The 140,419-nt window shown below is 50.6% G+C and overlaps 6 protein-coding genes across 11 annotated transcripts in view; 2 read left to right on the top strand and 4 right to left on the bottom strand.

Annotated features, from left to right (window-relative positions):
* Map3k10 (mitogen-activated protein kinase kinase kinase 10) overlaps window positions 1–5,116 on the top strand; it is a 17,141-nt gene extending 12,025 nt beyond the window's left edge. The window contains exons 7-10 of the mRNA XM_052761740.1: window positions 2,363–2,516; window positions 2,596–2,708; window positions 2,981–3,661; window positions 4,512–5,116. Of these exons, the coding sequence (XP_052617700.1) occupies window positions 2,363–2,516; window positions 2,596–2,708; window positions 2,981–3,661; window positions 4,512–4,834 (1,271 nt within the window). The 3' untranslated portion in view covers window positions 4,835–5,116. The remainder of the gene's footprint in view (window positions 1–2,362; window positions 2,517–2,595; window positions 2,709–2,980; window positions 3,662–4,511) is intronic.
* Window positions 5,117–5,267: 151 nt separating this feature from the next.
* Window positions 5,268–7,624, bottom strand: Ttc9b (tetratricopeptide repeat domain 9B). The gene is made up of 3 exons (XM_052761741.1): window positions 7,035–7,624; window positions 6,295–6,477; window positions 5,268–5,477 (listed from the first exon to the last, which is right to left on the bottom strand). The coding sequence occupies exons 1-3, from the start codon at window positions 7,453–7,455 to the stop codon at window positions 5,362–5,364; spliced, it is 720 nt and encodes a 239-aa protein (XP_052617701.1). The 5' UTR covers window positions 7,456–7,624; the 3' UTR covers window positions 5,268–5,361.
* An 11,644-nt stretch (window positions 7,625–19,268) lies between these two features.
* Window positions 19,269–68,752, bottom strand: Akt2 (AKT serine/threonine kinase 2). 3 transcript variants are annotated; one of them, XM_052762086.1, is made up of 14 exons: window positions 68,585–68,752; window positions 50,546–50,676; window positions 41,114–41,242; window positions 39,124–39,235; window positions 30,045–30,198; window positions 29,522–29,653; window positions 26,119–26,184; window positions 25,325–25,393; window positions 24,044–24,166; window positions 22,511–22,639; window positions 22,194–22,408; window positions 21,642–21,729; window positions 21,460–21,562; window positions 19,269–20,654 (listed from the first exon to the last, which is right to left on the bottom strand). In XM_052762086.1, the coding sequence occupies exons 2-14, from the start codon at window positions 50,589–50,591 to the stop codon at window positions 20,575–20,577; spliced, it is 1,446 nt and encodes a 481-aa protein (XP_052618046.1). In that variant the 5' UTR covers window positions 50,592–50,676; window positions 68,585–68,752; the 3' UTR covers window positions 19,269–20,574. The 3 variants fall into 3 exon arrangements, with proteins under 3 accessions (XP_052618046.1, XP_052618047.1, XP_052618048.1); XM_052762087.1 differs by lacking the exon at window positions 68,585–68,752 and adding an exon at window positions 51,588–51,729; XM_052762088.1 differs by lacking the exon at window positions 41,114–41,242.
* A 13,738-nt stretch (window positions 68,753–82,490) lies between these two features.
* On the bottom strand, window positions 82,491–106,693 carry CUNH19orf47 (chromosome unknown C19orf47 homolog). 3 transcript variants are annotated; one of them, XM_052714418.1, is made up of 11 exons: window positions 106,571–106,693; window positions 102,708–102,829; window positions 100,396–100,447; window positions 97,393–97,480; window positions 97,193–97,307; window positions 95,594–95,675; window positions 91,887–92,024; window positions 89,852–90,004; window positions 86,376–86,446; window positions 84,046–84,391; window positions 82,491–83,438 (listed from the first exon to the last, which is right to left on the bottom strand). In XM_052714418.1, exons 2-11 carry the CDS (start codon window positions 102,750–102,752, stop codon window positions 83,341–83,343), a joined length of 1,188 nt encoding a protein of 395 aa, XP_052570378.1. In that variant the 5' UTR covers window positions 102,753–102,829; window positions 106,571–106,693; the 3' UTR covers window positions 82,491–83,340. The 3 variants fall into 3 exon arrangements, with proteins under 3 accessions (XP_052570378.1, XP_052570377.1, XP_052570379.1); XM_052714417.1 differs by having other exon boundaries at window positions 83,327–84,391; XM_052714419.1 differs by lacking the exon at window positions 106,571–106,693 and adding an exon at window positions 99,919–100,015 and having other exon boundaries at window positions 83,327–84,391; window positions 102,708–102,769.
* A 166-nt stretch (window positions 106,694–106,859) lies between these two features.
* On the top strand, window positions 106,860–129,078 carry Pld3 (phospholipase D family member 3). 2 transcript variants are annotated; one of them, XM_052714416.1, is made up of 13 exons: window positions 106,860–106,892; window positions 115,368–115,427; window positions 117,946–118,036; window positions 118,151–118,225; window positions 118,318–118,460; window positions 118,869–119,052; window positions 120,350–120,464; window positions 120,541–120,668; window positions 122,349–122,549; window positions 125,788–125,927; window positions 127,286–127,451; window positions 128,385–128,484; window positions 128,589–129,078. In XM_052714416.1, the coding sequence occupies exons 3-13, from the start codon at window positions 118,010–118,012 to the stop codon at window positions 128,774–128,776; spliced, it is 1,467 nt and encodes a 488-aa protein (XP_052570376.1). In that variant the 5' UTR covers window positions 106,860–106,892; window positions 115,368–115,427; window positions 117,946–118,009; the 3' UTR covers window positions 128,777–129,078. The 2 variants fall into 2 exon arrangements, with proteins under 2 accessions (XP_052570376.1, XP_052570375.1); XM_052714415.1 differs by lacking the exons at window positions 106,860–106,892; window positions 115,368–115,427 and adding an exon at window positions 117,254–117,380.
* Window positions 129,079–129,330: 252 nt separating this feature from the next.
* Window positions 129,331–139,370, bottom strand: Hipk4 (homeodomain interacting protein kinase 4). The gene is made up of 4 exons (XM_052714414.1): window positions 138,365–139,370; window positions 132,459–132,815; window positions 131,167–132,015; window positions 129,331–130,377 (listed from the first exon to the last, which is right to left on the bottom strand). Exons 1-4 carry the CDS (start codon window positions 138,827–138,829, stop codon window positions 130,198–130,200), a joined length of 1,851 nt encoding a protein of 616 aa, XP_052570374.1. The 5' UTR covers window positions 138,830–139,370; the 3' UTR covers window positions 129,331–130,197.
* Between the last annotated feature and the right edge of the window lie 1,049 nt (window positions 139,371–140,419).

The following is a 140,419-nucleotide window of genomic DNA, read 5'->3' as shown; positions in this document are numbered from 1 at the left end:
TGCTGCCATTCCTGGTTCTCATCGGGGCGACAGGTAACAAATATATCAATCACCAGTGTCATTTCTAGGAAGGGAGTGGAGGGTAAGACATTGGTGTTGGGGGTGTCCTGTACTTAGCACAGTACGAGGCCTTGTAGTCTGTCCTCAGCACCAAGAATAGAGAGGTGGGGAGTGTGTCAGGGCTCCCCATAGAGATTACATCAGTAGGGTTTAAGAGGGTTTGACCAGAGTTAGACCCTGGGTATATGACCATTCTGCAAGCTGAAGGCACAGGAAAGCTGCAGCTCTACATCACACCCGTGTCCAAAGTCAAGAGGACTCAAGTCCCAAAGCAGGAGCCCTCTGCCTCTTTGTTGTCTTTGGGCCTGGAGTAGTGCCCCCGTCCTGGAAGAAGGTAGATCCTTTACCCCGTCCTTTCAAATGCTCATCTCTCCCAGAACCACTCTTGTACACCTAGAAATAGAAGTTCAGCAGCATTCTGGGTATCCTCAGCCCAGGAAAGTGGATGTCACAGAAAGGCTGATGCCACACATCTGGAGGGCCGGAGGTGAGGTCTGACAGGGCCTGTAGTGGTAAAGAATGAGTATGCCCCCGGGAGGGAACAGTGCCCCTGGCAGGAGGGATAGCAAAGACAAGGCTAGGGACGAGAGTGGCATGGATCCAGTATAGAGGCCAGCTTGGTAGAGCGAGTAAGGGAAGAAATAGTCTATGGAAAGGGGGATTCAGGGCCAGAACACAGCCCTGGAGACACAAAGAATCCGATTTTTTACATTTTATTATTTTAAAAAAGATGTCATTATGCCGGGCGGTGGTGGCGCACGCCTTTAATTCCAGCACTCAGGAGGCAGAGGCAGGCGGATCTCTGTGAGTTCGAGGCCAGCCTGGTCTACAGAGTGAGTTCCAGGACAGGCTCCAAAGCTACACAGAGAAACCCTGTCTCGAAAAACCAAAAAAAAAAAAAAGTTATCTATTTTTTTCTTGTGAATGGGTGTTTTGCCACATGCATGCAGTTCCTGCAGAAGCCAGAAGAGGGAGTGAGATTTCCCCCGGAACTGGAGTTACAGATGGCCTTAAGCTGTCTTGTAGGTGCTGACACCCAAACCCGGGTCCTCTGAGAGGGCAGCAAGTGTTCTTAACCCCTGTCTGTTTCTCCAGCCCCTGATTTTTTTTTAATACTTGGCAGTGCCCAAGGCCTCGTGTATAAAGCATGTATTCCACAAATGAGCTTTGCCCTTGGTGCTGTGTGTGTATGAATTTGTGGGTGTATAGTTATGCCTGCGTCCAGTTATGCATAGGCATAAGATGGGAAATGGGGGACTTACCATAAAAGTTGACTTGAGGATAAATTTTATCTAAAGCCAATTCATGCTGGATCAGCCCTTCTGTTCTTCATGTACCCAGATACTTGGGGGCACACTTGAATGGGAACCATCCAGATTTGATTGTTGCCAGGGGTGGAGAAGTCTACGCCATTTAAAGATGGGAAGTACATGTAGCCTGGCATAGGTTGGGGGTCTGGGGGTCTGGGTTGCTAGGTGCATTGTTTGGAGGATATGTGCATAATACATGCAGGTGAAGGAGTGGGGCTGCCGGGGGCATCAGTACAAGGGGGTGTGCAGAACCCAATCAGATGTGACCCCAAACTGCTAAACTTGTCCCTTCAGTTGCCTACCTCAGGGTCTCATGTAGCCCAGGCTGGCCTGGAACTTACTGTATAGCTAAGGATGACCTTGAACTCTTGAACTCCTGGTCCTCCCTCCTTCTCCTCCCTGGTTCTGAATTATAGGCACGTGCCACCATGCCCAGTTTCTGTGGTGCTGGAGGGTAAACCCAGGGCTTCGTGTGTAAGAGGCCAACAGTCTACAAACTGCGCGTCAGCCTCAGCCTTTTGTTTTTGTTGTAAGACAGTCTCACCGTGCCTTCCAGGATAGTTTATACGTTCTTGTTTTCATTACAGTTGTTTCTTTATGTGTATGCAAGTGGGTGGGTGCACTTGTGCATGGCACGGATGTGAAGATCAGGGGACAACGTGGTGGGAATCAGGTCTCTCTCCACCAGAGAGCCACACAATAGGAGCTAGTAGAAGCAGGTGAATTCAGGAGCATGGAGGAAAGAGAACCACAGTCTTTAGAGCTCAGGGCCGTGCTAACCAGAATGAAGCTGAAGGCCTTGGTAGCGGAGTGAGGACGTGGGTTCAGGAGTGGGGGGAAGCACTGAGAGAGGATCCAGCTGCCTTGTTGGGTTGGGGCCCTGATAGCAGTGGAGCATTGGGGAAGGGTTCACAGCAGGGGGAGCTGTCAGGAAGGTTCCGTAGGCTGCCAGGGGCCTCTCTGGGCCTCATTTATCACTTGTCTCCACCCAGTGACCCCCATGGACTGTGGCGGCAGCAGTGGCAGTGGAACATGGAGCCGAAGTGGGCCACCAAAGAAAGAAGAACTGGTTGGGGGCAAGAAGAAGGGCAGGACATGGGGCCCCAGTTCCACTTTGCAGAAGGAGCGGGCTGGAGGAGAGGAGAGGTATGGGTGTACAGCTGCCCGCCTGCCCCTGTGGCTGCCTGACCTGTGCCCTGACCCCATCTCCCTGTGCCCTCTGCAGGCTCAAGGCCCTGGGGGAAGGAAGCAAGCAGTGGTCCTCAAGCGCCCCAAACCTGGGCAAATCCCCCAAGCACACCCCCATGGCCCCAGGCTTTGCGAGCCTCAATGAGATGGGTAAGAGAGTGTGGGTGCTCTGGGGAGTGGCGGGGACATCACCCAGGCCTAGGTAAGACATGCCCAGAAGAACAGCAGCAACTTCCCTGGGGGTTGGCGCTCATTTTCAGAAGCAAGGCTTTGGGGAGAGAGATTTGAGGATGCCACTTAGTGGCATCTGGGGGGGGGGGGGTCTTGTTTCCGGAGGTCATTGGGGGAAGTCCTTGCCACCAGTTCTGGGGGAAGGTGAGGAAAGGCGGGGTCAGCCGAGTGATGGACCTCTCCGGTTACAGAAGAGTTTGCGGAGGCCGATGAAGGCAACAGCGTACCCCCTTCCCCCTACTCCACCCCGTCCTACCTCAAGGTGCCTCTACCCGCCGAGCCCTCTCCTTGCGCGCAGGCGCCCTGGGAGCCGCCGGCTGCGACCCCCTCCCGGCCAGGACACGGAGCTCGTAGGCGCTGCGACCTGGCGCTGCTGGGCTGCGCCACGCTCCTGGGCGCGGTGGGCCTGGGCGCCAATGTGGCCGAGGCGCGTGCTGGGGACGGTGAGGAGCAGCGGCGCTGGCTGGACGGCCTCTTCTTCCCGCGTCCTGGCCGCTTCCCTCGGGGTCTAAGCCCGACCGGGCGCCCCGGGAGTCGCCACGAGGACACAGCCCCCGGCCTGGGCCTGGCGCCCTCGGCCACCCTGGTGTCACTGTCTTCTGTGTCAGATTGCAACTCTACGCGCTCCTTGTTGCGCTCCGACAGCGACGAGGCTGCGCCCGCCGTGCCCTCCCCGCCGCCCTCTCCCCCCGCGTCCTCACCCAGCACTAACCCCCTTGTGGACGTGGAGCTGGAGAGCTTCAAGAAGGACCCCCGCCAATCGCTCACGCCCACGCACGTCACCGCCGCGCACGCTGTGAGCCGGGGACACAGGCGGACCCCATCGGACGGGGCGCTGAGGCAGCGAGATCCTCTGGAGCCCACTAACCACGGTGAGTGAGGACTGGACAAGCCACCCTTCACAGGCCACTGCCCTGTGTCTCCTTGGGAGCATGGGGAAGAAGCGCCTGCGTCTTCTGCCCTCATTGCTGGGAGCGTTGTGGGCCTTGAGATGCCTGAGAAGGTAAATTGGAGGGGACAGTATAATGCCTACGAGGGCCGAGTAGGTGACTTGATGGCGACTGGAAGCATAGGTAGCTGTCAGCACTATCCTCTGTCCACTTGTTTCTACCAATATGACGACGGCAAGGTCAGGAATCACTGTGCCCTGCCAGTGCTGGGCTCTGTTGTACAGCTCCTGTGGTCAGATTTGAATCTCTCTGCCCCGGCAAGGTTTTGATCAGAGACGAAGGCACGAGCTGGTGGCACACACCTGTGAAGCCAGCACTCAGGTCATCCTGGTCCACATACTAAGTTTGAGACTAGCCTTGGCTACATGAGACCCTGTCCCAAAGCGGGGAAAACTGAGCTGGGGATGTAGCTCCTTTGGTAGAGTGATTGCCTAACATGCGGGGTTTGATTCCCAGCACCACAGAAAGCTGGGTGTTTGCACACACCTGAAAGCCCAGCACTGGGGGCGGAGGCAGACCGTTCAGGAGGAGTTTAAGGTCATTCTCTGCTACATAGAATTCCAAGCTAGCCTGTTGCAAAAACCCAAGAAGACCATCTTCCAGATGAATGAGCCGTTGGAAGCTATGAGGACCTATTCAAGGTCCAAGTGCAGGGCTCCTAATGGCTATGGTCTTACTAGGAAAGAGGCACGGCGAGATCTTCCGAGGACCGGTGTTGGCTTAGAAATGGCCTTTACCCCAGCCCCTCATCCATGTGACCCTCTTTCCGTAGGTCCTCGAGACCCCCTTGATTTCCCTCGACTGCCCGACCCTCAGGCCTTGTTCCCCACCCGTCGCAGGCCCCTGGAGTTCCCTGGCCGTCCCACCACCCTCACCTTTGCCCCAAGACCCCGGCCAGCTGCCAGCCGCCCCCGTCTGGACCCCTGGAAACTGGTCTCCTTTGGCCGGACACTCAGCATCTCGCCTCCCAGCAGGCCAGACACTCCAGAGAGCCCTGGCCCCCAGAGTGTGCAGCCCACACTGCTGGACATGGACATGGAGGGCCAGAGCCAGGACAACACAGTGCCCCTGTGTGGGGCCTATGGCTCTCACTGAGACCTGCCCACCACCACCCGCCTGGGCAGCCATGAATGTAGCGCCCCAGGCCCCGCCACAGCCCACCATGCCCCAAGGTGGGGGAGGCCCTGGGCAGGATACTCACTCTATTTATTGGGGAAGGGGGGAGGGGAGGACACTTAATTTATTCCTTGGTACCCCAGGGGGTGGAGCTCTGAGCCCAACCTGCTGTGGGGAGAGGGTGGGCAGGGATACTCAGGGACAGGACATTGTGGGGGATTTGGCACAAAACGCAACATTAAAGGTAACCCCTGCCCCCTACCAAGCCTGGCTGTGTATGCTTCCCCAGCCTGGGCCACAATGGGACACCCTTACACCCCACACTTCCTCCCCAGACCTCTGGATTTCTGAGGAAGTGAGACCCAGGTAGGGGCCCCTGCTTCGTTCCCACAATAACACCACACAAAGGAGGCACCAGTGACGGGCGCTTTACCAGTAAGTAAACACATGAGCGGGGGAGTCGCCTGCTGAGGTTGGAGAAACAAGTTAGAGGCTGCCCTTTGACCTCAGCCCAGGACATCGCGAGCTGGGCCTCCAGCCCCACTGACGCTGTCTTCCTGCTGGAGGCTGCACCGGTTCATCTTCAGCTGAGTCAGCTGGATGTAGCGGAGAACATTGGTGTCTGCAGGGGAGGGACGGAACGTGAACGTTATCTGGGTGTCCTGAGACAGAGCGTAATGACCTCAGCTCACAGTCAGTGGCTCCACCCTCAGCACCTCAGCTGTATCCAGCCACTCAGAGACGTTTCACACTTCCTGCCTCACACGTGCAGCACCCTACCAGGAGAGGCTCCTGTCACACCTCCACTCATCCCCCAGTGACAACTGTTCTCACCAAACCACTTCACAGGAAAGCTAATCTTGCCTCTTTGATCCCACAGCCCTGCATTCAGCACCTGCTGTGTTCCCTTTCCTCCTCCTCCTCCTCCTCGACGTGTGTCATGTCTACACATGGGTACCCTGAGTGATCCCCTCAAGGGCAGAGAACAAGAGGTCTGAGCAAGAGTGGAGGGCAGGAGGTGGCCGAGGAGCAGCTGACTGACGGGAGGGAGTGAGGGAAGATGAGCGTGGGGCGAGAAGTAGTCAAGGCAGTCATAGGTGAGCAGCCGGTGAGATGGGGGTGTAGCTAGTCGGTGGAGTGTTTGCCCGGCGTTCGGGAGGCCCTGGGCTCAATCCCCAGAACTGCAAAGATTAGAACTGGTTGGGTAAATGTCAGAGGAACAGCGTGAGGAGACCTTTGGTGAAGGTGGATGGATGATGGATGGGTGTGTGAAGAGTCTTGGGTGACTGGAGAGAGGTTGTCCAGAGCTGACCACAGCACTTCCCTGGGGTATTTCTGCCCTGCCCTGGTCCTCCTGCCTCGGTTTTCCTCTGCTCTAACCCCTTGCCCCGCCCCGCCCCGCCCCGCCCTGCCCAGCCCCGCCCAGCCCTGGCCCTCACCTGTGGGCTCCCGGCTTCGGGCCTCCTGCAGGTAGCGCAGCGCACGCGCGTAGTCACCCAGGTGGTAGAAGGCAATGCCGGCGCGGTAGGTGGCCTTGAAGTTGCCCTGCTGTTTCTCCAGCACCTTGAGACAGTACTCGCGCACACGCTCATAGTTCACCAGCTCCGACTGCAGGAGGCAAGCTGCGGGGGGTGCGGAGACCCTGTACTCTCAGACACTGCCTGAACCCCCTAGACTCACGTGACCTCAAGTAACCCGGCCTCTTCCCCTGGCCTTAAGGGATTGCTCTGGCCACCAGGGGACGCCAGTCTGAGAGCTCGTTAGTATAGACTCGATCTGCGCCGCCGCTAGAGGGCGCAGGGCAGACAAGTCCAAAGCAATTAGCTGGAGGTTTCCCAAACAATTGCAGAAATGAGGCACCAAGAACCAAATAGCCGTGCAGAGTAAGCCTTTCTAACTTAGGTCACGCGTGGCAGATAGGGGAGAATAAGTCGGGAGAGTGGGGCTCTGAAGACCAAGTCTAAAGCCCTTGCTTCCTCCATCCCAGAACCCCTGTTCATCTGCTCCCAACTCTTGTTCTCATTAAGTTCTGAAGTCTCCCCCCGTCAGACCACAGCCCTGATTCCTCCAGCCTCCAGCCACCACCCTCAGGCCCTAAGGCCTCCTGATTGCCCCTTACCACCCACCCGTCTCACCCATGTCCTCTGTGTCCCCCTTCTCTCCCCCGACGGCCCCGTACCGGTGAGGGAGTCGTAACATTCAACCTCTGTGTTCTCCACCAGGCGCCGCTGCTCCTCGCTGAGACGGGCTGGCCCCGGGCTGGCGGCGGGTCCGGGGGAGGGGGCGGGCAGGCCGCCAGGGCGGGCCCCCTGAGCTGCCTTCAGCTGCAGCAGTGCCCGGTGGTACTTGCCAATGGCTTCTCGGAACTTCTTCTCTCGGTAGCAACGCTGACCCTCCGCCTTGAACGCCACGGCGGCCCGCAGGCTGCTGTCGAGCGCCGCGGCCAGGCCCCCAGACGGCTCTGGGGCAGGACCCGGCCGAGCTGAGCCATGGCGAGGCGCTGAGCCCGGGCCCGGGGGAGAGAGGGCGGGAGGCGGGCGAGGTGGAGGCTCCGGGGCAGCGCTGAGCATCAGCACCGGGGACAGCGCGCCGCGCTGCATTGTGGGAAACTCCTTCGGCCGCCGCTGCAGCTACCGCATCGCCCCCCGCGGGGCCGGTCCCCACCCTTTCTCCGCCCCCGCATCTCTGGCTGCCATCTCCGGCTGCCCTCTATGGGTCTGGAGAAGCCCCTCCAGACTCCCGCTCTCTCACCCTCAAATCAGCCCAGGGTCTGGTTGTTCTGGCACCTCTCCCTTGTCCCCAAAGTCCTGACCCTCCCCACCCGACTGCATGCTCTCCCCGAGATTTCTAGAAGAAAAGGCTGAGCAGGCAGACATCGGTTTCGTGGAAAGCTGGTTTTCAGCCCACCAGTCATTTGGCATGTTGGATAAGAACACAGGATAGGGAGTCAAGCTGCCCAGATTCAAATCCCTATTGGTTTTTCACTACTGTACGATTTGGACAGTCCTCTCAAATTACCTGTGGTCCTGTAGTGCGGAATAATAGTGCACACCTTGGAATCGAATCTTTACTTATGTAACAAACAAACAGCCATTGCTCGGTTTCTGTTCTGGGGGCTGCTGGGCCATGATAAAACAGAAGCTGAGCGGGGTGGCACCTGCCTATAATCACGCTCGGACATCTGAAGCAGGAGGATGGAAAGTTTGAGGTTAACCTGACCTACAGAGAGCATTCCAGACCAGGCATGGGCTACAAAGAAAAGGGGGGAAGTGGTAAAGAGAAGGGAAGAGGAGGGAGGAGGAGGAAGAAGAATTATTTAGTTTCTGTCCCCATCTCCTAGGTCCGCAGTTTAGTGGAGAGACAGACCAGTGACAGCCCAGAGTGAGTGATCCTGGGAAGCTCAGGAAAAGGGTCATGGCTAAGATGGAGACGCCCAGAGGAGACTTCTGCCCTGGGGGGAAGTGGTACTGGGGACTTCCTGGAGGACGGGCAACTCTGCAATCAGAGCAATCTGCCCCTTGCCTTCATTCACGTCCAGAAAAGGCAGCGAGAAGGTGACAGGTCCCTGCTGACAGCCCAGAACCACCAGCATGATCAGGACAGCCAAGGGAACGCGGCTGGGTGGCAGTGGCAGAGCACACCTGTAACCCCAGCACTCTGGAGACAGAGGCAGGCAGAACTCAGTGATTTCTGGACCAGCCTGGTCTACAGAATGGGTTCCAGGCTAGCCAGAGCTCACAGTGAGGCCCTGACTAAAAAAAAAGAAGGAAGAAAGGAAAGCAATCCTTTAGTTAGAGGCCAGCAACAAAGCTCAGAGCATGAAAGCGCTAGCCACAAAACCTGAGACCACTTGAGTTCCATCCCTGGAACCAACTCCTGAAAGTGGTCACCTGACTTCTCCCTACACGCTGTAGTACATGTATGTGCACACACACATAAAAAATGCAAATTTAAAGTCCTTTCATTAGATTATTGTATGGATTTCTTCTCCAGGATACTCATATGCAGCCACCCCCCCCCCCGAATAAAACTAAAAACTAAAAAACAAGCCCACTATTTGCTGAGGGTGACCTTGTACTTCAGATCCTTCTGTCTCTACTTTTCCAGTGTTGGCATTACAGATCCATATGCCCATGTCTGGAGTTTGTGCAGTGTTGGAGACTGAATCCAAGGCTTTGCGTGTGGCAGACCAACACTCTCCCAACTAAGCCACATCCCAGCCCTCAAACAGGAAAGACTTTCACAAACTGATGGCCTGCATATGTGGGGTGTTGGGTTTCTACAATCAAAAATAGCAAACTGGGACCCTCAAGAGGCAGAGGCACGAGGATTTCTGAGTTCAAGGCCAGCCTGGTCTACAGAGCGAGTTCCAGGACAGCCAGAGCTACACAGAGAAACCCCATCTTGGGGGGAAAATTGAATTAGGGGCTCAAGAGAAGGCTCCAGGCTCTGAGTTTGCAGAGAGCTCAGGTTGTTCCTAGCCCCCACACAGTGGCTCACAACCACATGTAACTTCAGTTCCAGGGGATCCAATGCCCTCTTCTGGCCTCCAAGAGCACCTGTACTTACATGGTGCACACCAGCTCACTCAGACACACACAAATAAATCTTTTAAAACATACTGAATTAAGCCGGGCAGTGGTGGCACACGCCTTTAATCCCAGCACTTGGGAGGCAGAGGCAGGAGGATTTCTGAGTTCAAGGCCAGCCTGGGCTACAGAGTGAGTTCCAGGACAGCAAGGGCTACACAGAGAAACCCTGTCTCAAAACAAAAACAAAAACCCCACCATATTGAATGAGCCAAGATGATACATGCTTGTGATCCCAGTACCTGGGGGTCTAAGACAAAAGAACTGTGAATCTGTGGCCAGCCTGCGCTACTTAGCAAGACCCTACATCACATATAGAAGATGCATACATATATGGTATATGCATACATACATGTGTATTAGTTGACAGCATATCGAGGTGTTTCTGGAATCCTAGATTTTCAGTCAGTTGAACAAAGTCTGTAAAGTCAGCAACCAGCCCGAGACAGTGTTCTTAGAAATAGGGCAGGCCCAGTTTACCCACCTTTCCCAGCCTTGGCAGTGTCTTCCCACCTCTGAAAGGATACCAGTTTTTTTTTTTTTTCCTCAAGAGCAGCCTTGGGGAAGCCAGCCAGCGCCCCCTAGCGGAAGAGTTTAGAAGATTTGCAGAGATTATCCAATCAGAGGAAATAAGAGGGCCCAGGATACAACCAGTCAGAATCGAGTGCGGGGCTGAAATTCGACCAATGTAGATGGAGAGCTCTCTAAATAAACTCCTTTTATTGAATAAAAAAAAAAAACCGAACAAGGCACTTTGGGGTTTTTGTTTTTGTCGGGCTGGGCTCAGGAAAGTGCGGGCTGAGGGCTGCAGAGCAAGCGATTGGTGACCAGGCTAGTGCCTTGGCGCTGGGGTCGAAGGTACTTGAGAAAGACAGCCGCACTGTTGGGCGCCAGCCTTGGAGCTCAGCACGGATTATGCACGGTTCCAGGGGCTCCAGTTCCAGGGGGCTGCATGGAGAAAATCAAGAAAGTGAGGCATGGAAGGGAACTAGAAGTTTGAGCTAAGAAGACAGATTGACATAGGTTCCTGAAGCTGGGGGGTGGCTGGGGACAGACCTTACAAAACCGTGACACTTTATTCTTCTCTGATAAAGATGCGGCTAGAGGGGGGCAGAACCCAAGGGGAGGTAAAGTGGAACTGAGCATGGACACTTACTCTGTTCAGTACCTCCACCAGAGGGACACAGCTGGGAAAAAAGCGAGGGCTGCAGGGGGCTTCCAACTTGCGCCACTAAAGCCACACCCCCAGCCCCTCACTGGGGGATTCTAGGCAGGGGCTCTACCACTGAGCCACATCCTGAGTCCCTCACTAGGGGATTCTAGGCAGGGGCTCTACCACTGAGCCACACCCTAGCCCCTCACTGGGGAATTCTAGGCAGGGGCTCTACCACTGAGCCACATCCCAGTCCCTCACTGGGGGATTCTAGGCAGGTGCTCTACCACTGAGCCACACCCCAGCCCCTCACTGGGGGATTCTAGGCAGGGGCTCTATCACTGAGCCACACCCCAGCCCCTCACTGGGGGATTCTAGGCAGGGGCTCTACCACTAAGCCACATCCTGAGTCCCTCACTAGGGGATTCTAGGCAGGGGCTCTACCACTGAGCCACACCCTAGCCCCTCACTGGGGGATTCTAGGCAGGGGCTCTATCACTGAGCCACACCCCAGCCCCTCACTGGGGGATTCTAGGCAGGGGCTCTATCACTGAGCCACACCCCAGCCCCTCACTGGGGGATTCTAGGCAGGGGCTCTATCACTGAGCCACACCCCAGCCCCTCACTGGGGGATTCTAGGCAGGTGCTCTACCACTGAGTCACACTCTCAGTCCTCACTAGGGGATTCTAAGGAAGAGCACCATGAAGCTAGGTTGAGAATCGCCAAGAATGCACAAACACCCTCAGAGAAAGCCATATGGATCGCTAAAACTAAATAGACAAGACACCTCATTTTCACCCACTCAAAAAATAAACAAGTGTTGCCTCTATAATTTTCTCTTATTCTTATAGATGATAAGGACAGTAACTAGGGAGGTAGGATCTCCAAGGGCACAAGGTATCATCACCCTCTGCCAAGACATCACCTGTAAATCACTGGCCCAGGCCTGTAGCCCACCCCATGGAGCACGTGGTTAGCCAGGCTCAGAGCCACAGCTGCTGGATGACCTGGGTCCCCTCCTGCAGCCTCAGCCTCCAACAGGGTCAGCTCCAGGAAGTAAGTGGCAACGAGAATCACCTAAGGGGAGGTGTGGGAGACACTATACAAGCTGTCTACACGCCCGCCACGCCCACTGTGTGGGCCACGCCCCTACCCTTGAGCACCTGGGAGCAACCAGCAGCCTAAGGCAGAGCAGCGGGTCCACGTGGCACAAGCGGTACTCTGCACGCAGAAGCACCACCCGAGAGAAGGAGCCGACTCAGCAGACAGCGAGGTGGACTGTGGATTGAAGAGAAAGGGGTTGGGGAAGCCTTGGACACCCTGCTCTGAAGTGTTTGAGATGGATGAGTGTGGTCCAATTTCCAGACTTTAGTTTCCTGGTCTGTAAAATGGGACCCATTGACTTCAGTCGTGGGTAAACCCTGCTTCAGCGTTCAGATGACCTGGTTTAGCACGACTGATTACTGTGTGTCCGGCTGTTCATTTAAACGCTTTGCCTATATTTTTTAGCATTTATTTTGTGTATGGTTGTTTTGACTGAGTGTGTGTGTGTATACCGTGTGTGCCTGGTGACCGTGTGTGCCTGGTGACCGTGGGTGCCTGGTGACCGTGGGTGCCTGGTGACCGCGGGTGCCATAAAAGGGTTTTGGATCCTCTTAAAATGGAATTACAGACAGCTGTTACCACCTGTACTAGGCACAGAACTCAGGTCCTCAGGAAGAGCAGCTCTTAACCGAAGAGCCACCTCTCTCCAGCCAGCACACTTGCCTTTTAAAAAGCAGATGTCCGGGCTGGAGAGATGGCTCAGTGGTTAAGAGCACTGACTGTTCTTCCAGAGGTCCTGAGTTCAATTCCCAGCAACCACATGGTGGCTCCCAACCATCTGTAATGAGATCTGTCGCCCTCTCCTGGCATGCAGGCAGAACACTGTATACCTAATAAATAAATAAACAAACAAATAAATAAATCTTTACAAAATAAATAAATAAAAAATAAAAAACAGGTTTCCATGTAACCCAGCTTGGTTCTGGTCTCCTACCTCATCCCCTTCTCTCCCCGATACATACATGCACCTGGACATGTATGTATCGCTCACATCTCCAAAGTCACCTTGCAAGGCAGTGTGTGACACACCTAGAGAGGAGCAAGGAGAGCCTCAGTTGGCATACCCATGCTTCGGTTCCTCTTCTGAACTCCAGCCTCCTCCAGCAAGTTGGACATAGTGCAAGTGCCCAGCCAGCCCCCACCTGCAGTCTATTCTGGTCTCCATTTAGAACCCTGGACTTTTTCTACATAGTTTTCCTAATTCCCTTTCCCACGCAGAGACTTGACGGCCACCTGACCTCCTGGCATCTCCCCCTGGGTTTTCAGACTTTATCCTCAGCAACCATTCCTGGATTTGTCACCCTCAGAGCACTTCAAAGGGTCTACCAAAGGCAGATCCAACCAAGAAACTTCTTGCTTAAAAGTTAAAGATTACGCCGGGCGGCGGTGGCGCACGCCTTTAATCCCAGCACCCGGGAGGCAGAGCCAGGTGGATCTTTGTGCGAGTTCGAGGCCAGCCTGGTCTACAGAGCGAGATCCAGGACAGGCTCCTAACTACACAGAGAAACCCTGTCTCGAAAAACAAAACACCAAAACAAAACAAAACAAAAAAGTTAAAGATTACTCCCAAACCATGCTTCCCCGGTTCCTTGCCTTCTGTTTCATGCAGATCTGGGATCATTTTCCTGCCCCTATTCTTCCTCCACCTCTTCCATCATTTGTCTACTTTAAGTTCAGAGAACAACTCAGAGAATTCCCTCTTTTTTGTGTGACTCAGCCTTAGAGTGCTTGCCAAGCATGCATAATGCTTTGGGGTCCCATGCCTGCACCACATAATAACAGTAATAATAATAATAATCATCATCATCTGTCAAATGAGCAATTGTGAAGCACTAATACAAGGATCTATGAAATATTAAAGGGTTGCCAACAGGACAGGACAGTGAGAAATGGCATTCTGAGTCCTGATTACTGTACTGGTAAATGGATGAACCGCAAAGAGGAAAGGCATAGGCTGGTAATCCCAGCAATTACATAGTGAGTTTGAAACCAGCTTGAATTACTGATACCATGTCTTTTTTTTTTTTTAAATCAAAATAGGAATAGAGAGAGGGAGGGGGAGCTGGTTCTGGACTCATCTGATCTTTTGTTTGCTCACAATGATTTCAGAGAAGATGTCGCCAACATACTCGAGTTCTCCCTCCAGGCCCAAACTAATTAGAGCCTCTTCCAGCCCTGGTGGTGCACATAGGCCCAGGGAGCTTCTGCCAGTGTCCCCTGGGGAGAGATCAGTGCCTGTGGCCATGCCCTCAGGGCACAGGACACTTTGAGGCTGTAGGTCAAAGGAGACAGAAGAATCCTGAAAAGTAGAAGTTTGGGGGTTGGTGATTGGAGAGAGGTCCAGGCTGGGCCCTGGTGCCTGGCTCTCACTAGCATGCTGCAGATGAAGCCAGGAGCTAAGACTTTCAGTGGGAGCTGGGGCTTTAAATGCTCCAGAGCACATGCGCAAGGTGTTCCAGAACAGGTGCAAACGTTAAGGTGACTGCTAACAGGCAGACTTCGCCTCTTCCAAACCTGAGACCTCCCCTTCTTTCCTCTGTCCTAACACGGATTGTTTCTGGCTGCAGTGTGCAGGCTGTTCCTGAGGGGAAGATTATGTTTATTATTAGAGCTACGCAAGAGCTTGATTCGGCCAAAGTTCCAGAAGTGGGGGTTGAAATCACGAAATGTTTAAGGCAAGTTCCTGTGCACTACTGTGCACGTGATGGGGACAAGCTAGCAACCATCCTGCTGCAGCTGCTCCTCATCTTTCTTACCCTGAGTTTGTTCCCCACATCAGCCTGGGATTGGGGATGGGACACTGTGTACACGTAGGTCAGATCATACCCTGCTCGAGGATCTCAGGGCTTCCCCAAGGTGAAGGTCCAGGACACTGTTATCTGTTCCCTTACTACACACTCGGGGCTCATTCTCTCCAGCCCAACTGAGCCAACACTTTCCCCCAGACCCCCCCCTTCCCAACATGGGTTACACTTCTACCCGAGGGCCTCTACACCAGCTGCCTCCCCTTCCTTTGGAGATCACTCCCTCCAAAACAATTTGTTTGCTTGTTTTTGAGAAAAGGCCTGTGCAGCTCAGGCTGGCTTTGAACTCCATTATGTAGGCAAGGATGGCCTTGAACTCCCAATCTTCTTGCCTGAGATTACAGGCAAGGTATGTGCCCCCACCATACCAGGCTTCTAACTCCCCTAAGATATTGCCCCCAGGGGTATGGGCACTGGGTCAGCCATTAAGAGTGCTTTCTGCTCTTCCAGAAGACCTGAGCTAGCTTCCCAGCACCTGATACTCCAGGTCTAGGGGACCTGCCTCTCTCTTCAGGCTTCTGAAGACAGCCCTCACCTCATACACATAAATTTTTAAAAAAGAATCCTTTTTTTTAAAAAAAGACACGGGCTCCTTTATCTCCATGGAAACCACCATCCTACCCCAATTCTCTGCACTTATTCTCTCCTAAGGACTTTTTAAAAGGGCAGTGCCTCAGCAGGCATGGTGGGGCACACCTTTGATCCCAGCACCTGGGAGGCACAAGCTTGATCTACAAAGTGAGTTCCAGGACAGCCAGGACTGTGTAGGTAAGTCCTGTCTCCAATCAATCAATCAATAAATAATAATAAATAATAACAATCAATAAATAAAAGCTGGGTGGTAGGCACACCTTTAACCCAACACTCAGCAGGCAGAGACAAGGCATATCCCTATGAGTTCAAGGCCAACCTGGGCACAAAGTAAATTCCAAGCCAGGCAGAGCTATACAGTGAGATCTTGTCTCAAAATAAAACATAACAAAAACAAGAAAAAAAAAAGTGACGGTAATAAAGAACTCAATTTTTGTTGTTGTTGTTTTTCCAGGCAGAATTTTTCTGTGTTGCCCAAGGCTGTCCTGGAACTTGCTCTGTAGACCAGGCTGGCCTCGAACTCCCTCCTGAGTGCTGGGATTAAAGGTGTGCACCACCACTGCCTGGCTTTAAAAGGTTTTTTTTTTTTTTGGTTTTTCGAGACAGGGTTTGTCAGTGTAGCTTTGCGCCTTTCCTGGAACTCACTTGGTAGCCCAGGCTGGCCTCGAACTCACAGAGATCCGCCGGCCTCTGCCTCCCGAGTGCTGGGATTAAAGGCGTGCACCACCACCGCCCGGCTTTAAAAGGTTTTTATGAGCACCAATGAGTGCATGTATTTACTGTGCACCATGTGTGGACCTGGTGCCTGTGGAGGTCAGAAGGCAGCATCCAATCTCCTGGAACTGGAATATAGACAGTTGTAAGCTGCTGTGTGAGTGCTGAGAATAAAACCCAGGTACTCTGGAGGAGCAGGCATCTCAACTGCTGAGCTATCACTCCAGTCCCAGAATATTTTTTGAAAATCTGTATGTGTGCCTGCATGTGTATGTGTATACCAGTATGCATTTATGTGCCTATGTGTGTTAATGTGAATCTCACATGTGAAGGTACCAGCAAAGGGTAGATGCAGTAATTGGATCCCCTAGAACTATGACAGGCAGTTGTGAGCCGCCCAGTGTGGTTACAGGAAACCAACCCTGGGCCCTTTGTAAGAGTGGTAAATACTCAGCCAAGCCTTCTCCAGTCTTTTGTTTTGGAGACAGGGTTCCTCTGTGTAGCCCTGGCTGTCCTGGATCTCACTTGTAGACCGGGCTGGATTCGAATTCAGAGACCTGCCCGCCTCTGTCTCCTGAGTGCTGGGATTAAAGACGTGTGCCACCACTGCCCAGCTCCTAGAAGACTTTCTAAAAGCAAGAGCATTACATGATAAAGATTTGATAAATGTCTGTGGAAAAGAACAATGTGTCAACAGTAGCTTTCCTACCTTGGTGGTAGGACCTCAAGTAAGAGAATCTTCTCGTCTATGGACAAATGCTGAAACATGGAGAACTGAACTGGCCAAGCAAGCACTGAAGACCGTAGGACAGGGTGCAGTTTGTCTCGTTCTACAATGCTGGGAACTGAACCCAGAGCCTTGCCCATCCTGGACAAGTCCTCTACGCCAGAGCCACACCCCACCTACATGCAGTTTTTACTTCAGGATTTACGGAAAGCTGTGTGCCATCCAATCCCCATCTTCCCGTGATTAGCAGCTGGAGTGGCACACATATCACAAGCACAGGTCTGTTATGAGCTAAACTGGCTGACTACATCTGGAATGAACTAAAACTCAAGTGGCCAGAGACTCCCATAGGGATTTCTTTTCTTTGTGTGTGTGTGTGTTTTGTAAAACAGGATTTCTGTGTGTAGTCCTGGCCGTCCTGGACTCTCTCTGTAGACCAGGGTGGCCTGGAACTCAGAGATCCACCTGCCTCTGCCTCTCAAGTGCTGGGACTAATGGCATGTGCCCCCCCCCCCACTTTATTTTTGGACAGGAATCTCAATGAACCTGAACTTGCCAGTTTAGCTGGAATGTCTGGCCAGCAAGCCCCAAAGATCCAGTCTCCATCTCCCTGGCGCAGGAATTACATGCACAGACCACTACTGCACCTCCATTTTAAAATATTTTTATTTATGTGTGTGTCCCTGTATAGTGTCCATGAAGGCCAGTTGGGAGCTGCACAGCATTGTTCTGGAAACCCAATCCCTGTTTTCTGCAAGCGCTCTTAGGCACTGAGCCCCACTGGGGCTGACTTCACCTTCACGCTGGCATGGCAAGTGCCTTACTATCTGGGCCCCTGTGCTGTGGGTTATTTCAAGCAGGTCCAGGAGAGGCTCTCAGCTCATCTTATTTTTCCCACCCCTGTCCTGGAATCATGTTACCTTCACTCCAACCCCATTTCTGAGGTTTGAGAAGTTTCATTCCGTAGCCCAGGCTGGCCTTAACCCTGGCATCCCTCCTGCTTTAGCCCGCCCCGGCCCCGTGCCCCTGTACTGGGATTACTGGCATGACCCACCACTCCTGGCCAGTACCACTTCTGACAGTTTCCCTTCAGATCTGAAACCATTTAAACATTAACAATTTAAACAAATGGATCATCACTATACTTTCTGGAATGCTAACTAGCACATCCTAAAATCATAGGATGTAGACCATCAATACCAAAGTACACACACAGCAAGACAGATCCTTATTTTTATTTTTTATTATAGCACTGATGATAGCAGGAAGAAAAAAAAAAAAAAGGAACCAGAAACCCAAGTTCTTGGCAATGGAGGCACACACCCATGTACACCCATGCAGCCTTGGGAAGCAGCTAGAGTACAGGCTGTCGTGTCCCCAACCTCTGAGAATGCATCAGTTGGTTCCAAGTCTCGAGTCCCCGAGGACCCAGAGGCTGAGGACATCTGCACTATTCTGAAGGTATGGAGGTGAAGGGACATACCCCAGGCATGGCCTCAGCTGGAGGAATGGGAGATTCGAAAAAGGTAGGGCAAACATTCATGTCCTGGGGACCCTGGGCCTGTGGGGGCTCACTTCTTTCTGATGCTTTCATAAACACACAAATTGGGCAGAAAACAAAGCCTTGTGAAATGTTTAAAGTGGACACTGTAAAGGATGATTCAACCACTCCCAATGAAATGGGTAGTATTTATTAAGACCCTTTTCCTTCAAACTAAGCAGCACAGGCAGGCACATGTACGGATGTATGTTCACTACAGGGGACAGCTGCCTGTGGGTCCCTCACGTGGAGCTGCTGAAAGCCCGAGGTAGACAGGAATGTATCCCACTGGGAGATGAGTCACACAACGTGACAGAAAAAACTGTTCCATCTGTAACTGAGGATATGGGGCAGGGAATAAAAGAAATTTTTTTTTCCCCTGTGCTAGAGAGGGAACCTAGGGTCTTTCAAATGCCAGACTCACGGTCTACACTGAGCTGTAACACCCCAGCAAAGGCTTCACCTACCCAGACTTAAGATGGCCCCACAGCCACTGCATGTCTGCTCTGACGTTGGGACAGATGTGTGGACTGGCCTCGGCTTTCCCACAGCCCTTTCAAGGCCTCAGATTTCCATGCCTGCCACGCCCCTGCTTCTAGGAAAATCTGGGTCAATTCATCTACACCAGACCCTCTGTGCAGCCTGCTCCCTGCATATGGGAATGTGAGAAGCACCCCACTGAGCCCCAGATGCGGATCTTCATAAAAGGGTGCTCAGTGGAGGGAGCCCTAGACCTGTGCAGCTGCTATCAAATATTCAGGTGTCCCCGCTGGAGATGACCACAAGTGTTGTCAAGACATAGATTGTATGATGGCATTTGGGGATGCTAAGGCTTCCTGGTTTCACACAGAAAAGTGTTGTTCAAGCGCTCAGAGGCCCCTCCTACTGTCACACTACACACAGGCTTCCTGTTTGGAGCCACCTAGACACCAGCTGCCCCAAATCTGGCAGCTTCTAAGGGCAGGAACCCATCCCTTCCCCACCCAAACCACCCAGCCCCCTTCCCCCCTCAATAGTGCCTCTCCCCTGTAGCCTGGCCCACCCACCCACTTTCCTACCTCTATCTGTTCCATCTCCACAGTTCCATGGGCCTCAGAACTGGGCAGGGCAGATGACGGGCAGTACCAGGTACACTGGTACTCCAGTACTGGAGTAGGGGTGGCGGTTGGCTAAGGAACTGGGGACTGGGCCCTGGTTTGAAATGAGTGTCTTTATTGCTTGTACCGTACAAATACGAGGAGTAAGGAAAGGCCAGTAGGGATGGGAGAGAACTGTCAGATAAACACACACACATACAAAGGAAAAAACAGACGACCCCATCCATCCCTGCTACCCCCACCCTACTGCCTTTTTGTGATCTGTCTAGTCTGAGGGGTGGGGTGGGAGAGTAAAATCAGGAAAACTCAATTCCAGACACCCAGAGATACTGAGGATGGGGAAACATGGCCAGAGCAGCAGGTGGATCCTCTCCACCTGCTGCACCCCATGGGATCAAACGCTCAGGCTGGGGTTGAGGCCTGAGCACACTCACACATGTGCTGAGACACTCACTGCTAGAGCAGGGTGCACATTGGCACCCACGGCACCGACAGACTCACTCACACATTCACCTTAAGGCTCCACAACAGGGGCCCTGGAGATGAGGTGGCCCCCACCCCAATGTGTACCAGAGACACCTGTCCCCATCTCTGTCCCCTCCCAGGCCCCAGTCAAGTCCAAGGGGCCCAATACTGTCTCGGTGTGAGATGTGTAACCGCCAAGGTTGGCTTCCCTCTGTCCCAGGCAGAAAATGGAGCCACCCAAAGGGACTGGGGCCCAGCAGGAGGCTGGCTACAAGCAAACCCTGGTAAGGCACGGGGCTGTGGACAGGAGGGCTGGCCCCCAAATGTTCCTCCTGCTCTATCCAGAATCAAGAGAGCAGCCTGGGAGGAAGAGGCAGGTTCAGGAGGTAGCTCCTGGTCCTGGTTCCCCCACCAAGATCCAAGGACTTGGCTCCATTTTCTATGGAGCCAAACCCAGACGATCCCTCAGCTTCCAAAGGCCTCTGCCTGTCCCTGGACATTATTGCGTTCCTGCCCCAGGTGAGGTGGCAGCAGATAGACTGCCCAGATGATAGCATAGAAGGCATCTGGGGTGCTGGGGGAGGGGGTTCATCAAGATGTGGCCTCTGCTGGCTTGTCCCCAAGCCCAGGCGGCCCCACGGCTCCCCACTTCACCTTCCTGGAGGCCGGTGGTGATTTGTAACCTCTCTCCACCCTCCCAACCGCCCATCCTTGGGCAGGTTCCCAGCACTCATCTGGGAACAGAGGGAGGCCAGGAGAGGGCTGCAGGACCGCTACGTCTGGATGAGAACTGAAGAAGAAACTGGACATGGGGGGTGGGGGTGGGGGACAGGGAAGGGAACACAAACCAGAAGGCAAAATAAAATTTTCTTTAAAAAGCCACCCAGGCAGTGGATGGCGGCCATGCTTGTGTCCTGTGGTGGCAGAGGGCTGCTCACTCTCGGATGCTGGCCGAGTAGGAGAACTGGGGGAAGTGCGTCTGCTGGTCCAGTTCCAGCGAGCCCAGGCTGTCATCTGTAGGGTTGGGTGGAGATGAGGGAACAGCAGTCTTGCCCACCTCCACCCCACTGGGAAAGGGCCACAGACAGGAGTGCTCTTGGACTACAGAAAAGCCTGAACCAGCAGTGGTGGCCCACAGCGCTAGCATCGAAGGAAAGCAACTTGCTTTTGCAGAGAGGACTAGCCATGACCTCCTCCCCAGGCTGGGTCTTCTGGATATTTTTCTCCCTCCCCTGGGCTGTCCCCACCCATACTCACCTGTGGTCAAGGGACTGTCGGTAGCCCTGGCACAGTTCTGTCCCAGCACAGAACCCTTACACAGGTTCCTACGCCAAAGGTCTCCACTTTCCCAGGTGACCCCGTCCGCCCACAGCCTGTCCCTTCACTCCAAGGTTCTCCCATGGTTGGTACCCACAGGCCACTTCTGCTAGGGGTGCACCTTGGCCACCACACTGCCAGGCCAAGTATCTCCTCCGCCTTCTAGCCCCGGGACCCACGGAAAGCTCTGAGGGCTCTGGGCTGTCCCAGGACTAGGAGCTCCCTGAGTGCTCAGCCTTGGGGTGGCTTCAGATCAAGAACACAGTCAACAGAGTGCTCTAGCCCAAAGACTAGGGCAGTCCCTGAACCCTGGAACACACTACAGCCATAGTTCCTGATGACTCTTACAGCAACAGCAGGCCTTGTAAGCAGATCTTAGGGAAAGTGGCCAGACTCAATAATGGCAGCCAGCCAGGGTCCTCCTGGCAAGCAGGACCCAGGGCAGACCCCACCTCTCAGCCATCTAGCCAGGCCCAGGGGCAGTGGGGCCCCAGACACTCACAGCGGTCCGGGGGTGTGATTGTGATGGACTGGGCAGTGAACTCATCGTCGAAGTACCTTGTGTCCACTTCAGAAGTGACCTGAGGTTTGAAGGGTGGCAGGAGCTGTGGAGAGGAGGCTGGGGTCAGCACTACCAGGTCACCTGTGTGCAGGGAGGCCCCTGGGGCAGGCAAGAGTGCTCACCTTTCTCTGTACCACATCCTGCCAGTTGATGCTGAGGAAGAACCTGTGCTCCATGACCTCCTTCGCATCACTGGGACCCCCGCCGAGCCTGGGCAGAGACAAATATCACCTACCACCCAGCACCCAGACCCACAATGGCAGGTTCTGGGAGCCAGGCTCAAGGCACAGGCATACACGATCCAGGGTCCAGGGCCCCTGTGCAGCCTTTGACGATGCTGTCCTGCCACAAACTACTTTTCAGATGGGACCTAAGCCTGGAGAGCTCATAGCTTGGATCCAAGGTAGGGAGAAGGCAATCTGGGCCGAGGGAGCCACATACTGGCCTCGTCTCAACCCACAAAGAGGTGAAGGGTAACAGGGCAGGCTTAGAGGGCAGACGACACACACTGGCTCAACCACATACAGTCCTGTGATCTCAGGCTGGTCAAAGGAATGCTGTACTCATGTGTATCCACAAAAGAGGCAGGGAAGGGCAAGGCAGGCTGGTGTGTGGAAATGCCTATTGTGGGGCCACTGGGGTTGTTCAGGGGACCACACATTGCCAGGCCACACCTCTGCTTAGGGTCCTTCTTCAGCAGTCCAGCCAGCAGGGACTTGGCCTCTGGCCCAAGTGTTCGTGGGAAGCGGATCTCCTCCATGAGGATGAGCTCGAAGAGGCGCTCATGATCCTGGTTGTAGAAGGGCAGGCGGCCGCACATCATCTCGTACATGACCACACCCAGCCCCCACCAGTCCACTGCACGTCCGTAGTCATTGTCCTCCAGCACCTGGAGGACAGGAAGAGGCCAGGCAAGAGGAGCTAGAGTGGTTCCACCCTCAGGCTCCCTCTGCCCTTGGCCTGCATGCTCCCACGCCCCAGCCCCAGCCACCTCAGGTGCCAAGTACTCTGGGGTCCCACAGAAGGTCTTCATGGTGGCCCCATCACTGATGCCCTCTTTGCACAAGCCAAAGTCAGTGATCTTGATATGGCCATCTTTGTCCAGCATGAGGTTTTCCAGCTGTTTAAATAAAAAGCCAATATGTGAGAGTCAAAGCCTCCCAGGGTTTTCCTCTAGGTCAGCGGTTCTCGACCTGTGGGGGTCGAATGACCTTTGCACAAGGGTCACCTAAGACCATCAGAAAACACAGATAGTTACATTACAATTCATAACCATAGCAAAATGACAGTTATGAAGCAGCAACGAAAACAATTTTATGGTCGGGGGTCACCATAGCATGAGGAACTGTATTAAAGGGTCGCAGCATCAGGAAGGTTGAAACCATGGCTGTAGAAGCAGTGGTTTGGGGTGGCAAACGATCACACTAGGGATTCCTGGGGGACAAGACAGCCATAGAGCACATGCACTGTGGGTTTCAGTTTCTTTTCTTTTTGAAACATGGTCTCCTGTGTAGCCCTGGCTGGCCTGGAACCCAAGAGATCTAGCTGCCTCCGCTAGAATTAAAGGCATGTGCCACCATGCCCGGCCTGGACTTTAGTTTCTTTCTTTCTTTTTTCTTTTCTTTCTTTTTTTTGGAGCTGAGGATTGAACCCAGGGCCTTGTGCTTGCTAGGCAAGCGCTCTACCACTGAGCTAAATCCCCAGCACCATGGACTTTAGTTTCTTAAGGCTCAATGTGAAGGTTACTATGTTCTCAGAATTTGGTAAATTTTTGGAGACAGGATCACTCTGTAGCTCAAGTTAGCTTTAACACAAAGCAATCCTCCTGCCTCAGCCTGTATTAAAATTACAGGCATAAGCCCAGATTTTTTTTTTTTAAGTTATAAAACACATACCAGAAGAGAGCATACACAGCATACATGACACCTCAGTGAGGCCCTGCTGTCTACAGGTCCGGCTCCAGCAGAACCCCGGGAGCCCAGTAATGAACTACTCTTCTGTCACTTGGTCTTCTCAGGACTGCCTAGTGCACTGGTGTGCACTCCATACCCAGCAGACACTCTACCACCAAGCTTCACCCCAAGGCCACCTGCGAAAGGTTCGTCCCATCTGCTCCGGCCCCTTCCCTCAATGTTGGCCCATGGGATGCAGCCACAGCCATTGTGGAGCTTGCTCTGCTACCTCGTTTACCTGGAAAACGCCACAGCACATGGTGCCCATTTTCTGGCAGCAGGTGCTGTGGGCCACATGAACAGTGTGCTCTGAGTGTGTGCACACCTTCCCAGGTAAAGACATTCCCTGTTTCTGGTGTGCACAAGGCAAGGGCAGATGGTTGGCAAGTAGTTTTGGTGTCACTACCAAGTCATGCTCCGGATGCTGCCAACCCACAAACCCATCAGCAGCCTGGAGTCTCACAGGTCTTCACTGTGAAACTGTCTGGAGTGTGTGCCCTGGGCCAGCCTGGACCTTCTGTGCACTTCCACTCCCACCCCACCCGACACTTGTCCCTAGGCCATCTACTCACCTTGATGTCACGGTACACCACATCCCTTGAGTGCAAATACTCAAGAGCTGATACGATCTCTGCACCATAAAATCGGGCCCGATCCTCCGTGAAAACTCGCTCCCGAGAGAGGTGGAAGAACAGCTGTGGAAGGAGGCGAGCGAGGCCTTAGCCCTGCCCCCCAACCCCATGGCATGCCCCAGAGGCGAGGCCTTAGCCCTGGCCCCCCACCCCATGGCATGCCCCAGAGGCAAGGCCTTAGCCCTGGCCCCCCACCCCATGGCATGCCCCAGAACACATGGGCTCCAGCAAGAAGGACCAAGTAAGAAAAGAACAAGAAAGAAAAGGATGAAGGATGTAAACCAGCACGGTGGGGCTCACCCACAGCCTCAGCACTAGGAGGCTAAGCAGCAGAGTAGGAATTCAAGGCCATCCTTGGCCACAGGGTTTGTTTGAGACTAGCCTGGATTACACAAGACTCTAGATAGAATCATAGATGGATAGATGGATGGATGGAGAGATAGATTAGATAGATAGATAGATAGATAGATAGATAGATAGATAGATAGATAGATAGATAGAGGTAGATAAGACAGATAGATGATAGACAGACAGACAGTGGGAGGTAGAAAGAGAAGCATCAAGAATTCAACGTCAGGCTTAGCAACACAATGAGAATGAGTTTGAGACCAGCCTAGGCTATCTGAATGAGATTTTGCCAATAAATAAGCAAATAGATACATTAATTCATTAGTGATTACTAAGCAAGCGGGCAAGGGCTGAAGAGTGAGGAATGACCAGTGAGTGACGGCACAAGGGCAAGTGGGGACAGTAGGAGGGACAAGTGACGGAGGGTGTCAAAAGTGAGGCAAGAAGCAACAAGTCACCAGTGAGTGACCTGCTGAGCAAGACACCGGGGCAGTCGCAGTAAGTGCGCCACGGCTATCTACCGGCACTCAGTGAGCGTGCACGGGTGATGGAGCGGGCTGACTGACGCGCAGTCACATGACATGGCGCAGCCTCAGGTAGCTTTCCTGGCACTGGCAGTCTCCCACCCACAGCCCTGCACCTGGCTTTGAACACTGCCCAGCAACATAGCAGCAATGTCACCTGGGTGAGCCTCTCACTTCACCTCCCAGCCTGCCCCATCTTCAAAATGGATCTCCTACCTCCTGCTGCACAGGGAGCAGGGTAGAGCTTGCCTCTCTCCATGCACACACGCACGCACGCACGCCCCCATCTCACCAAGCCTTCCTCGCTTCCCTCACTACCATGGTAAAGTGGCCAGGTGGCACAGCTCACCTCGCCCCCGTTGGCATACTCCATCACAAAGCACAGGCGGTCATGGGTCTGGAAGGCATACTTCAGGGCCTGTGAAGGGAACCAGAACGTTGGACAGAAGGAACCTGAACTGGCACACTCTACCCTGCTTGGGTCATAGGAGTTCAAATCCCAGGCGTGTCCAGAGGAGATAAATACGTTCTGACCATGCAGAGCTGTCCTCAGCTCTCTCCTTGTGACACACGGAGCTGTGCTCTCTATCACAGGAACTCTTGTTCACTGTGGCTCAGAGTGACAATGGACTGGGTACCAACTCCAGACAAGACAGACAAGCTGTCAGTGCACAATGGTTCTCAGACTGTACTCTTAACGAGCCCTACCAAGGGTTCCTCACCAATCCCTGCCAGTCCCTCTGCTCACAGAAACCATAAACTCCAAGGTTCTGTCATCAAATCTCATGTGAACAAGTACCATCCTTCACAGGGCAGCATCCTCAACCCAGTCCACTAAACTGACAGGAACTTACTTCACAGGAACCACGGCCTCAAAGCTGCTTTCCACATCTACTCAGCCAGGGTCAACAGGCACACTATGATAGCACGTTTGTGTCTATGGTATCTTCCCACTTTAGCCAGCTGGGTTGGGCACCCCTCACTCCCAAACATGGCTGTCATGCAGCCACCACCCAGTGTCCTGATGCTCAAACAGTCTGGGAGCCAGTGACGCTTTGCCTGGCCTACCTGGCCTACACCTAAGCTGTGCTTATAGTAGCAAGGCTTTAGCTCTTTCCAAGGGTTGGCAGGGAGGGAACTCACGGTAAGGAAGGGATGCCTGGTGTTCTGCAGGACCCGGCTCTCAGTGACTGTGTGGGCGACTTCATCCTGCGGACAGACAGTGCAGATGAGTGGCAGGGGCAGAACAGGGCTCCTCAGGCCCTGACCAAACGGCAGCCTAGACAAGGGGGACCTCAAAGCAACAAGATGAACAGTTGAGAAACAGACTTCACCATGTAAAGACTGGGCTAGCAGCACCTGAACTCAGGCCAACCATTAATATCCACTGTAGCTTGAATCTTCAGTGACCCCAAAGGCCCATGCGTGCTGGAGGCTTGGTTCCCACCTACTGCACTCTTGGGAAGTGGAAGACTATGGGGACATAGAGCCTAATGGGAGGAAACTAGGTCTCTGTGGGCATGCCCTTGAAAGAGATATTAGGAACCTAGACCTCTTCCTCTCTTACTTCCCAGCCCCCTCTGCCATGTGCTCCTATAATGATGTACAATGTCTCCGCAGGCCTAAAGCTACAGAATACTGCAGCCATAAACTGAAAGGTGTAAACAGCCAGACTCTTCCCTCCTCACAAACTGTCTACCTCAGCCTGTCGCAGTGACGCAGCATTAACATGTAGCCCAAAAGGGAGATGAAGCACACAGTATGTGATCTTGCTCCCACCCCCCAGAATCCACACCAATGTGGGAAACCAGCTTTAGAGAAGGAACTGGTGAAGGCTCTAGATCTAAGAAGTACTTCTCAGGGTGAGGTCTGGCACCAGCAGCATCAACCTCCCAGGACACTGCATCACAAGCTTAAGTTTGGTGTGTGCCCAAGGGTAGGACCATAGGAAAGCTCCCAGATGCTGCCTTTTGCTACTTCAACACCCTGGGCAAGGGCATACACTCAGGAGATGCTGGAAATACCAGATCATTTCTGATTATCACAAATGGAGGTTGCTAGTAGCCTCTGCATGCACAGCTGGGATGCTGCTAAACCTCCTGTAATGCACAGTGCAGCCCCACTCTTCGGGACGACGTGGGCCACAACAGTGCTGAAGCTGACAAGCCTGCCCTGGGTCAACTTTACTGAGAATCTGTAAGGAGCTTTGTTTCTTCTTGCAGAGGACCCAAGTTCAATTCCCAGCACCCATGTTAATCCACTCATAATAGCCTGCAACTCCAACTCCAGGGGACCTGACACACTCTTCAGACCTCCACAGTCAACTGCGCTCATGTGCACACACTCTCCCCATGAACACATACAAGTAATCTTAAAAAAAATCTTAAAATATGCACAGGTGAAATGGTGTGGCTAGAATATATCTGAAAATACTCTAGACTCAAGAAAGAAAAGCAGATGATGATGATGATGATGGGCTGCAAAGATGGCTCAGTGGTTAAAAATGCTTGCCACTCTACCAGAGGACCCAAGTTCAATTCCCAGCACCCACATGGCTGCTCACAACTTAGCTCTAGTTCCAGGAGATCCAACGCCCCTTTTAGCCTCCTTGGGTACTGCATATATGGTGCACAAACATACATGCAGGCAAAAACACCAATACAAATTTAAAATAAAAAGGGGGGAAGGAAACAAAAAGAAGTCTGTGAGGCACAAGGTCCATGCTACATCTATCTTACAGATAGCAACAGAGAAACCAGAGCTGTTAAGCACACAGGCTTGTCTCAACGGGAGGGATGTGAACACTTGTTTTCCATCTAGAAGGCTAGGAATGGATGTGTTAATAACCTGGTGACCTTTGCTAATCTGTAAAGGCAGGCCTCCCCCAAATCCCCTTTATCCTGAGCATTGTTTCTCAGTCAATAGAACCAATCCATCCTTATGAAAGAGGTCCCATGTACTTTGCGAAAGTGTCTTGCTATTAAGCTTATCACGAAACCCTTTCTCCCACTGGACGTGGTGGCTCACTCAGGAGGCTGGGACAGACAGATCCCTAACTTCAAGGTCAGCCTGGTCTACAGAGTAAGTTCCAGGACAGCCAGGGCTACACAGAGATGCTATATGAAACAAAACAAAACAAAAAAATCTCTCCTCCCTTAGACCCTTATCCTGAGCATTGTTTCTCAGCCAACAGAACACATTCTTGTGGAAAAGGTCAAAGGTATTTTGCAAAAGACATGTACTTTGCAAAGGAGTTTTGATTAGTCAGGCCTTAAGCTTTGTTGTGTTAACTGTCATGAGGACACCTTTTCCAAAGGTGTACTGTGTTTAAGTATGTCAAAAACAAACCGCCCCAAGTCTGAGCCAGGCAGGCTAAGCTGTGCTGAATCAGGTCTCCTTCTTGCCTCTCGTGGTTCATTTCCCTGCTGGCTATACCATGTGCAGGGATCGCACATAAAATGAGGGCAGAGCCAATGAAACAAAGCTCAATATTGGTCACTGCTCAACAATTATAACCACAAAGATGCTCTATTTTTCTTCTTTAAAAGTTTCAGCCAAGCGTGGTGGCTCATGCCTTTAACTCCAGCACACGGAAGGCAAAGGCAGATCTCTGAGTTCAAGGCCAGCCTGGTCAACAGAGTGAGTTCCAGGACAGCCGGGGCTACACAGAGAAACCCTGTCTCAGAAGGAAAAAAAAAAAGATGTATGTCTGTGCATTTGGAATCTTCTATTATAAAAACGTTAAGTAGGGTTAAAAACAACATGAGAACTGCTTTGGCTGGGATCAAATCCAGGAACTCGCACTAGTCCAGCAAGCTCCCACCCACTGAGCTCCACCTCCCTATCACACTTCCTGACTCAGCTTCTAAACAGGACCTGCTGAGTGCGGGCCCAGGCCTCCTGGGGCTCAGGCTTTTCTCCTCAGCCAGCCAACCATCCTATGAGGTTGGGACAGGATGCAGGAGAAAAATAAGTACACAGCATCAGATGGCAGGGGCAAATGTCCCAACCCCAAAAGAGCTCCCAAGGGCACTGGGGTATGGTTCAGGGACACAGAGCTTACAGGGCTCCATCCTCAGCATTCCTCCTCACTCTTAAGGTGTAGACCCGGAATGAGGCCTTGCATATGTCCATCAAGAGCCCTACTACTGAGCCCTTCCCATCATTACAGGCCACTGTTATGACCTGAGCACTAAGCCCCAGCAGAAGCAGCTTGATGGGCCAAGAAATCGGTTTTCCTGAAAACAGGAGGCTGCATGATAATAAACCTAATGTCAACCAATTGGCTTTCCCTCTGTGTTCCGCTTCCTTGCTGCTGTTGCCTTCTGAACTCTACTGCTCTGTCCCGGCCTGGTGGGAGCACTCTGTTTAGAGCCTGGTGGGAGCACTCTGTCCTGGCCTGGTGGGAGCACTCTGTTTACATAACTAAGTCTGCCCCACTTCACAAACCACAACTAAAGTCAATCAGGTCTAACCTAAAGTTACTGCAATGTTATCTTTGGACACTTCCGATGAAGTCTCCCTGCCCCAGCCCTCAGTGGCCCACCTTGGCAATGATGACCTCCTTCCTCAGGATCTTCATGGCATAATAGCGGCCAGTGGCCTTCTCCCGCACTAAGATGACTTTGCCGAAGGTGCCCTTACCAAGGAGTTTGAGATAATCGAAGTCATTCATGGTCTGTGGGTAGAGAGAACACACAGCCTTTGGTGTTTGGCACTCAGCCCATGGGATGAAATTTTAATAAGGAAGAGGAAACCCAAAGGGCTTCATGCGGGGCTGGGGCATGAGGGGTAGATGGTAACTCTGCGTGCTGAAGCTGCAGGCAGGCAGGCCTATGCTTTCCCACATGAGCCTTCCAACTCCCCAATAGATTCAGAGCAGTTTGCCCTGGCACCGTCTCTCACCCCACGGGCACAGGGCAGCCCCAACAGCATCCATAAGCAGAAACCACCCTATACCGGGAAGCCCTGAAGCCCCTTACTGGAGGCCTGCATACTGTGTGTGTGGAAACCCAGGCAGGCAGGGCTGCTGCAGCCCCAGCCCCTGGCCACCTGCCACCAGCACTTACCACTTTGGCCCGGGCCTTGTTGACAGCCACCTCCATCATCTCAGGTGTGGAAGAGTCACTGGGGGAGCCACACTTGTAGTCCATGGCATCCTCTCCCGGGCCCCGCTGCTTCAGGCTGTTGGCCACCATCTGGATAGCCCGCATCCACTCTTCCCTGTAGGAAACACATACAAGTCCTGAGAACTCCTCCCTGCCCGGCCACAGCACACTGCCCACAAAGGGCAGGCAGATGACCACACCCCTTTCAGCACTTGGTGAGATCCAAGGCAGGCAGAACTGACGCGTCTTGACTAAAGCTGCACAGCTGTGCTCAGGCTGCAGAGAGGGCACCGGTGGCAGAAAGACAGATCTGCCACCTTCTGAGGTGTGCTGGCTGCAGGAACCTTGAAGTCAGGTAGCACTGAGATGATCAAAGGAGGGAGAACACTCTGTCTGAGGCCCGTGAGACTAACAAAGTCACCCTGAGCCTTGGGGAGGGACAACCAGCACTACCTTCAACTGCTTCAGAGCAAGTGAAAAGCTCAGGCTTACAGGCTGCTGATGTTCTGTGACGAGAAAGCAGAAGGAAAAGGAAGCCTCAGGAGCTAAAGGAGCCAAAGATCTTATGAGGCAAGAGCTGGCCAGTGGGACCCCCAGGTGCCCAGCCAGCCAGGCACGTGCAAGAGAAGCTGGTGGAAAAGAAGTCAGTCCCAGCCGACGGGGGCTGGCTAGAGGACAGTAAGCTGGTGCTGGAGCTCCTAGGTTAGGAGCTGCTGTCTTGATCTTTGCAAACCATTCTTTTTGTGAGGTAGTACAAATGACCAGAGATCACATGCAGACATAACACTGCCTAATACTCAGTTGTCCACATCCTTCATTTTTGACCTAGCAACACAGCAATTTTAGGTTGAACCTCTGCGTACTTTGCTCATGTCTAGAAAAGGCCTGTGAACAGTGGGATACAATGCTCACTAAAACAAGAGTGTTCACTGAGGGCAGGCAGCTCTTCCAGAGCTGAGAACCAAGAAGAGGCTGAGAGCGTCATGACATCCTCCACAACTATCCTGTAGAAGCCCTGCCACTCTGGTGGCATGGCGACTGCTAGCAAGGTCACACAAAGAGGGACAAATCCCAGCCCTGGCCCACCCTGCTGGGCTGCTCTGCTGTTCCATGGGTACCAGGGAGAGCCACAGCTGTTCCCATGAGTCCCAGAGTGCACACTGATCCATGCTTGGACACAGGTCTTACAGCAAGCAACCTGTCCTGATCCAACTGGGCACTGTCATTTCTTGGTGCTATCTCTAACAATAGCATATCTTCCAGAAGGTGGCATCTTAGCAACAAGAACAAGTCAGCAAGCAGTACTTAAATACAGGGCGTGAGTGTGAACAATGTGGTGAGACACTCTGCAGCTCAAAGACCGACACAGGTCTGCACAGACTTGGGATGACCTAAACACCCTACAAGAAGAAAAACAGTAGTACACAGAAGTGTGGAGTTCTGTGCTCAGGGTTAGATACTGCTCTCCTCACACGAGGCTCAGAAGGTACAAACATTCCTGCAACAGTTGCGCAGAGGGGCGCGCCTCTGGAGCCCTGGTTGTCCCCAGGAAGGGGAACTGGGAAGCAGGGGACCAGGAGACAGTCTCTAATAAATGTAGAATACCTACTTCCCTCCCCACATCACAAAAGAGAAAATTGAGACTCAGGGAATGTGGTTGAGTGGCAGAGCACTTGTCCAGCGTGTCCAAGGCATGGGCTCCTTCCCAGCACAAACAACAAGACCAGCACAAGAAAAACTCAGCAAGTCTGCTCTCAGCCTGGTCACTGGACTCGCAGAGGACCTGTGGCCTTCCCCAGGGCTGCTGGACAAGGAAGTTCTGCTCAGCTCCAGGTCTGCTGAAGCAAGCAGAGACAAAGATTAGAGGGATCTGCCTTCTCAACTGGCCTGTTACCTGTGGGAGATGTGTGGACCACACACCATGCTCTCTCTGTGAGACAGGTGCACGAACAAGTGTTGGCACATGGCTGCTCCCCACCCAAGAGACTGGAGGCCCCCAAACCCCACAAGGCAGAATTTGACACCTGCTCTTTTTTTTTGAGATGGACTCTTGCGATGGAGCCTAGAACTCTTGTTTGTTTGTTTTCTGTTTTTTCTTTTTTCGAGACAGGGTTTCTCTGTGTAACAGTCCAGGCTGTCCTGGAACTCACTCTGTAGACCAGGCTGGCCTTCAACTCAGAGATCCTCCTGCCTCTGCCTCTGGAGTGTTGGGATTAAAGATGTGTGCTACCAACTGGCTGAGCCTAGAACTTCTGATCATCTGGCCCAAGCCCTTCAATACTGAGATAGACATGGACCACCATACCCACCTTCTCCCACTTTCATGGGGCATGCTTCTAGCACCTTCTAGTTTGCTTGGTGGGTATAAACAGTCCAGGTGGCCACAAGTTCCATGGCCCCAGAGCCTCTACACAGTGAGGCTGGTGTACACCCAGGCAGGGCAGTACTAGCCTCTTCCCTCTGAGTGGATGCCTCCAGTCAGCATTTCTCAATTGGTTTTAACCTGTACCCGCCTTGGATAAGTCAGAGTCTAAAACCCAATGCCTATATTAATATTCTTGTTTTCCAAAACACAGAAGGCGGGGGGAGACACAGGACAATGACACATGCTGTGATCTGCTTTATATGACCATAGTTGTTTACTTATATGTTTTAAAATGCTGACTTTGAAACTAGCAAGATGGCTCAGTGGTAAAGGCTCCTGCTACCAGGCTGACTTCAAAGCAGGACTCACACAGTGGATGGAGAGAGCAGACTCCCATAAGCTGTCCTCTGATATCCACACATGTATTACGGTGTGTGCTTGTAAATGGAATTTCTAAGAAGTAGGTCTATGTCAGGCGGTGGTGGCCCATGCCTTTAATTCCAGCACTCAGGAGACAGAGGCAGTCAGCTCTCTGTGAGTTCAAGACCTGGTCTACAGAGTGAGTTCCAGGACAGCCTGGACTGTTACACAGAGAAACCCTGTCTCAAAAAAACAAAAAAATAAAAATTCGGGTTTATTTTGTTTTGTTTTTTGTTGTTTGTGTTTTTTGTTTTTTAGTTTTGGGGGTTTTTTTTTTGTTTGTTTTTTGAGACAGGGTTTCTTTGTGTAGCTTTGGAGCCTGTCCTGGAACTTACTCTGTAGACCAGGCTGGCCTCGAACTCACAGAGATCCACCTGCCTCTGCCTCCCGAGTGCTGGGATTAAAGGTGTGTGCCACCACTGCCCAGCCTTATTTTTTTATTTTTTTGAGACAGGGTTTCTCCGTGTAGTTTTGGTGTCTGTCCTGGATCTCGATCTGCAGACCAGGCTGGCCTTGAACTCACAGAGATCCACCTGCCTCTGCCTTCCGAGTGCTGGGATTAAAGGTGTGCGCCACCATGCCTGGCTAAAATGTTTTAAAACACTATTTAGTATTAAGATAGTGGACTGAAAATCACAGATCTAAGAGGTATGAATATAAAAATGTCTTTCATACACAGAGACCTGAGACTCACATGGCAAAAACAGGCTGCAGATTAGATACACAGTGAGATTCCTGCCTTCGCTGACAGGAAGAGAGTGCACCACTCACAGTCTGTCCCTTGTGAGACTGAGGACAGGGTGCAGAGCTACACCAGCAGGGACAGCAGCTCTACTGTCACGTCCACCCCATCCAGCTCACTATGGACAGAGCCACTGAGCTGCTGGCTCCAGCCCAGAAGGCACTAGCCTGCTTGAAGGTAATGAAGACATGGGGTGGGGCCTGAGCTAGACCATCCACCTGGCTAGAGCACCAGAGCATGTACCAGGAGGCAGCTGTGGTAACAGGCTCTCCCACCTCCTGACCAGCCACCAATTGGCTTCCAACTGGACCAAAGTTGCAAGGTTGCAGCACTCAGAATTCTAGAGAAAAAGTGAGGGCCTTGGTCCAGGACACTCCTCAAGGGTTTGCAACATGGTGTCTGGGGCAGAGGGAGCTTCCACCCAAAGCTGGCACTTTTCAGTGCCTTCCCTTTCCCCAAAGAAGCCCCAGGGAAACCAAGGCCTTCCAGTCAAAAAGACACTAGAAAAACAGCAGCCATCGATAGCTGTTCCACAGTCACAAGCCACACCTGGCTGGTGAGTGTCACATGGCCATTCCTCCCTGTGCCAGGGACCCGAGTGTCTACCCAGACAGAAGCTGATGACAGCCCAGGCCTCAATTTCGAGCTGAGGCCCAGGAGGATGAGAGAAGGATTATACTCCCTTAAGAATGTTCACAGACCAAGGGACATCGTTCTTGGAGTCCTGGAGTAAAGCAAAAGACACTTCCCCTGGGAAGCTGTGAATGAAGCAACTTTCCAGAAGACATGCCCACTAAATACCACTACTGCCACCTCCCATTGTGGAGACATACACGGTCACACTCCGTGTAAAGGAGCCCTTGGCTCCCATCAGCCTGGGTGTCTTATCTTATTCTACACATGAGGAGGCTGACATTTGCTCACTCACACAGCCAGCAAGCTGTGGGGACAACACAGAGACACAAACCAGACACTCCTGCCTTGCCCAGGAGCACATCTCCCATCTACAGAACTTTTCTGAATCTCTGCATCATTCACCTGGGTTCCAGAGCCAGGGAAGGAACATCTGAGAAGCTATGCTTACTCAAGCGACACTGGACAGAGCTCAGGCCAGCACACTGCACTGGCTGGTGAGTTGGGAGCCAGGCCTGGGCCTCCATTCGGCTGCTTCCTAGCCATGTGGCCCTCAATAGGCCACCTCCTCCAGACATCTGTCTCCTTCAGGTGCTGCAGGTCCCACCGTGATTGAGAACAGACTCAGGAATAAAGATCACACCAACCCAGTACACTGCTGAACATTTCCATCAAGACCAGGACCAAACTCTGTGAAGGGGTAGGGAGTTCATTTTCAGGTTTTTCTAGCCATGTGCTTAATCCACTCTGCTGTGCTGGAGCAAGAGTACCACCGACGATTCATACACAGGTGACTGGCCTCACTCCAATCTAACTTGATTTGGCATATCAGCAAGCAGGCTGTAGCTGTCAACCCTACTGAAGCCATGACTTCTGGCTTATAGGATAAACTGAGACACAGAACAAAGGAAGTAAGAAGAACACGAGGGGGTCAACAAAGCATCCAGCTTGTCTTGTCAAGAATATCAGAGTCTTGAGGGGAAAAAAAGAAAGACAAGAACTAGATTAGAGTAAGCCAGAGACACAGTACGTCCCTAGAGTGAGTCCAGCTTTAAAACCAGCATTGTCAGGGCTGAGCAGATGGCTTGGCGGGCGAAGCACTTGCTCTGTAAGCACAGGACCCTGAGTACAGATCCCCAGCACTGCCATAAAAAGCCAGGCATCTGTAACCCAGGCCATGGGACAGAAGCGGCGAGCCTGGGGCCTGCTGGCCAGCCAGTCCAGCAGAAACAGCAAGCTCCAGGTTCAGTGAGAGACCTTGTCTCAGAAAGTGGAGGACAACAGAAGTGGGCACTCTATACCGGAGTGTGTATCTGTGCGCATGCATGTACTGGAACACACACACACACACACACACACACACACACACACACACATGAATTAAAAAAAACTGAAAAAAAAAAAAAAAAAAACAGCCAGAAGTGTGTGGCAAGCAGGCAAAAGCTGAGCTGCAGAGTCTAGGTAAGGTCCCAGGTGTTCACTCTAAACTTCTCTGCATCAAAATAAGCCTGTGCTGGGCACGGTGGTGTCTGTCAGTCCAAAGGAAGCTCTGTTTCCTCAAATTACAGAAGGCAGAAGGGACAAACAGCTATTTGCAGTGTCTGTTAGCATACCCGAACATACTGACCTCCAGGCTCCCTCCGTATCCCAAGCACCTGTTACACATTCCAAAGCCCATGCTAGCAGCCTAGCCTTCTCAGCTCCTTCTGCTGGAAACTCCCTCCAGCTCAAGGGCTTCCCTCCCCCAGAACTACTCAGTCTCCTAAACCCTGCTGTTGCAGCTATGCGCGCTCTCTCTCACTCTCTCCCCCTCTCCACCTTGCTGTCCCTGTCTCTATGTGTGCCCCCTCTCATGTGCATCCGTCGTCACCCCCTCCCCTGTTCTAGACTCTTTCAGATACCTCTGGCTGTTCTCTCTCCTATCTACAATAAAAACCTTCCCTTCTTACAGGTGGTGCACTCCTTTAACGCCAGCACTCAGGAGGCAGAGGCAGGTGGATCTATAAGTTTAACTTGTTCTACATAGTGAGATCCTGTCTCCAAAGAGAGAGACAGAGACAGAGACAGAGGGAGGGAGGGAGGGAGGGAGGGAGGGAGGGAGGGAGAAGGAAAAAGAACAGGAAGGAAGGAAGAGAACAAAGGAAACTGGCAGAACTGGCAGAATGGCTGCTAGGTCCCAGCTGTCTAGGGCAGGCAGAGAAACACCCCGAAGCCCAGCAGTGGGACTCAGAACATCTAGGCAGCATCTACCCAGCAGTGCTTCCTGTCTTCCTACAGTCCCCACATGCACACTCAGGGCAGTCAGTAAGCTTGGGCCTATGTGAACCAGGCGGTGAGGACAGCATCAGCCCTCTCCAGAGTGGAGGAGCTGCCCTCTGGCTCTGTCTCTGTCTCTGCCTCCCTTTGGAATCTAGAACTTGGTCTCCAGGGCAGGGCCAACCCAGAAGCCTTCTCTCCATCAGCAGAGGGTTCTAAGGAAATAGAGAAGAAGAAGCCAACCTTCCTCCTGGCCTTAGCATGCCCTCATCTTAGCATAGGACTCTCGGCTACTGAGGACAAGCAGTCTTGTAAAAAGCAGAAAGAAGATCTCACTGGCCAGTGGCTAATGCCCTCTCCCAGGCCTAGCCGCTGGGTGCCAGGTACTGCTGCCCCAAGGCTTCCTGTTTATCATCCTCCGAATCTCTTAACAACCCTGTGACAAACCCCAGTTTATTAAGCGCCTGCCAAGCCCTGCAGGGATCTCCACTGAGGGCCAAAGCTCTGGCTGGGCTGCCAGCTTTGAGCGCCTCTACTTCCCCTCTTCCAAACAGGCAGGCAGTCCCTTGATTCTCTGGGGACACAGAACTCCTTGAGGTCCCTGGGACACATGAGCTGTTTAACCTCCAGGTCTCTGCATATTCTGGTCGGTCCATTTCCCTAGACTGTTCTCTTGCCTATCCCCAGAGCTACACTCGTAACCATCCTTCAAAACTCACCGAACACCCATGAACTAGCATCTGTTAGCCTAGGTCTGCTTTTGCTAGCTTCCCTATTTGGTCCCCAGTTTTCAACTGAGTAACACCTCAGCTGGTCTGAGTTGATAAATCTGCTCCCTGTGGTGAGTGAGGCAAGTATATTTTTAACTTGGGGAGATATGCAACAATAATTACAGTATAGACTGTGGTAGCATCTTGTGATATTGTTTTACGAAGGCTCTAGAACACCACTGTCCAAGAGGACAGCTATTAGCTATACCCACAGCTACTAAAATCAATTGAAAGTTATTGAAGTCACCAGTTTTGCTGGTACACACCTGTAATCTAAACACTTGGGAGGCAGAGGCAGAAGGATCCAAAGTTGATGACTAGCCTTGGTTACACATCAATTCAAGGCCAATCTGGGCTACACAAGTTCCCATTTTAAAAAGAAAAAGAAAAGGTAAAAAAAAAAGCCAACATTCCATTTCTCCACTACTACACCTGAAATGCTCAGTAGGCACCCACAGCTGGGCTCTCGCCCTGGGATGGACTTGAAGTGAGTGGTCCAGGACAGCCTGCTTCAGAGTTCCCACGGGTACAGCAGAAGCTCTGGCCCACGGAGCAGCAAGAGAAGTGCTCCTCAAAGCACAGCCCGGGAGGACCGAGTGGGAGGACCGAGTGGGAGGACGAAGACTGGCCACACTGGAGGGGCTGTCTACTGCAGACAGGATGAGAACAGAAGCCCGGCTCCACCACGGAGAGAGAGAGACCACTGAACACAGAGTTCAGAGACAGAAACTCCCCAAGGGCAAACTCACCCACAGACAAAGAAAACCTAATCCTGCTCAGACGGCTTGGAATCCAAGCGTTTGACAACACAAGGTTATGGGGACATTTTTAGACATCGCCTGACAGAAATGCGTACTCCTGTAAGCCTCAGTCTTACCCCTAAGAATGCATCCGATGGACTGGAATTGAATCCATTATGAACAAAGAGACACACGTGATGTTTCACAGCACCACGGCCTGTAATGAGCTAAAGGCTGGAAACACATCACCCTAGAACTTTCTAAATAAACTCGGGGACACCCGTGTGGGGCTGCCACAAAAGAAATGAAAGAACCCAGTGGGAGCCAGAGCCACCCCAGACAGAGAAAGGCTCCCAAGACACACAGTTCAGCACAGGGAGTAAGTTCACAGTGGTGCAATGCAGCCTCTGGGCCACAGGGCGCACCGTCTCTGAGTGCTCTTCAAGGCCACAAAGAAACTGCAAGTTGCAGGGGTTGGGAGTCACACAGATAAGGCAGCCACCATTATTCAGACTGGCCTTGATCTCATTCTCTAGCCTAGGGAGGCCTAGAACTGCATTTCTCCTGCCTCAGTCTGCCAAGTACTGAGATTATGAGCATACACCATTATACTTGGCTCAATTTTCTTTTTTTAAGACAAGATCTCATGTATGCCATGCTGACCTTGAACTTCCTATGTAGCTAACAGTGAACCTCTTGTCTCCATCTCCCCAGTAATGGGATTATAGGGATGGGCCACCATGCCAAGTTTATGCGGTACTGGAGACCTGAAACCAAAACCTCATGCTTTCTAGGCCATACTCTTAACAGAGCTACATCTCTAGCCCTACTCGGATTTTTGTAACTGACCTCTGCACCACTGCCTTAGGATCAATGAAAGCGCTTATGTAGAACGCAACTGGCAAATCTCCAGGTCAGTCTGAGGATGCAGAGTGGGGTCTTGAGAGCAAGTAACCCAGCTCTTTTCAGCTCCAGCTGGGAAGACCCCATGCCAGAAGGGCTCCAGGTAATGGATTCTTTCACAGCATCCCCAAGGATTCTGTCCATGTACACCTCTTGCCTTCATACCTACCCACTCTCAGAGGACAGCCACACAGAGTGCGTGCAAACTCACCTCTCATCTGGAGAGTCTACATGGAAGGTCCTCTCGATGACCGTGGTCCACTGCAGGCAGCGTATGACAAAGGTGTTGGGTCGTGGCCTCTCAGTCTTCATCAGCTGGCATTCTGTAGGTACAGGCAGGAAAGAGTGAGGGATGGTCCTGCTGCCTAAAGACCAAATTCCCCAAGCCATCTTTTGTGTGCCAACCCCCATACCAGATGATGCCAGGGACTGAGACAGTCCTGAGCATGTCCTCTAAGGCACAGGATGTCACAGTCTTCACTTGCTCTTCAAGGGCACAAAGAAACTTTGAGCTGCAGGAAGGACTGCATAGACGGGCATAAGTGGCAGTGAGGTTTTCACCAAGCACCCCCTCCACACAGTTTCTTTCTTTCTTGGTTTCACCACATTCCTATAGTTCCAAGGATGAAACTCAGGGCTTAATTACACCAGGCAAAGGCTCTGTCACTGAGCAAGGGCTCTAGTTTCCTTTTTTCTTGAGAAACAGGGTCTTACACTAAGTTATTCAGGCTGGCTTTGAACTCACTCTATAGTCCAGAAAGGCATTTTTCCTGCCGAACACTGAAGTCCACCATGTTTTGAAGGCCAAACCACCAGCAACAACTGAGAAGTCAAGGCCAGATAGGGAAAGACACAGAAGGTGTCCAACCCAGCCTGGGGCCTTGGGGAGGACTTTCCTGAGGGTGGAGCATCTCTGAGCTGAGACCAGAAGGCAGGGGAGCCAAGTAAGAAAGCCAGAGTGCAGTGCAAGGCAGGCCACAGGAGACAGAAGCCTCAGGTCTAGAGAGGTCGGTCAAGCTGATCAGGCAGAGCCTTGGAAATCGTAGTGAGGAATGCAGACTCTCTCTGGGGCCACAGGGAGCCATAAAAGGGATACTGACGAAGTGAGGCAGGTCCCTCTTGCTGAAGGCCAGCGCCAGCAGCAGAGAGTTAATGGGCAGAATGGGCTAGGGTGGAATAAAGCAGGGCTGGGGAAGGAAGGGCACTGGGCTACAGGGAAGAGAGAACCAGACCCAGGTCACAGCCTGAGATCTAGAGCAAACAGATGAGATGAAGATGCAGACAGGGAGAAAGAAGATTGTGGGTGGAGGGACAGGAAGGTCAGCCTGGGATATGGCAAGGATGGAGCTCTAGAGGCCACCCACGAAAAAATTTTCAAGAAGCTGCTGGAGATGGGCTGGCAGCTCAAGTGAGAAGCTGGAGCTGCTAACAGATGTGCCAGGGCCATGGGCACAGGAAGAGAGTGCCAGAAAAAGGCCTTCTGCAAAGGGGTGGGCACTAGGCTGGGTTCCAGAGTCTGCAGAAGGGAGAGCTGGAGGGACAAGCAGAGGCTGCAGCAAGGCCCTCAGAGAGGATGGGTTCTGGGGTGATGGAGACAGGGCAGTATACCAAAGACATAGTACTGGTCCACAGTGAAGGAAGCAGACAGGAGCACAGTGGGATTCTTGGACTTGTCAAGCTGGTCAAGCTTAGCTGGGCAACACATGCCTTTAATCCCAGCAGAGGCAGAGGCAGAGGCAGGCAGATCTCTAAATTTGAGGCCAGCCTGGTCTACAAAGTGAGTTCCACGATAGCCAGGGTTGCACAGAGAAAGCCTGTCTTGAAAAACCAGGTTAGGTAGCACAGAGGGAACTGGGGACATATGGTGAGCTCTGGAGCAGCTCGGTGGGATGCTAACACTTACTGCCTAGAGGGGCAGAGAGAGGAGGGACGACTCTGTTAACAGGACATACAGGACACCAGCTAGAACCACAGAGCCTGAGGAGGTGGGGTGTGCAGAAACATCATGACTTCTCACTGTCCCCAGAAAGGAAAAGGGCCACTGACAAGGAGCAACAGCAAGAGAGGGGAGAAGTAAGATCTGAGGATGAACAGGCCAAAGACAGGTTCTGGCTCGAGCAAAACTGTGTCCCATGTGTCCCAAACACCTGCCAGCAAAGCTGTGAACTGTGGAACTCCAGCCTCCTTGTGCTGAAACGCACCTGCTACAGAGAAATTGTTCAGAGGGGGTAAGGTCTGGTCAGGGGCCTCAGGCCTCTCCTTATACCCAATGAAAGAACCATCACTCTTCAGAAGGAAGTAACGGGGCCTCCAAGTCTTGATGTATTCACCTGAAACGAGGCAGAAGGGGAAAAGGTCAGGGCAAGGTTAAACAATGTCCCAGCAGGCAGGCAGTGCAGGATGACAGTGACTCACGGGGGCACCACATTGGGAGGAAGGTAGATGAGAGTCTCTCCCAAGGGAGCCTTGGAGGTGGCACCTGCTGACGCAGGCTGGGGCACTGGGCTGGGCCCAAGTGATCCACAGGTCATGCCTGGCAGGAAGGCACCTGCAACAGTGTCCCAGGGCACCACTGCCTTAGCATATATGGCAGTAGCAAGCTATCCTTGCCAGCAAAGACTGCCCTAAGGGATGCCTGGCCTCCAAACACTCATGTCCCCTAGGCTGATATTTATCATCATAGCCATGCAGGGGATCAGACGTCAAAACACTCTCCCACCCTCCAAGTACCCTTTGATCACTTCCATTTCTCCTGAGTAAATATTCAAGTCCCCTGCTTATAGGTACACACATATACACACCCAATACTCCCCAACGACCCACTCCTTAAAAGATTTCTGAGAGCTGGGCAGTGGTAGTGCACGCCTTTAATCCCAGCATCAGGAGGCAGAGGCAGGAAGACCTCTGAGTCCAAGGCCAGCCTGGTCTACAGAGCTAGTTCCAGGATAGCCAGGGCTACACAGAGAAACCCTGTCTTGAAAAACTAAAAAATAAAATAGAAAAAAATATATATATGTGTATACACACACACAAAATGACATGGAAAAGCACACACACACACACACGTCCACAGGAACACTACCCATACAGTCAAACAAGGGAAGTGGTCTGGGGAGATGCCTCAGGGATAAGAGGTCTTGCCACCACCGTCATGAGAACCAGAGTATAAATTCCCTGCACTTGAATAAAAGTCAGGTATGGCTTCATGTTCCCAATAACATGTAACCTAACACTGAGGAAGGATGGGAAGCAGAGGCAGGAGGATGGCTGGGGTATGTTGTTTGCTAGCTTCACCAAAACCTAGCAAGGTCCAGTTCAGTAAGAGACCCTGTCCCAAAGGAGTAAGACGGTGAGTGACAGAGCAGAGGACACCCGAGGATGTCTCTGTACACACACACACTACACACACAAAGCAGAAATAGGGCCAGCATGATGGCTCGGTGGATGCTGAGTACACAGTACAGAGAGCCAACTCCCACAGCTGTTTTCTCACCTACACCAGGGCACACATTTTGTGGGGTTTTTATTTTATGTTTTTAATTTTTTAAATATTTTTACTTTATGTGTGAATGTTTTGCCTGTAGGGATGTATCTGTACCATGTGTACGCCTGGTACCTGCAGAGGCCGAAAGGTGTTGGATCTTTTGGAACTGGAGTTGCTAATAGGTGTGGGCCTTCATGTGGGTGCTGGGGATCCAATCTGGTTCCTCTGCAAGAGCAGATGGTGCTCTCAACCACAGAGCCATCTCCCTAGACCAATGTGTGTTTTTAAAAGTGGAAACAATCCAAATGCCAATCGCAAACTTGCTGGACCCATATGCTGGGCTACTATTTGGTCAGAAAAAGAAACAACAGACTGCCGCTCCATTCTACAGAGAGGCTGAACCACCCCTTCTGTCTAAGGCAAAGAAGGCAATCAATCACAAAGCGCCACAACTGAGGACCGCTGCAACTACGTGACAGTGTGAAAAGGACAGGCGTTCTGGAGAAAGTGCATTTCACATTTTGGACATTGACCTTTTCCAGGCTGGCAGTATACAGCGGGATTCTCTCACGCGTGGGGCTCTCAGTCAGCCCTGCAACTTTAAGAGGACACAACCAAAACGATGCTATTCCGGTGTGGCTACGGTATGCTGCTCAGGGAAGCGATGAGCGTCTGGTGTGTTCACAGTGAGACGTTTCTAACTTACGACATGTTTTCCCAAGTTCAAGAGAATCTATAGATATATCTATAGATATATATATATGTCCGCTTATATAAAATGTCCAGAATAGCTAACTCGGTGAAGATGAAAGTGGATTAAAGGTTGCCTGGGACTGGGAAGACAAGGAGTCTGGAGATGGGAATGTGAGAACCAATGTGAGAAAGGTTCTTTTTAGGGCAGTAAAAACTGTCTAAAACTGGAAGCCAGGTGTGATAACTCACACTTGCAATCCTAGCAGTTGGAAGGCTAAGGCAGGAAGATTTTTGGAAAGTTCCAGGGCTATCCTGGGCTACACAGTGAACTCCAGGGCAGCCTGGTCTAGAGTGAGACAGCATCTTACACCAAAACAAACCAAATAGTCTAAAACTGACTGTAATAAGAGCTGTACTGAGAAGACAGAGGCAAGACAGACTTGGGGATCTGAAGCCAACCTGTACAACACAGGACAGCTTGCTTCAGAAGAAAGGGAAACTGTACACTATGACCAAGTAAATATAAAGACAGTTCAGCTATTAGCCAGAGTTTCAATCTTCTGGTCATTTGCTAACATGTCAAACAAAAGGAAAGAGAAAGACGACAGGCACTAGTGTTTGTTCTCCAGGACTTTCAGGAAATGCAGAGTTGCTCCCTTGGCCACATATATGGGAATATCCAAGAAGAGAGGCAGGGTAGACATCAAAGGGATGGAAGGATTCACAAAGGAACACCCCATAAAAGTTACCATGGCAAAACTGGAAGAGTCTACAATGTCATCCAGCATGCTGTTGGCACTGCTACAAACAAGCAAGCTCTGGGCAGGACTGTTGCCAGGAGAATTAATGCGTGTAGTGAGCATATGATGCTCTCTAAGAGCCGACAGCTTCCTGAACCGGGTGCGGGACAATGATCAGAGAAAGAGGGAAGCCAAAAGGAAAGGTTCCCAGGTTCAATGGACATGCCAGCCTACTTCCCCTAGAGATCTGCAAATGGAAAGGAGCCCAAGCTGATGAACTCCCTATGAATTCAGTTTATTAGGAATAAAAATAAAAGGAAAATAACTCCAGACTGGAAAAAAAGTGGTTCAGGATATGAAAATCAATCAATGTGGTAAACAGCTCAGTCACATTGATAGATACAGCACCAGGTATCAGAGCGTTCACCACGCAGGGGTACACACAAGGGAAGTCCCTCAGCACAACGCAGGGCACAGAAGAAAAGCCCATGCTGCTGTCACTGCCATACAACAGACCTCAAAGTTCCCCACAGTCAGGAAAATAACAAGATGCCTGTTTTCACCACTGCTAAGCAAACTTACTATTTGGTCATGATGAACTGCTGCTCCATTCTACAAAGCAGCTGAACCACCACTAGGTCGAAGGCAAAGAAGCCAACCACTTTTTTCTTTTTTCTGACCCAAAAAGTAAGAGGTGTCCACACTGCAAGGAAAGTAGTAAAACTATATTTATTTGCAGGAAACAAGATCCTACATAGTGAAAAGTCACAGAAGAATCCACAAAAGCTAGGCTGTAGCTCAGCTGGTGTGTGTGTATATATACAGATACACATATATATTTATTTATCTTACATACACTATATATATATATATATATATATATATATATATATATATATATATATATATTTTTTTTTTTTTGGTTTTTCGAGACAGGGTTTCTCTGTGTAGCTTTGCGCCTCCCTGGAACTCACTTGGTAGCCCAGGCTGGCCTCGAACTCACAGAGATCCACCTGGCTCTGCCTCCCAAGTGCTGGGATTAAAGGCGTGCGCCACCACCGCCCGGCGAGATATATATATTTTTAAGAGGGCTGGAGAGGTGACTCAGCAGTTAAGATTACTAATTGATCACTGAACAATTAAGATCGCCAGACGGTGGTGGCGCACGCCTTTAATCCCAGCACTCGGGAGGCAGAGGCAGGTGGATCTCTGTGAGTTCGAGGCCAGCCTGGGCTACCAAGTGAGTCCCAGGAAAGGCGCAAAGCTACACAGAGAAACCCTGTCTCGAAAAAACAAAAAACAAAAAACAAAAAAAAAACCAATTAAGATCAATACGTATTATATGTAAACATAGATTATGTATATATGTAATATAAATATATATATATATATATATATATATATATATTTTTTTTTTTAAAGGGGCTGGAGAACTGGCTCAGCAATTAAGATCACTGGCTGCTCTTCCAGAAAACCCAAGTTCAATTCCCAGTACCCACATGGCATCTTATAAATGTCTGAAATTCTAATTCCAGGGAATCTGTGGGCACTGCATGTACATGGTACACAGATATGCATGCAGCCAAAATACACATAAAATGTAAACTGAAAAAAAATTTTTTTTTTGGTTTTCTGAGATGGGGTTTCTCCGTGTAGCCCTGCCTGTCCTGAAACTCACTTTATAGACTGGGCTAACTGAGCTCAAACTCAGCAATGTGCCAGCCTCTGACTTCCAACTGTTGAGAGTAAAGGTATTTTTGGAAAAAATACTTTTTCCAAAAAGGAAAACTTTAAATTCTGTACTGGTTAGTTTTCTGCAAATGTGATACAAACTAGGGTCATCTGGGAAGATGGAATCTCAATTGAGAAAATGCTTCCATCAAGTCTATGGGTTATTTTCTTAACAACTGATGTGGGAGGGTCCATTCCACTGCAGACTGTGCTACCACTGGGCAGGTAGGTAGGCGAGCAAGCCATGGGAAGCAGGCTAGAAAGCAGCATTACTTCATGGCCTCACTTCAGTTCCTGCCCTGACCTCCTGTCATGATGGACTACAACTATAAGCTGAAATCAATCCTTTCCTTCCTAAATTGCTCATTTGTGGCCTTTATCACAGCAACAGAAAACAAACGAAGGGCTAGACACATGGCTCAGTAGTTAGGAGTACTTGCTGCTCTCCTGAAGGACCAGAATTCAGCTCCCAGCACCGATATCTGGGGGCTCACAACTGTCTGTAACTCCAGCTCCTGAGGAATGTGATGCTTCCAAGGGTAGCTATACTCATGTGAACACCACCCCGTATAACTAAAAATAATAAAAAGTACATCTTAAAAAAACAAGATTTAAAGAAAGGAAGGCAGGCAGGCAGGCAAGCAAACTAAGACAAATGCCATTAAATGGGGGCTGTGGAGCAGGCTCACCAGGGAAAGTGCTTGCCATACAACCATGGGGACCTGAGTGTGCAGCTCCAGCATGCACATAAAAGCCAGGCATGGCAGGGTATGCCTGGAATTCCTATAATCTGGGGGGCAGAGACAGAAGGGTCCGAGAGAGCTTGCTGGCTAGCCAACTGCCCGGCCTAATTTTTATTTATTTATATTTATTATTTCATGTATAAGCTTAGTATCCAAAATATATAAACAACTCTTATTAGTCAACAAGAGAGCAATGAGCCCATGTTTTAAAGAGGTCAAGGACCTGGGCAGTTATTGCACCAGAGATAGGTCAAGCATAGCCGGGCAGTGGTGGCACACGCCTTTAATCCCAGCACTCGGGAGGCAGAGGCAGGCAGATCTCTGTGAGTTCGAGGCCAGGCTGGTCTACAGAGGGAGTTCCAGGATAGCCAGAGCTACACAGAGAAACCCTGTCTTGAAAAAACAAAAAGACAGGCTAAGCACATCAAGACTCTCACATCTTGGGCACTGAGAGAATGCAAACTGAAACTATGATAAAACAAACAAGCAATGATTACGCCAATGATTACCACGTTTAAGTGAGTACAGGAGAATCAGGAGTTCCAGGTCATCCTAGCTAATGAGACTGTCTCCAAAAAAAAAAAAGGATTGGAAGGAAAACAGGTATCCAAATATTATACACTTTGTTCAGAGTAACACCAACTCACAACTGCCAAAAGAAAGAAGAAATGCCAATGTATATATATTCAAAGGATGGTTTTAAAAAATGTCCTAGACCCATATATTTATTTGGCTATAAAAAGGAGTTAGAGGTTGGAGAGATGGCATAGTTGTTAAAAAGTGTTTCCCACGCTTACAGAGGACCCAGGTAGGGTTCCTACCACGCACACTGGTCAGCTCCGTCTCCTGTAACTGCAGCTCTACAGGATCAGATATCCTCTTCTGGCCTCCATGGGTACCACATACACATGCGTGCATACAGACAGACAAACAGATACACATAAATAAAAAACAAAAAAGGAATGAAGCAGTGACACAAGGTATAACACAGATAAGCACTAAGTCAAGGAGAAGCCGCCGGTCACAAAGGCCATGGCATCTGATCCCAGCGCTGTGAAGTGGCTAGAGCAGATCAGTCCATAAAGACGGAAGCGCTGCTGCTGGCAGGTGCTAGGAAGAAGAGGGGGAGACCCACTGTTTAGTGGGTTCAAGGTCTTCCTGTGGCTGATGAAGCATTTGGGAACTTTAGAGAAGGACTGGTTACCTAACACCACGAATGGATAAAGGTCACTCAATTATACAAGTTAGAAAGGTTTACTTCATATTATGGAAATTTTGCCTCGATTGAAAAGGAAAAAGATTAGAAAAACTGAAGCTGGGGGTGTAGCTTAGAGCACTTGCATAGCACGAAAAGGCCCTGGGATCTGCAACACGCATTATTTAAAAAACAAGCAAAAACGAACAGCAACAACAAAATACCCGAAAGCAGCAGTTACTGCTCGGGTGGGACACGGGGTGCTGAAGACTGCCTGGCTCTTTCTTTATCTGGACACTGGCATAGGTGAGGCGATGACCCAGGGCACTTATCTGTGGTGTTCCATACTTTAGCAACAAGGAGTCTACAGGAAGAGGGAAGAAAAAAAAATCTCATAGTCTAATCCTCACAGTCAAATGAGGAAACTGAGTCAGAGAGGCTCACTTTCATGGACTTTCACAATCATAGGACTGGTTCTCTGGGACGGCCGGCGCTAGAATCCAGAACTCTCCCCTGACCACTATGCAGTCTGCCTCCACGCCAGCAGGGGAGACAGAGTGTTCCGCTAAGGTGGTGTGATGGTTACAGCCCAGTCACAAACAGGATCTGGTGGTGGTCGTACCATCCAGTCAGTCAAACCCTCAGACCCTGCTGAGTAAGTAAAAGGCAGCACACATGCAGGCCAGGCCTTGAGCCCAGTCAAGTTGAGCATCAGAGGGCCAGGGTCCCACTTAGCTCTCTGCCAAGGCCTGGGCAATCACTTTTGCTGCTAGTCTGCCCTGAGAGGGCATCCATGAAAACTCAACAACACAGGCTTGCCCGGGGCAGAGCCTGAGACCTGACAGACTGGGAGTAAACCAGTCCAATGATTATTTTAACCAGCAGGAGTGGGAATGGGCTAGCACAGATGCCCAGATATCAGGAGGCAGCAGAGCCCTCTTTCTGTCAGCCACTACTCGGATGACCAAGGGGTACACCTGTGTGCGTATGCATTGTGTATTCAGGGCAGGTGAGCCAGACAAAAGACAAGGACAGGCCAGCAGCCAATTCAACTCAGCCCGTACCACACAAACACAGACGTGGAGCTCTAAAAGGAGCCATTTTGTCAGCCAAGTCTGGGCTAGAAACAAACCCCCCCACCACTCAGGGTTCTCCAGCCACCTCTCTCTCCACTTCCTAACACCTTAATCCAGTGAGCCGAGGGAAACTGCAGCCACGGGACAGCCGAACACACCCTAGCACAGTCGCCACTACACACAATCCCAATCATTCATTCAGCAGTTGTTCGCTGAGCACCTACTGTATGTCAAACATTTCTTGAGGCAATCAAGACAGCATAGTAAATATACCACATGAAAATCTGGCCTAAAGGGGGTTGACGTCAGGTGCTTAGATTGTTAACTCATCTTACAGACTCAGAACCAAGCATAGTAGCTCACACCTGTAATCCCAGTTCTAGGGAGGCTGAGGCAGGATTACTGCAATGCTGACATCAGCCTGGAATACCAGAAAAACAAAAAGATCCAAGACAAGTGGCGCAGTTCACCCACTGTCACATCAAAGGGAAGTGACAGGGCCAATGTCAGAATCTGTCAGGTGTCAGTGTTTGGATGGCTGCACTTGACAGTCTCAAACTCACTCAGGGCTCAGTCTGAGGCACTGGAGTGCCCTGAATGCCACCTGCTGTGAGGGTGGCAGGAAATGGGTTTTCTTCTGCTGTTCTGCTGGCCCTAAGGAGTAGCCCATTCCATGTGACTGCTGGTATCTTTGGCCAGGGATGGCAGGACAGGTTCTCATCAGCCATCTGTTATTCAAATGTGCCCCTCTTGCTCCCCTCAGGATGCCCTGATTGTCCTGCTACCCACGTGCCACTGCCTGTGAACCATGGGACTCTCTTGCTCCTCCAGGAAGCCACCCCCACCACCAGATGCAGCATGGCTCTCCGATGTAAGCCTCATACCCACCTTCCTCTCATTGCTTGATTTTACTTCACAACATAGGCCATCACTGGATACCAAGGTCTGCCTGGACACCTAACCTCCCCCAGGATGTCACATGTTACCACGAAGATGGGATCCCTGACTGCGTCTCCGAGATCCAGAACAGCTCCCAGCACACAGGAGCCACTCCATGAGTTAAGCACTGAGTGAATGGAAGTGTCTGTGGACCAGCTTCTTCGGTCCTGCCACCTTTCCTACCCAGGAGAAGGTCCCTGAAGGCCAGCAGCAACAAAGCCAACTCTCAGCACATGCTGCTTCCTTATCTGCCTCCTAGTGTCACGCGGCATCTGGTACAGGCACAGGGGAGCCTGGCCTCTCAAGGTCTAGTCTCCTCTCTATCCATGACCTCACCAGGGCCTCAGCTTCCTGTCACACAACTAGGTCCCGCCTGGCTCCCAGTATCCCAGGCTTCCTGTCCCCAGCAGAGGACTGGAGCTGGTGGGGCTTGAGTCCGCTCTGTTCAGCTTCCATCTCACTCTGCTCCAGCTACAATATGCCTAGAAACACCAGGCACACGCAGGTCTCTGAGCCTTTGTCCTTTCTGCCCCTCCCACAGGACACCTTTTCCAGGCAATTTGGTGGCTCCGGTACTGGACACCTGTTTCTCCAGGCTCTGTTCATTGTCACCTCCTCAGAATGCCTCCCCACAAGCCTGTCTCTGCCCAGCCCCTTGACCCCTCATTCACATGGCACTTCTTACCACCTAACACTGTATCTATTTACTTACTGTCACCACTCCGGGTGGAACACGGCCTCCACAAGGTCCCAGAACCTTACAATCAATGACTATTTGATAAATAAGCACTGAGTATCGCTTGGCTGTGTTACTTGAGTTCCATGTGATTACCCCTCTCTAAGCCTCAGTTTCCTCACCTGTAAGATGGAGGTATGAATGAGATCACTGACAAAGATGCCAAGCCTGAAACCTTATCTGGGCTCCTTCAGGGGTGTCCAGCTAGGGCCACAGGGTAATGGTTCCTTGAGCTGGAGCAGCAGGTGCTAGAGGAGAACGGGAAGCAAGAGGAGACACACAACAGTGAGCCTTACCACGCTTGTGGAGCCAGCCTTCTTTGATGACAGAGACCTCGTTCATGGCGGCAGCATTAACACGCTGTCACCTAGCTTGGGATAGCTCAGGGCAGCAGGACATGCAGGAGGCGCCTCGGATACAGTTCGGTCTACAAGAGACAAGAGAGGAGCGGTGAGGGTGGGAGCCCCATCCTGGGCTCTGAGGCCCTTTGGCTCTGTAGCTGGCCAGGCATTTGGTATAGCCAGGGAGCCAGGGAGAGTTCTTCCCTTGGGGCCCAATCCTGAGGGAGAAACATGGGGTCCCAAAAGAGCTGAACGTGCACAGGCTCTGCACCAAAGCTCTTCCCTAAACCGGTGGTGGTGGCGCACGCCTTTAATCCCAGCACTCAGGAGGCAGAGGCAGGCAGATCTCTGAGTTCGAGGCCAGCCTGGGCTACAGAGTGAGATCCAGGACTACACAGAGAAACCCTGTCTGGAAAAAACAAATGAACAAACAAAAACAACAAAAAACAAAGCTCTTCCCTTCACACCTACGGCTGGACAGGAAGACAGCAAGGTAGTTGCAGCCCCACCCCCTGCCTCACCCCAACGCCCCAGCACTGAGGTAACCCAGGATGAATCAGACAGCCCTGGGCACCTAGGGTGTGCTCAAAGCCACCAGCATCTGCCTGCCCCCAAGACAGACAGACTCATACACGCACTCATTTCTTTCCAAATCAACCTGCCACCTTAAGCAAAATAAGTACTGCTTCTCCCAAGTACAGGGAGGTCCGTGTCATCCCAGCTTCCATTTCTTCCCTGTTCCCACCAAGAATGAGAAAAATGCAAGTCGCAGAAGCTCTGGCACCTGAGGGAACCTACTGCATACAAACTGGTCTGGAGCCTAGAGGCCAGTCCTGGGGTTTGACCAAGGTCCTGGTCCCTTCTCCAAGACCTCTGCATCTGTCCTCAGGGACTAACAGCCAACAGACTAACGGACGCCGAAGCTGCTGCTAAGTCTCAGGTTCCCTGAGCAGAAGGGGGGAGGACAAATGTGGGCAGCCACCAGCTGGGCCCTTACCTGGAAGCCTGGGCCTGGACTGGGGCCATGGAGCCCAAAGTGCCTTGTGCCTGCCTCTCCCAACCCAGGGTTATTTGCGGACAGCAGGTCAGGAGCTACAGAGGCCCCTAGAGAAGTGGCAGCTGGCCCTAGGGACACCATGGGCATCAGCTTTCTCTCGTGCCCCAGGGGAGCTGGTGGGCTGGACACAGTACTGCCTGGCATGTGACAGTGGCAGGCTGCCCAGGCCCTGGCAGAAGGAGGGAGCTAAGTGGGAGGGAGTGAAGGGAGGGCGAGGTGGCCAAACACAGGGAGGACAGGCAGTGGGAGAGAACAAGCTGGACTCCTAGCCACAAAGGCAACGAAGGAGGTGGGGCCGAAACAGCAGCAACAGCCATCCCCACATGTAGACCCCAAACACACAGGAGCGCAGAGGCTCTCGGCCCTAAACATCCCTCCAATGTCAACCTCCCCACTTCCTCTCTAACGCTGGCTGGCAGGATCCTATTCCACATCCTCCTGGAGTCTTACCTTCCTGCCCCAACTCAGTAGCCAAAGGACTCTCAAAAATGAGCCAGTCTTAAGCCAAGCATGGCGGGGCACACCTCTGATGCCAGCACTCGGGAGGCAGAGGCAGGTGGATCTCTGTGAGTTGGAGGCCAGCCTGGGCTACAGAGTAAGTTCCAGGACAGCCAGACAAAGAGTCTGTCTTTCTTAGCTCAAAATCCCCCAGGGTTCCCCGTGGCCTTGTCAAAAAGGCCCAAGTCCTCAGTTTGGCACTCGAGGCTGACCCGTCTCACTGTCTCATTCCAGCAGCTGTCTGCTCGCCCACCCTACACACTTGCCCTGCTCGGGCTGCGGTCTCACAGCCCTGGCCCCTCCCTGCTCAGTCCTCTCCCACTTTCCTCAGCCTTCCATCTACATCTGACTGGTCCTTCCACGTCCAAAGCCTTCACAGCTTCCCAGTGTGTTTTGAAAACAGAACAAAGTCCTCCCTACTCCAAAGTGGCCACCTGAGTGGGTCCTGAACCAAGAAAGCAAGGGTGCACTATCATGACAGGGACTGCTCAGGCCAGCCAGCCTCCCTGCTTACACCTTCTGGATACTCTCCCTCCGTGGGGTCAGTGAGACAGTGCACTCTCAGGTCCCAACACAAAGCTGCACTGGGTGCAGCTAGATACCCTTTGGGCAACTCCCCCCCACCCATTAATTCCACTAAAGTGGGCCAGCCCAGCACTGACATTGCCAAGCAATGAATGAGCTGATTCTCACCAACAGGCTGAGCTGCAGAAACCTAACTAGGCCCATTGCACCAATCTTCTGGAGTGTGTCCTAGGCTCCAGACACTGGAGCACACCACCACACAGACACAGTGGCAGGCCTCACAAAACTCACATTCTGAAGAGAGAAGACAGAACGACACACACATACTCGGCAGAACAATGCCGGGGTGGAGAGGTACTCAGAAGAACACTAACGAGGAAACAGCAGGGAATGGGGCTGGGTAGCTGCATTGTAGGGCGCATGTGAGCAAAGCCTCCAGGAACCAACGGAGGGAACAGAGCGGCACATGGCAAGAATTTCGGGCAGAATAACAAAGTAGAAAAGCTCTATGGCAGGAGCAGAGTGCAGGGGAAGCTAGAGACTGCTCAGAGCCTAGGGTCAAGGCCAAAAACAAAAACAAAACTGTCCCCAGCTATGGGTCAGTCGTGAATACTTCCTAGTGAGATGGGTAGAAAACTAAGAGCCCAAAGCAATGTGGCCTCTTGAAGTCTCTGCAACCCAGTAGCAACAGCACTAAAGCACCCAGTGTGAGCAGAGAGCCTGGCACCTAACGGACAGCCCTCCCCACAGCTGCTGCTGTTCAAAGCTACATAAAAGCAGCCAGGTGTGGCCAAGAATGGTCAAGGTTTCAGAGCCTGAGAGCCACTGCCAACCTGGTGGCCTTAGGTAGGGCACTGAGCTCTCAATACCCTACCAGAGGGGCTATAATATGCCCAAGTGAGGACAGAGGCTCAGCAAAGGCAAGCCGTTTACCTTGGGTCTCCCAGTTGAGTGGCAGGGGCCCTGGCCACAGCTCCACTCGCCAGAGCCACTTTTTACAGTTTCAACTAAGAAGTCAGCAGCAGCTCAGGCAGGCAAGAGCAGGGGGAGGAACTGGAAGATCCCCTGCGTCCTGCCTGGCTCCAGCCGTCCTCCCACTAAGGGTGGCGCCTCAGCCGAGGTGTCTGTGACGCAGTCCTGCGGTGATGAAATTCCAGGCAGCATAGCCAAGGGGATGGCCTGCTCACTGAGGAGCTGCAGGCTGAGGACACTCAGAAGGGGGCCAGAGACCTGCCTGGGGAACTCAAGAGCACATGGAGACCTGTCCTGACTACCCTTCTGCATCACACACCAGCAGGGAGTCCTTGTATGGCTCCATCACCCACTGGTTGCTGCTTCCCAGAATACCCACATTTGAGTGTGCTGAGGGCTAGGGCTGGGGCTGCAGCTGGTGACTAAACACGAGCCACCTGGGAGGCCAGATGAAAAGAACAAGGATCCCTCACAGGAAGGATGCCTAAACAAGAAACACACAAATCTCAATAGCTATGAAGAAACAGAGATGAATTAATACCATCTTAAAAACTCACAATGCCCAGTGTAGCCTACTGTAGCAGTACAAAATGGTGAGGCCATCATGAAAATTATCAGTAATAATCAAAACTCAGTGTGTGACTATCCGAAATTCCCAGGAGCTTCCCAGGAAGCAGCCCTTCCTGCAGTATCCTGCAGCAGATGTTCCTCTGAGCACACGGGCATTTTCTACATCATCGACTTTGATCAAAATGCTCTCGTAAGAGTGGACCAGCTGACAGCAGACAGCAGTTCCTGAGAAATAGGTCCCCCAGCCCTGGATTCTCACAAGCAGATGCTGCCCATCAACGACAGGTTACTGTCTGCCAGTTTTCTTTCTGAGCAGTTCCCCCTCTAAGAGGTAAGGCCTGGACCAGTGGTAGGTGACAGGCTTTGGGACAAAATGTGGTGGGGGCTTTCATTGCCACCGCCTCAGCAGGACTCTGAAGTGTCAGGAAGGGCTCCCGCTCCTGACTAATGGCATTGGTCAGTGCAGATCCCTGCTGCCCTCCTGCCTCTTTGAGCCCATTTGTGAGTCTGGCAGGGAAACCGGCCACTGAGGGGGTGAGAGGCCACCGCCAGCTGCAGAGGGAATCGAGCTTGTTTGAGTTGTTTCTAGGCTTTGCTCTATATACGTTCACTTCATGGATTTTTTTTTTTCTTTCCAGAAATGGGGATTCAACCTAGGGTCTTGTGCATTCTAGGCAAACTCTCTACCACTGAGCCATACCCTAAAACTCTCTTTTTGACTCTTAGAGGCATGGTCTCAAGTTGCCTATACTGGCCTACAACTTACTCTATAGTCCAAAAGGATTTGAATTTGCAATATGCTTGGCTCTGCCTCTTGAGCCCTGGGATTACAGGTCTGTGGGATCACAGCCATTCAGATTTTTATCAAGCACCCTCCGTTCGCCCAATACGGCAAGGCTGTGGGGATCCAGCGATAACTGGGACGCGCAAGGGTCGCTGCTTTGCCCATGCTGTGTGGTAAGGAATGTGGAAGGCTTCTCAAAGTGGTATGAGCAGAGCCTAGCCTATGCCCTGTGGCTTCCCTTCCCTTAAGGAGCAGGTGTTTGGGGCCACTGAGGTGTTCTGGTGTGTCTCAGAAGCCAAGTGCCACTGGACCAGAGGGCCTGAGGGGGACGGCGCAGGCCTCAGTGATCACGAACCTCACAGTGGAGAAGGAGAGTGGACAGTGCTGGGATCTATACAGGCCTCACACCCTGCCAAGCCTCAGGAACTCTGCTTGTTCTCTAGGCTACCCAGCTGGGACAAGGTGGACCCTTTCTGCTCCTCTGCCCATGAACTGCCAGCTCAGGTCCTTGGTATTATGTAGTAATTACCTCTCGTATCTAAACCCAGAGCTGTGATATTTGGCTTCTAAGGAAGGGGACCGCTGTTTGAATGCCATTGAGGATAGTACATAAGCTCGATAGATGGAAATACAGTGTCTTAAAGACAATTTTGTGTGTGTGCACACTCGTGTGTGTGGTTGTGTGCAGGCATACGTGCACAGTATATGTAGAGACCAGAAGACAACCCTGGGTACAGTCTTCGGGCACTGTCCATCTTTCTCTTCAGACAGTTTCTCCCCGGACTGGAGTTCACTGAGCACAGTAAGCCCCAAGGATCTGTCTGTCTCTAGCCCCCAAGCCAGGCTTTTTCACAGGTCTGGGGACTGACATCAGGTAGGTCCTTTTACCAACTGAAACATATGCCTAGCCCTCAAAGACAACTTAAAACAGTATTACTGAGTGTTTGATATGTACGGTTAATCTATGTTACCTATGCACTCAGCAGCATTTTGTTCTGTGTTTTTTGAAGCAGGGCTTTATACTGTAGCCCAGGCTGGGCTCCAATTCAATGTGTAGTCAGTCTGGTCCCAAACCTCGGGACAGTTCTCCTGCCTTAGCCTTCCAGATGTGGGATTACAGGTGTGTGTGACTGTGCTTGGCTTTTTTTTTTTTAATAATTATTTATTTAATGTATATGAGGGGCCTGTCTTCAGGGACACCAGAAGAGGGAATCAATCAGATCCCATTATAGATGGTTGTGAGCCTCCATGTGGTTCCTAGGAATTGAATTCAGGACCTCTGGAAGAGCAGCCAGTGCTCTTAACCACTGAGCCATCTCTCCAGCCCCTGTACTTGGCTCTTAAACAGAATAAATCTCACAGTTGTAGCCAGAGTCCCTTGGGGACCATCTCTAATCATCCCTCCCCCTGCCCAGAGCTGACCATACTTGTGACTTCACTGCTATGGCCAAGCCACAGCAGAGCTGGGATCGGAACCTAGGTCCCAGGTTTGGAGTCCTCCTTCCTAGAGAGGAGGCTGAAACAAGCACCTTTCTGAGGACTGCAAGACTCCTGCTTTGGCAGCTCAGAGACCCAAGTTGGGCTCTTCCACGCCATCTCAACTCCCAAACCAGAGATCTTCTGTACGGCAATTTTCTATGATAGAGTGTAGAGAAAAGCCACCTTCCCAAACGCAGTAAAACCACAAAGGTAAAGCAGGGCCGTGTGCTCACAAGGGAGCACTTTTGGTTCACATGCATCCTCCCACTCTGGTCCTCTCCAGTACGGCCACTCCCGCCTTCACAGTCCTTCCTGGATCTCACTGCAGTTGCACAGGAGAGAGAGGTCCCTATCCAGCAAGTGAAGTTGGCCTGCCTTGCCAGTTACCTCGGTTTGGTTTCTTTCTCTGGTTCTCCTGTCCTTTGTCTCCTGTGTTTTAGCACTGTGGCCCTTTGTATGTGAACATCTTCCCTAGTTTGTTTATCCACCCTCTTGTGGGTGGGCGCCACAAAGGTACTAATTTCTTGGTTAAGATGGCTTAGTACGTGAAGGCACTTACACCAAGCTAGACAACCTGAGTTCTATTTCCAGGACCATACGGTGGAGAAACCCAACTCCCACAAAGTGTCTTCTGAATTCCACGTGCAGAGCATGGCACATGTATGCATGCAAGCGCACATACACACACACACACACACACACACACACACACACACACACACACCACAACAATAACAAAAACAAAACAAACAAACAAAAAAACAGAAATACTGTGGCAAAGCCAAGCCTGGTGGCACAGGCTTATAATCCCAGATACTCATGAGGCTGAGGCCAGAAGATCACAAGTGCAGGACCTCCTGTGCTAGAGGGAGTTCAAGGCCTGCCCTGAACTTAGTGAGACTCGGTCTCAAAATAAAAACTACCAAGAGGGTTAAGGGGAACGGCTCAGTGGTAGCATGCTTGCCTCGAATATGGGGGTGCTGGATTTCATCCCAGCACAAGTAAGAAAGGAGGAGGGAGAGAGACTGTTACACCGTGTTTTCGCGTTTTTTAAGACAAGGTCTCGCAATGTTAGACAGTCCAAACTGTCCTCAACACCTTAATTTAATGAAGGCTTTTTAGGAAAGTGGATGGAGGGTCAGTATGGCTCTCCTGTCCTGAGCGTCAGAGCCTGAGGAGGCAGGTGCTTACGTGTCACATGCACAGAAAGAGGAATCAGAAGAACTGTGCCCACAGTTCCAGGTGCAGGACCTAGGCAGCCTCAGGATGCAAACTCAACACTTCCCAAAGCAGCAGCTGCAGGGGTCAGCTGTTACTATAATTCCCTCTGGTGGGCGGAGACACCGGGTATTTCTGAACGTGTCAATTTTTACCTACTCCACCTCCTTGGTGAGATGGTGGCATTTAAAAGACTTAACTTTCTTCTTCACCACACACCCCCCCCACCCACCCCATCTGTCTCCTGAAGCAGGTAGGATTGAAGTCAGGATGAAGATGTGGGCAGCTGCCAGAGACTGGGACAAGAATAAGCCCAGAACAGATTTTCTTGTCTTCTCCACCACCTCCCCCACCACACACACCTTCCCCTCACTGCACCCCCAGAAATCATGTCAAGTATTCTGGTCTGCCTCGACATGCTCTCCAAACAAACCAAGAACACCACTGTACTCAGTGAGCTTCTCCAAGCACAGCTAACAGTATATGGGCCTTTTCCCAGGGGCACATATGGGACACACCCTAGGCCCTTACAGAGGCTGTCAAAGGCCAACTGCCTCAGCCCTTCCTCCGAACTGCAGCCTCGCAGACCAACACACATGATCCTCCCTTCCCTGGGTCTCCCCCAGGGCCTTTGGGCATGCTGTTTTCCCAGGCCAGGATGCTGGTCACTGTGCTTTCTCAGCCCAATCTTCCATTCTTCATGGAAATGTTCCCTGAATGCCTCCTCCCAGGACAAGGGCACTTGATACTCATGGCTCAGCCTGCTTCTCCCCTCACAAAATGGACCTCTACTAGCCTCTGGCAATGTGGCCTCCTCTGTTGGCCCAGGAGCTACACAAGGCAGGGACAGAGCCTGCCCTGGTCCCCATCACAGGGCCAGCCCTAGAACTTAATTCCAGGAAGGCCAACAACTGGAACCACAGATTTTGTGCTCTAGACCCCCAAGTAAAGGTAAAACTAAATACTCCACGTTCACTGGATCCCTAAATATGGTGTCCACTGTGTCAGCACTGGCACCAAGGGTGCATCTGTGACCAAAACCCCTGCTATGGGAGGAGAGGGCAAAGTAAGTAAGAAAAATTATACAGCATATTCCAAGTGTTCAGTATCAAGGAGAAAGGCAGTATACAGAAGACCAAGGAGAGGTCACAGGAAGGCTCGTGGAGATGGTAACATCTGAGCAAAAATGTGAACCAGGCAAGCCCCATGGAAAGGTGGGAGAAGAGCATTCCTGGCAGGACTGAGGTTCTGCAGTGAGAAAAGAGCCATTGAGCCAGGCCTGGCATTTCTGAAGGCTTTGGTTCTCCCTGGGAAAGAGATGGAGACCCGTGGGCCTGAAACAGGCAGGGTGAGGGGCTTCACATGGACCCTTCGGCCTCTAGCGTAGCAGCCCAGGTCCTCAGTGAGACAGGATGTATCACAGCCTTCCTTTCCACTGGTCCCAACACTTACACCATGTGCCTCACTTGGGGACCATAGGAACCATACCTGATAGAAAAGAAGGAGAGATGGGAAGTATTTAGAGTACCCAACAGCCAAATAGCTAAGATACATACAGTCAAAGAGACTAGACTGCTGCCATCAGACCCCTAAGCCTGCAACTCTGTCTGCCTTTGCTCCCAGAGACAGAGCTGCCATCACCCTTCCCACATCGCTCTCTCCCATGCCCAGGCCAGCCCTCATCATGTCTGACACCCTGCAGACCTCAGCTGTCTCAAACACACATATGCATGCTGTGCACACACACACTCACTCCCGCACGCACAGCAGGCCTCGACCTGGTGACAGCTTCATCGTCATCACTCTCTGTACTCTGAAGCGGGGCCTGTGCTCGGAGGGTACCCAGGAGCAAACAGCCAGGCGCTCTCCCAAAGTGCTGGCACAAGCTAAGGTGAGTCCTGATGGATAACTGCTACCACCTTCCCCCTTCTGCAGATAAGCAGCTTGAGGCCAGAGCCTAACCTGGGAACACAAACCACACCGGACAATGCACTAAACCAGTGCAGGAAACTTTCATCTGTCCCTAAAGTTGAGCAAACCAATCCAACTTCTGTATTGGCAGAACAGTGGACTCTGAGCACCTACCTATGGCTAGCGTACTGAAGAACCACATCCCCTCTGTTTTACTGTGATCACTTAAGAGTACAAACAGCGCATGACAAGCAGCTGTCAGGCTGCAGGCAGCTCCCTAGATCCTGGGCTTGTAACACCTGGAGCCTGATGAAGGAGGAGAGTGGGCAGGGTTCTCTGGCTGAGAGGGCATCACGGCACCCAGCTAGAGGTCCCATCCATGTCCATCCTACCCAGGAGATAGGCATGCTAGGTGGCAGGCCTCAGTGACCACCAGAATCCTGCTGCACCCCTTCCAGGGGGCTGCACATCTGGACATCTGCTCCCTGGTCTGGAAAATAGGATTAAGCACCAACAGGACTTATGTTATGTGCTTATGTTAACTCAAAAGACAATTTTTTTAGGCAGGGTATGGCAGCAGTCAGGAGATCAAAGCAGGTGCATCTCTGTGGGTTCAAGGCCAGCCTGGTCTATTCAAGGAGATTCAGGCTAGCTAGCACAGTGAGCCCCTGTCTTGAGAGAGACAGAGACAAAGACACACAAAGACAAACAGAAGGTAATTTTTTTTACACCCCTGCATTGCACGGCAATCCACTGAGGCATGCTCAGGGTACAGCCAAGGATATGACAAGCCTGGGGAAATGGCAGCCTTCATACAACGGCAAACTCTGAGATCCAAGACCATCCAGAACCCTAGCTAATAAAGGCCAGGGAAGTAGCTTATTAACATAGTGACTAGGGTTGGAATGGAATCATAAAGATGATCCACAGCATGCCTATATTAGGGTTTTGTTTTGTTTTGTTTTTGTTGTTTTGTTTTTCGAGACAGGATTTCTCTGTGTAGCCTTGACTGTTCAGGAACTCGCCTATAGATCAGTCTAACCTCAAACTCACAGAGATCCACCTATCTCTGACTCCTCAGTGCTGGGATTAAAAGGTGTGTGTCACTACCACCTGGCTAAGTTTCTGAAAATAAAATATAATCTAAATGAAAATGCACAGGTGAAGAACAGAGACTACCCCAGGCCCCACTCCAAGGCCTCTGGCTATCAGCTCGAAAAGCCAGGCCCTCAGAGAGCCCATCTATAAAGCAGACCACAGTTGGCTTTGTGCCCTTGTCTGCCCATCTCCCAAGCCACCACCCTGACCCAGCCTCTCCTCACACAGACACCCTACCTGCTTCCTGGCTTCCTCTGAGGGGATGAAACCTTAACTCCTCACTCCCAAGTTCCTGCCATCTGTCCTTGGGTACTCCCTCAGCTCCAGGCACTCTAGCCAACTCTGTCGGGCTTACCCTCCCAACCTTGCCCAGCCCACCCTCCCAGCTTCCATTACAGCCTGCCTGCTCTCTGCTCAGGAGCTGCCCAGGCCCAAGCACACCTGTTTCCTTCCTTGGCCACTCACATGGGCAAACAGGCTTTCCTTGCCCCTATGCTTAGACTGGGTGCTATCCCGGGCAACCAGAACCATACAAGGCATAGAAAGGACTCAATAAAAATTTACTGACAGAGTGGAATATAAAAATGACCCAACCAGGCATCATGGTGCACATCTTTTATCCCAGTACTCATAAGGCAAAAGCAGGTGTACCTCTGTGAGTAAGAGCCTGGTCTGCATAGTTCCAGGCTTTCCAGGGCTACATAACGAGACCCTGTCTCAAATAAATAAATAAAGGAAAAGACAAACAAACAAACTGGCCTTTTTTATTGTTTCTGCCAGGTACGATGGTACACACTTGTAACAACAAAACTCCGAAGGCGCAAAGGGACAAGCCCACCAACAATAGCACAAGACCAGCCAGGGTTATACAGAGAACTCTTGCCTCAGGACAGAACAAAAACTCAGAGCCAAGCATGATGGTGTATGCCTGTCATCTCAGCATTGGAGAGACTGAGGCGAGAGAGAGGATGATGACGATTTTCAGGCCAGCCTGAGCTACACAGCAAGATCCTGTCTCCAAAGAGGGCCGAGAAGCTGGTCAGAGTGTGAAGGCACTGTCTCTGTAAGCACAGGGGCCAGAGTCTGAATCCCCAGCCACTACAGAAAAGCCAGGCAGAGGGGCTGGAGAGATGGCTCAGCAGTTAAGAGCATTAGCTGCTCTTGCAAAGGACCCAGGTTTGGTTCCCAGCAGCCACACAGCAGCTCACAACCATCTGTGACTCTAGTTCCAAGGCATCTGACCCTTTCTCTGGACTCCAAGGCACACATATGGTACAGAGACATACATGTAGGCAAAACACTCATATACATAAAACTCTAAGCTCACAACATCAGCACTGGGGGGTAGAGACAAGAGGACCCCCAGAGCTCACTGACCAGCCAGCCTAGATGAAACAGCAAGCTCGGGTTCAGTGAGAGATCTTGTCTGAGGCAGAAAAGCAGCAAATTATAGAAGACCTGACATGGGCATGCTCACCCATAAACTCAAGTGAATGCACCACATACAACCAAAATAAGCAAAAGATGTTAGGTATCACTGTGTGCCTCAGGGTCTCATCTACTAACTGGAGGCTAGAGCCCTTCCCATGCCCCAGGATGCCATGCCTGGGTACAGTGCTAATGCACAGGGCACACACAGGAAACTCAGTGTGAGTCGGCATCATAGCTCATCAGGCCCTATGCTCCCAAAACTCCCAATACTCTGAACCCACTCTTCCAGTCCACAAGCACAGGCTGCCCACCCCAGATCTTCTCTCAGGTGCCATGAACCATGGCAGCAACAGCTCAATCAATCAAGCACCTTCTCAACAGGCGGGTGCTCTCTTACACATTAGCTTCCTGAAGCCTCCTATAACCCTGCGGGAACATTTCCACATCTAACTGAGCAAACTGCACCTCAGAGAATGAACCCAGGTGCAACCTCACAATACTAAAAGCAGAGCTCTCCATCAGCCATCCAAGGTCCAATCAGCAGCAGAGAATGAGGAGTCCACGGGCGGCAGCCCCACACATTCAGGAAGGCCACAGAGGTGGCAAACGGAGAAAAGCTTGGATTTCTGACCTCACCCTCAGAAAAACATCTGTAGATGAACTTGCCGAAGGGACCTCTGACATGGAGTCTCTCCTGGCACAGCCCACCCAGAGCACAGGCCCTGCTGTGGGTGCTGAGCTGGCAGTGGGTCCTGCCCCAAAGGACCAGGCTGAGATCTCACCCTGCAGTCCTCCCTCCCTCTTGGTCCTGTTCCTAGACTGTCTCCCCCAGCTGGGCCTCTCGCTGCTTGGCTGGCTGTCCACAGAGTCTGCCACGGAACCACCCGTCCATGCAGCCTGGAGGCCTGGTGGCGGAGGAGGGCCTTCTGCAGAGCTCCAGGAAGCTAGTGAGGCCCACAGAAGGGTGCTTGAGGGTTCTCCAAAGGCCTGACTGAGATCCACCACAGACGATGCCTCTTCCCATCCCTAATCCCTGGGGTCTGTGTAGACCCCCAAGAGGTTCACTCTGCTCTTTCCAGATCAAACCTTGGAAAACACACACCAGGGCTCCTGCCTACAGCATCAAGACTTAGGAATGAGGCTCATGGGCCGGACTAGAAGACATCCTCACAGCCCACTAAGCACCTTTGTGCTGAGGGGACCCTGAAGCCAAACCATACAAACACAGCATCTGATCCACTTCCACTTGAGGGCCTAATAGAGGCACAGGGGCTTTCAGGGCCATTAAGGAACAGCCAGAGCCAATCCCTTCCATCTTTTCACTCAGAGCCTGTCACAACTCCATTGTGATACTGTAGGCTAAAGCCACATGTCAATCTTATTAAGGAAGGCCCCCCTCGACCTCTTAATTAAACCAAGTAGAATCATCACTCTCCTTCCCAGACCTCCATTTATCTTGCACTCCTAACACCAACCTTAACCTGCTGTGCGGCCACACTATCAGCCGGTCCCCAATCTCACTAGAAGGGAAGGCCCAAGACCTGCTCCTTCCAGCTTTGGAGGCCAGCAGGAAGCAGTGGGCAGACTACGGCAAGGACCCTTCCTGTCAGTGTGACAACCACTCACACTGTTACTTCGCAACAGCAGCTGGCTAGACCAGCTGGGGATGCGTAGACAAGTCAGCCCATTGAGTCCCCACCTCAGTCCCTAAAAGTAACAGCCATGACCCCGGGGAACACAGTGTGAAACCACAGAAAAGGGAGGCAACCAGTGGGTCTCCACCAAAGCAGTTGTGAGGCAGTTATTCTCTCAAGGGGGAAGTGGGAGGCATGTGAAACAGTGCCCAGCCCCAGGCAGAAGCTTGAAAACCTCCAAGGCCAAAGTCACCACCCAACTGAGTAAATCCTCGGACTCCAAATTCCTTCCCAGGCTGAGGAAGCAGCACACACCCCATCCCCTAGCCACCCGAGCTCACCGACCATGCAGGCCTCTCTGCCTGTGGTGCATTCCTACCCCTCACCAAGCTCGGCCTCCCACCACACCTCCGCACTGGTCCAGGCTGCCCCGGTCTCCCTGCTGCTCCCAGGCTGCCCTCCTCTCACCCACGTGCCTGTCCTGCCTGACCTAGCCTAGAGCCCTTCCCTGCCGCTACATCTAAAGAAGCTGCCAAAGAAGCCCATCGTCTCCTCCAAACCCACCACCCAGCAGCTATCCCACTCCTTGCTTACCCCCTTATTGGTCTCCTTCAGCTCCACAAAGGACTGGCACACACTCTGTAGATCAGGCTGTCCTGGAACCCACAGAGATCCACCAGCATCTATCTGCCTCCTGTGCGGCCCCACACCCGACAGGATAGGGACTTTGTCAGTACCCCAGTGTCTCCATCTATGAAACACCCTGCCTACTCCCGCCCTTCCCACCACGCCATGGCTGTGGTAGACGTTCAATAAAAGCACACCAAGGTAAGCACCCAACTTGGAACTCTGGGAAGGATCCAGAATCTGTGCCACAGAAGGCAGTAACTACATGAGCAGAGGCAGGGGGCTGCACTTCTTAGCATACTTGACTCTGCCACCGTGTACCTGAATCTGGGAGAGAGGCTAATGCCAGCCTTGCCTTTCTGATGCCCTCTGACAAGCTTCTTCAGACTGGCTAGGGCCCTCAGGGTTCTAGCAGCAGTAATATGAATACAGTTTGCTAGACCACACATATGACCACACATGCCTGTCTATCACTTGTGACTACACAGAGGAGGCAGCAGGATCTAGGCTTCCCTGCTGCCATCTGAGGAGGGCACTATCCTCCCTGGATCACATGAAGAAGGGCATCGAGAAGGCTGAAGCATCTGCTCAAAGCCACACAACAACCAGCACCTGTGGTTAAAAGACGTCTAACTCAGCTCTGTCTCCAGGTTTCTCTAGCAGGACCAGAAATGCTGAAACTGCCGAGGGCAAGAACACTCAAAGTACCCCCGCGTGGGGAGAAAGCAGGTTCCCAGGAAGAGTCAAGAGTCCGGGACCTCTTGAGCAAATACAATATGGTCCCAGAGCCCAAGTACTCTGTGTCTAAATCCCAGCCTGGCCTTCAAGGGGTCTGATAAGACCTGGAAGCAGGCACAACAGCCGTTTTGAAAACTGGATTTATTGTTGTGTGTACATGTGCATAATTGGGGGGTGCATGCTGTGACACGCGTGTCTGTGGAGTTGGTTCTCCCCTTCCACCTTTATTCGGGTTCTGAGGATTGAACTCAGGTTGCAAGGCCTGCGCAGCAAGTGCCTTTACTCACTGAGCCATCTTGCCAGCCCAACACAATTCTTTACAGAAGCTGGGAACCAGGACACTGAATGTCTGGGTGAAGACTGGACAGAGCTGGGTCCCTAGACACCTGACGGAATCAAAAGTAAGGGATGAACAGGGCAGGTGCCTCAGTCCCATGACAGGTTCTGAATGTCCACACAGACTACCATGGTTGGCACCATGGTAGCAGTTTCTATCAATTAACTCATTGACTCCTCACAGCAGCTGGAGGTGGGTGGTTTTTGCAGTCCACTGCATGAAGGTGAACACTGTGGCCCCAATCACACCGCCAGAAGAGATCACCCTCCTCCTGCCTCTAACATGGGTGCACAGCAGCTGCCACCATGTCCCCACACAGCTCGCCTGCTAGCTCCTACTGTCCCCAGCACACATGTGCCCAGGGTTAAAAGACGTCTAACTCAGCTCTATCTCCAGGTTTCTATAGCAGGACCAGAAATGCTGAAACTGCCGAGGGCAAGAACACTCAAAGTACCCCCGCGAGGGGAGAAAGCAGGTTCCCAGGAAGAGTCAAGAGGGTGGAGACCCGCTACAGTCTGGGACCTCTTGAGCAAATACAATATGGTCCCAGGGCCCAAGTACTCTGTGTCTAAATCCCAGCCTGGCCTTCAAGGGGACTGATAAGACCTGGAAGCAGGCACCTCCTCCTTCAGGCTTCAATTTCTGACTTAGGAAAGAAAGAAAAAAAAAAAAAAAAAAGAAAGAAAGAAAAGAAAAGAAACAAACACCAAATAAAGCCACAGGTCCAAGGCTGGACACAGAGTATGTAGTCACAAGCAAAAGCCATCATGGCTCAGTGCCTCAGTTGCCTTCCCTATGACCTAGGCGTAACATTCCTACCTCACTCTTAGGTCTTATAAAGTAGACACAACTGTCAGTATGTTTTGAGACTTAAATGAAGCCATGTACAAAAGGCCTATCACATATCTAGCATGATGGGAATGCTCAATCACACATGCTATTATTCACTATCACTATAAATGGTGGGTCCCTGTGATTTGGTTTCCTCAATTAAAAAGGAGAGCATGGGGGCTGGAGAGATGGCTCAGAGGTTAAGAGCACCAACTGCTCTTCCAGAGGTCCTGAGTTCAATTCTCAGCACCCACATGGTGGCTCACAACCATCTGTAATGAGATCTGGCACCCTCTTTCATATACATAATAAATAAATAAATCTTTAAAAAAAAAAAAAGGAGAGCATGACAACAGGGATCCTATACAGCATCCTATACAGTGTGTGGCACACTGACTGCACTGAGTGACGGTCAGCCACCAATTTCACAGTCATTACCTTTATTGCTCCTGTTAACTCTGCCAGGCAAAGCTTCGAAAGCTACCAGGAGAGGACCGGATAAGCACATCCCTAGTGGAGAAAAACCCTAGAGAGTACCCACTGCCTCAGCCACACCTAGACTTTCTCTCTGGGAACCATGGCACATGAAAGCCAGTTAGCATAGACACCAATGCTATAGAGCAATGGCTACGGTCTGTTCCCTTGATCATATCACCAGCCTGGTCAGCTAGGTCAATCAGGGACTGCAGCCAATCCTCCAGGAAATCTAGACCTGGGGCAAAGGTCATGGGGCAAGCCAAGGTCACAGGCTAGCCTAAGGAGCAGGGACACTGACCACACACTTCTGGGGTTCCCTGCTTAGGAACCACAATGAGAAAGTAGATCTGTGGGGAACATAACAATCCCAAGCAACATAAAGTGGCCTTCCTCCCTAGGCAAGACTGAGCTGGGTGAAGTGTGCCCCCTCCAAGTCCCCTTGGCCTCTGCAGAGAGGAACAGCTGGGAAAACAGCACTCAACCTCGCCACGACCAACTGTTATCACTCAGCTAGTAGGAGCGTAAACAGGACCTGAGGTTGAGCTGGTAATAAGGAGGCATGAGCAGCCACGTGGCCAGGGACGGAGAAACTTTGTGGACTGGACTGGTATAGGCCCCTTCACATCCCTGCCTACAACAGCAGGCAGTACCTGAACTCTGAACGGCTTCTCTGGGAAACGGAAGAGTAGACAAGCTGGAAATCAACCTAATCGGAACCCTATATTCTTCCAGCAGAGGCTGGTCACCAGGCCCCAAAAGGTCCCCAAATGAGAGAAATAGGGTCCCCAAATTCTGAGAATCAAGCCATCCCAGTCGCCTTGCTCTGGAGAAGAGCTGTCCCTCAAAACACACCTTCCTCTCAAAAGGTGACAAGCAGGTCCAGAGGCACAGCTCCTTAAATCCAAGCCCAACAACCCCTCCCTTTCCTAATAGGGAGCCAGACTAGAGATCAGAAAACTTCAGTGACTTCTAAGACAGATCTCCACCCACGGAAGGAAAGAACTTGCCAAAGGATGTCCCACACACCTTAAAGAGAAATAACCTGGGAGGGGTTCTGGCGTGGAGAGGGGACAACCCGTGATAAAGAGCACCCCAGTAACGATCCCGTTCTCCCCAAAGTCATTAAGAAGTTCAATAAAGGGTGAGCTGAGTGTAAACGCCTACCCCCTGCACATTACAGGAAGCAGAAAGCACTCCTCGCCCACTCGGCATCACACCCCCAAAAGTACTCTCCTTAACACTCATCCAGGCCTCCCGGCACCCTGTGCCTCAAATACGATAAACATCGCAGCCCTCCTCCCAACCCTGCTCTCCTCCTGATACTAAGGACGGCTCTCTCGTGCCTACGTGGTACTACTCTGACGGCCCCATTGCGGCCACCCCTGGTTCAGACTCCTCTCCAGAAGCTCCCATCCCTCTAAGTGCACTATAGGAACGGTTCCCAAAGCACCCAAGCGGCACAGCCCTCTACACTTGACACGGTGCGCTGCCTCAAAGCTGGACGGCTAGCACAGCACAGCAGGAGCTGTCTCCCCCAGGGCAGCCCCCAGCCCGTGCAAACTGAGCGAGCTCCCCCGCGGCACCGCAGTGGTATGGACCGCCGCCCTCACCCCCCGTCCCTCTGGGCTGATCCCCGAGCCCCGGAGCAGCCGCCCCCACTCAGTTCCGGAAGGGGGGGGGAAGCCTCCAGGTCCGTGGTCCCCGCCCGGCGGGCACCGGTGGTACAGCCCAGCGCGGCCCCGCGGGGGGCCAGGACGCGACCATCGCGGAGGGGAGGGCACTTGGGGACACGCGCTGGCGCACTCACCTGTCACCGGCGGCCGCCCAGCCTCTCCGGCGGGGCTCTACCCCCGCCCATCGCCACGCTGCGCTCGCTCGCACTCCTAATATTAGCTGGCGGCAGCAACGGCGGCAGTGGCGGCGGCGGCGACGCCTTCTCCGAGTCAGGCCCAACGGCTCGCGCGGCACGGCCCCCCCGCCCCCTCCCCCCAGCCCCTGCTCACCGCCCCCTCCCACTCGCTGGCCGGAAATACCGCCTTTTCCAGCCACAAACAGGAACTGACGTACGAAGACCATGGGAATGGCCTCAGAAAACATCAGATCGCAAGCGCAGAGACAAGAAGGAGGCGGGCCCACAGCAGCGCGCCTGCGTACATCTTAAGTAACGCCCGTCGTGGGCTTTTTTTGAGCTTCGTTCTGGCGGTGGAGGGAGAGTGTTACGCACGCGCAGTAGTATGCCAACGTTGGCTTTCCCCGAAGGCCCAAAGTGATTATTTCCCGGCAGTCCAAGGGCCTTATTTACATACGCTTTGATCTCGTTTTACTCGTGTTCCTAGATCAGTGGTTCTCAACCTGTGGGTCACGATGAACCTTTCACAGAGTCACCTAAGACCATGGGAAAACACACCTATTTACACTATGATTCTACAATTCGTAACAGTAGCAAAATTACAGTTACGAAGTAGCAACGAAAATAGTTTCATGGTTGGGGGTCACCACAAGATAAGGAACTGTATTAAAAGGGTCGTAGCATTAGGAAAGCTGTCCTAGACTTATTTATTTGGCTTTTTTTGACACAGGGTTTCTCTGAGTAACCCCAACTGTCCTGGAACTACCTGGACACCGGTTGGCCTCCAACTCACGGGGATCTACCTGCCTGGGCTTAAAGGGCACCAACCGGATAGTTCCTAGTCTTTCTTCCTTCCTTTCTTCCCTTCTTTCTTTCTCTCTCTCTCTTTCTGTCTCTTTCTCTTCTTCTTCTTCTTCTCCCCCCCCCCCCCCGTCCCCCCCCACCAGCCTTTCTTAAAGAGGAATAGGCGGATCTCTGTGAGTCCCCCAGCCTGGGCTACAGAGTGAGTTCCAGGAAAGGCTCCAAAGCTACACAGAGAAACCCTGTCTCGAAAAACAAACAAACAAACAAAAGAGTAATAGAACTGGGCCAAGTAGTGGTGGCGCACGCCTTTAATCCCAGCACTGGGGAGGCAGAGCCAGGCAGATCTATGTGAGTTCGAGGCCAGCCTGGTCTACAGAGAGAGTTCCAGGGCAGGCACCAAAACTACACAAAGAAACCCTGTCTCGAAAAAAAAACAACCAACCAACCAAACAGAAGGCATAGAACTGGAGTTGGTTAAGGTTCAGCTAAAGCAGGGCATGGTGCGGTCTATTATAGCATCCACGGGGGAGGCTGAGGCAGGACTATCGCTGCGAGTTGCAAAAAAAAAAAAAAAAATGTTGTATTCAAGCTTTGAATCACGTAACCCACCCCACATTAGAATATCCTCTTCTGTGACTATGGACAAACTATCTTCTATATCCACATCTGCAAAACTGAAAAAATCTTGGACTATCTTATAGAAAACAGTTCTTACTGAACTGTGAGTCCAAAATATTAATGCACATGATATATATCCAAATAAATGTGGGGTTTATAATTTCTCATATGGAATAACTTGAGCCCATGAAAGACGTAATAAAATCACCCACAGGAAAATGCTCTCAGGAGAAGGGAAGGGCAAAGGGTTGAACACCTATAACCCAGCTCTGCAGAGGCTGAGGCAGGAGGATCAAGAATTCCATGCCAGCTTGGGATTCATAGGGAGAACTTACCTCAAAATTTCAAGGTTTCTTTTAATTATTACGGGTGGGATTGGTGCACGTGAGTGCAGATGCTTCAAGAAGCCAGAGAAGAGGGCATCAATTACCCTGGAGCTCGAGTTTCTGGCACTTGTAATCAACCCTATGTGAGAGCTGGGAACTGTACTCAGGTCCTTGCAAGAGCACCATGCATCATCGTCATCATCCCAAGACTAGGATCTTCAGAGGGGCTTAGCAGTTAACAACACTCCCCTGCTCTTCCAGAGGACTGAAGTTCGGTGGGGTGGAAGGGGAATGTTTTAGTTTCAGAAAAAAAGTCATGTAGCCCTGGTGAGCCTGAATTCATTACACAGCCCAAGCTATCTTTGAGCTCATGGGAATCCTCCTACCCCAGCCTTTCTAAGCACTGGGGTTATAGGCAGGTGCCACTATACCCAGAGAGACAATATTTCTAGCATCCAATTTTACATTATCAGAAAGGTAATGTTGGGCTCACAAGATAGTTCAGCAAAGTAAAGGTACCTGCTGCCAAGCCTAATGACCTGGATTCCATCCCTGGGACCAATGTAGTGGAAGAAGGGAACTGACTCCCTCAAATTGTCCTCTGACCACATACACACACACCATGGCCACAAACATACACTCTAAATACAAACACACCTTTAATCCCAGCGCTTGGGAGGCAGAGGCAGGCAGATCTCTGTGAGTTCGAGACCAGCCTGGTCTACAGAGCGAGTTACAGCCAAGTCAGGGCTACATAATGACAGGGTTTGGCCTGAGCGCACGTAATGAGACCACAAAATATATGACTGCCAAAATATATTGCTTCTTTAAATGACACTGTTCAGACACTTGGACCTTTTTGGCTATGCATATCCTGATGGCCTGGGCAGTTTCATAGGTGTTTTGTTTTTGTTTGATTGACCCTGTCATCAGTTAAGGGCTCCTGTTGCTCTTGTAGAGGACCTTGCTTCTGTTTCCAGCACCCACATACCAGTTTACAACACTTTTCTGGTCTTTGTGGGCACCAGGCATGCATGTGGTGCACACAGACAAAATACTCACACACATGACTAAAACTAATAAAAAAGATTCCAGAATATATATTTTTTCAAGACAGGGTTTCTCTGTGCAGTCTTGGCTGTCCTGGAACTCACTCTGTCCTTGAACTTGCAGAGATCTGCCTGCCTCTGTCTCCTGAGTGCTGAGTGCTAGGATAAAAGGAGTATGCCACCACCACCACCACCAGATTATTTTTAACAAATAAAATAGTTCTTCCTTTAAGAGGCCTGAGGTGACCTGTGAAGAGGGTTCACTACTCTCTTGACCCAGAAAACCCTACAAAACCATGCAAATCAAGAGGTTCAAATCTTCATGCTCACTTTAAGAACACCCTTGTGCTAGAGAGATGGCTCAGAGGTTAAGAGCACTGGCTACTCTTCAAGAGATTCTGAGTTCAATCCCCAGCAACCACATGGTGGTTCACAACCATCTGTAATGAGATCTGGTGTCTTCTTCTGGTGTGCAGGCATACACGCAGGCAGAACACTGTATACATAATAAATAAATCTAAAAACTGAAAACAAAAACAAAACACCCATGAAACTGCCCAGGCCATCAGGATATGCATAGCCAAAAAGGTCCAAGTGTCTGAACAGTGTCATTTAAAGAAGCAATATATTTTGGCAGTCATATATTTTGTGGTCTCATTACGTGCGCTCAGGCCAAACAGTGAGGCTTTACACAGGCGGCCAAAGGAGGGCTGGATTTCTGCTGCACATGCTTACAAACACAGAGTGGTGCTGGACTGAAGGGTTTGATGTAGCTTGTCTAGTCATTGAACACATCCAGTGGACAAAATCCCTACAATGTGCCCACAACTTTACAGAGCTCATGGTCGGGCTGGCTGGTATGTGAGCTCCCCTTGCCACAATGAGATGATCCTCACTGAAAAGGAACAAACGATTCTTCTCTTTCTGCACAAGAGAAAAAGATATCCAGAAGAAACTGAAGAAACAAAAGTTACAGCACAGGAAAAAATTCAGCATAAAATAAGTGCATACCAAAATAAAAAGAAGTAAAATAAAAGTTATAAATAGCTAAAAATAAAAGGGAATGATTTTTTAAAAAATTCAACAGGATCTCACTGTGCAGCCCTGGCTGACCTGGAACTCACTCATGTAGACTAGACTGATCTTGAACTCAGAGATCTGCCTACCTCTGTCTCCCAAGGGCTGAGATTAAAGGTGTGCACTACCATGCCCCACCTGGCCTCTAACTTGTGATGGTCCTCAGACTCTCAAGTCTGTACCACTACACCCAGTTAAAAAAAAACACAAAAAACCTGTATGAGAGAAATCCTCTCTCTCTCTCAAAAAAAATTCTCTCTATATATGTATACTTCATGTTGAGAACCTGTTGCAAACCCCACCCCTCCCCCCTAAAAAGAGTTACCCAATAAGGAGATGTATTAGTTATATTTAAGCTCTCGCCACAAGATGGCACCATACGAGCTGCTCATCCCTACTGCAACTGGCCGGCTTACAACCTTTTCTATGGAAATTTGAGGAACGTTTGTGGTATTATTCTGAACACTTGCTGTATAAAAGAAAGCCCTTATATGACATCTAAATGATGTATGTGAAATGGGCATGGCAGCCTGTTTCAAATACATACATACTCTTTCCCTCCCTCCCTCTCTCCCTCCCCCTCTCTCTGTCTCTGTCTCTCTCTCTGTGGTCTAGCTCGGCAGGTAAAGTGCTTGCTTGGCATGCACAAGGACCCAGGTTCTCTCTCCAGTACCACATAAACTGGACTTGGTGGCCAAATTCATAATCTAAGCACTTACGAACAGGCAAGAGGATCAAAAGTTGAAGACCACCCTGGGCTACATGAGACCTGTCTCACACAAAACCAAAACACTTTTAAAAGTCATCAAAGAAACTCAGAAAACTGCCACAGGTCAGAGGAGTAGAAACAGAGGTCAACTAACTTGAAGGTCTGGCAGCTCTATGTCCAACTTGACAACACAAATGTAACATGTACTGACTAGAAGCAAGCCAGCAGCTGTGTGTGGTGACACATCCAGAATCCCAGAATTTGGAGAGCAGAGTGAAAGGGTCAGAGTTCCAAGGTCAACTTGAACTTGTACAGCAAGTTCTGAGGCCTACCTGCCCTCCCTGAGACTATTGAAGAAGATGACATCAACCAATAAGCCCCTGGAAGAAACTCTGGGCTCTTAAGACTTGGTTCACTGATACATTGTAACACTTAGTACATTCTGCCTGCTTAAGATGTTAGCAAAAAGAAACTTGGGTGTGGGGAAACAAGATAACTCTGTACTATTCTGGCAACTTTTTGGAAACTCTAACTATTCAGCTGAGTATGGTGCCACAAAGCTGTAATCCCAGCACTAGGTGAGACATGATAAGACCCCATTCCAAAAATACCAAAACAAAACAATAAAACTAGGGGTTGATGGGCATGGCTCAGGGGTTAAGAGTATTTGCTGCCCTTGCAAAAGACCCAGGTTTGCTTTCTAGCACCCACATGGCAGCTCACAACCATCTGTAAGTCCAGCTCCAGGAGATAAGATGCCCTTATGGCCTCCATGGGCACCCACACACATACATGTAATAAATAATAAATCTTTAAAAATAAAAAATTCAGGGCTGGAGAAACAGCTCAGCGGTTAAGAGCACTGGCTATTCTTCCAGAGGTCCTGAGTTCAATTCCCAACAACCACATAGTGGCTCACAGCCATCTATAATGAGATCTGGTGCCCTCTTCTGGCCTGCAGGCATGCATGCAGGCAGAACACTATATACATAATAAATAAATCTTTAAAAAATAAAATAAAAAATGTAAATAAGTGTGATAGTGTATGCCTTTAATCCCAGCACTCCAGGTAGAAGAAGGTGGAGATTTGGCTAAATAATTAAAATTTAAACCAAAAAAAAAAGAGCAAAGCCAGATGGTGGTGGAGCACGCCTTTAATCCCAGCACTTGGGAGGCAGAGGCAGGTGGATCTCTGAGTTCCAGGACATCCAAAGCTACACTGAGAGACTTGCAGGGTATTTGTACACTGTGTGAAGGTGTATTGCTGTGATTGGTGTAATAAAAAGCTGAATAGTCAATAGCTAGGCAAGAGGTATAGGCAGGATTTCTGGGGAAAGGAAGGAATCCAAGCACGTGGGAGATGCCAGAAGACACAGGAAGGAAATAGGAGGTACCAAGATGGAAGAGAGGTAATGCCACATGTTAGAACAAATTAATATAAGTGAGTTAAATTAAGTTATAAGAGCTAGTTAGGAACAAGCCTAAGCTACAGGCCAAGCTTTCATAATAATAAGTCTCCATGTCATTATTTGGGAGCTGGCCAGCAGGACAGAGATTCATTACAGAGACTATCTCAAAACACAAAAAAAAAAAAGAAAAAGAGAGAGAAAGAAAGAAAAAGAAACTACCACAGATCCTGGTTTTATTTTGCAGTGCTGCAGTGCTAGGGATTGAACCTAGTGCCTTGTGCCTGCTACACCAGCACCCTACCACTAACACACACACACATACACACACTCTCTAGCACTGTCTAGCAATTTGCATCCAGGAAAGAAAAAGTAAATAAAACTCATCTCAGGAAGTTCCTGAAACTGATAAATTCACAAGGCCCCTTCCCAGGGTTAGTTAGATAAGTAGTGTAGTCTGCTGAGAAGACACCAGCTGAGGTGCCTGAAAGGACAGAGAACTCTAGAAATGCAGATTTCAAGTGAGTCATCACCTATGCTATGTGTCAGTGATGCCGCTGTCTTTGGGTCACCCCTGCCCCATAAGAAACTGCAATAAACTCCTTGGTTCGCTAATTTAGATTTGGTGAAATCGCACTTTGGTCCGTCTCTGGGACCCTATCTGGGGTAAACTGACGTTTGTTCCTGTCTCCCCAGGAAAGGTGACAGCACTATTTGATTTTTGTTTTTGTTTTTTGTTTTTAACAGAGTCTCACTCACACTATAGCCCAGGCTGGTCTTGAACTCAGAGCAATACCTCTGTGCCAGCTTCCCCAGTGCTGGCACTATAAGCATGAACTATCACACCCAGATGGGCTGATTGTTTTGAGACAAGGTCTCTTCAAGTTGCCCATGCTAAAATTGAAAAACAAACAAGCAAACAAACAGGGTTGATACTCAGTCAGGGAGAACAGCTGTGAACCCTTTTACTGATAAATGTGAAAAGGTATCCCTAGGAATCTTACATGACCAGAATTTGCCAGCCTTCGATGTTCAAATGTAACTGATCCTCTGATAGTCTACCTCACAGAAGGGAGGTCCATTCCTGAGAACACTGCCAGACACTCAGCAGCTCCAGGTCTGACAGCGAAGACTGGAAACTACATGGATGATGCTGGACATGATGGCACCCCAGAACTCAGCAAACAGAAACAAGGAACAAGCCATGCATAGGGAAACTCTTACAGCCAAAGGAAGGTGATAGAAAGTTCAAGGTCGCCAGAGGAACTCAGTAAGAGCCTGTTTCAAAATAAAGACTCCTGCGAATCCACACCCACTCTTGGGCATACGCCATCATCTTCCCAAGTCCTGTCGCTTTGTCTTAATGCCCATGTTGGTCTTTTAAACCCTTCTGTATTTTATTTTTGGTGTTTCTAGCCTCACTCTGTGTAGGGCAGTCTAGCTACAAACTCAGGTGATCCTCCTGCAGGTGTGCACTGAACTGGCTTAAAAGCTTTTCTTTTGCATGTACATGGAAGAGTGAATGTGCAGGTGTGAAAGCATGTAAAGACCGGAGGTCAATGTCACGCGTTTCTCAGGAACCATCCAAGTTGGTTTATTTGTGTATGAGTGGTATGTGTGTATGTGTGTATTTGCTTGCTTCTTATGTGGCTGCTGGGGCTTGAACTCAGGTTCTCCTGCTTAGCTGCAAGTATGTCTCCAACTGAGCTCTCTCTCCTGCAGCAAAAGCCTTTCTTCTTTCTTTTTTCTTAGAGTGAAAAGCAGAAAAAGGAGATTGATTCAAGATGGTTACATTGAAAAAGGAATGAAGCAGTGGTCGGTGGTAGTGATTCATGCCTTTAGTCCCAGCACTTAGGAGGCAGAGGCAGGCAGATCTCTGAGTTCAAGGCCAGCCTGGTCTACAGAGCGAGTTCCAGGACAGCCAGGGCTGTTTACACAGAGAAACCCTGTCTCAACCGCGACCCCCAAAAAAGAAAAAAGGAACAAAGTGATGAAGAGACACCCACCTACACCCCAAGTCCATCTTCCAGATCCTGAAATGAGGGTAAAGTTTAAAGAGAAGGCAAGAGTTATGTATAACCATTTGGCCAAGATGTGCTCCTGCACACCTCTAACCTACACTTATCTGAGCTGGTGCTGCAATGTGGTCTGATAAGATGTAAAGCTCTTTCGGGAGATGAAAATCCAACATTGCTTACCAAAAAAAAAAAATTAATACCAGGCATAATGGTCTGTAATTGCAGCATTCAGGAGGTAGAGGCCTGCTTCAGCTACATAGTGAGTTAAGGCCAGGGTAGGCTGTTCAAGACTGTTGGGAGGGAGGGAGGAGGGAGGGAGGGAGGATAGACAGGCTAAACAGAAGTGAGAGGGCTGGGGAGCAGTAGCAGCAGGGGCTCCAGGCAGTCAGGGGTCAGGGCTCTAGGCTGGGCATTAGAAAGGCCAGAAACAGGCCCTAGGAAGTGCAGGGATTTACAGGAAGGGCCGGAGTCTGAGACTAGCACCTGGGAAGCTGCTATGCGAGTTTGAGCCTAAAGAGCACCCCAGCTCCAGGTGCTGGGCCTGGCTTGGGAGTCCCCAACTGCCGGGAGAAGGAGGAAGAACCCAGACTAGCCAGGGTTAGCCTGGGGATGGAACTGAGCTCCGAAAGCAATCAAAGCTTCAATCAGGGAGGTGAAGAAATGGAATTTCAGGATGAAGTGGACAAACAGGTGACTATGTGTCCTTCCAGACATTGCTGGCTCATGACCGGGGGCATCCACGTCAGCCATGTAACTGCTACAGCAGCAGGAGCTGGTCTCTCAGCCATGGCCGGGCTTCAGTCAACAGCGTTACCATACTCTGCCAAACTGTATACCATGCCAAAGGATTTGCACGTATAGTTTTTGAGGACTTTCCTGGCTTGAGCTGAGTTCCTGTTTAGAAGAAGGCAGATCAAAGTGATCCCCAGCCAAACCAATAGACCAGCATTTCCTATGAGCTGGGACCACAAACCACAATGGTTCCTCATCTCTGTGCCACAGTGGCTTTAGTAGCAAGTCTCCGAGCTGCTCCTGTGGAGGAGAGGTTAGCATGACATCACAGTACTCCTTGACTGAAGAGTGTATACTTGCCTAGCATATAAGAAGCCCTGGGCTCAAACCCCAGTACTACAGAAAAAAAAATTATGAATTAAGCCAGGCACAGTGGCACATATACCATAACCCCAGAATCTGGGAGGTGGACTCAGGAGGAACAGGAGTTCAAAGCTAGCCTCAGCCACTGTGATGGTTCTCCTTGGTTGTGAACTTGATTACATCTGGAATTAACTAAAAACCAAGAAGCTGGGTATGCCGGTGAAGGATTTTTTTTTTTCTTTTTTCTTGTTTTGCTTTTTGAGACAAGGTTGCTCTGAGTAGCTCTGTCCTAGAGCTCGCTGTGTAGACTAGACTGGCCTCGAACTCACAGAAATGCCCCTGCTTCTGCCTCCCAAGTGCTGGGATTAAGGGTATGTGCCACCACTGCCCAGTTAGGGGTTTTTTTTTTTCTTAATTAAATAATTTGTGGGGGTTGGGGATTTAGCTCAGTGGTAGAGCGCTTGCCTAGCAAGCGCAAGGCCCTGGGTTCAATCCTCAGCTCAAAAAAAAAAAAAAAAATTACATAATTTGTGGTGGCATGCCTTTAATCCAGGGCAGCCAAGGCTACACAAAGAAACCCTGTCTTTGGGAGAATTATTTGAAGTGGGAAGACCAATTTTTTTTTTTTTTTTCAGACAGGGTTTCTCTGTGTAGCTTTGTGTCTTTCCTGGAACTCACTCTGTAGACCAGGCTGGCCTCGAACTCACAGAGATCCACCTGCTTCTGCCTCCCGAGTGCTGGGATTAAAGGCGTGCGTCACCACCGCCCCGGCCAGGAAGACCAATTTTTAATCCAGATCTTTTGAGGTGGAAAGATCCACTTTAATCTGGGCCATGCCTTCTGCTGGCAGCCTTAGAAGGCCACGGAGAAGGAAGCTTGCCCTCTGCCTGCTTTCTCTCCCCTCTCGGCAAGTCCACTCCTTCACAGGCATTAGAGCTGACTTCTTTGGGGATTCTGGTGTATACTGAGACATCCAGCCTTGTGGACTGAACAACTACTGGATTCTTGGACCTTCTGTTCACAGGCAGCCATTGTTGGACTCCCTGAATCACAGCCTATACGGCTGTCTAATAAATCACACACACACACACACACACACATTCTATCAGTTCTGAATCCTGACATAGTGACTTTGAGACCAACTGGCTTCAGGAAACCCTGTCTTTTTTTTTTTTTTTTTTTTTGGGTTTTTCGAGACAGGGTTTCTCTGTGTAGCTTTGCGCCTTTCCTGGAACTCACTTGGTAGCCCAGACTGGCCTCGAACTCACAGAGATCCGCCTGGCTCTGCCTCCCGAGTGCTGGGATTAAAGGCGTGCGCCACCACCGCCCGGCAGGAAACCCTGTCTTAAAAACAGAAAGAGGGACCAGGCTGTGGTGGTGCACACCTTCAATCCCAGCACTCGAGAGGCTGAGGCAGATGAATCTCTGTGAGTTTGAGGCCAACCTGGTCTACAGAGTGAGCTCCAGGTCAGTCAGGCCTACACAGAGAAACCCTGTCTCACAAAAAAAGAAAAAAGAAAGAAAGAAAACCAGAAAGAGTGACTAGAGAGAGGGCTCAGTGAGTAAGAGTGTATTCTGCAGAGGACCCAGCACCCACATCTGGTGGGTAAGAGTGTATTCTGCAGAGGACCTAGCACCACATCTGGTGGGTAAGAGTGTATTCTGCAGAGGACCCAGCACCCACATCTGGTGGGTAAGAGTGTATTTTGCAGAGGACCCAGCACCCATATCTGGTGGCTCACAACTGCCTGTAACTGTAGCTCCAAGGGACCTGATACCCTCTTCTGGCCTCTACATAGAGTACATTCATGTGCAATCCCACACATAAACATACACATATGAAGGACTGGTGGAGGTGACTCAGTGGGTAAAGGCACTTGCCACCGAAGCTGACCAGCTGAGTTTGAGGCCTAGGACCCACACACTGGGGGAAAACTGAGTCTAGCACATCACACAAGTTGTCCTTTACTTGACACCCCTCACCAGAGAGGTGGTGGTAGGATAACAAAAAGAAAAGAAAAACCCCACAACCCCCAAATCAAAGCATTTCATGAGAAGTGGTGGCTCTTGGCCTGTCTTCGGAGGTGGAGGGAAGAGGGCGGCTTTGGTCTCAAGGGCGGCTCCAGCTACCCAGGGCAGCCTGAGCGAAATGAACCAGAGTCTGCGTGCGTCGTGACACACCCCAACCTCAAGGTCACTTGGGCGAACAAGTACGAGACAGAGAAGCGGTTAGGATGGAGTGGAACGAGACAGGCACTGAGGCTGAGGGATGACAGAGAAGCGGTTAGGATGGAGTGGAACGAGACAGGCGCTGAGGCTGACAGAGAAGCAGGCCACTGCCCAGAGGGCCCGGGAGATGGTTTTGCTGTTGGTTTTTCTTTTCTAATTTTTCTTTTTTCTTTTCTTTTAGGAGGTTACAAAGGTGGAAGGGCGGGAATGGAAGGACTAGGAAATGAGTGGGATGGGGCTGCATGATGTGAAACTCCCAAAGATTCAATAAAAAATTATGTTTAAAAACAAAACAAAGTATGTGGTAGGAGAAAATTTAAATAAAAAGGGGTTTAAAAAGGAAATAAATGCTTTAAGACAGACAGCTAGTACACTTGCTAGCATTGTTGGCATGTGTGAGACACTAGATTTGATCCCCAGCATTAGAAAAAAAACAAACACAAAAGTTCCCTCTGGAGCCCATACTTGGTCCAGGCTAGATGCAGGACCCAGAGGCTGGACAGCCCAGAAATCCAGGACAGAACCAAACATGACTTGGTTTTAAAAAAAAAAAAAAGTCAATTAAATGATTCCAAATGATATTCTGCTATACTAATAGATTGGTGCCTAGCCCAATAGTCATCAGAGAGGCTTCCTCCGGCAGCTGATGGGAACAGATGCAGAGACCCACAGCCAAACACTAGGCAAGGGAACCCCAAAAAAGAGGAGGAGGAAGGACTGTAGGAGCCGGAGGGATTGAAGACACCATGAGAACATGGTCCACAGAATCAACTAAGCAGAGCTCAGAGTGGGTCACAGAGACGGAAGCAACAATCACAGACCCTGTTATGTATCTGAGCTAGGTCCTCTGCATATGTGTTATGGTTATGTAGCTTGGTGTTCTTGTGGGACTCCCAACAGTGGGAATGGGGGGCTGCCTCTGACTCTTTTGCCTATGATTGGGACCCTTTTCCTCCTATTGGGTTGCCTTTTCCAGTCTTGATAAGAGGGTTTGTCTGTCTTATTGCAATTTGTTATACCATGTTTGGTTAATATCCCTGGGAGGCCTGAAGAAAATGGAGGAGTGGATCTGGGGGAAGAGGGGAGGTGGGTTGGGGGGAATGGGAAGAGTAGAATGGGAAATGTTGGTCTGCATGTAATGTATAAGAGAAGAAATATATGTGTGTGTGTGTGTGCGTGTGTGTGTGTGTGTGTGTGTGTGTGTGTGTGTGTGTGTGTGTACATACACTTTTTTTCCTTTTTGTTTTTTCAAGCCAGGATTTCACTCTGTGGCCCTGGCTGTCCTGGAACTCGATCTGTAGCCCAGGCTGGCCTCGAACTCACAGAGAGCCGCCTGCCTCTGCCTCTGGAGTGCTGGGATTAAAGGTGTGTGCCACCATCACCTGGTAAGAGAATATGCTTAAAAAAAAAAAAAAAAGTTCCCTGAGTCCTCCCTCCTTTTTACATAAAAAATTTGTTTACTTGTTTATATGTGTACGAGTGTTTTGTCTGCATGAATGTCTATGCACCATTTGCATGCCTGATGTCCTCAGAAGCCAGAAAAGCGCACCAGATCCACTAGAAACTGTTACAGAAGATTGTGAGCTACTAGGTGGGAACCCGGGTCCTCTGAAGAGCAGCCAGTGCTCTTAACCACTGAGCCATCTCTCTAATCCCTTGTCTTCCTTTTTGTTTGTTTTTATTTTTTAGAGATGTGATCTCAGTATATATAGCTCTGGCTGTCCTGGAACTCGCTCTGTACATCAAGATGGCCTCAAACTCACAGAGATCCTCTGCCTGTCTCCCAAATGCTCGGATTAAAGGTGTGTGCCACTGTGCCTGGCTTTTTTTTTTAAAATCTTTCCAGTTTTTGGGACAGGATCTTACTGTGTATTCCAGGCTGATCTTAAACTCGGCCATCCTCAAGCCTCAGTCTCCCAAGTGCTGGAGTTATACACATACCTCACTATACCAGGTGCCTTGAACACAGTTTGTTCTTCCCATTCGTCCCTCAGCTCTGCCAAGAGCTCTTCCTCCTATCCAGCAGCCTTGCCTTTCTCATGGCCAGCACCTTCCTGGTCAATGCCCCACCTCAAGGCCTTTGACCATGTCTGTCCTTCTGTCAGAATGTTCTTCTGAAGTTTGAAAAATTACCTCTTCTTATTCTCAGTTCTCCCGCTGGTGCCACATCAAAATCTTCGGACCACACAACTGCAGTGGTCCTGGCCAACCCCCACCCCACCCCCCTTTCTCTGGGCAATGCCATCTTAGGACAGCTGGGGGGCTGTCAGCAGTTGGCTTATGCCTGTAACAGCAGCAGTCCAGAGGCGGAGGCAAGAGAATCCTGAATTTAAGGCCAGTCTGCGCTACAAAGTAACACAGTGTCTCAAAAAGAAAGAAGGAGAGAGAAGACCAACAGAATGTTCATGTAAAGCCTGGGCCCAGTCTCCTGCACCACACAAAAGCCTGAAATGGTGGCAGAGGCCTTCGCTGTCAGAGTTCTCGAGGTAGAGATTAGAGATTTTGAAACACAAAGTCAGGCAGAAGACATGGCTCAGTGGTTAAGAGCCTTTGTTGCTCTTACAGAGGACTTAAGTTTGGTTCCCAGAGCCCACATAGGGGCTCACAACTATCCTTAACTCCAGTCTCAGGGTATCCAAAATCTTCCAGTTTCCATGGGCATTAGGTACTCAGGTGCCTGATACATACACAGAGGCAAAATATTTATACACACAAAATAACTGTTTTTTTAAAGAGAGACATTTCAAGTCTTCTTCAACTATATATCAAATTTGGGCCATCTTGGGTTTCAAAGAAAAAAGAAAAAGAAAAGAAAGAAAGCCAGCTGGGTATGATGGCAAAAGCCTTTAATCCCAGCATTTGGGAGGCAGAGACAGGTGGGTCTCTTGAGAGTTTGAGGCCAGCCTGATCTACAAAGCAAGTTCCAGGTAAGCCAGGGCTATATAATGAGATCCCATCTCAAAATAAAACCAAACCACCAGCAGACTGTGTGGCAGGAACAGGCGAAATCCACGGGAGGAACCATAGTGATAGACCACTGCAGCTCCGAGGGGAGATGACCTCATCGAGGGGACTGTCACCACTATACCCTTCAACTCAGGTGCTGACACTTTGGGCCCAGCCCTTCACCAGCGCCCCCCATGCCACTGTGTTGGTGTGAAGAACAGACCTGTGACTCCCACGGAAGGAGGGGAAGGACAGTTTGGAAGTGACAAAAATATATTAAAACAGCCGTCACCTTCCCCCAGTGCTCCTCCCCTCCCCAGTTCTGCTGCCCACCACCCACCAAGGAAAAAGACCATCAATCAGGGCAGGGAAACGGAGGTGCCCCAGCTGCAGGCCAGGATCTGGGGGTGTCCCTCCAGCCTGGGAATGGAAGGCGGCTAACAGTCTTTACAGGTTCGACGCCACCGTCGACGAGGGGGCCGCTGGGAGGTCAGAGGTGCAGGAGGGTCAGGCAGGATGCAGCGGACGGTCGGGCCTTGCCACAGGGACAGAAAACAGAAGAGAAATGAAAAGAGTGAAGAGAAGAGAGACATCACAGCAGGGGGAGGGGAGAAGAGGGAGGGAAGTCACGGGGTGGGGCAAAGGGAGTGCCTCCAGGTGACACCTCTGTGATGGGGCAGCCAGGACAGGAGGGCGCCCCAGTGAGGGGTGGGCTGCATGGAAGGGGCAGGGCACTTGGCTTTGGGAAGAGGTAGAAAGGGGAATCTACCAAGGCCACAGTTAGTGCACAGAGGACAGAGGGCAGGCAGGGAGAGTCCCAGAGCAGGCAAGGTCAGGCCACAGGAACATCGAAGACCAGGCAAAGGCCATGCACCAAGTGCTTGGAGCCAGCATGAATGCTGGAGGGCCGAGCCTTGTGTCACCTGAAGCTGGGAGGGAGGGATGGAAGCAGGAACCTGCCTGCCATTCCATGCTGCACCCCACCCTGTGTGCCGGCTACAAAGTCCTTCGGCCCAGTCTTTTGAACACGCTCACAGTGCCTGCATGGTCCATCTGGGCACCAAGGCTCTCAATGGAGCTGCTCCCCCGGGGCCCTACCAGAGTCCTCTTAATGGCGAACTTGACCTCAGCTGAGGACTTACTCTTGGTGCTTGTGACCTGGCTGTCCTGGGCCTCAGACACAACGGCAGCCTTGCCCAGTCTCTGGAGGACACTGACTTTGGGCAGGGACTCCGGCTTCTTCTCTGGCCCAGGGCGAGAGGGAAGTGCCGGGCGCCGCAGCCTTGGAGCTGTCGTGGTTGCAGAGCTTGTGGCCTTGGCTTTGACAGTCAGTGCCGGCTGGGGACTGGTCTTGGCGGGGGCCCGTCCTAGCTTCTTTAGGACCCCAGCATACTGCAGGACAGAACTGCTGCTGTCATTATCACTGTCCCAGGCCAAATCCTCATCCATCTCTGGGGTGGCCCCTAAGCGGCTGAAAACTCCTGTGGGCTGTAGATGTCAGAGAAAGGACAGTGGGTCATTTTAGTCACTCAGCATGCTGCCTGCTCTGTGCTGGCCTCTAAGAAAGTCAGCTGGCAGTTCAGTGTCATCCTACGTAATAGTGACAGGGACCAGAGGCCAGGGAGCCCAGAGGAAGACCTGACTACGCCAGGGGCTCAGGAAGGTTCCTTAGGAAAGGGCACAGGCCACTGGAGCTCTGAAAGCTGAATGTTAGTAGCTCTAATAAAGACAGGGAGAAACAGGAGTGCCTTGCCAAGGGCAGGCTGAGCACTGGGAACACTGCCCAGGTCATTTTAGCTGTTTACGGTGTCATGCATTAGACAGAATTCAGGGCCTTATACACAGCTGGGAAATACTCTACCCCTTACTCAGTCATTTACTTAGCAGATAGTTTATGAACCTCAGCCTAGGATGAACAGTGTTAAAGATACCACGATGGTCAGGACAACCCTGACCATACCCTCTTGGAGTCATAGCTCGATGGAGGAGATAGCATCAGAAATAACTTCACTAATTCAACAATATCAACAGTCTGTCGTGTTCTATGAAGGACAGTATGTCTTCATGGATTTTCTTTTCCTTTACTTTTTGAGACAAGGGTTACTACACAGTCCACAGTCTCAAGCTGGAGATCCTCCTGCCTCAGTCTCCTGAGTGTTGGGATGATAGATGTGGGCCATCACTGCCAGCATTGAAGGGGAGTAGCAGGCTAGAGGGCAGGAGTCAGGGACAACCCATGTCTTCTCAGAGATGCCAGGGATTGTAGTCCCTCCGAGATGAGTGAGCAGAGAAAGAAGCATGCCTTCGGTTTCGGAGGCAGAAGTGACAGCCACACTTGCTGAGCACTCACTAAAGCCTCACATGGCTGAACCTCCAGTCCTAGGAGCCTGTATTACCATCACCATCATGGTAAGATTCTGGGAGGTGAGAGACAGAGGGCAGGCAGTTCTACCCTGGTGAGCACGAGACTCAGTGGAAGCCATAGTGTCTACTGTGGGTGATACCTAAGGAGCGCTTGCCATGCCCTACATCCCAACCTCTTGTTGACACCCATAGCCGCCCTATTAACTGGCATTATATAGATTCAGGAACTGAGGTACAAATGGCTAAAATGACAATGCCAAGGCCATCCAGCCTATCAGAGTGAGTTCTAGGGTATTCTAACCACACTCCATGCCCGGGGCCTAGGGAAGCGCTGGTTACAGCAGTAAGATTAGGTTTTGCTGTGGGCACAGTTTAAAAACAAAAACCTTGGAAGCACCGGTGCAAGTCTGTGATCTCAGTACTCATGAGGTTGAAGGAGAATGATCTCGAGTTCTAGGCCAGCCTAGGCTACAGGAAAGACTGACTCAAAACAAACAACCCCCCCCCAAACACCCAGTCCTAAAGAAGACAGGTGTGGCAGTGCATGCCTGTCATCTGAGCACTTGGGAAGTGGAGGCAGGAGGATCAGGAGTTCAATCACTTGGCTACAGTGTCAGACCACCCAGAGCATATGAGACTCTGTCACAAAAAAGCAAAAGAAACAAAAACACCTCCTCTTCATGCGGCAGCATGGCTGTAACTGTGGGGACAGGGCTGCAAGGGTTCATGGCAGCGCTGTGGGACCCTATCCACGCATCAGGCAGAGGTGGCAGAGCTGAGGACAGATGGAGGCATCCAACTTGGAATGCATTCAGCTGACTGAATGCAAATGGCAGGCACCTGAGCTGGAGGCTCAGGATAGGATTGCTATGGTAGAGGATCCTGAGACTAGTTAGGACCTGGGGGTGGAAGAAAGAAATCCAGCAGCCAAGCAGACGGTTACGAAAGGACAAAGGACAAACAAGAAATCCACCACAGCCAAAGAGAAAACAGGTTCAAACGGTGGGAAGAGAGTTTGGCCACCTGGGACACAGACCGTGAGTGTCAAGAAGCACACCGAGAGGACCAGCACTTGCCCACACGAGCCGCTCCAGCATGCCATACTCACCTTAGTCCCTGTCGTCGTGTCTGCTTTGGTCTCAGCCCCAAGGCGATCAAATACAGAAGTTCTATGCAGACCTGGGAGAGAAGTGGCACCATGAGGCAGCACCCGCCTGTGGCCCCATGGGACCATGTCTAGGCTGAGCACAGTGCAGATGCCAAGGTGAGATGACCTAGGGACAGACCATGCGTGCTCGGCTCAGGCCTTGCAACTAGCTGCACTGGTGGCTCCTGTTGCCCTTCGCACAAACTCCCAAGGGTCAGATCGGGGAAAGACCAACGAGCTGGCTAGCTTTATGTCAACTTGACACAAGCTGAAATCACCTAAGAGGAGGGAATGCCTCCATAAGATGTCGATAGAGGAGCCTGGAGGGCGTTTTCTTAACTAGTGATTGATGCTGAAGGGCCCAGCCCACTGTGGGTGGTGCTATCCCTGGGCAGGTGGTCCTGGATTCTATAAGAAAGCAGGCTGAACAAGTCACGAAAGAACCAGGTAAGCAGAACCCCTCCATGGCTTCTGCATCAGCTCCTGCTTCCAGTTTCCTGTCTTGTTTGAGTCCCTGCCCTGACTTCCTCCAGTGATGTGGAAGTGTAAGCCAAATAAACCCACTCCTCCCCAACCTGCTTTTGATCATGATGCTTCATCATAGCTACAGTAACCCTAACTAAAACAATCAATGAAAATTGATAACTGAAATTCATTGTGCCTCTGTATAAGTTGATGTGGAAGGGAAAATGTTTCTTCTTTGAGATTGGGTCTCATGTAGCCTAGGCTAACTTTGAACTCACTATGTAACTGAGGCTGGCCCTGAACTCCCGATTCTCCTGCTTACACTTCCCAAATGCTACCCCATCCAGTTTTGTTCCTTTTAAGTTAGCAATTGTGGGCATCTGGCAGAATGTGATGAATGGTAATAAGTCCTCTACTAAATAAAACCTCCATCTCAGTCAGACAGTGGTGGCACACACCATTAATCCCACTACTCTGGAGGCAGAGGCAGGTGGATCTCTGAATTCAAGGCCACCAGCCTGATCTACAGATCGAGTTCCTGGGCTACAGCCAAGGCTACACAGAGAAATCCTCTCTCAAACAAACAAACTCTTCATCTCCACCAATAACAGTGTTCACAGTGTTCACTGCGTCATAGCCCAAAATATCATGGAAACAAATGACCATTAAAAAAGAATAAGCCACCAGCTCAGGCATGGTGGCAGATGCCTTTGATCCCAGCACTTTGGAGGCAGAGGCAGGGGGATCTCTGTGAGTTAGTGAGCTCCAGGACAGCCAGCATGACAGGTGACCCTACTAAGGCAGGCACAGCACACTTCGGTTGTAGGACAGAGAAAAACCAAACTAAACTGATAGAAAAACAAGCTTCCTCCTTGATGGCTAGTTTCACAGTGTTGAAAGGTACAATGCAGGCCACTGGGGGGAAAAAGTCATCAGGGGCATTACCCAGCAGTGAACTCTGAATGCTAAAACATCAACCTGCCAGGCAAGATGTGCCCACTGGTTTAACAGTGGTATGAGGTTATGGAGTTAACCAACAGCTCCTGATTAGATTTGAGGCCTGCTCCACAGGAGGAAATACAGGCCTGGTATGGTAAACCTGGTCCAATGCCCATGGCTTAGGAGATCATAAGCCCTAATAGAAAATTTAATACCGTTGTTTTGGTAAATGGACATGTTATCAAATTGCCTTCTAAATATTCATGTTTAGGGGGATGGGGGCTCTGAAAAGATGGCTCAGCAGTTAAGAGCAATTACTGCTCTTGCAGAATTTCCCAGTACCCCCATGGCAGCTTACATTATCTGTGACTCCAGTTCTAGAGGATCTGACACCCTCTTCTGGCCTCTGTGGGCTCTAACATGCATATGGTACACATAGACTCACACATATTCACATAAATAAAGAATAATTTAAACATATCTACACGTTTGTTTACACCCATATTAGTGCTGCCCTCATCTTGGTCAGAGAAGCTTCTTCAACAGTGGGCAGCAGTTACTGCAAAGACTCAACTGGTCAAAGCGCTGAGGTGAGTGTGTGCACTGAGTGCTCAGTCCTAAACGGACCACCTACATCAACCTCTCCAAGGCTCACAGGACACTGCACGAGAGCGGGCAGGAAGAGCATGGGAGCTGGAGAAGTGCTGGGAAATGCTGTCTTCTGGGTGGGACATGCCACGGGAACTAACTGCACTACGGTCACTCACACAAGGTCATTCTAGAAAGCAGCTCTAACAGGGAACAGTAAGCTCCCTGCAGGAAAATATAGGGACAGGACATGAATGTAAGAGAGGGGTATGCTGGGGTATCTGGCAAGGATAGATCCAGTCAAGGTAGAATGTATACATGGATGAAGTTATCAAAGAATAGAGACTGGAGAGATGGCTCAGCAGTTAAGAGCAGTCACTTGCTGCTCTTATAGAGGACCCAGGTCCAATTCCTAGTATCCAGTTCCAGGGACCCTAACACCCTCTTCTGGCTTTCGAGGACTGCCACACATGCACATGAATTCACATAAGCAGACCCACAAAATAGTTTTTTAAGGAAAGTATGAAAGAATAAAAGATTAAAAATGAAAGAAAGACATAACTGGAGGAAATTTTATATTGATATCTAGAAAATAATGTTATTTGTGCCACACACATAAAAAAGACTGAGGCTTTAAGTAGGAGGTAGAACACTACCCTAGCATGCACAAGGTCAGATCCCCAGCACCTCAAAAACAGAATATAAAAAAATAAACCAACTGGCCGCGAATTGGCGGTGCATGCCTTAATCCCAGCACTCGGGAGGCAGAGGCAGGAGGATCTCCGTGAGTCTGAAGCCAGCCTGGTCTACAGAGATAGTTCCAGGACAGCCAGGGCTATATAAAGAATCTCTGTCTGGAAAAACCAAAAAATAAATGAATAAATATATAAAAATAAGGCCGGGCGGCGGTGGCGCATGCCTTTAATGTATAAAAATAAACAAAATCAAGGAAAAAGAATAGAGCCTCTATATTCAGTGACATTTGCAGGTCCACACATGCTGCTCCAGAGAGGGGCAACACCCATAGGTATGGGGCCCAGGAAGAAGATGTACACCATCTCAAAGTTCTTCCAGGAGCACCAGCAGAACTTTCTAAAATGTCACCACCATGGGGCTACCATCTCCACAGCACTGAGGATGAGCCCTTGCTTTGCCTCACAGTACTGGTGTCCACTGCGGGCCTACTCTTAGCCAGGTATGGTCACTTGCTTTCCAGGCCAGCCATAACTGACTTTTTGTCCCTGCCCTCCAGGGACAAGGCATGAGGAACCCAGCTTCATGAACTGCAGGATGGCAGCCCAGAGGTGAGTCTCTTCCTCTATGGTGGCTATCCCCTTAGCCAAATGCCCTGTTAGCTGCTCCCCTCTAAGCCCCCACCCACTGGGCAGGACCATCACTGGGTAACAAGCTAAGAGAGCCCCATCTGCAGCCCACACAGCTCGAACCTTTTGCTGCCTGCTGCTGCTCCAGGATCTTGCGGGTGCGGGGGGTGGTCCCCTTCGGCATGTGGATGATGTACTTCCCCTCCATCTCAGCTGTCACCCGCCGCCGCCGCTTGGTAGGAACAACCAGGCTCTCCTCTTCCCTGCGGGCCAGAGCTGGTAAGGAGACATGGGGTCAGCTCCCTCAGGCAAGGATGTTCTGAGGTTGGGGGTGGTGGGGGAACTAGCTATGGGCATGACAATCTGTCTGTCTCTGTCCTCCCTCTTTGGAGACAAGGTCTCCCTATATTGTCATGCTGGCCTCAACTCACAATCTTGCTGCTTTAGCCCTGGAGGGCTGGGCTTATGGACATGCACCACAATGCCAGCTGCACACCAGTGTCTTTCATCTCCTTGCTTGTGTGACTGGATCTTTCATGTGCACAGCTGCCCCCATCACCAGACTGAGCCACTGAGGACATTAGTCACTAAACCACAAGATGTGCTTGGGATTTGCAAGCAGTGGTGACTTCCCAGACATCTGGACTGTGGGACCCGCTGGGTGGTTACATCCTCAAATCCCATAGTGCTGCCTTCAGAACTGTATGTGCTTGTGCCTTCTGCCTATTCTTTTTGTGCTTTCACTTATTAACAAGTAATCAAGGTCCATACTTACCGTTTAGGTATTTTGCAGAATTAATTATACTTTAAAATATATGTATTGGGGGCTGGAGAGACGGCTCAGTGGTAAAGAGCACTGGCTGCTCTTCCAGAGGACCTGGGTTCAATTCCCAGCACCCACATGGCAACTCACAACTATCTGTAACTTCAGTTCCAGGGGATCAGATACCTTCTGTGGCCTCTACTGGCACTAGGCATTCACACGATGCACAGACATACATGTAGACAAAACATCCATACACAGGGCTGGAGAGATGGCTCAGAGGTTAAGAACACTGACTGCTCTTCCAGAGGTCCTGAGTTCAATTCCCAGCAACCACATGGTGGCTCACAACCATCTGTAATGAAATCTAGTGCCCTCTTCTGGCCTGCAGGCGTACATGCAGATAGAACACTGTATACATAATAAATAAATTTAAAAAAAAATCCATACACATAAATAAGTAAAAAATAAGGCTGGAGAGATGACTCAGAGGTTAAGAGCACTGGCTGTTCTTCCAGAGGTCCTGAGTTCAATTCCCAGCACCCATATGGTGGCTCACAACCATCTATAATCAGACCTGACGCCCTCTTCTGGCCTGCAGGGATACATGCAAACAGAACACTGTATACATAATAAATAAATAAATAAATCTTAAAAAAAAAAAAGAAAATAAGTAAAAAAATAAAACTATCTATACTTATGATATGTGTGTGTACATCCGTGGCTCTCTCCCTTCACCACGTGGGTCCCAGGGACTGAACTAAGGTCATCAATCATGGCAGCAAAAGCATTGACTTACTGAACAGTGTCACCAACCCTAAATTAAACTTCTTTTCTGTTGCTAAGCCAGGGTCTCACTATGTAGCCCAGAGGTCTGCTTGTGGGACTCTCAGCAGTGGGAGCAGGCCTGTCCCTAAGGCCTTGCTTGGCTCTTGGGACCCTACTCCTCATACTGGGTCGCCTTGACAGCCTTAATACAAGGCAAGGAGCTTAGTCCTACAGAAACTTGATATGCCATGCTTTGTTGACACCCATGGGAGGCCAGCCTTGCTGAACAGAAACAGAGGAGGAGTGAATACAGGAGGCGGGGGTGGGGGGTGGGATGGGAGGAGAGGATGGAGGGGAAACTTTGGTCGGGATGTAAAATAAATTTAATTAAAAAAAAGAAAAAAAGAAACAAAAATTAAGTTCTCAGACTTGATCAAGTTCACAGAGGTCAATGACCTTCAGGTGGTCTCTGAAGCACCTTGTCACACTCAGCAGCACCCCCCCCCAGATACACGACGCACGCACGCACGCACGCACGCACGCACGCACGCACGCACGCACGCACGCACGCCTTCTGCTCACCCACGTTCCCCTGCAGCTCTGCCCAAAACCTGCCCAAGTCCTCACCGGCAGCCTTGGCACCCTTCGCTGCCATCTTGTTGGACACGGTGACGGAGATCTTGGAAGTGCTGGTGTCTGACCGCCTTGGGGGAGTGTGGGGTGGAGAGTCATGGTTCAAGCTGTTGGTGATCATTCGAGAAGCGGCTGTGGGAGGAAGTGAGTCCAGTCATGCTATGGGTGCCCTGGAGAAGGGACTGGGAAATGGCAGGGAGGAGGATTCTGGAAGAACAGTCTAGGAGTGAGTTCTCAACCCAACAGTGCTGGGGCCAGGATGTCAAAGGAAAGCACTGGACTAAGGAAGAAGCAGCTGCTGTCGCCCTGTGGCTGCTCCATCCTCATAATGTAAGGGATGTTTAAGGAACCTGGAAGGCAGCTTCCTACTCCCAGGAACCAGCTTACCATGTCTGACCTCTCAGAGAAAACTCCTCTAACATCCCACCCCACCGGGACCCCCTTTTACTTCTGCTCCCCTGACCCATGCACACTTTGTTCCGCAGTCCTCGTCACTGGACACGATTTTTCTTTTGTTTTTTTTAAAGACTTTGTCTCACTCTGCATTGGCCTGGAACTCACAATGTAACCCAGGCTGGCTAATTCATAACAATCCTCCTGCCTCAGCCTCCTGAGTGTTGGGATTATACACATGAGCCACCATGCACAGCTTTGGTTTCAATTTTCAGTTACTTGAAATTATAAAAGGCATGTAGGCCAGGCATGATGGAACATGCTTTTAACCCCAGCACTCGGGAGGCAGAGGCAGGTGGGACTCTCTCAATTCAGGGCTAGCTTCGTCTACATGCATTCCAAGCCAGTCAGGGCTATAGCTATATAGCGAGTCCTTGTCTTGGGAGGGATGGAGGGAGGGAGGAAAGAGAAAAAGCCATCCAGAAAGGTATGGAAATGTTATGGACAGGCACTTTTGAAAGACTGGCAGCCAGAATTGTGGGATTCCTGAAAGGGGGAGGAGGGGACTCTGGAAGGACAGCCATGCTTGTCTCTGTCTTTGGACAATGGCTATCGGCTGCCTTATACTGAATGCTACTCAGCAGAGCCTTTAACAATTTAGTGCTGAGGCTTTAGGACTGAGACTAGAACACAGGGCCTCATAGGCTAAGCATACATTCTAGAGCCGAGTTACACAGCCAGCCACAAAGCCATTACGATCGAACTCTTTTCTGTATGCGTGTTGTGGGCTTGTTAGAGAAACGAAGCCTGATTTCTACAGCCTCACCGTCAGAACATGCCTAGGCTAGCCTGCTGCATAAAGACACCAAGTCACCTCTATTACTCCAGCTGACATCAAGCCAGTAATCAGATGTGTAAATGAAGCCATACTTCAATCTAGACGTCATGAACCACAGAGACCCGCTGAACTGGGTCAGAGTACCATGGCCAGCCAACCCATAAAACTGTGAGAAGTACATGTCTATGACTTCGTGTTTATTCATCTGTGAGAAGTAAATGTCTGTAACTGTTTATTTTTGTTTGTGTGTGTGTGTGTGTCCATTCATGTGTGAATTGTGTCACTCAGAATTATGACACTCAGATGTGTGTGTGTCCTTTTCTTCTACCTTGTTTGAGATGGTTCCTCTGGAGGCCTGAAGAGGGCGTCAGGCCCCTGGTGCTGGAGTTACAGGCATTTGTGAACTACTTGATGCGGGTGCTGGGAACTGAACTCCGGTTCTCTGGAAGAGCAGCCAGTGTTCTTAACCACTGCGCCTCTCTCCAACCCCTACTTTAAATGTCTAACCCTCCTGCTGCCACTTCTCAAGTGCTAGATTAGAGGGTGTGCCACAGTGCCTGACTGTTTGGAGCTGGGGATCGCGTCCAAGGCCTCGTGCATGCTGGGCAAGCACTCTGCCAGCCGAGTTAGAGCCCAGCTCCGTATGCTTTTTAAATAGGGTCTCACTCTGTTTGTTGCCCAGGTCTTCAGAGTCTGTGTGTGCACACTCATCTGCTCACTGGGATTCACTACAGCCCCATACACCAATACATGTGGTGCTTCTGCAGCTGTTTGCAGATTTGCACCATCACCCAGCACGTGTTCCCGGCCTATGGCAAAGGGATCCTGTGGTCTCTGGTGTCAGCTCCTGAAAACTGGTCTCTTTTCTGCTTTTGCTTGGAGACTGTGCAGCTTTAAATGACACCAAGCACACTGCTAAGGTGCTGTGCGACATTGCACTGCATGGAAAGGCCACGATGTGCTTCATGGAAAACATGTGTGGCTTACAGGCTTTGTTCTGGAATGAGTCACGGTGGTGCTGGCTATGAGCTCAGCGAATGACTCAACAGCATATAGTAAACAAGGTGTCCTTAAAAAGGGACACATGGGGGACACTGAGACGACTCAGTGAATAAAGGCAAGAATGTGGGTGAAGGTACTGATCCCCGGGACCCATATGGTAGAAGTGGGAGTCACATAACCACCACATGTGCCATGGCACTCGAGTACTCCCCAAACATATACACACAGAATAAATAAATGTAAACAATAAATACATTTTTTTAGAAGTATGGCTAGTTAGTTTTTTTTTTTTATCAACTTTACACAAACTAGAGACATCAGAGAAGAGGTCAAAAGATGCCTCCATCAGACTGGCCTACAGACATGTCTGTGTCTGTGGGGTATTTTCTTGACTGATAACTGGTGGGGAGGCTGTGCCACTGTGGGCAGTGCCACTCCCGGCAGGTGATTGGTCAGGAAGGTGTAAGAAGGATAGCTGGATAGGTGTGGTGGAACAATGTCTATATTAGTCCCAGTACTCAGAAGGCCGAGACAGCAGTTCAAGACCAACCAGGGCTACATAGTGCGACCCTATTTCAAGAAGGAACAAAAGAAAAGAGCAGCATTCCTCCGGGGCCTCCACCTTGAGGTCCTGATCAGGCCATGTAAGCTGAATAAACTCTTTCCTTCCCAAGTTGCTTTTAGCCATGCTTTATCAAGAAGCCAGGCAGCGGTGACGCACGCCTTGAATCCCAGCACTTGGGAGGCAGAGCCAGGTAGATCTCTGTGAGTCTGAGGCCAACCTGGTCTACAGAGTGAGTTCCAGAACAGCCAGGGGTGTTACACAGAGAAATTGTCTTGACCCCCCCCAAAAAAAACCAAGCAAACTAGGACAAAGAGGAGTATATAAGGTAAGGGCTGAGATGCAGCTGAGTGAACAGGGGCATGAGCAGCCTGCGACCAGCCTGCTCAGGCTCTGGGCTCCATCCCCAGCACCACCAAAGAACAAATCAGATGTGGTGCCCCCAGGAGCAAGATGCTAATGCTACGGCAGGAAGATAGTGACTTCAAGGCCAGCCTGGGCTATAGAGGTGGGAGGGGAGGCCAGAAGGATGACTTAGCGGATACAGGTACTTACAACCAAGCCTGATGACCCAAGTTTGAGCATCAAGATCTATATGGTGGAAAGAGAAAACCACCCCCCACAACATGTCCTCTAACTTTCTCAGACACTTTGTCATGTGAGACCACACACACACACACACACACTCACACACTCACACACACTAATTTAAAAAAATTATGACTACTGTGAGAAAGGGCCACACAAACAGTCACTCTCTGCCTAGTTTATTTGGTCCTTTATAGAGGGAGGGCCTCAACGGCTTTGCTTCCACCTCTGCAAACTACAAGGTGGACAGAACGGCCAGATGTGTTCCCTTCAGTGAGGGGATACAATGAAGGAAGAGACTGAACAGGTGCAACTCACCGCTAGAGGCGCCACGGCGAGGCTCCCCCTGGAGGGGGCTGGGGCTGCAGGGCACTGACTCAGCAGCAGCTTTGCACATGTCCTGGAAATGAGAGGTGGCGGGTTAGCCCAGAAGGGGGTCCTAGAGCACTGAGCAGCACCCAGAGGCCTTAAAAGCTGTTCTGCCGGGCTGGAGAGACGGCTCAGAGGTTAAGAGCACCAACTGCTCTTCCAGAGGTCCTGAGTTCAATTCCCAGCACCCACATGATGGCTCACAACCATCTGTAATGAGATCTGGCGCCCTCTTTTGTATACATAATAAATAAGCAATAAATAAATAAATCTTAAAAAAAAAAAAAAAGCTGTTCTGTCAGCCGGGCGGTGGTGGCGCACGCCTTTAATCCCAGCACTCGGGAGGCAGAAGCAGGGGGATCTCTGAGTTCCAGGCCAGCCTGGTTTACAGAGCGAGTCCCAGGACAGTCAGAGTTACACAAGAGAAACTCTGTCTTGAAACAAACAAAACAAAACAAATAAACAAACAAAAAACAAAATCTGTTCTGCTCTGGGGTTGTTTTTTAATCCATTTTTAGTTGTCTGTGTGTGTGTGTGGTGTATGAGAGTGCAGGTGCGCCGGGCGGTGGTGGCGCACGCCTTTAATCCCAGCACTTGGGAGGCAGAGCCAGGCGGATCTCTGTGAGTTCGAGGCCAGCCTGGTCTACAAAGTGAATTCCAGGAGAGGCGCAAAGCTACACAGAGAAACCCTGTCTCAAAAAACCGAAAAAAAAAAAAAAAAAAAAAGAGAGTGCAGGTGCTTGCAGAGGCCACAGGTATGAGATCCCTTGAAGCTGCACTTATAAGCAGTTGTGAGCTTCAAGATATTAGTGCCAGGAACTGAACTCGGGTGCTCTGGAGGACGACCTTGAGCTCTTCATCTTCCTGCCTCCACTTCCAGTGCTGGGATCACAGGTGTGCTATCACCAGCCTGGCTAGCTCTGTTTTTGGGGTGGGGAGAGATGTAGTCTCCCTATGTGACTAGGCCACGTTCAGATTCCTGCCCTAAGCTCCTGAGTGCTGGGGTTAGAGCTGTATGCCACCACGCCCAGATCCCCAGCTCTTTTTAAGCCGTCTATTGGGATTGTCAAGGCACAGAGACCACATGGTGGCTTAGGAAAATGTTGAGATCTATTGCACATGTTACTATAAAGGTTCAGGGCATCTGGTAGCTGTATCAGCAAGCTCTGGGTCTGATTGAGAGATCTTGCCTCACTGAATAAGGTGCAAGAGTGATTGAGGATAATTCCCTTTATCAACCTTGGGCCTCCACATGCACATATACATGTGAACATGCACAATTCACGTGTGTCCATGTGTGTATACCACACACATGTGAAAAATGGAAAAAGAAACACAAAATCATGGTTTGCCTCACTGCATAGAGAAGACAGAAAACAAGGTTCAGAAAAGTCAGGCAACTCGCCCAATGTCACACAGCAAAGAGCTAAACCTGCCTCCAACACTGCACCGTCCTTTGCTGCCACGCCTCCTACTGGCCCCACAACAATCCCCTCCAGCCTCACTCACACTTTCCCCAGGCAGTCAGAGGCACAGAAGGGCACCTACCTGGCGGTGTACCACCTTGGCATGCTTGAGGATGGCAATGATGTCACCCACTACAGTCACGCCCAGCTCGTTCATGATTTCCTTATTGAGATCTAGCAGCATGCTCTTCTGGATCCTGTGGGGAGGATGGTGATGAGGCCCCACCCAGCAAGTTCCCGCCTCCTCCTGCCCAGTTTATCCTGTCCCATCAGCCTCCTCACCGATTGTCCACAAACATCACAGCATAATTCACAGCAGGTCCTGGGGGAATGCCAGCTTCCTTGAAGAACTGGATCCACTCGGAAGTGGCTGGAGGTTAGACAGGACAGTCATTCATAGCAAACTGCAGTAGCAGTGGCTTCCACAAATCGACCCAGTGCATGCCAGCCCTGCCCTGTGAGCTCTCAACTCTTAACGGACTGAGAACCCCTGACCACCTGCGGTTCAGCAGGCACCGAGTCCCCGGACTGGGACCTGAGAGGTTTAACATGCCAGGCATGGTGCCCCCAAGTTCCCGGTCCTTTGACCTTGTTCCTACAGCTTCACCCCGTCCTGGTGCCTTATCCCATGTGCCTGGCCTGATAGCGCTCAGCACATGACCTGGTGGGGAGCCCAGGCCTGGAGCCAGTCCATGGGCTTTAGCAGGGAGCAACCAAGCCTCAAGGAGAGGCTCACATTCATATCTGTTATCAGGAAGCTTGACTGGTTCAATCCTGGCTCTGCCATTTCCTGCCTGTAGGACTGTGGGCAAGTCAAAGCTCAGTGCCTCAGTTTCCCCATCTGTAATTTGTAAAGGTACTATACATCTACCAAGTACTTCCTGGGCACACAGCACAGGTCCAATCCTGTTCTTAGCACCTGTGATACCTTAGACCCTCAGGGCAGAAGTCAAGAAATCCATCCTCACCTGGCTAACATTTCAGTACTAACAGCACCCATGTCCTCAGGTCACTGGGTGGACTGAGTCTAGACAGCCTTCAATGGTTGGTTTGTTCGTTTGTTTTTTAAGACAAGGTCTAGTGGAGCCCAGGCCTGGCCTCAAATTTACTCTGTAGCTGAGGATGACCTTGAACTCTGATCCTCCTGCCTCCTCCTCCCCAGGGCTGGACTTGCAGGTGTGTGCTGCCACCATGCTCAGTTTATGTGGTGCTGGGGATTGAACCCAGGGCCTTGTGTTTGCTAGGCCAGCACTCCACTCACCAAGCTAAATCCCCACCTGCTTCCCTTGAGTCCCCCCCCTTTTTTTAAAGACAGGGTCTCAGCATGGTGACACACACCTTGGGAGGCTGAGGCAGGTGGATCTCTCTGTGTGAGTTCAAGGCCAGCCTGGTCTACATATCAAGTTCCAAGACAGCCAAGACTACATAGTTAGACCCTGCTTCAAAAAAAAAAAAAAGAAGGCAGGATCTCATGAATCTCAGGCTTGCTTTGACCTCACCAAGTAGCTAAGAATGACCTTGAACTCCTGATCCTCCTGCCTTACTGTGCTGGATCACAAGTGTGCACCACTTACAAAGGCCCTACAGAGCCTGGTGACCAAGGAGTTGCAGAATCTCTACATCAGGCTCACACCACCATGTCATGTATTACAGAGAAAAGGCAAACATGTGACCAACTGAGCTGTCATAAACCAGTGGCCACTAAGAAATACCTAGGCCACAGGTGGTGGTGCCAGCCTTTAATCCCAGCACTCAGGAGGCTGCAGCGGTGGGTTTGAGACCAGTCTGGGATACACAGTGAATGATCCGGAGAATTACAGAGTGAGACATTGTCTCCAAAAACAAACAAAAGAGATGTAGCCCCTACCCAGAAATGTTACATTCCCTAACAGTGTATCTTAGAATCAGCGGGATGAGGTTACTACACATGCACCAGGAGAAATTGTCAAGAATAAACACCGCAGATGTCTACCCCAGAACAAAACAATATCCTTTACTGTTTGTCTGTTTGCAGTGCTGCAGATGCAACGTGGCTTATGAATGTCAGTTAAGGGCTCTACTCTAGCTCTGAGCTACCTCCTCTGCCCTTAGTAAACCATAATACTGAGCCATACTCCAAGTCCCCACAGGTGAGTCCTAGGCAAGTGCTCTACCACTTAGCTACACCTCAAGCCCTAAGCAATATCCCTTGACAGTGGCATCCATAAACAAACATGTAAAGGACTACACAACATTCAAAAGGAAAGTCAACAGTTTCGCTTAGTCCCACAGATGACTCTCAAATATCACGCTACATAAAGGCACACGTCATGATGATATACTGCATAGTTTTGTTATGCCAACTCAAAGCCTGGGCCTTGCTAAATATTTGTCCCTTAGTTGCTTTTAATTCCATTGCCCCTCACCCCCACAGGGTTTCTCTGTGTAGCCCTGGCTGTCCTGGAACTCTCTCTGTAGACTAGGCTGGCCTCCAATTCAGAGATCCGCCTGCCTCTGCCTCTGCCTCCTGAGTGCTGGGATTATAGGCATGTGCCACAGGCCAGCTTTCGATTTGCCTACATGTGCAATAGATCTCAACATTTTCCTAAGCCACCATGTGGTCTCTGTGCCTTGACAATCCCAATAGACGGCTTGAAAAGAGCTGGGAATCTGGGCGTGGTGGCATACAGCTCTAACCCCAGCACTCAGGAGCTTAGGGCAGGAATCTGAACGTGGCCTAGTCACATAGGGAGACTACATCTCCCCCCACCCCAAAAACAGAGAGCAAGAGAAGGAGCACGCAAGCGAGCCAGGCTGGTGGTAGCACACCTGTGATCCCAGCACTGGAAGTGGAGGCAGGAAGATGAAGAGCTCAAGGTCGTCCTTGGCTCCAAGGACTTGCAGGTGAGCCTGGGTTAGCATGGAACTGCATCTCAGGAAAGAGAGTGGAGGGATAATCAGGGCTGTCTCCCAGCAAGCACATTTAACATCTGTTGAGAACTATGCCCAGGATTCCACATGTGGTAATCTCCTTAATCCAGATTGCAGAATTACCATCTCCATCTCACAGGTAGCAGGCCAGGTGGAGCATGCACCAGAGAGCCTTACCAAGTTCTCCAGGCCAAACTCCTAATGCAGGAGGCCCAACACAGGAAGAGAACAGACAGGCTCCAGCCCCGCCCCCACCTCAGTAGAGCCCAGCTGTTCCGGCCTGTTACCAACCCTCCCCGCTCCACCTCTCTAGACCCAGACCACACCCCAGAAAGGGAGGTGGGCAGAGGGGCCCTGCAGGGAAATCAGACTCACCCATAGTCACTGAGACCATCGTCTCCCTGGCCTTGACCCTGCTTCCTGGAGCCTGGAAGAGAGGGAGAGGTACCATTCGTCGGCCCACAGAGAGCCTCAGGCTCCCGGTGCTGCCTGCCCGACTGCCTGCCAGAGGAGCATTCCTGGACTAGGGGCTCACAAACCAAGAATAGCCTGGAGCAGCTGGCAGGACGTCAGCCTAGGACAGGGCTGCCATCACAGATATCACTTCTGCTTCCTGGGAAGGAGCTCAAAGATGGCGTCTTAGTTAGGGTGTCCACTGCTATAATAAAACACCATGGCAAAAAGCAACTTGGAGAGGAAAGGGTTTACTTCATCTTACAGCTTGTAGTCCATCTTGGAGGGAAGTCAGAACTGGAACTCAAGGAAGGAACCTGGAGGTAGGAACTGATGCAGAGGCCATGGAGGAATGCTGTTTACTAGCTTGCTCAGACAAGTTGTCTTATAACACCTTGACCACCTTACCCAGGAACGACATCACCCACAGTGGGCTGGGCCATCTCATATCAATCACCAATGAAGAAAATGTCCCCCAGACTTGCCTACAAGCTAACCTTTTTTGTTTTTGTTGGTTTTGTTTTGTTTTGTTTTGTTTTTTCCGAGACAGGGTTTCTCTGCTTTGTGCCTTTCCTGGATCTCTCTCAGTAGACCAGGCTGGCCTCGAACTCACAGAGATCCGCCTGGCTCTGCCTCCCGAGTGCTGGGATTAAAGGCATGTGACTGCCGCTCAGCTCCTACAAGCTAATCTTATAGAGGCATTTTCTCAATTGAGAGTCCTCTTCCCAGATGACCCTGGCTTGTGGCAGGTTGACATAAAGGACCAGCACAGAAAGCAAATGTCCAAGCTTCCATTCTTCACACCATGAGAGGTCGAGCTGGAATAGTGGCCCCCCAAATCCCAGCACATGGAGCCACCCATTGCTCAAAGGAAACTTCCTAACAGAGTCAGGCACAGTGGATGCGCCTGCTACCCCACTACTCAGGAAACTGAGGCAGGGGGATAGCCCAGGCTACAAAGTGAGGCTTTCTCTATTTGTTTGTTTGTTTGTTTGGATGTTTACAGTCCTAGCTGTCCTGGAACGCACTCTGTAGACCAGGCAGAACTTGAGATTCCCGTCTCTGCCCCTCAATGCTGAAATTAAAGAAGTATGCCACCACATCCAGTGTGAGGCTTTCTCAAGCCTTAAGACAAAAATCAAGCATGGTAGAGTGTCTGAAATTCCAGCAATCAGAAGACTGAGACAAGAGGTTCACGAGTTCAAGACCAGCCTAGGCTACATAAGACTCTGCATTAAACATAAAAGATTTAGCTGGTATGTAGCTCAGTGACAGAATTTTTGCGAGGATATGCAAGGCTGGGTGTGGTCCACAGCAAAATAAATAAACAAACAGTTTTCCCAAGAACCTTCCATGTGGGAGATACTTAAGGATCCAGAGGGGGACAGAACCATGGAGCCCAGCTGGGAGCAGAGAAGCAGGGGACAGACAGCAAGCCAAACAGCTATAAAGGCAGTGCTGTGGAAAAAGCATGGACGGCCGGGGAAGGGTGGGAGCCGTTTCCAACAGGCTGATCTGCAAAGACTGAGGTGTCATGTAGAGATCTGGGGGAGGGGAAGTGAGTGCATGGCTCTTTAGAGGAAGACTGTTCCAGGAAAGGGGACACTGAGTCCAGTGCCCCAAGCTAAAAGCTCCTCAGTGTGTTTAAGAGCCAGACTTGGAGGGGATGGGGGTGGGGGGTACCAGACCCTAAGAGGCTCCAAAGAAATGGAAAACCAATTTTCACTTAGATGAGCCACTGCTTAGAGGGGGCTGAAGAGCTTTAGAAGCCAGCTCAAGCTACACATCACGTTCAAGGCTAGCCTGGGCTGTACAGCAGACCCAGTATCAAGCAGGTGGGTAGGGCGAGAGGTGTAATTCAGTTCGGAGAGTGCTTGCCCAGCATACATGAAGCTCTGGGCTCCATCCCCAGCACCATACATACCAGGTACACACACCTGCAGTCCCAGCACTTGGGAGGCGGAGGCAGGAGGTTCAGAAGTTCAAGGCTATCCTTAGCTACACAGCAAGTTCTGGACTTGACACCAATAAACAGTACAAGAGACAGCTCTGAGAAAGTCAGGACATGTCACATACCAAGCACCAACTAGCCCCCAGGTCGGAGCGTCATGAAGATGCCTGGCAACAGCCTCACCGGGGAAGACTATTATTAGTCCCGTTCTCACCAATTAAAAAAAACACACCTGACTCAGCAAGGAACAGTCACTTGCCAAGTGTCACATATAGCAACTGACCTTTCTGAGATTCCAAAGCAAGTTCTCTCTGATTCCGAAGCCCATGGAGCAGGTCCTTAGGAGTGTTTACTCTGTGCCAGGAACTGAGAATATGTACCTCTCAGCGGCTTTGCATTTTGAGCCTGGGAGGAAGAAAGATGAGCAAAAAGAGGAAATAAAGTTAAAGACAGAGCGAACGGTAAGCCCACGAAAGCAAAGCAGGTTAACAGCAGGGCCAGAACTTGAACTCCGGTCAGTCCAATGAATGGAGGCTGAGGGACTGCTACACAGCACGCATAACCAGCCTATCCTTGGAAGGCCTCAGTTAATACTAAACAAGAGGGCTGGAGAGATGGCTCAGTGGTTCAGAGCACTGGCTGCTCTTGCAGAGGACCCGGGTTCAGTTCCCATCACCCACATGGCAGCTCACAACTGTCTGTAACTCCAATTCCAGGGGACCTGATACCTCCACACCAATGCACATAAAGTAAATTTAAATAAATTATTAAATTAAAAAAAAATACAGCCGGGCGGTGGTGGCGCACGCCTTTAATCCCAGCACTCGGGAGGCAGAGCCAGGCGGATCTCTGTGAGTTCGAGGCCAGCCTGGACTACCAAGTGAGTTCCTGGAAAGGCGCAAAGCTACACAGAGAAACCCTGTCTCGAAAAACCAAAAAAAAAAAAAAAAAATACAAGCGGTGGTGGCGGTGGCGCACGCCTTTAATCCCAGCACTCGGGAGGCAGAGCCAGGCGGAACTCTGTGAGTTTGAGGCCAGCCTGGTCTACAGTGCGAGATCCCAGGACAGGCATCAAAACTACACAGAGAAACCCTGTCTCGAAAAACCAAAAAAAAAAAAAAAAAAAAAAAAAAAATACTAGGGCAAGGAAGTCACTGTTTGAACTCAATTTCATCTCCTTAATACCATTTTGTCTGTTTGGTTTGGTTTGATCCATTTGTTGAAACTAAGTCTCCTGAATTCGAAATCTTCCTGCCTTCATCTCCAAGGCACTCTCTACTATCTTTTTTTTTTTTTTTTTTTTTTTGGTTTTTCGAGACAGGGTTTCTCTGTGTAGCTTTGCGCCTTTCCTGGCACTCACTTGGTAGCCCAGGCTGGCCTCGAACTCAGAGATCCACCTGCCTCTGCCTCCCAAGTGCTGGGATTAAAGGCGTGCGCCACCACCGCCCGGCAGCACTCTCTACTATCTTAAAAACCATTTCCAGGGTCCAGAATGCTCAGAGGTTAAGAGCACTTCTTGCTTTGGTTTGGTTCCCAGCACTCACACACAGGTCACAACCACCTGTAACTTTAGTCCAAGAGGACCCAACAGCCTGGGCTCCATGTGCATCAGGCATGTGTGTGGTGGAAACATGCACAAGCAGGTAAATATACATACACATAAAAATAAATGAATCTTCTTTTTAAAAAGTCCATCTCCCCAGCTGGGTAGATGGCTCAGTTAGTATTGTGTATGAAGATTGGAATTCAAATCCCCACCACCCACTTCTAATAAAGCCAAGCACTGGGGAAGTGAAGACAGGCGGATCCCTGGAGCTCAGCGGCCAGTCTGTCTGCCCAAATGGGTGAGCTCCAGGTTCGGTGAGAGACCCTGACTCAAAATACACGATAAAGGAGGACCAAGTAAGACACCCAACTTTGGCATCCGCAGGCACGTACATACACGCACAACTGCACATGAGTGAATATACAAACAACTACACATAACACACACACACAGGTTAATATTTTAAAAGTCCATCTCTTTCTGAATAGTGAAAATTGACAAAATTAACATTTTTAAAATGACAGCTCTCAAAACTCAAGAAATTACTATTTATTAGAATCCACATACTTTTATGTCCTTAGGAGACTTGAATCCAAAGCATGGTGTTGGAGGCTAATGTAGGAGCACCATGAGTTTGCGGAGAGCCAAGGCTAAATACCAAGGCCATGTCTCAAAGAAACCAAGAAGGGTGGAATAGTAGGAAGAGGAGGGGGAGAGGAAGGGGGAGGGGAAGGGGGAGCGGAACTTAGCCCCAAGCCTAGCTTTGCTCTATTTTTCTGGGACTCACCTCTCAGAGCCATTTAAACGATCCTATTACTACCCATCACGCCAGCTCAGGAAATGGAAGATGAAATTTTGAGTTCCAGGCCAGGTGTGCTACATGGAGACCCTACCTCAAAAAGCCAAGAGCTGAGAAAAGGCTCAATGACGGAGTACTTGCCTAGCAAGCACTTTACACCTGACCTCAGCCAAAAGGTCGAGAAACGATTAGCTAGCAAGCACTTTAAAGAAAAAGATAGGAGGCAGAGCCAGGCGGATCTCTGTGAGTTCCAGGCCAGCCTGGTCTACAGAGTGAGTTCCAGGAAAGGCGCAAAGCTACACAGAGAAACCCTGTCTCGAAAAACCAAAAAAAAAAAAAAAGATAACCAAAAATGAAAAGAAGAAGAAGGAGGAGGAGAAGAAGAAGAAGAAGAAGAAGAAGAAGAAGAAGAAGAAGAAGAAGAAGAAGAAGAAGAAGAAGGAAAAAGGTAACCTACCAAAGAGGCCTGCCTCCAACTCAGACAACATTAGTTCAGTCCCCTGAACCTACATCCCACAGGGTAGATACAACTCCCAAAAGCTGTCCTCACCTCCACACAAATGCATACACAGGCTCACTGCCCATCAATGGTGGACATTTTTTTAAACGTGTGGTGTGGGGCAGTGAGATGGTTCAGTAGGTAAAGACCACTAGGCCAAGTCATCCTCTGACCTAACACACACAATAAAACTGATCTTTTTTTTTTTTTAATTTTAAAACGGTGTTAGAGGCATAAAATAAGCAAACTCAAAGCTCCTACTATGGATGGCACGTGATAAGTATGCATTAAGTTAAATCTTAACTAAACCAGTGACAGTGGGACAGTTGTGGACCTAATGTCAGTTGCACGCAGGTGTGAGTTGGGATCCAAATATAAGCCTACTCAGCCAGCCGGGCATGGTGACGAACACCTTTAATCCCAGCACTTGGCAGAGGCAGGTGGAACTGTGTGAATTCGAGGCCAACCTGGTCTACATAGTGAGTTCCAGGGCAGTCAGAGCTACATAGAGATCTCAAATACAAATAAATAATAAACAAACAAATTATCCAATTTCCAAGTATCTTTCATTCACCGCCCACAACTGAAGAGGCTGTTCTATTTCTATTGTATTTCAAGTTACGTTTTCCTTCTCCTGGCAAGCAGTGTTAATTTCCCAAATAGGATAACAATGTAAATTTCAGCCTTTTAAATTGAGGAACATGCATCAGTCATTATTTTAAATCAACTTCAAGACTCGGCAAACAGCAGGGTATCGATCTTCCCGACTATTTTCTTGCTTTCTCAGGGCTTCCCCTCCTCTATTTTGTTAGAACTCTCAGCTACTACAATCCCAATCCACCGAGCTCTTGGTATGCCAAAGATATTCATCAGAATCTGCACGATGAACCTATGAGCCTGAGACTATCACTGTGCAGAGGAAACTGGGGTTCAGAGAGGTAAAGACACAGGCCCAATGCTGCACCGCGGAGCTGAGATTCGAACCCACACCCGCTGGCCTGCTAGCCCGGCCATCTCCCGCGCTATCATCATCATCGGCGCTAACAAGGATGGAAGAGTAAGGAGAGGAGGAGCGCTGGGAGCAGCCGCGGCGTGCACGAGCTGGCTGACGTCCCATTAAGGGGGTACTACGGTCGGCTTCGGGCCCCCATTGTACAGAGGAGGAAACTGAGGCTCGGAAAAAGAAATCGCTTATCTGGTAGCACGGGGTGGCCCGCACTGGGAATCCAGACCCTTGGTCACTCCGCATCTTCATCCCCAACCTCCTCAGACCCAGTCCCGCCAGCCAGGCCCGCACCTCACCTGGCCCTGCCGGCCCGCACCCCCACGAGCAGCCTGGCCGCCCTCCTGGTCGCGCCAACTGCCGTGGAGCCAGCCACTCCTCCCTCCGCCCCGGCCGCCCGCCCCGGAAGTCCTGCCCTTGATACCGGATCTGACTGACCCGCCCACCTGGCCGCTCTAGCCTCCCTAGCCGCCAACCAGCGAGAGTGCGTGTATCGCCGTCACGTGATGGCACGCAGCCTCCCGGGCTCCTCCTCTCCCCGGGGGTCTCGCCCGAGTGCGCCTGCGCACAGGTGGGCGGGAAGGCGGGGCTGGGTTCTGGAGTAGAAGCCGTGGAGTGCAGGTACTGTGCGATGCGGGGGGCGACGCCTCTGCCGCCTTCCCTGTGTCACCCTCTGGTCTATAATGCATCTTTCCTGTGTCGTCCTGTGCCCACTTAGGTGCCCCCATTCCTTCTCTTAAGTCAGATCCCACTTAAATCGTCACCACCACCCCCGTCTGTCGCCATGACCTTCCTTACATCGCCCCCCCTTTAGAAAATATTTTTTTATTGTTTAAAATTATTTGTGTATCTGTGACTGCAGTTGCCCGAGGAGATTAGAAGACGTCAGATTCCCTGAATTTGTAGTTACAGATGGTTGTGAGCCACCAGACCTGGGTACTGACTTTCTAACTCGGGTCCTCTGGAAGAGCAACAAGTGCTTTTAAGTGCTGAGCCACCTCCAGCCCATCACCCTTTTTACTCGTTTTCACTCCCCTTAAGCCCTGATTGGCCCTAGATTGCAGTTTTCTCTATTTATGTGACAGTGTCCCATTGTAACCCAAACTGGCCTGGATATTCACCAGACTGGCCTGGAATTTTTTTTTTTTTTTTTTTTGGTTTTTCGAGACAGGGTTTCTCTGTGTAGTTTTGGTGCCTGTCCTGGATCTTGCTCTGTAGACCAGGCTGACCTCGAACTCACAGAGATCCGCCAGGCTCTACCTCCCAGTGCTGGGATTAAAGGAATGCGCCACCACCGCCCAGCTCTGGCCTTGAAATTTTGATCCACTTGCTCAGGCTCCTGAGGGCAGGGATTACAGGCATGCTGAGCCCATCTCTATCACCATTGTCTAGTCACCCACACATCCCTTTTGTCATTTCTCCTTCACAAAACCCTCATTTGCCCTAAATCTCTTCATACCAATTATTACCATATTAACTGTCTCCATCTCTCCCCTAACACCAGTGGTCCTGACAGTTGCCCTCTGTATCTCATGACTTCAGCATTCCCCACAAGTAGCCAGCCACCCAGCCTTACAGCTTTCTCCTCCCACAGTGTGAAAGAATATGCTCTACATATTTCCACAGTGTGGTATTAAAGCCTAGGGTACGCCAGGGTCTCGATTTCACCCCTAAACTTGTGGATAACCCTGGCCACCAAATCATGCTTCTCCAACCCCTGCTTTCCCTTCTGTAAAATGCACACAGTGGCCAACAGGTTTGTGTGTCTATAAACCCAGTGCTTAGGAGGTAAAGAAAAGAATCAGGATTTCATGGTCATCCTCGGGTACATAACAAGTTTGAGGCCAACCTGGGCTACATGAGACTCCATCAAACAACAAAAGCACATAGAGATACTCATACCAGGGAGACGTGTGAAGAGTCTGAGCATCTGTTCTTTTGTTCAGTTGTTTGTTGAGTCTTGTCTAGCTTTAGGTGGGCTTTGAATTCCATGTGAAGCCAAAGATCCTCTTGCCTCTGCCTATAGGGACTGGCCAACATGCCCAGCCCTAATAACTCGTTCTTGTAACACTTGATTTACTGTGGCATTTGGGCTGATGTTGCCACTTTGTTACCGACCATGTCACCCTCATCCATGACTGTCATCACTATATTGCATGGTATGGGCCTGGGTAGATGGATCTGGGGGTAGCGCTTGGTGTGCATCAGGACCTGAGTTTGGATCCCTTGCTCTCAGGTCAAAAATCAGATGTGGTGGCACATATCTGCAATCCTAGATGGTTGTGAGCTACCAAGTGAGTATGGGAATTGAATCCAGGGCCTCTGGGAGAGTGGCCAGTACTATGCTAAGCCATGTTTCCAGCACCAAATTCTTCAGTCTTACTGGCCAACTAGCCTTGTCGAATCAGTGAGCCCCAAGTTCAGAGATACTGTCTCAAAAAATGAAAGATGAGTCAGGCATGGTGGCACATGCTTTTGATCCCAGCAGTCAGAGGCAGGGAGAGCTCTGAGTTCCAAGGCACCCTGACCTATACAACTATAGCAAGTTGTGGGCCAGCCAGAGCTACCAAGTAAGACCCTATCCACAATAATTGAATACTAATTCAATAATAATAATTATTACTAACATAGTGTATTGTGTATTAGTTATATATTATACAATTATAATTACATATAATATAGTTGTGTGTATTATATATTATTAATAATAATAATTCAAATAATAGGGGGCTGGAGAGATGGCTCAGTGGTTAAGAGCACTGGCTGCTATTCCAGAGGTCCTGAGTTCAATTCCCAGCAACCACATGGTGACTCACAACCATCTGTAATGAGATCTGGCTTGCAGGCAGAACACTGTATACATAATAAATAAATAAATCTTTAAAAAAAATAATTCAAATAATAATTGAAGAATAGAGGAAAACATTTGACATTGACCTCTGGCTTCCACACATGTAGACACACCATCCTCTCTTTCTCTCTCTCTCTCTCTCTCTCTCACACACACACACACACACACTGCACTCTCCCCTAGCCTGGCCTGCACTCATTGTCCTATAATGTCAGTGTGTCCCTTGACCCCATTCTGCCACCACAGCCACACCACCCTAGGATCGCCATGTTGCAGTGACCTCTGCAACTTCATAGTCATGGACCCAAAACGGCGGCCTGTGAACTATCAGCAAGCTTGCTTCTGTACTTAGCCTCTCTATTCCGTGCGACCCTCGTGCCCCACAGTGGGAGCAGGTCCTAGCGCTGTGGAACCTGAGGGGGGTCGGGTTTGTTGTTTAGATCTAGTTCTCCCTGGACTTCTAGAATGGGGGAGACTGCAAGCAGGACATGAAGCAGGACCTCCGCAGTGACCTCGGCATGGTGATACATGTTTTTAGTCCCAACACTAAGGAGACTAAAATGTCCAGAGTTCAACACCAGCTTGGTCTATGTAGGGAGTTCCAGGCTAGCCAAAACTATAGAGTGAGACCTTATCTCCAAACAAACAAAATTCAAACTTCTGTAGTGATGAGTCACCATGTGGAGAGGTAGCTTAGACTTGTCTTATGCAATGATGTTTTTGGGGGCGAGGGGAGTGGCGTTGAGATGTCTCATGTAGAATAGGCTGGCCTTGAACTTACTGTGTAATTGAGGAGAATGACCTTGAACTTCTGATCCTCCTGCCTCCAGTTTCCTAGTGCTGAGATTACAGATACATGCCAAACTTACAGGGTCTGGCTCAGGCATTATTCTATACTAATTAGCCATGTGAGTCTGGGGCTGGAACACACTGGCTCCATTACTCTTTGGTTTGGGTTTTTTCATTGTACTTTGAAACAGCATCTCACTATGGAGTCCTGGCTAGCCTGGAACTCTCTATGTAGACCAGTCTGGCCTGGAACTCTCAGAGATCTGTCTGCTTCTGCCTCCCAAATGCTAGGATTAAAGGTGTGTGCCACCACAAACAGCCTTCCTTGGTTGTGCTATTAGTAACTAAATAGCTGTCTGACCTAACACTGTGTATATTCCTTGCTCTGCCTAGGTTAACACATCTGCAGTATGGGGATGAAAACATAGGGTAAGCCAGGTGTGGTGACTCACACCTCTAATCTCAGCATTAGGAGGTTGAGGCAAGAAGATCAGAGTTCACTGTCATCTTTTGCTACATCGTGAGTTTGAGGTCAGCCTGGGCTATGTGAGACCCTTAAAATGCTAAAGAAAAAGAAAAGAAAAGAAAGTACAAGTTATCGGTTCAACATATTTCCTTAGGATTTGCTGTGTGCCCAACATTGTGCCAGGCACTGGGAACAGATGGAAAAGTGACCAGAACAGAACCCAAAGACTCCTTGATTTTATGGGGGTCTATAGTCTGGTTGGCATAAGGACAATAAGTAAATACGTAAGGAAAGTATTTGATAGGTTAGAAGGGGACACAGACTGCATGGTCATCTTGTAGTTTCAGAGCCTAGTATGATGTCAAGCACCTCTAACCCCTGCCAGCCCTTAGGAGATGGAGACAGGAGGATCTGGAGTTCAAGGTCATCCTCAGCTACATAGTAAGTCCCAGACCAGCCTGGGCTATATAGTGAGTTCCAGGACAGCCAGGGCTACATAGAGAGACCTTGTCAAAAAAAGTGTGTGCGTGTGTGTATGTCTCCATTGGGGTGATGCATACCTGAAATCCTAGCACTCTATAGACTGAGGCAGGAGGATCAAGAATTCTAGCCTGGCCTGAAGTATATAGACCCTGTCTCACTAAAACAAACAAACAAAAAAGCATGTAGTTTTTGTTGGTTTGAGGGGATTCTTGATTTTGTTTGTGCCTGGGGGGGGGTTGCATGTGTGTGTGTGGGTGTGTGTGTGTGTGTGTGTGTGTGTGTGTGTGTGTGTGTGTGTACATGCTCAGTGGGGGGTATTTGCAAATGTGTGCACATGCTCAGAGGCCACAGAAGGACATCACCTGTGGCCTCCTTCCTCACTATCTGCCTGGTTCTCTTGAGCCAAGGCCTCTCGCCCAGCAACTCTGCTCTCTTTGCCTCTCCAGTGCTAGGGTTACAGGTACCACACCTAGATTTTTATGTGGCTGCTGGGGATTCAGACACAGATCCTTAGGCTTGTACAGCTTACACACTTGCCCACGGACCCATCTCTCCAGTCTCTGGTTTTCATTTTGGTTTTTTCAGAAAAGGTCTCACTCTGTAATCCAGACTGGTCTGGAACTCATGATCCTCCTGCCTTAGCCTCCCAGGTGCTGGGATTACAGCATTTTGTACTGTTTCTAGAATAAAGCTCATCAATGGGTAGTCATTGAGTAGATTTAGTTTCATGACTAGATGGATGACCCACATACGTGGCATATGCTGCTGCTTCCGTGCCTAGGTGCTAGGTCACAGGGGTGACTACAGCAGCCTAGTCCTGGACCATAGGGCTCACAGCTCTGCAGGAGTAAGGGAGCCATCGGCAGGCAGGGGCAGCCCCTAGAGGTTGGAGCTAAGATACAGGAAGGCCAGGTAGAGAATTGGGGATAGGATGGGGAGGCATGGGGTAGGGGACCCAAAAGCTAAATGTGTAATCTCTTTCAAGGAACTGTGTGGCTCAGGTATGAAGGATGGTGAGCAAATAATCATTCAAAGATCATTCAAGGCCCTGGGGCTATAGGAAATAGCTGGGACTTTGTTCTGAGGACCTGAGGGAGCCACAGAGCTTTTGAACAGAAGAACAAATTCAGGCAGTTAGGGGATTGGAAGGTTGATGAAGAGTGGGATCCTGGGGAGGTGGCTGGAGTGGAAAGCCTGATGGATAAGGCCAGATCAAAGCTAGGACCAGATTCTCAGGGGCCCAAGTAGCTATACATGGGGTCTGGTGCAAGTCCCAGGACTGAAGGAAGAGGTGACAGGCTAAGAATTGAAGACATTGAAAACTAGATAGAAGGTGGTGGTGGTGGTGGTGGTGGTGGCGGCGGCGGCGGCGGCGGCGGCGGCGGCGGCGGCGGCGGCGGCGGCACACACCTTTAATTCCAGCACTTGGGAGGTAGAGGTAAGTGGATCTCTGAGAATAGGTCACCCTGGTCTGTAGAGTTGCAGGACAGCCAAGGCTAAACAGAGAAACCTTGTACAAAAACAAAAAAGAAAGCTAGGTAGAATGGTAAGATCAACTTCTCTGTCTTTTTTTTTGGTTTTATTGAGGTAAGGTCTCTCTCGAGTAGCCCACAGTATCCTTGAACTCACTGTTTAGCCAAAAGAAAAAGAAAGCCAGGCTGGAGAGGTGGCTCAGAGGTTAAGAGCACTGCTTGCTCTTCCAAAGGTCCTGAGTTCAATTCCCAGCAACTACATGGTGGCTCACAACCATCTGTAATGAGATCTTGTGGCCTCTTCTGGCCTGTAGAGATAAGTGCAGACAGAATACATACATACATGATAAAATAAATAAATCTTTTTTTTTTTTTTTTTTTGGTTTTTCGAGACAGGGTTTCTCTGTGTAGCTTTGCGCCTTTCCTGGAACTCGCTTTGGAGACCAGGCTGGCCTCGAACTCACAGAGATCCACCTGCCTCTACCTCCCGAGTGCTGGGATTAAAGGCGTGTGCCACCACCGCCCGGCCATAAATCTTAAAAAAAAAAAAAAAAAAGATTCCATGTGAATTGTAAATAGATTTTAAAAAAAAAAAGAAAAAAGGCGGCAGTGCACGCCTTTAATTCCAGCACTCGGGAGGCAGAGGCAGGTGGATCTCTGTGAGTTCGAGGCCAGTCTGGTCTCCAAAGCGAGTTCCAGGACAGGCGCAAAGCTACACAGAGAAACCCTGTCTCGAAAAACCAAAAAAAAAAAAGAAAGAAAAGACCCTGAACTCCTGATCATCCTTCTTCCACTTCCCAAGCGCTAGGATGACAGACATAAACCGTAGCACCTAACTAAGACACATTTTCCCTCTATTTTTTGAGACAGGATCTCATAAGGCCCAGGTGAGCCTTATACTCCTTCAACTCCTGATTCTCCTGCCTCCGCCTTCTAAATGCTGGGATTACAAGCATATGCCACCTCAATCAACACTGCCCTTGAAACAGGAACCTTGACACCTTTAATGCCAGCAAGGAACATCTCGAGTTTAAGACCAGCCTGGGTTATATGGTGAGATCCTGTCCCAAATTAAATAGAAAAGAAAAGACAAAAAGGAACAGATTTAGGAGTGATAGACGACCTGGAGTCATGGTGGGTGGAAGGTGGGGACACATAGGCCATGAAACTTGCAGAGCTGGAGTTCAGGGGACCTAGAGAACTTGGAGACAGGGATGCCGACTCAGAGAGGGGAACTGAAGCTGTAGTACTGACTAGTGGTCCACGGGGTCCAGACAGGTCCCTCTAGGACATGGTGAGAAGGTTTGTACCAGAGGGCAGTGGGGTGCCATAGAAAGGTGTTGAGCAGGAGTGGGATAGTTTAGAGTTTTGAGTTCTAGTTCAGAAGTACTTATCACTCGCGATGCTGTTCTGGACCTATGTAATTTGTTCCTCAGACCAAACACACACAATAAATAAATAAATAAATAAATAAGTGTAATTTTTTAATTAGAAAACATACAAACATACCTTTAATTCCAATGCTCAGGAGATGGAGGCAGGCAGATCTCTTTTGAGTCCCCGAACAATCTGATCTACATAGTGAACTCCAGGTCAGGCAGGGCTACCTAGTCAGACTTGGTCTCAAAAGACAAAACCAAAAAGAAATGCGGTGGGTGGCACTCCTGTGGTCCCGGCTGTGTGGAGGCAGAGGCAAGAGGATCAAGGCCAGCCTGGTCTGCACAGTGAGTTCCAGGGTAACCAGGGCTACCTAACAAGACTGGAGAGAGACCGAGAGAACGAATGAGAAGGAGCCAGAGCCAGGTGTAATCCCGACAACCTAGAAAGTAGAGATGGGCTTAATGGCCTTCTGAAAGCACAAGGCCCTGGCTTAATCCCTAGCACAAAAAAAGAAAGGAAGGGAAGAAAGAAAGAAAAGTTCAAGGACTACATAGTAGAGACACTGTCTCAAAGAGAATCAATGTAACCCAGTGGCGGCGGCGGTGGTGACGCACGCCTTTAATCCCAGCACTTGGGAGGCAGAGCCAGGCGGATCTCTGTCAGTTCGAGGCCAGCCTGGGCACAGAGTGAGTTCCAGGACAGGCTCTGAAGCTACCCAGAGAAACCCTGTCTCGAAAAAAAAAAAAAAATCAATGTACCTGGCACCTGGCATGGTAACACCTTTAATCCCAACACTCAGGAAGCAGAGATCTCTGTGAGTTCCAGGAGAGCCAGTGCTAGGTAGAGAGACCCTATCTCAAATGGAAAAGAAAAAAGAAGGATGGATGTGAGGCTCACAGGACGCAGCCACTTTTCCCAGGGTTCAAGTCTTGAGCCCAGAGCCTAGGGCTTGCCCATTTAACATTCATACATCCCTTAATCCCAGACATAAGATGATCCCTCAAAGTGAGAAATCCACAGAGTCTGCTTAAAGGGCAAAGGGATTTATTAAGAAAGGAAGACTCACAAGATAGAACAGAGGAATTGTCACAGGGTCCTGGAAAGGTAAGGCACGGTCCCACACTGTTCTTCCTCCTGAGACTGTGGCAGCATCCAAGTCCCACGAGGGAGCAGCGAAGAGAGCAACCTACAGCACCTCTTGTCTCAGGTCTTAAGGGTAGCCACGCCCCAGGGGCAGGTACTTCAATGTCACAGGTAGGTGGGACAGTTACCTGCTACATCTCTAGGGGTGGTGATTCAAAGTCATAGACAGAACACATATCCACTACAATACCTGCTTTGTAAATGAGGCCAGCTATGCTCAGAAAAGCCAAGACTGGCTGGGCGGTGGTGGCACATGGCTGAAACCCAGCATCTATCTCAAGAGCCCAGCCAGGGCTGGAGGCTAGGGTTCAGTTCCCAGCACCCACATGGCAGCTCATAACCATGTGTAACTCCATTTCCAAGGGATCTGATGCCTTCTTCAGGCCTCCTTGGGCAGACACCAGGCATATATATGGTACACAGACACACATGTAGACCACACCTATACACATAAAATAAATAAATTGTTTTTGAAAAAAGCCCAGCCAGTTTTGCTTCCTCTTTGTCTGCAGATTGTGGTGTCACACTTGAACAGACAGGACCACAGGCCAAGGACTGTGGACAGGAAGAAGGTACGTTTCCTGGCTGAGGTGCACCCCATATATAAAAGGAAACTGAGCAGGAGGATCAGCTGGGTTGATTGTGCTGGGGCCTTGGGAATGCCTGCATACAGGTGGCATAGGCCATGGAGGAATGCCAGCTTCTGACTGCCATACTCTTGTTATGACCTGCCCCCCAGGGTGGGTCTGACTCTTGCTCCATCTGAGTCCACCGATCTCTGGAGCCTAGGGATGGGGAGAGGGAACACTTCAGTTTCTACAGGAATTATGAGCATTTGGGCTGGCAGGATGGCTCAGTGAATAAAGGCTTTTGTCAGTGAGCCTGATTGGCTGAATTCAGTCGGCTGGTCCTACTGGCAAATAGGGAACTGACTCTTGCAGGATACCCTCTGACCTCCACATGAGTGTCACGGCATACACAGAATAAATGTAATAAAAAAATTTTTTAAAAGAAATTAAAAATAGCATTTAAAATGATTTAACAATTAGTTGTTTGATATAGGGTCTGTATAGCCCATGCTGGCCTCAAATTTCAGCAGTCCTCTTGCCTCAAACTAGAGAGTGCTAGAATGACAAGTGTGCGCCACCATGTCCTGCTAAATTAATTTTTTAAAAAGATTTATTTATGCCAGGTGGTGGTGGCGAATGCCTTTAATGCCAGAATTCAGGAGGCAGGGGCAGGGGGATCTCTGTGCATTCCAGGACAGCCAGGGCTACACGGAGAAACTCTGTCTCAAAAAAAAAAAATTATTTATATGCATGTGTGTCTATATGTCATGACCATAAAGAAGCATTGGCTTCCCTGGAGATGGAGTTACCTGTGTGAGCTGCTCCTGTTGGGGCTGAGAACCCAACTCAGGTCCTCTGTAAAGCAGGGCTTCTTTCTCACTGCTGGCCCGTCTCTCCAACTGGCTTTATTTTTCCTGGAGATCAGGTCTGTCTTAAACTCTCTTTGTAGCTAAGTTCATGACCTTCGACTCCTGGTGAATCCTGCTTGCACCTCCCAGGTGCTAGGATGACAGACTGGTGCCTTCACACCCCATTTCCGACTTTGTATTCTTCAATAAAATCGGCTTTCTCATCAAAGCCTTCAGAAATCATCAAAGTCAAACCTTCACTTCTCCTCCCTTCCCCCGCCCTGTAGTTCACCCACTCCAAGGCTGCTATCTTCTGCTTCTGTGGGCTCTTCCCCACAGCCTCAGAGAACCTTGGCACTTGCCCTTGCTTGCTGGTTTTTGGAGCCTGGTTTTTCTTTCCTTTCTTTTCTTTTCTTTTCCTTTTTTTTTTTTTAGACTTTTTTTTTAGGCTTAAAAAAAATTTTTTTTTTTAAATCCTGCTTGGATAGAATGTGGGATCCAGAAAGCTTTTTTTTTTTTTTTTAAATCTCTAAAAATATCAATTGACTTAAAAGAAATACCGTCGTCCCAACAGACTACCCGAAAACCTCTGTGGCCATCAGCATCCGTTCTCCCATCCCATTGCGTGGACTGTCTTCTACTGAGCTTACCCTTCTCTTTGAGTTAACATTATTCAACCTTGAACTCCCCATTTTATCTTATGAGCGTCTTCAAGATTAATCTTGTTTTTCACTAGGTGCCCATGGTACAAAAATTTACATTTGTAGATCAGAAAAAGGGTGAGAATTCCTTTTTCTCTGACTTTTCGGTCTCTCTCGGGGTATGGTGGGACATGGGTGGCGCGAGGCGAAACTCACCCCCCAGCCAACCCTGTGCTCTCCACCCCACCCCACCCCACCCCGCCCCCGCAAGCTAGACCAGGTTGCTGGGGACCGCCCCCTTCCCTGTTCCCCGCAGCGGGGAAAGCGGGCTGTTGCACGCACTGCGCAGACTCCCCGCTGCAGTGGGCGTGATCCGCGGAGGCCCCGCCTCCTCCCGCCCGCCCCTACTCAGCTGCTTCAGCAGAAGCTGGGGCCCCACCGAGGTAGCTGCCGCCGCCGCCGCCAGAGTAAGGCTGGGGTCGTATTAGGGAGGGGGGCTGGGGTGTGGGGAACGGGAGGCCGCGATGGCCCTGGGCTGTGAGGTGTCTGGTCAAGTAGGTCTACCTGGGAATAGGCAGACCTGGAACATTCCGGGAGCCACCCCAAGGCTGAGAAGAACCAGGCTCAAAGATTCGGGGCTCCACGGGCCCCCAACTAGAAATGTCTTTTTGGAATTACCTAGATTCGAGCTCAGCAGGGAACAAAAAGGGGTGCTGATGGGGAACAACGCGGGTGCTAAAGACCGACGACAAGCTGGAGGCTTTGAAAGGCGGCAGGATGATGGCACCAGAGAGAAGAAAAAAAAAAAAAAGAAAAGAAAGACAGAGGCCTTGGACCTTCAGGGATTTCAACATCCCTGCTGACCAGTGACCAGCTTCCTCCTTTTGGGGTGATGGGCACAGGGCCAAGGGCCCCCGTGATCTTCGGATAGAGGGTTTTAGTGGATCTCATAAGCCCAAGAGCATCCACTTTCTGCGATGTCCCTGAAAGCTCAGACCGTCCCACACAGCGCCTGCTTTTTGTTTTCCCCAGTTTCCAGTCCCTGACACACTCACCTTGCCGCCTCGGCTCTGCAGTCTCCCAGCTGCCGGGCAATATGAAGCCTAAACTGATGTACCAAGAGGTAGGAGGATGGGATGCCTAGCGGGGAGGGGCTGGGTGTTTTAAAGGGTAGGAGACCCTGGACCAAACCACCCTATGACTCCCACTTCCCCACCACCCCTTCTGGATCCCACAGCTGAAGGTCCCTGTTGAAGAGCCTGCGGGAGAACTGCCAGTGAATGAAATCGAAGCATGGAAGGCAGCGGAGAAGGTAGGAGTAAGTTGCTCCCCTTGAACTTTCTCAGAGACTGTTGGGGTGACCAGCCTTGTGTAGGCTGACAGCTCCCTTCCCCTCCCCCACAGAAAGCCCGCTGGGTCCTGCTGGTCCTTATCCTGGCAGTGGTGGGCTTCGGTGCCCTGATGACTCAGCTGTTTCTATGGGAATACGGGGACTTGCATCTATTTGGACCCAACCAGCGCCCAGCCCCCTGCTATGACCCCTGCGAGTAAGTGGAAGGGGAGCTGGATGGTGGATGGGAGGGGTCCTGCCAGCCCAGGGACACTTAAGCCTGCAAGAGCACCACGCGCTTTGGTGCACCATGCGCTGTGATGAGGGGGTTGTGTGTGCCCACGTCCATGCCCACTCACCCCTCCCTTGCTGTTTCCATGGCAGCCACAGCGTCATCATCCTTTATACAGGTCTGTGAACACATGGGCAGCATCTCTCATCTACATCTGTGGATACACACATATCCCTCCCACACCTCTAGATAAACCAGACACACACACACACACACACACACACACACACACACACACCCCAGACTTCCATCCATATCTGGGGACCAGCAGAGCCTTTCCCAACCTATCATCTCTGGCCCTCTATGGCTGACAGCTGTCCTCCATCCCTTCAGAGCGGTGCTGGTGGAGAGCATTCCTGAGGGTCTGGAGTTCCCCAATGCCACCACGAGCAACCCCTCCACTAGCCAGGCCTGGTTGGGGCTCCTTGCCGGTGCTCACAGCAGCCTGGACATCGCATCCTTCTACTGGACCCTCACCAACAATGACACCCACACGCAAGAGCCCTCTGCCCAGCAGGTACCCAAAACCTCCCTTCCCACCCAGCCCTCTCCCACCTCCTATCTACCAACTAGCTGTGGGAATGGTCGCAATGGAGAGGGAGTGGGAGGGACTTCCTGCCACCCTGGAGACAGGTGGGAGAGTCTTACAAGCTAACTGTACACAGGTGTTTAGTCACAGCTGTCTTCAGACAACCTTCTGAACTAAGAGTGGTGTTTTTGTGTCTTGATTATCTGGAGGCCTCTGAATGTCAAGGAGTGACTTTGGTTATGATGGATTAGGCTTGCAGATGTCACCCTGAATCCATCACACAAAGAAGGAACAAGTTCTAGCCCAGCCCAAGCCAGGCTGCCACCTCCCTTGCAGTGTGTGACCTTAGGCAGGTCCTTTCTCCTCCCATATCGTATCTGAAAATTGCAAACAGCATACTGCTCCTCTGCTGAGCTCCTGTAAGGATGCAACCTGTGCAAATTTAGTCCAGTGCCTGGTACAGACTCAGCCCTTTCTGAGTGTTTACTGTTAAGATATGATTGTTATAGTCTGGGCAGTGGTGGTACACACCTTTAATCCCAGCACTCAGGAGGCAGGGGCAGGTGGATTTCTGTGAGTTCGAGGCCAGCTTGGTCTTCAGAGCGTGATCCAGGACAGCCAGGGCTCCACAGAAAGAAACCCTGTCTCGCAACCCACCCCCCTCAAAAAAAAAAAAAAAAAAAAAAAAAAAAAAAAAGACATGGTTGTTAAGCCTGGCATGAGAGTGCTGGTCTGGAATCCCAACACTTTGGAAGCTGGGCCTTGTGATGTGGGCTGATAGTCCCAGCTACTCAGAGGCTGACCCAGGAGAACCTCAAGTGTAAGTCCTGCTGCAGCTTCGAATCAAGTTTGTGGTCAGCCCGAGGAACTTAAGGAGACTCTGTGTTCAATAATTTTAGTTAAATAGAAAAGTGAGGGGGCTGGAGGGATAGCTCAGCAGTTAAGAGCACTGGCTGTTTTTACAGAGGTCCTGAGTTCAATTCCCAGCAACCACATGGTGGCTCCCAACCATCTGTAATGACAACTGGCGCCCTCTTCTGGCCTGCAGGCAGAACACTGTATGCAAAATAAATAAATTTTAAAAAAAAGTGAGGGCTGGTAGGATAGCTCAGCAGGTAGCTCAGCTAGCCACACAGACCTCACAACCTGAGTTCAATCCCATATTGTAATCTGTGAATCCTGCAATGTAAGGTTTAAGTAAAGCCTGTTCATTCTTATGGGGGAAACTGTGAGGGCGATATTGGAGCACTGGCTGGCCCAGCCCCTCAGCAGCTGTCTCCCACAGGGTGAAGAGGTTCTCCAGCAGCTCCAGGCTCTGGCACCCCGGGGTGTAAAGGTTCGCATCGCTGTGAGCAAACCCAATGGACCTCTGGCTGATCTGCAGTCCCTGCTCCAGAGTGGTGAGCTAGCAACAGCACGGGTGGCGGGCCTGGGGCCGCCCAAGCTGGCCCCTGACTGCTGCCCCTGTGGTCACAGGTGCCCAGGTCCGCATGGTGGACATGCAGAAGCTGACCCATGGCGTCCTGCACACCAAGTTCTGGGTGGTGGATCAGACCCACTTTTACCTGGGCAGTGCCAACATGGACTGGCGCTCGCTGACCCAGGTCTGTGCGTACTCTGCCTGCCTTCACTGTCTCCTCCTGGTCCTCCCTACACAGCCTGTGGTCCAGCCCTCCACTGCCTTGTTCCTGCAGTGGTTTAGGGTTTGCTCTGAGTCCTGTTGGCAGCTGCCAGGACACAGAGCACCGGAGGTCCTGTCCACTGTCCTGGCCTTCACTGTACATTCCTTGTGTGTGTTTGAAGCCCATCTCTGAACTGGGGGACTCTGGGAACATGGGGGTAACAGGTAGGTTTCCTGGATGTGCAATTCAATGTGGAGCCTGGCCTGTCACCAGGTAGCCACAGCGTAAAGAGCTCAGGGCCAGGATGGGGAAGCAGCAGAGGCTGGGGTGAGTTGAGATGGTGGGGGGCACAGGCAGTGTCAGGGTGGCATGGGGTGCAGGCAGAGGGTCATGGGTGGGGGTGGGTATAAGCAAAGATCAGGTACAAAATGGGGGACCAGGCAGAGGATCCAACATGGGATGGAGATACAGAGGGTCAGGGCAAGATGGGGGTGTTGGCAGATAGAGGGTCGAGGGAGATGGCGTGGAGATGAAAGCGGGTGGGAGGAAGCACGGGCAGGAGCATGGGGGTGAGGTTGGAAGGTGGCAAGGGCAGGGTGGCCAAGGATAGAAGGGGGAAGTCGAGGCAGAGGATCTAGGGTGGAATGAGGCGGCACAGGCAGAGCTCAAGGTTGGAATAGGGGGAACACAGTGGACTGACTGTAGCAGTCTGAAGCAGACATCGGACCCAACCTGGGGTCTTAGGGAAGGGTCCCCAAAGAAACATAGCTAATCTGCCTGAAGCATCAGCAGGGACCAGCACAAGAGGGGCTGACTCAGGCAGGAATGTGTAGGAGAGAGAACAGACATGACTCTAATTCACCCCAGCAAATACTTCCCCAGACTCCTAGTCTCAACAGCTATGCAGGGACACGCTGAAGACAAAGTATTCCTATGTGCCTATCTTCCCTCCCAGTGGAAGCCTATTGAGAGCCCAGGGGAATGCTGGCACAGTCTGGGGAGACAACACCTGAGTCAGCTGGAGCTGGCTGGCATAGGGCAGAAGCCACAGGCTTGCAAAATTTCGGGAAACACGCAGCTTATAGGACCTAGTGCTTCAGGCCTGTCATCCAAGATCCTTGGGAGTCTGAGGCAGGATGATTGAAAGTTCAGGACCAGCCAGGATAACTTAGTGAGACCTTGTCTCAAAAAGTTTGTTTGTTTTTTTTTAAAGGGCAGGGGATGGACCACAGTGGTAAAGAACCTGTCTAGAATCCCTGAGTGAGGGGCTGGGATGTGGCTTAGTGGTAGAACCCCTGCCTAGAATCCCTGCAGTGAGGGGCTGGGGTGTGACTCAGTGGTAAAGCCCTTGCCTAGAATCCCCCAGTGAGGGGCTGGGGTATGACTCAGTGGTAGAGTCCCTGCCTATCGTGTGTAAGGCCCTAGTTCCAATACCCAGTGCCACAAGAAAATAAAAACCCTGGAACTTTGCAATAACTGAATGTTTCTTCAAAACATAAGTCAAGTTTATAGCTATATATTTAAGTTCTAGGATGTTGGTTTTCAGAGTGGAGGTTTTAGGTACAGGAAAAGATTGAGAGGCATTAGCTAAGGCAGCAGACAGGACATGTCATCTGTGAGTACCAGGCCAGCATTCCCAGGCTCAGCATTGCTCTCCCACAGGTCAAGGAACTGGGAGTGGTCATGTACAACTGCAGCTGCCTCGCTCGAGACCTGACCAAGATTTTTGAGGCCTACTGGTTCCTAGGCCAGGCCGGTAGCTCCATCCCTTCAACCTGGCCACGGCCCTTTGACACCCGCTACAATCAAGAGACACCAATGGAGATCTGCCTCAATGGCACCCCAGCTCTGGCCTACCTGGCAGTAAGTTGGGGAAAATGGGTCCTCACATGCTTCTGGCCACACATCATCACTTGCAGCCTCCATCTAGACCTGCCTGGTGATTGTTGGGGAGGGAGGTCTGGATTTCACCCTTGGTCACTCTGCTTTGTCAAAAGCTTCGGCTGTGTCTCAAGCTCCCTTAGCCCTGGATTCATCTGGAAAATGGATGTCCTGGCATTTCCACCGTGTGTGAGGTACACATGGGCTTGGAGCCCAAGCCCTTGATGATGTCTAAATCAGCCACAGGTAGCTCTTTCCATTGGTTCATTTATGCAGCCCACGCTGACCTTGAACTGTATACCTGAGGACGGCCTTGAACAACTTTGGGTGGGGGGGTTGTTTTCTGAGACAGAGTCTCACTGTATAGCACTCACTGGCTAGCCTGGAACTCACAGAGATCTGTCTGCCTTTGCCTTCTGAGTGCTGAACTTGAAACATGGGCCATCACAGCCAGCCTTCCTTTTTTCTTTCTGTCTTTTTGGTTTTTCGAGACAGGGTTTCTCTGTGTAGTTTTGGTTTCTGTCCTGGATCTCGCTCTGCAGACCAGGCTGGCCTCGAACTCGCACAAAGATCCACCTGGCTCTGCCTCCCGAGTGCTGGGATTAAAGGTGTGCAACACCACCACCCGGCTTTTTTTTTTTTTTAGTGCTAGAAATGGAACCCAGGACCCCACACATGCTAGCAGAAGGTCTACCACTGGGCTACATCCCAGCTCTTTCCATTTAAATAAATTAAAACTAGACACAAGCTGAGGGGACGGCTCAGTGGCTAAGTGTTTGCCGTACAAGCCTAAGGACCTGAGTTCAGATCCCTACACCAGACACAGCAGCATCTGTATTCCCAGCCCTGGGGAGGCAGAGTTGGGGAGTTCTCTGCCCAGCCACCTATCCAGATCTTTAAGTTCTGGTTCAATGCAAGATCCTGTGTCAGAAATAAGGTGGTGCCAGGCATGGCGGTGCACACTTTTAATCCCAGCACTCAGGAGGCAGAAGCAGGAGGATCTCTGTGAGTTCTAGACCAGTCTGACCTACCTAGTGGCCAGGCCAGTCAGGGCTACATAGTGAGACCCTGTCTCATTGTTTTAAAAAAAAAAAAAAAAGTAGAGGATGATTAAGGAAGATAACCACTGAGACAGGGTTTCTCTGTGTAGCCCTGGCTGTCCTGTCTGTAGACCAGGCTAGCCTTGAACTCACAGAGATCCCCCTGCCTTTGCCTCCCGGGTACTGGGATTAAAGGTATGCACCACCACCTCCCAACTATTATTTTTCAAAAATACTTTATTTAATATGTGTGCATGTGTATATATGTACACGTGAGTGAGGGTGCCCGTGGAGGCCAGAGACATTGGCTTTCCCTGAAGCTGAAGTTACAGAGGTTTGTAAGCTGTCCCGTGTGGGTGCTGCGAGCTGAACCCCAATCCTCTGCAAGAACAAGGCACACACTCTTAACCATTGAGCCACAGCCTCCCTACCCTCCCCCCCCTTTTTTTTTGGGTTTCTGGAGGCAAGATCAAATAATTCTATAACTCAGGCTACCCTGGAACTCCCTCCTTAGCTGAGGCTAGCCCTGAATTCTGACACTCCCGCTTCTACTTCCCAAACATCAGCATTACAAGAGTGCCCACATCTGTTTCTTTTGGAACAGGTCTGTGTAGCCCAAACGTACACCCATCTCTTGATCCTCCTGCCTCAGCCTCCTGAATGACGGATTGTAGGCAGATTTGCCACCGTCTGTGCTGACTCTTCGTGGGACAGTTATTGAGCACGATAGACAAAACGCTACTGATTTTGCTAGTGCCACGTTTTTTCAGCTGAGGAAGGCCACTCGGGGCTTTCTGTATTTGCCCCGATAGTCTTCCATAGAGATGAACACTTCCTTCTTCCACGGCCACTTCTATTTTTAGAGTTGCAATTTCCTCGGGACCGGAGCAAAGGGCCTGTTGTGACCCCTGACACATGCGGAATTGCCTGGTCAGGGTTGGATGTGACAGAATAGATCTCCAAATCAGTTGCCTGGAGGTGTCACTAAAACTCTGTCCCTAGCCAGTTGAACTTGTACCTGCCTGTAATTCTAGCACCCAAGAAGAGTGGAGGCAGGAGGATCAGGAGTTCAAAGTTATTCTGGTGGGCTGGAGAGATGGCTCAGAGGTTAAGAATACTGCCTGCTCTTCCAGAGGTTCAATTCCCAGCAACCACATGGTGCCTCACAACCATCTGTAATGAGATCTGATGCTCTCTTCAGGCCTGCAGGCATACATGCAGACAGAACACTATATACGTAATAAATAAATCTTAAAAAAAAAAAAAGTTATTCTGGCTACATAGTAAATTACAGACCAATTGGACTGCATGAGATCCTATCCCCAATAAACCAACTAACTAACCAACCAACAAAAAAATAAAATAACGGGGGCTGGAGAGATGGCTCAGAGGTTAAGAGCACTGGCTGCTCTTCCAAAGGTCCCAAGTTCAATTCCCAACAACCACATGGTGGCTCACGACCATCTGTAATGAGATCTGGCTCCCTCTTCTGGCCTGTAGGGATACATGCAGGCAGAACACTGTATACATAATAAATAAATGAATCTTTAAAAAATAAAATAAAATAACAAAATCATAAGGAGCTAGGGAAATAGATCAGTGTACCACTTGCTGTAGAAGCATGAGGACCTGAGTTCAGATCCCCAGAACTCAAAAAAAAAAAAAAAAACCTGGCATAGTAATGCACATCTATAATCCCAGCACCTCTGTAGGTATGGTGGCGAAGAGACTCTGCCTCAAACAAAATGGGAGACGAGGACCAACGCGTGAGAGTGTCCTCTGACTTCCACTCACACAGTACGGCACATGCATTCACATATATAATACACACATACATGTATACATCCACTGAAAAAAGAACTTGCATTTGAAGCAAGTCTCCAAGTAACAAAGTGGCGTTATTGCTGCTGGATCAGGAACCATCCAAGAGTATGAATTCTGGAACCCAGCACTTCACTCTCAGCCGCACTGATTGGCCGTGTGACCTTAAACAAGTAGCTTACCCTTTCAGAGCCTGTTTCCTCACCTGAAAAACAAATGGTAATTCTCCTTCCTCTCATGGAGACTGTTTTTTAGTGAGCTCCATAGCACCCGGTTCATTGTGAGTGTTCCGAACTTGGGGTCCACTGTGATGCTGCCTCCAGCAGGACACAGGTATTGACTGTCCCCTCACCCCCCAGAGTGCACCCCCACCACTGTGTCCGAGTGGCCGCACTCCAGACCTGAAGGCTCTGCTCAACGTGGTAGACAGTGCCCGGAGCTTCATCTACATTGCAGTTATGAACTACCTGCCCACCATGGAGTTCTCCCATCCACGCAGGTACTCTGGGTTGGGGAGGGCTCAGGATGGGAAACTTCTGTGAGAGGAGGGCTAAGGGGACTCCAAGAGCAAGCAGGAGGCCCAGGCAGGAGAGCAGATACAAGGGAGAATATGGAGGCAAGGGCCATATCTCAGTGACAGAGCTCTCATTTAACATGCTAGAGGTCCCAGGCTCACCCCTAGTGTCACCAAGAAGGGGTGGGGCAGGGGGTGATTGAATGTGGGGTCAGAAGATAAGATGGAGCTGGGAAGAAGACTCAGTGGGTAAAGTGCTTGCCAAGCAAGCGAGAGGACCCGTTTGGATCCTCAAATAAAAGGCATGCATGACAGCATGCATCTTTTACCCCAGCATGGGGACAGAGACAGGTGGATCCCAAAGGCTCGCTGGCCAGCTACCCTAGCTGAACTGGGGTGATCCACATTCAGCAAGAGACCCTGTCTAAAAAAGTAAGGTGGATTGGGACTGGAGAGATCACTCACCAGTTAAGAACACTTGCTCAATTCAGTTCCCAGCACCTACCTTGTTCCAGACATCCATGTCAAGTGGCTCACAATTGCCTGTAATCCAGTGAACACACACACACACACACACACTCAGGAGATGAGAGGAGATTGGGCATGGTGGTGCACGTCTGTAAGCCCATTCTTTGGAAGAAAGACTGAGGTGGGAGGATGGAGACCAGCCTTGGTTACAGAGTGCAACTGTCTCAAAACAAAAGATGGGAGGATGAGTTTTGGGGTACCCAAATGGTAACCAGGAACAGGAGGTGAGGAATATGAGAATGTAGAAAGAGAGCTTGGGAGCCCCAAAGCCCCAAAGCTGTAGGTAAAGTCTGTAGCTAAAACTGCCTCTTCTAGGGTGGTACACATAAAATAAAACTGAATACATCTTTTGAAGCTGGAGAGACGGCTCAGCAGGAAGAGCACTTGCTTTTTCAGAGGACCCGAGTTTGGTTCCCAGCACCCATGTCAAGTGGCTCACAACCATTTAACTCCAGCCCCAGGTGATCTGATGCTTTCGTCTTCTGTGGACTTTGGTACTCACAGGCTCACATCTACATGCAGACACAGCTACACATAGTTAAAGCAATATTAAATCATTTAAAAAAACCAATAGGTACATATTTTTAAAAATTAAAAAGAAAAAAGCCAGGGTGGTAGTGGTGGCACACGCCTTTAATCCCAGTACTCAGGAGGCAGAAGCAGGTGAATCTGAGCTCAAGGCCAGCCTGGTCTGCAGAGTGAGTTCCAGGACAGCCAGGGCTACACAGAGAAACCCTGTCTACAAGACCAAAAACAAACAAAGAAAAAACTTTAAAAAAAAGATCTGCCTCCTCCTCTCCTCTGCTGCACCTCAGGTTCTGGCCAGCCATTGATGATGGCCTGCGACGGGCCGCCTACGAACGAGGTGTCAAAGTGCGCTTGCTCATCAGCTGCTGGGGGCACTCGGAGCCGTCCATGCGCTCCTTCCTTCTCTCCCTGGCTGCTCTTCGTGACAACCACACCCACTCTGACATCCAGGTGGTAAGAACCCAGCCCTTTTCCACTGCACGGTCCTGGGGACGCAAGTGTCATGACAAGGATGACCCAGAGTGGACAGCCATGCGAGGGAAGCTATGAACCATGGCTGGCTGGGATTTGGGGAGTGCGGAGGGAGGTCCGTCATTGAGGTGGGGAGTCTCAGGGAGAGGGGCAGGGGTGCGTGAAGCTGACACACAGAAACCACTCGCTATATACTGGTAAAGAAAGACTTTGTGAGGGGCTGTGGCTTTGGGTCAGTCTCTAGGACCTCCTAAGCCAGAGGTGAGCCCACACTTATAATCCCAGCACCTAGCAGGTAGAGGTAAGAGAATCAGAAGTTCAAGGTCATCCTTGACTATACAATAAATTCAGGCCAGCCTGGGAAATGTAGTGAGGCCTGGTCTAAAAACCAGGTGCAGAGGACGAGGAGGAATGACAGTCTGTGGAAACGGAGAGATGGCTCTCTGGCTAAGAGCACTTGCTGCTCTTCCAAAGGACCAAATTTTGGCTCCCAGCACCCCGTGTCTGGCAGCTCATAATAGCCTCTAACTCTAGCTCCAGGGAATCTCATGTCCTCCTCTGGCCTATGGGCACCAGCACACACACTCACACACATAAACTTAAAAATCTTTAAGACAGAAAGGAGAGAGACAGAGGCAAGACAGACTTTCTCTAGAAAAAGGGACATCGGATATGGGGCTTCACGGGGGAATACAAGCCACGGTAGGTCTCTCCCCACCCCTACCCTACCTTAGCTGGTGTTTACTGAGGACCAGCTGTACTGGGCCCTATTTGGGTCCAAGGATCCACCCTACCCCAGGGAAGCAGCCCGGTGCCTTTTGAGACAGCGCTGACATGTCTGCTCTGCCGTCCCAAAGCTGCGCACAGCTCCCCAGCTTGCACCCGAGCTTCTCCATGTCCTCCCCTCCCCTGCAGAAACTGTTTGTGGTCCCTGCGGATGAAGCCCAGGCTCGAATACCCTACGCCCGTGTCAACCACAACAAGTACATGGTGACTGAACGTGCTACATACATTGGTGAGTGCCCTGGCTCAGTACCATGGGCATATCAAAGAAAAGGAGGTCCTGGGCACTAGCTCCCAGCCACCCCATCAGACCCTTACTCTACCCCTTGTCCTCAGGAACCTCCAACTGGTCTGGGAGCTACTTCACAGAGACAGCGGGCACCTCCCTGCTGGTGACGCAGAATGGGCATGGTGGCTTGCGCAGCCAGCTGGAGGCTGTTTTCCTGAGAGACTGGGAATCCCCATACAGCCATGATCTCGACACCTCTGCTAACAGCGTGGGCAATGCCTGTCGCCTGCTTTGAGGCCCAGCCCAATGGATAGGCCAAAGCCTTCCAGGCCCCCCTGGACTCAACTCTGGGTCCTGGTTTTTGTCCCCATGCCCTCGCTTCTGTCTGCCTCATTGTGGCTCCACAGTCTCCCTACTGTGCTCCTGTGGCTACCTCCACCTCCACTGGCCTGACACTCTGGCCTCTGTGGACCTAGCAGAGCTGGGGGAGGATCAGGCCCCAAAGTAGTGGGGGTGCATGCTGGGCCCGGACCTTTGGCCCACCCCCACAAAGGGGCCAAGAGTATAATAAGTAAATAATTGTCTGTACAGCCTGTACGTAACTGAGTGGTGTGAGATGGGTTGTTGGTTAGGGGACAGGTGGCATGGACTTCTAATGGAGACATCTCAGCATGCAATGCACACAAGGCTGGCGTGGGCTGGGCATGCGGTGTGCGACCACACGGGCAGGCATGGGCTGAGCATGCACATAACCAGCATGTGTTGTACTGAGCATGTTCCAGAGCAATGTAGGAAGAACTGCTGCTCAATGCCATTGTGTATGGCAGGGTGGGGTGGGGGGGGGGGTGAAGGGGTGGGGGTGGCGGGGCCCAGAGAGACCAGAAGATCTGAACAACAGAGCATGTGCCAGGTCAGAATTTATTCCCACCAGTGCGTTTCACTTAGCATGTCCTGAGCGTGCGTGAGCGAGCATGCCAAGCCTGTCACAAATACAGAGGACTAGTCAGTGGTGCTTGCAAACTCAGATGGACGTGTGTCCAACAGAGAACATTCTGAGGGCAGATTCCCAAGGGGCCAAGCCCTTGGCTCTTTTTTTTTCCCCCTTTTAGTTTTAAGACAAGATCTCACTATAAGCCCAGACTGGTCTTGAACTTGTCATTGTAATTCTCCTCCTGCCTCAGTCTCCTGAGTACTTAGAATTACAAACCCTCTCCACCATGCCAAGTTGAATTTAGTTTATTTAGGGAATAACAGGTTACTGTGCCCAGCACAGCTTTTCTCTTCCAGTGCCGTAGTAGCTGGGCCTTTGGCCTCAGCCAGTAGCCAACCAGTCACAGCCTGGCAGAGGCAGACCGGGCTCCGTATGGGTAGTACAGGTTCACGCGGTGGTAACAGGCAGGAGCAGGGTTTGGAACAGTTATTTATTGAAATACACAGAGGCAAGTGGGCCCAGGCACAGTCCTGGCCAGTGAGGTGTAGTCCTCTTCCTGACTCACTGGCCTCAGAGCCTCAGGCCAGACCCTAAAGGCCTCCAACGTTTAGGGTGGGATATAGGCATGTTGCCAGGGGCAGGGAGTAGGAATATTCTGGATAGCTATTTTTCTGTAAGAATAATCTGTGGGTTCACAGGATGGCTCTAAGGAGCCATTTCAAAGCAAGAGGGGATGCCAGCCCAGCTAGCTCAGACCCCAGAAAACAATAGGGATGGGGTCCCCGTCAATGGTGCCCTCCAACATGCTGCAGAAAGCTGGTGGTCCTGGGTGGCCCATGTGGGTGGGGATGGCGGGCGGGGAGCCCTTGAGCTCGAGACCCCCGGATGCCCTCTAGGGTCCATTCTGGCTCATTCAGCCACTCTCCAGGACAGCTGCTTGGATCGAAGAGCTCAGGGCCTGACCTCTGTAGAGGGGAGAAAGAAGAACATCAGCAAGAAGTATGGGTACCTGCTGCGGTGTGTACCTGTCTACTGGAAGGAATAAGCAGGCATGAAGGCCCTCACTCCCTGTGCAGGCTTTCTCACAGTGCAACACATATTAGGGATGGGAGCCAGGGCAGACTAGGCTCATGCTAGGCAAATGCTCCACCTCTGGGCCACACCTCCAGCCCCTCACCGGGGAATTCTAGGCAAATGCTCTACTGCTAAATTATATCCCCACTCCCTCACATTGGATTGTAGGTAAGCACTCTACCTGCCACTGGAGGAGAGTCCCCAGTCCCTCACTGGTGGATACTAGGCAGGGATTCTACTACAAAACTAAATCTCCAGCCCTATTGGCAAGGAGGAGGTGTTAGTGTTTGTTTTTTGAGGTAGGGTGTTATTATGGAGCCCAAACTAAACTCGACCTTGAGGTGACCCTCCTGTTTCTGCTTCCTGGGATTACAGCTAATGTGCCACACCACCCAGCACCTTGCCCATTTCTTAACAGGTCCATCATTAGGTGCCTGTTTTCTGTCCCAGCCTTAATTAGAGCTAGTATAAGCCTTGAGCTGTCCTGAGGGTGCTAGTGTGAACTGAACCTTGTTTCCTTGTGTCGGAAGTCAGTGTTTACTGAACCTTAGGGCCTGGACGTGAGGTGACAGAAAGCTACAGCTGCAGGAGCCATGGCCCTTTTACCTGTGTACCACCATAGATTAAGCTCTAGGGAGGCCAAGACCCAGGCTGGGTGCCAGTCTGTGCACCCTGCTTACCTCAGTATCCATGGTCCTGTCTTTGATGCTGGGCCCATCTCCTTCCCGTTGTGGGATGATAGATGGCTCTGTGGAGGCCCCACGGCCTTCTCCTTCCTCCCAGCCACTGCCCCGACAGGACACAGCATCCTCTGGTGAAGCCTGACTTAGCCGGATAAGGTTACTGAAATTGGAGTCAGATTTGGAGCCTGCCGGGGCCTTGCGGGCCTTGTGGCGGCCGGTCAAGCGGCTGCCATAGAAAGCCAGGATAGGCTCCGGGCCTGAGTCAGGGACTCGATGGCCAGGATTAGCCACTTTGAGTGGGGCCAGCATGTCAGAGACCGTGTCGGACCGTGTGTCACTCCACAGCCCTCGTCGGGCCTCCTGAAGACTCAGGTCATCAAGCTGGTCGATGGCCCTCTGCATTCCTGGAGCCTTCTCCTCCCTGAAGAAGGACCCACTGCCTGCCATGCCACCCAGGCCTGCAGTATCCTCCTCCTCAGCCAGCCGGTAGTAGGGAGGCCCATCCTCTGCACTGGCTATGACAGGCGGGGGTGGTTTTCCATCCACCTGCAGGGACAGACGGCAGCCACGAAGGGACAGCTGGTAGTAGCGGGTGGCCTCGTGGGCACTGCGCAGCTGCTGCATGGACACGAAGGGGTGGCGCAGGGCCGCGCTGGGACTGATGCGTTCGTGAGACTCCCATGTTAGCATGCGTTTGATCAATTCCACCATGCTCTTGAGGTCTGCATGTTCGGCCAGCGCCTCCCGGTCTGGGAAACTCAGCCGATTCACAGCCCCGCCACCATTCACTGTCTCAATCTGGTCCAAGGATTTGAGCATGTACTTGCGGCGTTCCAGTGGGCGAACCTGGTGGGGCAGGGGGATACCAGGTGGAGGTGTGTCTAGACTCAGGGTTCCAAAAATCACCTGCTGTGGGAGCCAAGTAGGATCCCCCTGACGTCTGCCCACTTCTCTTGCTGCTTGGGCTGCCCAGTCTGGCCCCTCATACCAGATCCTGTATTTCTAATCCATAGCTCTCCTGCCATAGGAAGGATATGCGCTTCTGTTCTTTGGTCCTCCTGTCCCCTAACTCAGCTAGCTCCACACTTCACCTAGACCTCCAGTCTGACCCAGAGACATGGCTGTGACCTTCAGATTTGCTGGCCACCAGATTTGTTTTACTACCCAGGTCTGACAACTAACTCCCAAATTTCTGGTCCTCCCCCAAGGTCTAACCTAGAGTGTTCTTAATATAGCAGCTCCCCCACCACCAGCACGGATTGTCTTCACCCTGCCTGTTCCCTTCACACCTTGGTCTCAGCTAGGTAGTCGGCAGAGGACTTCAGCTGCCAGGGGTTGGTGGCATCAGGGTGGGGGTTCCGCTTGAAGAAGTGGTGAGCCTTGCGGGCGGCATGCAGCAGATGGGGCTTGGGCAAGCCCTGCGTCTCACAGATGTAGCGCACCTGGTCATACTCATTATTGCCCGGGTAGAGAGGCCAGCCCAGGTGTAGCTCGGCCATGACGCAGCCCAGAGACCACACGTCCACCTTCTCACAGAAGGGCAACCCCAACAGGATCTCTGGGGCCCTGTAGAAGCGGGACTGGATGTATGGCTCCTTCACATAGCGCACCTCACTGAATATGCTGGCCGAGCCGAAGTCAATCACCTGTGGAGGGCAGAGGGTATGGAACACAGGGCGGGTGGGCTGGTGGAGTGGTGGGGTGACCAGACTGTGGCCCCTCCTGGGGCTCATCCCTGCATTTCTCCTGGATCTGTCTAGTTCTGTGCCTTCGAGACTTCCTTTCTTGTGAATGTCCCTGTCTCCGCTAGCTGTTGCTTCTGGGTTAGATGTTAGGTCTGATTCTGTGTCTCTGATTCTCTGTGCTTGAACTTGTGCCTATAATAGTTGGGGACCCCCCCCACCCTGCAGTGCAGAGCCATGTATATAGTAGGCACATATTCTCCCATATTCCCCTGCCCTTCGTTGGTTAGTTTTGAGACAAGGTCTCAGGTATCCCAGGCTGGCTTCAGACTGGTTATGTAGCCAAAGATGACCTTGAACGCCTGTTCTCCACTCCCTACTTCCCAAGGTCTGAGATTATAGGTGTGCATAGCCAAGCCTAGCTCCCAGCTACCATTTTAATATTTCACATACTCTATATTTCACTTGTATGTGGGGTAGGGTACATGCGTATGTGGGTGGGTGTCATCACCCATGTGTGCACATGTAGGGAAGAAAGGTTGTTAGGTGTTTTCTACCACTCTACCTTATTTTTTAAGACAGGGTCTCTCACTGAACCTGAAACTCCCTATTTTGGCAGGATTTCCAGGTCACTGAGCTCTTAGGCCCCTCTTGTCTTCCCTTACAACCCCTCAGCCCTGCTATTATAAACCCAAGCCCAGAGCTAATGATGCTGGGGATCTGAATTTAGGATCTTCTGCTTCTGTGCAGCAAGCATTTAACCCACTGGAGAGATGGCTCAGTGATTAAGAGCACTGGCTGCTCTGCAGAGGACCCAGGTTCGGTTCCCAACACCCACATGGCAACTCACACCTGTCTGTAACCCTGTTTCCAGGAGAATCAAAGCCCTCTCCTGGAATGCCATAATACGTGCACAGGCACTCACCTGTCAACTCAGTTAGCCTTGTGGTGGTGGTGCACACCTTCAGTCCCAGCACTTGGGGTACAGAGGAAGGAGGAACTGTGAGTTGGAGGCCAACCTGGTCTACAGAGTGAGTTCCAGGCCAGCCAGGGCTACACAGAGAGACCGTCTCAAAAAAACAAAATAAATGAATTAAATTAAAAAATAAAATTCCAGCCGGGCGGTGGTGGCTCACGCCTTTAATCCCAGCACTCGGGAGGCAGAGCCAGGCGGATCTCTGTGAGTTCGAGGCCAGCCTGGGCTACCAAGTGAGTTCCAGGAAAGGCGCAAAGCTACACAGAGAAACCCTGTCTCGAAAAACCAAAAAATAAAAAATAAAATAAAAAATAAAATTCCAGTCCCACAAGAACAAGAGCTTTGTATTTCATTCAAGGCTGTGTCTCTAGAGGTCTGGAACAGTGCCTGGCACATTGTAGGGCCTAGGAAAGAGTGAATGGTAAACAATCAATATTTTTGAGTATCTGTGTTCCATGGTACTGGAGATTGAACTTAAGGCATCATGTATATTAGGTAAATATTCTAACACTGAGCTAGGCTCCCAACCTTTTTTTTTTTTTTTTTTTTTAAAGATTTATTTATTATGTATACAGTGTTCTGTCTGCACATATCCCTGCAGGCCAGAAGAGGGCACCAGATCTCATTACAGATGGTTGTGAGCCACCATGTGGTTGCTGGGAATTGAACTCAGGACCTCTGGAAGAACAGCCAGTGCTCCTAACCGCTGAGCCATCTCTCCAGCCCCCCAACCTTTTTTTTTATAAGTGTTTTTCTTTTTAAGATTTATCTATTCATGTATTTTATGTATATGAGTGTTCTGTCTTCATGCACACCGAAAGAAGGAATCTGATCCCATTACAAATGGTTGTGAGCCACCATGTGGTTGCTAAGAATTGAACTCAGGACCTCTGGAAGAACGGTCAAGTGCTCTTAACCGCTGAGCCATCCCTCCAGCCCCCTGTAAGAGTTTTTTAGTTTTATTTTTTATTCTAATCTTGTGTGTGTGTGTGTGTGTGTGTGTGTGTGTGTGTGTGTGTGTGTGTGTACACACGTGCGCGCTTGTGCACCCTTGGAATCCACTGAGACCAGATGAATCAGATGCCTCTGGAGCTGGAGTTACAGGTAGTTGTGGGCTGTCCAATATGGTACTGGGAACCTAACATGGGTCCTCTGCAAGAGCAGTCTGGCCATTTAACCACTGAGCCTCTCTTTAGCCAGCTTCTAAAAACTTATTTAGTTAGTTAATTAACCTAATTAATTAACTAATTTAAAAACCTAAATCAGTGTTCAGGTTTTGTTTTGTTGTTTTGAGACAGGGTCTCTCTACATATCCTTGGCTGTCCTGGATCTCGCTCTGTAGCCCAGGCTGGCCTCGAACTCACAGAGATCTGCCTGCCTCTGGCCCCTGAGTGCTGGGATTAAAGGCGTGCACTACCCTGCCAGGCATAGTGTTTGATCTTTGAGATAGGGTTTTGTGTCTCCCATATCCATTGTGCAGTCTAGGGTGCCTTTGAACTCCTGACCCTCCAGCTTCCACATGCACCAGCACACTGGGCCTTTGACATTTATGTAGAGGGTGCTCTTAGTTCCTGAGGCAGGTCTTGAATTCATGATAACCCTGCCTTCAGCAGCCTTAAGTAACTAGGATTATAGGCCTGCTTTACCAGGTCTAGCTCCTCTCTGGGGCTCTCTCTCTCTCTCTCTCTCTCTCTCTCTCTCTCTCTCTCTCTCTCTCTCTCCCCAGCTTCACAGCTAATCGCTCATCTCCCAGTGTCTCCATCTTCATTTCTGTGTTATCGACTGGGAAGGAACCACCCTGAAAGCCAAGTCCTCTATCATCTTCAGGCACGGTCTACACCCTGAAGGCCCTCAGCGCATGCCACGGGCCGTGGGCAGGAGCCTCCTTCGTCTCTCCCCCTCGCCGCCAGGTGGCGCTCTGCTGGTTTCACTGAATCTGTGACTCACTTAGTGGAGGCCATGGCTTTGCGCTCGGCCACCCCTCATCTTCCCTGCACACAAGGCTGATCATGAATAATTACTAGTCAGGACTCAGAATCCCCGAGAGCTTGAGAGACACTGGGCATTGAGTTTGTGGGGTCCCTTCGTTCTGAAAACACTGTAGGGGTGCCAGTGACTCCCAGATGCTGTGTGAGCCCTGCTAGATCTACAAAGATCTCTTCTTGGCTCATTGTCCTTCCATCCCTCAGGGCAGAAACACCCATCTCTTCCTGTCTCTGTGTCTCTGACATTCAGTGGGGTGCTGGGAGAGGCCAAGGACCCAGTGAAGGCAGCTTCGGTCCAGCCCCGCCCTTGGGTGCTGACTGCTCAGTCATCACCAGGCTCTTGATGACAAATGAGCTCGCAGAGGAGCCTGAGCTCTGACGGAGGAGGCAGAGAGGGATATCTGAGTAGGTGGATGAGCCACAGAGGCTCTGCAGGAGAAGTGAGACTGGGGGGGTGGGGGCAGAGGAGACAGCTCAGGTGCCCACCCCGGGTCAAGAACAGAGGCTAGAGGGACCTAGCTTGCAGTTGCCTAGGCCAGCAGCTCTGGTCCAAGTTGAGCCGTATCTTCCTCTCTCACAATTTTTTTTTTTTTAAGACAGAATCTCAAGTAGTGTAGACTGGCCTTGAACTTGCCACGCAGCCAAAGACAACCCTGGACTTCTAATCCCTCTACCTCTTCCTCTGCAGTGCTAGAATTATAGGTATCTGTCCCCATGCCCAGCTCTCCCTCACACATTTTCTCTTTGAAACTTAATTAATTGGGGCGGGGGGGGGGGGGGGCGTGCAAATGCAATCACATATGTGTAGAGGTCGGAGGACGCCTTTTGGGAGTCCGTTCTCTGCTTCCACCATATAGGTCCTGGGCATTGAACTCAAGTCCTTAGGCTTAGCAGCAAGCCAGCACCTTTACTGCCTGAGCCGTCTTACTGGCCCTGCTTTTTCTTAGCTGTGAGTGTGTGAGTACATGTTTGTGTGCATATGCACACATGTGTCAGAAGTTAGCCGCCTTCTACCACTCTCTACCTTATATTTTGAGACAAGATCCCTCATTGAACATGGAGCTTGCTGATTGGCTAGACTGGCTGACCAACAAATCCAGGAATCCTCCTGTCTCTACCTCCCTAACACTGATAGTACACCTGGCTTTTTATGTGGGTCCTGGGAACCTGAACTGAGGTCCTCATGCTTGTTCAACGGGCACTTTGCCATCCAAATATCTCTGAAGCCTGCCTCCCTCACACTGTGAAACCCACCAATGAATTCTGTTGTCTCTTGCTCCAGATCTGCTCAGAACCCACACATATCCCAGCTACATCTTGTTACCTGCGTCTCCTACTTGGGTCACCCCATCTGCCTTCTTGATCTTACTCCCCCCAAAAAATGAACGCCTAAGTCAGAGCGGGCCCTCCTGCTCTGAATTCATCTACGAGCCCAGCATGCTGGTGTGTGCCTTTGACCCCATTGTTTGGGAGGCAGAGGCAGGAGAATCTTCCATGAGTTTGAAGCCTGCCTGGTCTACATAGCAAGTTCGAGGCCAGCCAGGGATACCTTGTGAGACCTTGTATCAAAAAACAAAACAAAACAAAACAAAAACCACAAAGTAAAACCAGTTTTGACTGCGCCTATGAGGCCCTGCAAAACCCCGCCCCTGCCTCTTTTACCTCATGTCCTCCCTCTTCACCCCATTCATTCTCCACAGAACTCCCCTGTGTTGCTAGAATACTTCAGCACCACATGCTTCCACCTCAGCCTTTCTGCTGGCTGTTCCTTCTACCTGGAACCTCTCCCTTCTTCCATGGCCCTCTCCAACCCTCAAGACTCACTCAGGTGCCGCCTTCCTGACCACCTCTTATATTTCAACCTCCAGCCCATCCCACACCTGAGCAATACCCCATATCCTTCCCCTCATGCTCTATCTTCTTCTCACTCCCATGACACATTTTACTCCTTACCCGAGTACTGTCTCCCCCACTAGAGTGTCAGCCCTGACCTGAGCCAGAGGAGGGAAGCTGGATGGAACAGGGTTGGGGAGACTTCAGGGCCTGGAGGGGAAGCACGGAAGACCTCCAGTCTTTGACAGAGAGGACCTCAGAAATGAGATGGAGAAGCCAGGCATGGTGGTGAATACCTGTAATTCAGATACTTGGGAGGAGGGACCCACTCAAAATTCAGACCAGCCTGGACTACACGAGACCCTGTCTCCAAAAAACAAAACCCAACAAAACGAGCTGGCTGTCGTGACACATACCAATAATCCTAGCACTTGGGTAGTAGAGGCAGGTAGGTCATGAATTCAAGTCATCCTCAGCTACACAGCGAGTTCAAGGCCAGCCTGTGCCATGAGACCCTGTCTCAAAAACAAAAACAAACAACAACAAAACGAAAGAATTGGGATGGGATATGGAAGACTGCCGGACAGCAGGAGGACAGGCAGCTCGGGAATCAGGGACACCTCAGAGCCACATCATGGGACTGACCAGGGAGCCCCACACGTTGGCAGAGCACCCGGGGCAAGGTTGAGCAAAGCTGTTTCCCAGGCAGCCTTACTCACCTTTACCCTGAAGGGGCAGCGGGTCTGGTCCACTAACATAATGTTTTCAGGCTTGAGGTCAGCATGGATGATGGCGAGCTCCTTGAGCCGGGCCAGTGCTCTCAGCACCTGCAGGGTGACAGTGCGGATGTGCCGGGCAGGAAGAGGTGCGAAGTTGTTCTCTTTCTGGAACTCAAAAAGGTTTTGCTCCAGTAGCTCAAAGACCAAGTAGAACTTGAGGGCATCGTGGAAGAACTCAAGAAAACGGATGACATGGGCCTCATCGGGATCCAGGCCTCGTACACATCGTAGCAGCTTCAGCTCATTCTTGATGATGCGGCTTCGGTACGCGTCATTCTTCAGGATCTTGATGGCCACCATTTCACCTGTACTCCGACGCCAGCCCTTGGCCACCTCTCCGAAGGTGCCCTTGCCCAGCACCTCAATGATGTCGTAACAGTCAGTCTCTGACTGGATGGTGGCCATGGTGCCCTGGCTGCCAGTCACTACTCTGCCCTTCCCACTGAACCACTTGCTTGGCTGCCTAGACGTCCCACCCTGATGATGGTCTTTCAGTCCTCCTAGCGGGGGAAAGATAACCACACTCCTGTCTCTCCCGATGAGGCTAGCCCCTGCCTCCCTGGCACCCCTTGACCCTCTTGGCCACACAATGAGTCTACCAGGGGCTACACCCCTCCCCCCAAAGCCCTCCTGGCTTGGGATGAGGGGGCTCAGGCCCCCCTGAATGGATTCCAGCGTTGCTGAGTGGCTTTGATTCTGTTGTTAGAGACCTGAGTCCTCGGCTAGAATGGGGGGTGGGGTGCCAGGCTGGGCCCCTCCCCCACCCACTGATGGAACCCTGGAGAAGCTGACAGGGTAGACTCAGGGATTTTAATCATTGACCTTGGGTGTTCAGAAATAGGGACATGCTGATAGGCATGTGAGAATGTGGAAAGATTTCCCAAGTTAGAGGGAGGGAGTGTGTGTGTGTGTGTGTGTGTGTGTGTGTGTGTGTGTGTGTGTGTGTGTTGTAAGGCATAGAGGGGATGTATGCATAGGGTAAGATCCAGATTGTAAAGGCACTGAATGCAGGCTAAAAAGTTTGAACTAGCCACTGGGGAGCCATGGAAGGCTTTGAGCAGGGGAATGAGGGGTGTCGGACCTGAGTCTTCACACGAAAGCTTCTGTGTGAGAATGGTCGTTGTTTGGCGTTCAACACAGCGGCTGCACCTTAAGCAACTGCTGTCCCAACTAGCAATTGCAACTCCGCAGCTAAAGGTAGCCATTCTATAGAAACCTTCTATAGAATTCAGGATTCAGAGTTGTCGTGAAATCCTGCTCGCTCAGAGAGGCTGGAGAGTAAATAGCTAACCTCCTCCCGAAAAAGGAGCGTCCTTTTACTCAGCCCCCACTAAAGAACCCTCACTATACCTAATTCCTTCCTATCACTTCCTGTCAGCTAGTTGCTGACTCAGCCTCCTGAACTCAGGTTAGTTTTATTTAATCAAACAAATGTAACATGTCTTTACACTATTAACAAAAGCAGCAGAAACAAATGTAACACATCTTTACACAGTTAAAATAATATTCCACAACATTTCTCCCTTTTTGTCTAAATAAAAAGAAAGGGTTTTAACTTAGACATAGTAAGACTATATACAATAAGAACAATTGGGGCTGGAGAGATGGCTCAGAGGTTAAGAGCACCGACTGCTCTTCCAGAGGTCCTGAGTTCAATTCCCAGCACCCACATGGTGGCTCACAACCGTCTGTAATGAGATCTGGCGCCCTCTTCTACATACATAATAAATAAATAAATCTTTAAAAAAAAAAAAAAAAAGAACAATTATCAAGTAAGGATTACATTCACAAGGTTCAGTCCACTTGTGTCTGGCAGATTTAAAGAAAATACTCCATTAGCTATCCTGTCTTAGTGAATCCAAAGTGTTATGCCTGATTGACTTTCTAATCATAACTAAGGAAAACTACAACTATAACTAGTCTTCAACTCCATCAAAGTAAACAGGAACTGCACTGCAAGCAACTTCCAAAACTCTAGAAGTGACAGAGATGTCT

This window comes from Peromyscus californicus, unplaced genomic scaffold (assembly GCF_007827085.1).
Source record: "Peromyscus californicus insignis strain IS unplaced genomic scaffold, ASM782708v3 Scaffold_4__1_contigs__length_199733344, whole genome shotgun sequence".
NCBI classification, from domain to species: domain Eukaryota; kingdom Metazoa; phylum Chordata; class Mammalia; order Rodentia; family Cricetidae; genus Peromyscus; species Peromyscus californicus.
This window is presented reverse-complemented; position numbering and strand designations above follow the sequence as displayed.

Coding starts and splice junctions, on each gene's coding strand:
- Ttc9b (XM_052761741.1), bottom strand. CDS start 7,455: ATGCAGCGCGGCGCGCTGTCCCCGGTGCTGATGCTCAGCGCTGCCCCG. Junction 6,478..7,034: donor ATGTTACGACTCCCTCACCG/GTACGGGGCCGT, acceptor CACCCCCCGCAG/CTTGCCTCCTGCAGTCGGAG. Junction 5,478..6,294: donor CCGAAGCCGGGAGCCCACAG/GTGAGGGCCAGG, acceptor CCTCCCCTGCAG/ACACCAATGTTCTCCGCTAC.
- Akt2 (XM_052762086.1), bottom strand. CDS start 50,591: ATGAACGAGGTCTCTGTCATCAAAGAAGGCTGGCTCCACAAGCGTG. Junction 26,185..29,521: donor AGGAGGTCATCATTGCCAAG/GTGGGCCACTGA, acceptor GTCTGTCCGCAG/GATGAAGTCGCCCACACAGT. Junction 25,394..26,118: donor CCAGGCATCCCTTCCTTACC/GTGAGTTCCCTC, acceptor TTCCCTTCACAG/GCCCTGAAGTATGCCTTCCA.
- CUNH19orf47 (XM_052714417.1), bottom strand. CDS start 102,752: ATGGGCTTCGGAATCAGAGAGAACTTGCTTTGGAATCTCAGAAAG. Junction 97,481..100,395: donor GATGGTCTCAGTGACTATGG/GTGAGTCTGATT, acceptor TCTAACCTCCAG/CCACTTCCGAGTGGATCCAG. Junction 84,392..86,375: donor ACACGACGACAGGGACTAAG/GTGAGTATGGCA, acceptor TGACATCTACAG/CCCACAGGAGTTTTCAGCCG.
- Pld3 (XM_052714416.1), top strand. CDS start 118,010: ATGAAGCCTAAACTGATGTACCAAGAG. Junction 119,053..120,349: donor AAGAGCCCTCTGCCCAGCAG/GTACCCAAAACC, acceptor TGTCTCCCACAG/GGTGAAGAGGTTCTCCAGCA. Junction 122,550..125,787: donor CAGCTCTGGCCTACCTGGCA/GTAAGTTGGGGA, acceptor CTCACCCCCCAG/AGTGCACCCCCACCACTGTG.
- Hipk4 (XM_052714414.1), bottom strand. CDS start 138,829: ATGGCCACCATCCAGTCAGAGACTGACTGTTACGACATCATTGAGGTG. Junction 132,016..132,458: donor ACTACCTAGCTGAGACCAAG/GTGTGAAGGGAA, acceptor CTGCCCCACCAG/GTTCGCCCACTGGAACGCCG. Junction 130,378..131,166: donor ACAGGACCATGGATACTGAG/GTAAGCAGGGTG, acceptor TCCCCTCTACAG/AGGTCAGGCCCTGAGCTCTT.